The following is a 144,179-nucleotide window of genomic DNA, read 5'->3' as shown; positions in this document are numbered from 1 at the left end:
TTGTCCCTAGCGGTATTAATTTTTCGAAATGACTCTTAAAGATATATCTCCGAGTTATTTACTAAAAACGTAATCCCGGTTCAATCCCGCCCGGTATAAAATTTTAATTATAATTAAAATAATTCAGACGAAACAACCGAGTATAATTTATTCGGAATATTATAAATTAAGTAGTTACAACAGCACAATTGAATTTAACCCTATTTACGGTACAAGTTTATCAGTTAAATCCTGGTTAAATATAATACGAAGCCAATTTTAATGAAATAATATAAAACAGAGGGTATTTGTATTTTTCGCGCTTACGAAATACTTGCCGCATCTTTAACGCTCAATTTATTTCAAATTAAACATCTTAATAGGTCGAGAAAACGTTTAAAATAAATTACGAAGTAATGACGACCCAGTTAAAAACCAGACCAACATAAGTGTAAGCGCACGATGTATACAACCAGGAATTCATACCTCGAACTTGGAATGGTTATTCGGCCGTATTCCCTATGGTAAGATCTCGGGGACCGTTTTCAGTGACGGGTATGAGAAAAAAAAATCGCCCCCTCACACGCGTCTCCCCTCTTTAGGAGTTTTTACCCCGCGCAACCTCCCGTTTTTACAACTGTAGTTTTTTGTTGTTTGACTCCCCGTCCATTTCGAAATTTAGGGTTTGAAACCCCACCATTGATTAAGTCCAGCATTGTTAGCGCTGTCAAATTGTCAGCAGTTACAATGCCCTTAAGAACCGCGAAGTCCGAATTACGAGGTGACCGTCGCTATCAATACGGGGATAGCGAAGGCAGCACCGGCCCTAGGGTAGAGCAAGTGGAGCGGTCGCTCTAGGCGCCACGACAGCGGCCAGGTGGAAAGGGGCGCCAAAATTCCCTTTGAGAGGCGCGGGGCGGCGTGGCAACAATAGAAAAAAATATCTCGCTCTACCCTGACCAAGGGCTAGGGCCGGCGCGGAGCGAAGGAAAAAGCAAAAAGATGTTTGAACCCTTTTTCGACACAGGGGGATGAAATTATCTGAAACTAGGATTTAATACCATTGAAAATCGTATGAGAAAACACGTATGCTCTGACGTCAAAATGATGGAAAAAAACGGTCCCCTAGATAGAGACGGAAATCGGGCGAGATAACCATTCCAAGTTCGATGTATGAATTCCTGATACAACTCGATAAAAATATATATATATTATAACGCAGTCAAGCAATAAATTAGTTCAAATACTTAGAAATCAAGCAATAGAAAATATAATATCAAGAAGCGCAACACCTTACCATTCACAAATACGATTTTTCACGTTATTATAATGAAACCGGATAAGCTTTTGGGCATGACTTACGCTCTTAAAGGTTCCTCTAAGACTGGACGAGTTTGCGGGTAAAAGGAAATTAACTTAAAAAATAGTAGATACAAATATAAGACAGAAAAAACCAACAATACCAAAGATTAGACAATCAAGATTAAATCAACATAATTTCATTCGTAAAAAAACCAGATTAGGCCTTCATAAATTCATTCATAAAAAAATTCAAGACTTTATTACCTATTATGCTTACGATGAGTGTCTTATTTTCAGTGAAGCTAAGCAGCTATCGGTGGTTCTGTGATAGAGCGCTCGACTGCCAAGCTGAATGGCCTGGGTTCGAAACCTGGGTGGCGCATATGTTTTTAATCAATAGAGAAAACGCTAAATTAGAATTTCTTCGATGCAATAATTTCAATTTCAATTCTATTTCAATTAAACCAAAATTTCGTACTCTATTAAATACACTTCCGATAAAGCTGAAGGTCTAATTTTCAATGAAGCGTAACAAGTGTCGGTGGTTCTGTGGTAGGACGCCCGCCTGTCAAGCAGGAGGTCTCGGGTTCAAATCCCGCTCGATACGATCGCAAGTTGACACTAAGACGAATATCATGAACAATTGGTGGAAACCCTGCCATTGGATGTTGAGAAGTTGCCATAACACTCAGCACTCGATCCGTCCCAAAGAATAAGAAGTTGGAGAAAAACGCGCATACATATCAAAACACAAACACAACAAACACAACCGTCATAACACAAACTCAACATTCCCACCCAACACATAAACATTACAAAAAATATCCAATCAAACTGAATTAAAACTGCCGCAACGGTTAACGTTAACGAAAAGCAACAACCAAACCCAATCCAACCGCAAATTTATCCGTTAATGCTCACCGTGACACGGTGGTTTTGCCAATCTTTCGACTTCGTTCCCTAATTTCAAGCAATTGCAAACGCGGATTTCGAGATAATGCGTATGCAATGATTACACTTTGCTACACAAATGCTTACGCGTTCGCAGGACAGACAGACACGGTGATTGTAAACCCCTCCTAGGTTACATAGTACCCTCGGAGAGGTAAAAAGCTGTTATTGAACACTTTAATATGACATACTAAAAACTTTACAATAGGTGTTTTCATAAAATATGGCTATGTTGTTTCCCCCCCTCAGTCTTTGATGGGAGTTCAGTTCAGTACGTTCCAGTTCTAAAACCGTCGGTGCTACTCGCATCAATGTACGTCAACAAGCTGGCAAACATGTTTTCCGAAAAATCAATAGTATCAGAAGTATATCACCTCCTAGGCTGTTCTTTGATGGGGATTTTATGAAAACACCTATTGTTAGTGAGCTTTTAGGTGCAATGTACCTTCCAAAGGTCATTCAAACAGATTTGTAGGTTAATTTATTTATTAAAGGTGTGCTTTTACTCTGTAAGGGTCATATTTACACCTTTAAACCGTGATTTTACTCCTTAAATAGGCATATTTATAAATCTAAAGGTGTGACTAAAGTCTTACAATTATTATAAACAATTTAAAAGCTTTAGCGTATAAAAAAGGATATTCTTAAAATTTCCTTTTTCGATTTTTTAAACCGGCCTTTAATTAATTATATTTTCAATGTTGTTGAATCGCTGTCGAAGCTGCGTTATTAATAATCGCTGGATGCATTTTAGGTGTTTCCTAGTTTCAACGAAAGTTTGTAAACGCGATAACTTCTCAACCGTTGGTTGTAGAGGGATAATTTTTGCACTTTCTAAATATGAATCAACCATTGTGAATTCAAAAACGTGCGAGTCAGTGCCGTAGAACCAATATTTAAAAAGTTGTCAAAAATGAGTTTTGACGGTACCCGCCTAAACTATTAATTTTTGGCAGACGAAACCAATAAATAACGAAAGATATTGGAAAATAAATAATAGTTGCAATTGGTTTCATCGATCTATCTATTATAGTTTTCTAGCAGAATTAAAAAGAGGGCAAAAATTTCACCTGTCGAAGACTTTTTAAACAGAGTGTACAGTCCAACCGCGCGAGGCCTCGGCTAGTTTTTAGTTCCACATCGATATATATATATCGAAGTGGGACTATTGCTATGGATGGATTGTCGTTAAGTGTTTGTCGTGGAAAAGTAACGACACGGTAGATGGAGCTGCGAAAAATAATTTATCAATATAATTTATATTTTTGGCGACACCGGGACTCGAGCCCAGATAGCCGCTGGCCGCGTAATCTCCAAAAACCGATGTCTCTACCAACCGAGTTACGCCGCTCTCTGCAAACTTTCCTCGGAACTTCTAGTCGTTTTTAGCGACGCGGTGGGATTTGGCTAGTTAAGTTGTCGCAATTCTTGTTCGTTTTTCCTCAAACTTCGCCCCCCCCCCAAACCAGTGGAAGGGTGACACGGGCGTGGCGGGAAGTTTGAATTACAGTGTGAGGCTACATGACTCTTACAGATGACCAGTTTCAGGTCTGTCAGGTAAACAGGGGGCACAATTTCGACCCCCCTTTAATAACAATACGTTAAAGTCAATTCTTTAACTTAGGATGGTACTTTTTATATCAAACGATAGAACGCGCAGTGCCGTTAATTTCCGCTCCCTTCGACCAACCCCCTTAAAGGGAAAGTGACCGAATAAAACAAGTTGGTCTCATTCGATAGAACTCTTTGGGTATTTTTTTTTATGAATTTGCGAATTTACATGACTTTTGGTGCCTAAGCTACCCAAATCTTTGATATAAATTTCCTAAAATAAACCCATTTTAATCCCAGTTTAAGGATTTCTTTATATCATATTTCCACTAATTTCAATAATTTAAAAGAATTATGCTCGTCGTGTTTTGCTTACCTATTTCACCTTTGATACTTTCCTAACGATAGGAAATCACATGGCCTCAACAGCTTTTGTATTGGTTAACTTGGTTTGCCCACCCGGGTATCCTGAGGGTGCGCGGTGGCCACTCTTTAACATAGGATGGTAAATTATATATCAAACGATAGGAAATCACATGGCCTCAACAGCTTTTGTATTGCTTTGCCCACCCGCGTATCCAGAGAGTGGGCGGTGCTCACTCTTTAACATAGATTGGTAAATTATATATCAAGCAATAGGAAATCACATGGGCTCAACAGCTTTTATATCAGTTTTCCCACCCGCCCAGTGGCGTAAATAGCGCCCCCGCAGACCCCGCGGCGCGGGGGGGGGGGCCCCCGAGAACTAGGGGGCCCCCAAACGTTTATGAATAAAATCGATGCTATTTAAAAGAGCCCCAAGTCGTTTTTCGCGGGGGGGGGGGCGGAGTTCCTAGTTACGCTACTGCGCACCCGGGTCTCCTGATGGTGGGCGGCATCCACTCTTTATCTTAGGATGGCAATTTATATATCAAACGATAAGAAATCACGTAGCCTCAACAGCTTTTGTATTAGTTTGCCTACCTGTGTCTACTAAGGGTGGATGGGTTTGCCCACTCGAATACACTGATGTGGAACTAATATTACGGCCTGGGCCGACTTGTTTCTCTTGTCAGCTCAAGTTAATGTTTTACTTGCTTTAAATATTTCTTTATGTTTCAACAGGCGCGTTCAAAACTTTATAAATACAACCACAATAACCGTCGCATAAATATCCAAACAACGTACATAATAATGAAAGTAACATACTGAAGTTGAACTTAATGGTACAAAAATTATTAGCCGCAAATTATTAATTTTAAAGTTATACTAATTTTAAAGACGTACGAACCGAACGGTTCGGGGCGTAGAATTCACTCGCCATCGCGCCGTTTTTGCCCTTTCGGAAATCGGCCTTTCTTTATTTGTTGGGAGTGGTAAAACTGGTGATGGCGCCAGTAGGACCACAATATACGTGAAATATGCTGCGGTAGTAGACGTGGGGTCTAAGGATTAAAATGACGGTGACCGAAACAAAGCTTTTATTAAAGGATTAAAATGACGGTGGGCTACCAGAGAGAATTTATCTAAATTCTCTCTGGGGCTACTATACAGATAGGAAAGAAACATTTCACAAACCGTATTCATTTTCCGCTAACCATGCCCGATACCGGGTCTTCGCGTAGTTCCGCAAGTTCGGAAGATTCTAAGGCTATTTTTAACAATAGGTACTTTTGGTTTTTGTTTATTTTTAAGGTGTATTATTTGTCAAGGATAGTTTTTGATTATTTTTCAAGGATAACAGTAATCCAAAAAGTTTTAACCGCAATTTATTATTTAGAAAGATATGATAAATATAAAATTGTTACTTGCCAGCAATTTTTACCTCGTAAAATACGACATATTTTGAGATTTTCTCGGGAAATACGAGATTTTTGTACGTGTTGAATAAGGTAGGACTGATGAAGAATTACATTTAACGGTAAGATATTACAAAATTTTTAAAAAGTGTCCAAACCGAAAATGTGTGTTTTTTTTTACGGCGAATTCAATTCGCTAGATACTAGGTACGATTTCACTGGAAACGATGTCCGTAGATCAGGTTGATATATGTGGGGTGGCGGAGTGGCTAGCACTTTCGCCTCGCAGCAAGAGGAGCCGGGTTCGATCCCAGCTTGTGGCACTGGGTGAAAACTCGGAACAACTCCTTCTGCGTAGAGTTTGCAAGTTCTCTCCCCACTGGTTTAAGGGGTTTTCCGCCGAGATCTTCGGTTTCCCCTTCCATAAAAACTTGTTGAGGTTAACGGTAATAGTTAGTGTAGGGAGCTGTTGGCTCGAACGCGTGGCATGCAGGGCTTGTCACCACCCTCCTACGCATTATAACCCGGCCACCTGAATTAAAGGCTTCAAAAGTCGCTTGATGACTTAGGCCTAAGGTGGTGCCTTGGGTATTAGCCTAGCTGATTATTATTATTATCCAGGAGGTGGGAAAACTCCTTCGTGTGGGATCGATTCATCTGTCAGTCGCGCTCCCTTGTTTAATTCGCACCACAAGAGACTATACTAGGTACTGTCCTCTAGGTCGCGTTATAGATGGCACAGCTTGATTAGCAAGAATGGGGCTGGGGTGGCGCCGCGCGCCCCCAGCGCTCGAGCGAAGGGAGTGCGCGGCGCCGTGAGGCGCCAATACTTCGATTACGAGTCCAGTTATACTTTAAGTTTACAAGTACAAAAATCTCAAAATATGTCGTATTTTCCGTGGTAAAAATTGATGGCAAGTAACAATGTTACATTTAACATATCTTTCTAAATCATAAATTGCGGTTAAAACTTTTTGCATTACTGTAATCCTTTTGTTTTTTAATGTGAAACATTATTTTTCGGGAATTAATACTTACGGAGATATAGTTAATGGGGTTTATATATGCACCCATGATGATTATAAGAACGGGGCTAGGGGGCACCGGTTCGCCCCCACCCCAGCGTTCGAGTGAGTGCGCGGCGCCGTCAGCCGCCAATGTATAGTCTTTGGGCAATTTTTAATTACCTTTTTAAATAATGCTTTGCGGGGAATAATTTTGGCACCATTGTAATCTCCTTAAAAAGTACTTTAAGGGGGGTCGAGAAAGGGGAACAAAGGGAGTGGCGGGGCTATTATTTACCTATTTTTCAATGAAATGAGGCAGGGGCGTAGGAACCAGGGGGCAATGACCCTCCCTGGAATTTGCTCGGAGAACTAATGTTATTGCCCTTTCAACTTTTTGGTCAGTTGAAATCTTCAAGAGCTCAAATTCTCAATTTAAAAGCATATAAAGCTTATAGAAGCTCAACTGTCTTTTCCCGCCTATTTACATAGTAGTCAAACAGTAACACATGCATTCGGTGAAGCTACACTATTTTAAAAATTCAAAACCATTCTCATTTTATTATTGTGGATTTCTGTATCTTAAATTCATAAACGACTCTAAAGACTAAAATACACTTCGTATGATAACTGTTGTTACTGTTAATGCCTTACATCGGGGGCTAAACTCCTAGACCCCCGTTTCGTTTCTCTTTGACCCCTGCAACTGCTATATCGTTCCTACGCCCCTGAAATGAGGAGCGGAAGGGAAGGCAATGTCTCCACAAAACTTGAAAGTACATCATTTGCCCCCCCCCCCCTCCATCTTGAAACGATGAAACCATGGGAATTTTCAAACAGAAGATTTTATTTTTACCCATTTATTGAATAAACAAATAACGAGCTTACATGAGTTCCCTACGAGAGAATAGTAGCAATAAGTTTTTTAAATTATTTTACATTAAGTCATCTAGATCGTGATTCTGGTCGGACTTGGGAGTCTGAACTCCAGACTTCCAAGTTCTACCAGAACCCTTGTTTTTAATGCTCCGGACGCTGATTGCCGTGATTTATCTTAATCGTTTCACTTAGGGCTTAAAGCCATTAAGCGTTTTATATACTTAACATGCAAGTACGCAAGGGCGTATTTAAGGGGGGTGGGGTTGGGGGTTCAAACCCCCCCCCGAAATGCTGATGACTGGGGGGGGGGTGCCTAATAAAAACCAGTGAAACTTCCGTCAGCACCCCCCCCCCTTGAAATTTTCCCTCAAAACCCCCCCTGAAATAAAATCCTGGATACGCCCTTGCAAGTAGGTGTTAAATCTAATTGTAGAAGGCGATACATGTTAGCCCTAACTCTAGATAGCGATAATCGCGACTCGGCCTTAATGATTATAAGGGACCGCAAAAACAGTTTCGCGGGAGTACCCCGAACCCATAGCTACCATTTTTAAAATATAATTTATCAAAAACCAATTTTATATTCTAAATAAATAAATGTGGTGAATTTTATTTCTCTTTAACTTCATTTGAATTGCTTGTGTATTTAACTTTAATTAATACTAAACACGCTGGAACCGTATAGGAACCGGAACCGATCGGTTCTAAATTTTGAGAACCGGAACCGATAAATTAAAATTTTAAGAACCGTAACCGTAACCGTAACCGTAACCGATAAAGCAAAAATTTAGGAACCGGAACCGATATAGTCAAAAAAAGTGGAACCGTTGCATCCCTAATTACGTCATTAGTTTTGAATAAATACTGCACTTCTATCAGTTATACTTGAAATTATCACCTTAAATCCATCTAAAAATTACCAAGTTAAAATATTTCGCGTTTTCGGTTTTCACGGTGAGTTTGCCCGTTATTAAAAGCACCAGTTGAAAATAAAATTAATTCGACTATTATCGAGTTTTTCACGGGTTAAATGCTCCGCTGTCTTAACCAGTTGTTAAAATTCTGGTAAATATTTTGGTGTTTTTAAAAATGCGCGCGTCGCAAAGCAGATAAATTCTTTGTATTCTCACGCCATCTATATTCATTTTGAGTGTTTTAATAGAGTTTTTTGTCTTTCTGAGTCCTACGTTACCCCAAAAATATATTTCGGCGAATTGACGGCGGTGCATTTTTCAAAGAGAAAGCGCCTTTGTTTGCAAATACTGTATGCATTACGTTTCAAAAATTGAACAAGACCCCAATTAATATTAAAACCATGGTTAACTACCAAATACATTAGACGATGAAAAACTTTAAATCGGGTATTTTGTAGAAAATAACTGTTTTCGAGCATTTTAAAGTCCCTTAACACTTTCAAATCAAATCAAATAATTTTATTTTAAATTTGTTCAACAAAAAAAAAACCACAAATGTCCAAAGCAATAGGAAAGAGAGGTTAAAATTGTAACTTATGAAATTTGGACATAAATGCTGTAATTTATATTCCTTAATTTCCTTTTAAGTTCATATCGAAAGCGGTGCATTATGTTGTGACAGTACGCACTCTAGCGGCGACCGTGGGTGGTAGCCCATTGATTTATTGCACCGAGGACTCGATTAGCTGGGTTCCTACTATTAAACTTTTTTTCGCTAATAGGCGCTTAAATAAATCAAACTTCCAGGAAATCGACCAGAAGTAATATTTCCTAGAGCCAGGACCCACAAGGTATTGTTTATATAGTGCTGGTTGAAAAAATGGAAACTTTTCACCTGTAAACAGAACGTTGTGTTTTTGCCAAGTCTTAATATGTCAACAAAGCTACCTTGCTGAAAGGGAACGCTTTTTACCAGACTTGGAAATAGAGTCCTGGGGCCTATGGCTCTCAAAAAAAATCCGGGGCCCTTAAAATAAATCATTCGAAAGGGGGTTGCGGGCCACCGGGGCCCCAAATTTAATAAAAATATCTATAAAAAAATTTCCTGAAAAGATTTTTTACGCCGTCTCAGAAACGCTGTTTTCCTACCCTAGTCGAGTGCGAAATCTAGCGGTAAAATTATCGTTTTAAAGTCAATAAATGTTTGCGTAAGTAACATATCGAATTTTTATTCTTGTATTTCCCCTCCCTATTTTAAAAACTTTTCGCCCATTTCAACTCCCCCCATGGCCAGTGGCCCTCAATTAAAATAAACTTAAGGGGGCCCGGGAGACCGTAGGGCCCCCGTTAAAAATATCACTATTTCCAAGTCTGCTTGTTGCTAAGGTGAAAAATTTCAATTATTTTAACAAGCACTATATAAGCAAAGACTTGCAGGCAGGGGAGTGCCAACCACGGGGACAGCAGGGGCGACTTGCTCCAGCTTTTATTAAACCGCGGGGGCTCTGCCCTCGCTACTTTTTTCAGGGGCAGACTTTGCGCAGAGTTATAGTTCACTCAGGATACTTATCTGACGGGCCGTCTAAACATGCGACACCCTTGTGTTTGGTGTAATTGTTTCGGACGCAGCCTATTTATAATATTGTTTTTGCCACGCTCTCGTAAAAACGTTGGCACGCCCCTGCTTGCAGGTCCTGGTCCTCGGAAATATTACTTCTGAGCGATCTCCCGGGGAGGATGATTTATTGAAGCGTCTATTATTTATTAATGTACTTAGGATAAGTGGAATGTGACAACGGATCACAGTGCTGAAACAAAAGAAGCGATAAAAACGTTAAACTACGTGAAAAAGTAACTTATGCGGAAAACTAAACTTTATTAGATTTAACGCGGTACTTTGGCCGATAGGCGTTCTAGGCCAAAAGAAAATTTAATTCGTTCCCTCTATATTGTGAAGATCACAGACCTTTAACCACTTGGCGGTGCCACGTTTTTTTCGCGGACACGGAAAGTGAGCTAAAAACCCTTGGCTGTGATCCTTCTAGGTGTTAAGAGGTCTGTGTGAAGATTCACAATTTCACATCCCCTACCTTATAACATCGTCTGTTCTGTCGTATTCAATATGAAAATTTACTTCATTCAGAATGGCTGGCGCAAAATTGCACGCTTGTATATAATGAAATTTTACTTTGTTTTTCATCGTAACAAAATGAATTTATCCTTTTATTGTAAGAGCTTATGTTAAAAGACCGGCTACAAAGCCTATACAATACAATTTATTAAAATGCTTCAGAAATATACGAACACAAGAAAGTCGACTTAAATGAGATGATTTCAATAAATAATGACGTGAAACAGGAACGTAATTCTTCGAACAAAATTCATCGCGACAATAATCCGGTACTACTCTTTGGAATCTTAGAATACTTGGTCACTGAAATATCGGTCCTTGTTACGACTTCAACCTGAACCATTCCTTGGGCGGGTTGAGCAACTTGTAACCTTTGGTCAGTTCCGGACGCATAGGAAAACCCACACTATTCGGCAGCGGATTGTAGATTCCAGGATATTCGCTGGGTACCGGAAGGTCCATCTTGATAACGGGTTTCTTCTTCCGGTTGGCTCGGCAGCTAACGTCGCCCAAAATTAAAGCTAGTAGCACTACGGTTAAACATCTAATTTTAAACATGTCGAAGACGTTGGACGCGGAACTGTGAACTGATAAAGCTCGCGAGAGACTTGGTAGAGTAATTGAACTGGCCATCCTTGGTTTTCGGCATACTTATAGCTCGTTTAGAGCCACTCGCGTTTCGCGGAAACGAATATAAGTATTGAGCGAGACAGTCGAAACTTCTTAACTAACGAAATATGAAGTGAAAAAGCGTAGTTTCATTGGCAATCTGGGCGTTTAAGAGGAACCGTTTAAGAAAAGGTGTCATTTTGCGTTGCCCGTCTGTCTCGCCATCCAGACAATGGGATCATTATCCAGTCGATCGGGGAGGGGGGAATATTTAGAGGAGGTAATTGCTACTTTTGTAACGCGTCTGCACCCTCCGGGCACACTCTAAAGGCTTGAAATTACTAGCTTTTATTGGAAAGCGAAATAAAGAGGTAAACGTCGTGACTTCGATTAATTTTAATTTTGAAATCATGGGACTATGGTATTTCCGTTTGTTAGACTTGTTAAGATTGACCCCGGCCTCGCTACTAGAATAGTTATATGGTTTATTTCAAGTGGTTAACAGGCGCTGGGGTACTGGCCAATTTACCCATAAAATATTTTGAAACATAATGCTAGAGGACGGGCACCTTCCCCGGTAAAACAATCATTCCGGACCCCAAAAGAGCCGAATGATTCTTGAAAGAAACAAACGTGAAGGATACCTCGTTTGTTGCATGTGCCTCTAGAAATTTGCATCGGCTTCCCCCTCGCTGGTTGGGCCTGCTGAAGGTATATGATCGTTTCAAGTGTCATCTTTCAGGAGAAAACGTAAAGAGTCGCGTTGTAAAACAATGTTATCGCGTCACCGTGACTCCAACGGAATGTGCGTAATGTCCTAAAAGCAACCTAAAAAACCCCTAATTTACCAGCTGCCATCCTTACCCTCGATAAAAAGACCCTATGTTTACCCCGTTAGTTCCACCTCGCAGTGACACGTTAAAATTGTATAACAGCGCCACTCCTGATATTTTCTCCATTACTTTATCAACGTATCAATTTCATCGAAACTTTGATCACTCGTAATCGAATTAGCCTGCCATTGATTGAAATAGTAAACTTGCGACTTATTTCAATTTTATCAGAAATATTACGCTAAGAAAATATAGAAATATATGAGGAATATTGTGAGAGGAGTTGGTGGCGAAACATAGTATCTCGCATTCTTGTAAAAACCCTCCTTATTCTTAACCGCAGAAATTTATCTAAACCCGTCACGTTCCAAGGTTTTTTTTTTACTCGGAGGAGCCGAAATAATGGTCGGAACACTCCCATAGAGGCTCCGATCACCACGAGATTAAGTGGTAGATTTCAGACGCGCCAGAAATTCGCGAAATAAAAGTTCCCAAATTCATTAAACGTCTTTAATATTCATATCGTGTGCCGACAATTTCGAAGTTTGGTAGGGGGGCACTCTGAAATCGAGTTGTTTATACTCGGAAGAACTAGTTTCCAAACAAAAACATTCCCGTTAATTTAATAATGATCTTCGGATTGATTTAGCCAGCAAAAATCGATTGAGATTACGAAGTGATATGGAAAATTTTTAACAACTTATTTGCCATTGACTAAACATGGTGAGCTTTGATCTTATCAGTCTGTAGTTAATTTCAACTCAAAAAGTGGTTTATAACTTTTAACCCAAAATGTAGTTGTATATACTTAACTAAAAGAGGGTTTAATAAACAACTTAGCTCCGGGTTAAATGATATTAACTTATATTTTGAGTTCGGAAAATACGGACCCATATTTGGGTTGTTACAATTATGGAGAGACTCCGGTGTTTGTCGATCTCTTGATGCCACTTCGTATTGGAGTTTCCCCGAACCGCTTGGCCCACAACTTTGATTCAATCAGCCACTGTCTTTACCTCGGTCGCGACTACTACGATGTTGCAAACTAAAACATTATCTACTAAAAAATCAAAATAAACATTGCGTGAAACCAAACTAAATAGATAAACGCCGTTATCTCGAAAATAAGCTTTTCCTAAAAAGTATACAGCTTCTTTAGGTGTATAAAAGCCGACTTCTATGTGAAGCGAACCAGATCTCATCGTAGCCTTTCAAGCTTAAGTTAACCTTCTCGGTTTTAATTGTAAATATCGACAAAATGTATATTAATAAAGTCATTTCAAGTTTTTAATATTTTTGGTCGTAACTGCGCAGGTTCTTTATTAGGTGGCTTTGATCAAATGATAAGTAAAGAAGTCGACTTGAGTCTAAAGGATGCGGAATTTGATGATTTCCTAGCTTGTTAAAGGCCGTTGTTTTAGTTTTAGCATGAAACCGCACTCCTCAACAGCTACAATGACCTCTAGCATCATTTTGCGTAGTTGATCTCCATTGAGTTTTGATGTAAAAAAATAGGCAACCGGCAAGCGAATGTTGGTGGAAAGTCCTTGAAGAACGAAACAAAGTAAATGGGTTGCCAATTTTTCACCTATGGTATGGTCTGCTTCCCTAGAAGAGAGTGTAGCATCGCCGAAGAATCTGTCCATGTTTCTATCATATTCTAGCCTGGCTTTTAAAGCCATTTCATCCGGAATTAGCGAGCAAAGCCTTTCATGGTCATTCGTCAGTTTAGCAGATTCCGCAAGTAGCCTTTGTTTCACTAATGAAGTGACTCCGTCCTCTCCCGAAGCTACTCCAAGATATCTCTTCAACGTTGTACGATGAGGCAGATGCAATATTTCCAACTCTTGTATGAAGCAATACGCACTGGGTGACTTTTTAAAACAACATGGTCGCAGAGTGACCTCTAAATAAGGAGGGTTTTTTCTCCCAAAACCCATAATTTGTTCGATAATAAAATTTGCTTTTGGTTCTGAAGTTGAGCATTCATCTATAATTTTATTTATTTGAACAATTTCTTTCCTCTTCGCTTCATTTTGATGTTTCTTTAAAATAGATTGTTGAAGTGATTTTGGTTTGTAGAGCTTGGATTTTCTTTCTCAGCTTATAATTTTCTTTTCCAAGTTTTCGAGTTGTGATGTAAGTGTATTTAGAAGTCCTTTACTGATACAATTAGGATTGGCCTGAGTTGACTTGTCTTCGTAACTCAATACTCTTGGCTTAAGAGAAGTGTTTCCCAAAAGTGGGTCTTGAGGTTTAAGAGTTGTTTCTACGATCGATGAAAAATCTTGACTAGAATTAGTAGGAGTTAAATTTTCAAGTTCTTCTTCTGTTGAGCTAGCAGTTTTAGAAGATTCAATAAAATGGGTATTGTCAATTCTTTTATAAGGATAGTGTTTATAGAAGGGGTAAAAAGGTCGTTGTCAAACAATTTTCTTTCGATTATATTCACGTTACAGCTAGTGGGAGTTACATTTGGAGACTCTTTTTCAGAGGAAGGTTCTTCAAATAGAGTTGTTTTGACACCAGCTAGCGAGCTTAAGACACTGGTGAAGTTGTTTCTTGCATTATGTACGAGGTTTTTAGTTACTGGAGATAGAGGTGGTCTTATTGGGGAGGCTATGACATCCTTGGTTTTGATTTTTTTATTAGATTGAAAAATAAGGTTCTCCCTATCTTCCGGTACAAATGGTATTGAACCAGGAAGCAAACGCTTTGCATTACAAGAAATACTGAAGTCTTTGGCTTTAAAATGCTTGCTGCATACTCTTGCATCATTTTTATCTTCCACAAAAGCCTCAATGTCACTTATATTAGTGATATCACGATTAAAAATTGCACATATCAATTTCTTTTTTAACTCTATCTTTTGGAAGAGCGTGAAAACTGTATAGTTGCTCTTCATTTTCGTCATTGTTACGCCCCTTTCGCTTTCGGTTACTCTAATTACAAGATGGCACAATACATATAACCATACTGATGTTTCATAATTTTCTATATGAATATATCAAATTAGCAAATGAATAGTAAGGTGGTATGCAGCGCCGGCCCTACGGTAGAGCAAGCGGAGCGGTCGCTCTAGGGGCCAGGTGGAAAGGGGCGCCAAAATTCCTTTTGAGAGGGGCGGAGCGGCTTGGCAGACGGAGAAAATCAATTTGCACAATCTCGCTCTCAAGGTTCGTAGTGTCTCGCTCTACCATGACCAAGGGCTAGGGCCGCCGTTGGTGGTATGGGAATTTAATTAACAAGCAAATAGGCCTTGGCAATGTTATTATGAATTTACATTTTTATAAACTTGCATTAAAAGGTATTGCTATATGGAAATAACGTAAAATGTTTTACATGATTATCTTTACATCAAATATTGACAATATGAATATCTTACCTCTTCAATCTTAATTACTTTCCATTTAAAAGAACACCCAACATAATTACCGCCAGTGTTTCTTTCAGAAACTTTTCTTCGGGGGGGGGGGGGGGTTTCCCAGTGCTGGTATCCAATGGCACGCGTAGCGCTCCCTGCACGCCTGGCAGTGGCGTCGAAAAAAGGGGAAGCTCCTGGGAGGGGGGGGGGGCGGTGGACTTTGTCTGAAAGAAACACTGATTACCGCTCGCTCGCCGATGCGTGGCCTACGTTTAGTACGTTATAAACGTATTTGACATAAGCCGCGAAGTTCCAAAAATTCAAATCAAAGCTACAAGCGTGGGCAACGCTACAAGGAAGAGCGACCCTGGCGTCAAAAACCGGCGAACTAAAAATTCCCAAAATAATATGGAAACCGCCACTTGCATAGGCCTTTATAATAACGTAGTCACCGGTTTATTTAGTATTTGCTAAAGACTTCCATCGATCAACAATGACTCGCAAATAGCTTTATAGGTTACATCCTGTTCGAAACATCATCTTCATAATTCTTCAACAATGCTTCAATACTCAACCCTTGGCTAGTCATTTTTTATAAAACCAATTAATATGTTCCTTTTCTGGCTATAGAATTGAATGCCAACTAATTAAAAACCACGAAAAGAGTCTAATTTTAATGTCATTTAAAATTCTTACCTTTTTAAGTTTTAAATCCGTTTAAATATTTATTTTCTTGTAATATACTCCACATGACATAAATTTGTGGCTAGCGCGATATCACTAAAAGCACTGATTTAAGTTACATGTGTACCTATTTTAGAAAGTCGTATTATTGTTTTTAAAATGTCGTATTTTAGGTTTAATATTCGCGTATTTTAAAGCGAACTATTTTTACCGCGGCGGAGTACATCGATACACTTAATGTTCCTGAAAATATGATGTCGCAGGTCGAGGCGATAGTATTAGATTTTATCTCAATATTTACTTTTGGTAAATTCAATTGTGCATTTTTTTAGTACGTCTAAATCACTGTTGTAACTACTTAATTTATAATATTCTGAATAAATTAAACTCGGTTGTTTCGTCTCAATTATTTTAATTATAATTAAAATTTTATACCGGGCGGGATTGAACCGGGATCACGTTTTTAGTAAATAACTCTGAATTGCGGAGATATATCTTTAAAGGCGGATGCACACATAGCCTTCGCGCGCGAAATTTCGCTGGCAAATCGCGTCGCGTCGCGTGAATTAAATAGAATGGAAGTCATGGCGCATGGGCGCGTGCGTGAAAATTCGCAGGCGAAATCGCTTGCGAACCGTATGTGTGTTTGGGCCTTAAGGGTCATCCGAGGGGTTAACCACTCGTGAAGTCAGGTGTACATTTTTTTGGAATTCCGATTTGAAGTCTTACTTGACAAAGTTGAAGTCTTTCGAAGTCCCGCAAAAAATAAAAATCACTTAATTCAGTATGAAATCCCGGAAATCTGTTGAAATCCCACAAAACAATTGTGAAGTCCCTTTGAATTCTTCAAAAGTTTCCTCTGTGTTGTAGGAAATCCCTTGAATTCCTTAAAAAATTAAGAAGTATCCCTGAATTCGCGAAAATCGGTGAATTCCCGTCGAATTTTGTAAAATGTGTCCCTTATAGCTCAAGTGAAGTCCTGTGAATTCTCAGAAAAGTCCGAGGCTAATTCTTCGAAATCCATCGTTGCTCAGTCCCCCCTTTTACGTTATTCTCTCACCTCATTGGCGTTATCTCTCTCTCTTTCCCGCCCCCTCCCTTTTGTTGACAAAGGGTAACAAGGGATGACTTGGGTCAAGAATGTCCTTCGTTATACACCACGAAAACTTTACCATACCTTTCACCTAAAATGACAAGAGAAAGTAAGAGTGGCAGTATGGTTTTCCAGAGAATCATTTTGAAATGAAGGACTTTTTGGTTTGCCCATAGGCTAAAGGCGAGGCTAAGGGCGAAACTAAAGGTAGTACAGTAGTTCGTACCTTATAGATCTCTTTGCCTCGTTCGGAGTGTGCCTCCATATATCCGATAACTTACCCTAAATAATGTATAAATGTAAATTCGCTTTAATAAAATTTTAGTTTTCAATACTTAATACTACTATGCACGTAATCCGGGGTGTAAATTCACTACTCTGTGCGTATTCCGGGGTGTAAATTCACTACTCTGTGCGTATTCCGGGGTGTAAATTAGACAAACATATGGGTTGGGATAGAACTTAACGGTGTACTTCTTTCATTGTACCTCATTGTAACCATTGCTTTAAATGTATTTCTTTGTCGCTGATGCTGGCCCAATAAGCGTCCACGCTTGTATATATTCCAGTTCAATAAATTCTATTCTATTCTACTCTCTACGTATTCCGGGGTGTAAATTCACTAATCTGTGCGTATTCCGTGGTGTAAATTCACTAATCTGTGCGTATTCCGAGGTGTTAATTCAGGACATTTTGGTGCGTATTGGCCAAACGCTCTATTCATAGCCAATATGACGTCACAATCAGGAAATACCGTTCAAAACCGCGACGGCACTGAACAAAGGATGGACCATCTAGACAAAAACACTACGATCTCAACGGAAAAAACTTTTGATACCCTAATTGATTGAAACTTTAATGAGAGTGGTAAGTCGGCTTCTCTAGATTCTTTGGCGGATAAGTTTTGGAGTATTCTAAGATCTGATATAGGAGTAGAATTACCACTTTACTTTAAGTATTTGCTTAAATTCAATGGTTTCGACTACGTGGTTAAACCAAATTAAAGTTGGTTCCATTTATTCCACGCCGATAACAATTGTGTTTTTTTCTTTAAAGAAATGTGTGGTGGAGGGGGTGATTTCTGAAGTATAGTGAAATCCCTAACTCTAGCTTGAAGTCACTTGAAATCCGTTGAAGTCAGCAGAATTCAGCGTGAAGTCTTCTGAAGTCTGCAGAATTCAGAGTGAAGTCTTATGAAGTCTGCAGAATTCAGCGTCAAGTCTTATGAAGTCTGCAGAATTCAGCGTGAAATCATGTGAAGCCTAAGAATTATTTGAAGTCAGTTGAAGTCACATGAAATCGTTGAATTCACTTGAAGTCCGATGTCGGGTGTACAAATTCATGTTAAGTTTGAAGAAACCACCTATGGACTGTGCGAAGGATGATAAAATACGCGAAAAATTAGATTAGTCCATAATTAAAAGGGATAATATAGCTAAATCCTAAACAAATTTGAAGAAATTAAAAAACTTACTAATAACTCGTACCAATAGGTCTTCGAGCAAACAAAAAACGCGAAACTCGGATCAAATTGATCTTCGAGTAATAAAATAAATTAAAAATAAATGAAATAGCCAGAAATTCCAACGGTAGACCGGTTTCGTTCTATTTGGAACTCATCAGTACCGTGCGGGAAATCTGGCTGGCGACTGTCAAATCTAAAAGAGAAACTAAGCCTAAACATTAAAAATTTCAAAATTCATGTTGAGTGGTTAACCCCTCGGGGTCATCTCGAAAATTTAATACCACTAGGGACAATTCTTCCGAGGAGAGGTATATTTTGGCTTGCCAACTTGTTTATTTGTTAGTTCAGCGACTGCCTTCCAGATAGTACGCTTCATAGTGTACGGGTGTAGGAATGTGAGCCTTTGTGTTGGATCACGCCCGGAAGGCGACCGGATTTTGATCGAATCTTGGCTTCATGCGCCTCTAGATAGTCCATCTCCGAACACAAAGAGACTCCTAACTAATCAAACTGATTAGCAAATTGAACCAGCGAGCCTGGAAGGTACAACGGTTATTATTATTATCGCCTAAGAGCTGGAGAATTTTACATTTTTCTCTTCCAAACACTCGAGCCCGTGGTCTGTCGCGAACGTGTCGCATATATCTAGGTTTAAGGGGTTTTCCCCCGAGGTCTTCGGTTTCCCCTTACATAAAAACTTGTTGAAGTTAACGGTAATAGTTAGTGTAGGGAGTTTTTGGCTCGCGTGGCTTTCAGGGCTGGCCACCACCCTCCTACGCATTGTAACCCGGCCACCTGAATTAATGGCTGAAATTTTAAAAAAGGCGACTTGTTTGCGCCTGTTTATCTAGAGTTCTATAGCTCTAATTGTTAAGCACTCTTCGGTTTTGTAATAACGAGGTTTTGTTCTAAAAAACCTGCGAACAAAATTTTTATATAGTTAATAGTTATTAAGATAATGGTACTTAAATATGGCTGAAATGCCCATACACGCTCACACAAAACACCGTTTATCTCGTAAATGGTTAAATCGTTCTTCACGCGGTTTCTTGTATCGTTTTTAGAAAAGTTAAAACTAAAAAGTGTATTTCATCGTTTAGTTAATTTTTAATTAACCTTGAAAAAGTACCTAAAATGATAAGTATTTAGGTAAACTATTTAAATACTTTAAAAATAGATATCACTCTCAAATTTATGGTACAATTTGACAAACATGTTTTCTCTCAAATGTAAAAAGAAATAATCAGCTATCTTAAATATACATTAAAATAATGAGCATTAAACTTCAATAATAATGCTGATACATATCAACTTTGCGCCTGTTATTCTAGAAAACCGTTCACAGTATGGCTTTGTGAAAGGTTTTAAGTTGCTCTGGAAGTTTCGTTTTAAAATTTGTGCGAAGCGAATTTTAATCGAGGGCTTATTTAATTTTTTATATGGTTACAAAATTCGGCAATATTTAACATATCTCGTCATCATTTTTAATATACTTCGGTACAACGAAAATCTTTTAGATTCATACGCTTCGTAAGTTTAACCTTATTTAATCGAATGCAAAACAAAAATTTAAAAAATATATTATATTTTGGTAACTTAACTAATTTTTTAAATTATTCGAATTTGGTACGTTTTCCTTTACTGCCATCTGCACGCGGTCGCTACCTTGTGGTAGTTTCCCAAACTAAAGATTAATAAAGAAAAAAATATGTGTAGATGGCAGGTTGAAGGTTTCCGAAGGGGGATTTTTATTTCACGTAGTGAGTGGTACTACTATAGAAGCCCCACGGAGGTTTTGGTAGTAAAGTTAGTAGGCAGGAAAAATCTTTTTTCCTCCCCCAAAAACTCGGACCCCTTTTTCGCCGCGCTTGTCCGTCAAAACTACTCTCCTCTCCGCTTAGCTTATCGTCACTGACTCTCGTTTGCGGTATTTCATATAGGGAATAGCTATCCGTTTCAGCCCACCTTTTCAGTGAGCTCTAAGGCATTCATACTACTCTCGCAAAACGTTGCTATTTCAGCCAGTGTTCCATTGTTGAAAGAGGCTACTTTTGATAAACTAATCTAATAGGGATAAAAGTGCTTCTTTTTATAAATCTGTTTGATCATTATTCTCTAACCCCTTCAATGTGTAATCGAAAACTGGTGTATTTCAATAATTTAACCCTATAAAACTCCAATAAATTGTTAAATTTAGCCTAGTATCCTTATACACGCATATTTCTAGACACTATTGGTTGCGAATTTGATACCTAATTTTTATTACTTAAGAATATTTGGAATGGTAATGTCGAGTGGTCAGACTAATTTTGGCGCCGCAATGGAAATTTCAAATTCTATTTCAATTTTATTTTACAATAATTAGTACGAGAGGTATGTACAGTATATCTCTTACTATATAGGTATACATCATAAATCATAAACTTTTGATAAAAGGATGAAAAATTACGCGTTTTGAATTTCGAAGTCGAAATTTCATTATAATTATAAATTTAAATGCTTATTTTAATTTCCATTAAATCTTAATTCAGTTGTGTATAATTAATAATTTCTAATTTTATATTTTTAAATTGTAAACTGAAGTTTATGATATCTTTAAAAACTTTTTTTATTGTATTTTTGTGCGTCAACGAGTTGTGGAAACGAACGGTGTGGGACAATAGCCTAATCCCTATTGTTAGGGTCCGCGTTTGGGTCGCTCTCGTTGCTTCCATTCCAACTCCGGTTTTTCTTCCCCAGCTCATGTCAAGGCGCACTTGAAAAAGAGGAGGGCCCTCTTGCATGGATTAAATAACCTTACAGGGATAGTTCTCTGGGGTACAATATTTGCTCCAGACGTACCCTGGTGGTCAGAATTGTCAACGACCGGAAGTCGCGATTTTACCGATACACGGGGGAAAAATTGCAAAGGGGGTGCAATCGTGATTGATGAAATTATTATTTTTGTAGGCCAAGGCCTATCTATTGAAAACTTGTTTACAGTTTGAAAGCCTATAAACAATTTAACTGAGGTACTGACCACGATTGAATATTTCAATTTCAAATGTAATAAAACCAACCGTTGGAAAAATATTAAATTCGCCAAAAGCCGCCGGCAGATGGCGACGTATCAAAAAATCTTGTTCCGGATTTGTATCGGTAAAGGGGGTAAAATTGAGTGGCCGGCAAAAATATCTGGCAGCCTCGTTTGAAACAAACATCTTCAACTCGTAGTATAGTAAAATGTATTAGAGAGAACTATCCCTGTAAGGTTATTTAATCCATGCCTCTTGTCTCATTGCTATAAACAAATTTTCAACCTAACCGAAAAGGTCATCTCCAAATATGTTTTAGCACTTTTAAAATAGTCGTTTTCATTTCCCCAATAATTAACGCGGTTTAAATTGTCCTTTGTTAGGTCCAGTTACCCAAGAAAGAGATTATCTCGGCAGGGGTCCCCCTTCGTTTGGAGCCACGCAACCCTTCGTAGCGTCCCATCTTCGTTCCCACGCTTCATCTAAGTGAACGGACGATAAAAAACCGAAAGCCAAAAAACTCTACTCCACGATTTACATTTTAGACAACAATCGAGTTAGTTGATATTCATCGAGATTTATTCATAACTAATGGGTTACATCAACATTTCAGTCACTTTATGATTTGATAATTCAGATTTAAAATTAATGAAAAAGTACTATAAGGGTCATTACGTATAACCCTTTTTAAAATTGATAAAAGAAACGATAGTTCGGAAACAATTTTTACACAATTAAAAATGGCACCGAATTACAACTTTAAATGTGATACGGGAATTTGAGTTATTTTGATGAAAAAAAAAAGCGATACAAAAAATATTTACAGATATACAAAAAAAAAAAACATTGAAATTGAAATCCAAAGAAAACGCTCAAAACTAGGCAATTGAAAGTCAAGCACAACCGCAAATCTTTTAATTGAGTTATTTTATATGGAAAAATGGGACACTACATCAGTGATTTAATTTTTTTGAGAAAATTGAAAAATTATATGGTGAGAGCAACACATTAAAAATGCTTGGAAAATTGAGGTAATGGTATTACAAAGTCAGACAAGTGCTTAGTCCTTCAATGATTCGAGTTGCAGATTTAATTTACTTTAAACAAATGACTCTTAAAAATAAATGAACTATAAACAGGTCGATTCTAAAAGTCAATATGAAAGTATTCACGCCAAATTTTTACATTTTGTGAGATTCTGGTCAGTTCTTATGCAAAGATAAAATTTTATTTTGGTTTCTAAAGCCGGATTTATCAGCTTTATATGCAGAGGGCTTTACATTACATGAATGCAAAACAAAATAGAAGAAGAAATGTGGAAAGCAATGGAGATGCGGTATTATAACAATGTATATATTTATAATGTCAATAAATAATGGATAGTGGTAAACCATAAAAATTGGGGATGATTCGTAAAAACCGATGGCCGAAAAGTCAAAAAATTCACCCTGATTAAAAAAAAATCGAACATGAAATTTTTGAAAATTTGTAGTTCGGATTATAACCGAATAAATCAATAAACAGCGGAATAAATAAATAAATAGCGGTATGTAGAAGAAATAAATACATATAAATAAATAGCTACATAAAAAATAAATAAATAAATAGCGGTATATAGAATTCAAAAAATAAATAAACAATTAGCGGTATATATAAATAACAAATAAATAAATAAATAGCGGTATGTAGAAATAAAAAAAATAAATAAATAGCGGCATAAATAAATAAATACATAAATAAAAATCTGCGTAAATAAATAATTAACGACGTAAATAGCGGTGTAAATAAAGAAATAAATAAATTAACGGTGGTGTAAATAAATATTTCTTTAGGTTTTCGAAGAAGCGGTTTGCGGTCTTTTTGAAATGCTCCGTTTAGGTCTTTTTGGAGTGGTTTCCCCGTCAATTATATTCTTTGAATTGACGGGGGTAAATGACTATCTTTTTTATTGATTTATTTTCGTTTTGTTTGGCTTTGCGTCCAATACGTATTGGGGTTCTCTAAGCTCCATACTTCTTTTAAACCGAGAGTCAACTATTTCTGGTAGCATACAGTTATTATCAAATGTGACTAATTTATCTTTCATTTTTTTTTCCCAAAAATCGTCATCTCTCTCGATTTTTTCTACGTGTATGCCATTTTCAGTATACACAACAAAATAACAAAATTTTCTTTTTGTAATATGCAATTGCCCTTGGGTTTGAAAATAGAAATGGTCATTTCTATTAAGTTTTAGAGAATTGTTCTCTTCTTCATCGTATGTGCAAAAAAAAGTTTTAGTTTGGCGTGTTTTCTTAGTTTTGGCTTGGAAATTTAATTCTTCGATATGACTAGGAATATCGAGAGGAGCGACAGTGCGATAGGTAAAAGGTGATTTCACTTCTACTATGGCGTCTTCGCCAACTAGACCATCCGGAGACGCCCCTAAAAACCCGTATTCCAAATCAATAAATATTCCACAATCTATTACGTTCTTTTCTTAGGATTTCTTTGGCTTTTTCTTCGCCTTCATGTCCATACGCAAATATGTAAACCATATTTTGGGAAGGAGGTTTTGGATAAAGGAGATCAACCGTTTTGCCGCTTTTTGTTGTAGATTTCATTTTACAGACGCGACCGAAATTAGACGCGGTGAGGCGATGTCTTCTCTGATCTGACCATTCTGACGAATTGCCTCGCTGCCTCGTCATCATCTCGATAGCGCTCTGTTTCTCCGGTGTCACCCTCAGCTCTTCTAGTTTTAGTCTCGCCAATTCAGATATGGTTTCAGGTAACATGTCGGGTTTCATGGCATTCTCACCATAATGCGCCTTTCCGTCGTCAACCGGGTGCGTTTTTCTAGTAGCGCCAACGAAAAGTTTTTTTCCTTTCGAAAAGACTGCGCTTAGAGTGCTGAGAGATTTGTTTTTTGCGTAAAAGTCTGATTGCTCTTTTTTTCAAAATAATGTTCGGACTCTTACCAGCTATTTTTCTAAAAAACTGAATTTGGTAGTTTCCCGCTCCTCTGTTTTTATTTATGGCAGCCGACGCGATACGACTGGGTATCGCGCCTCTCTTTCCCATGTCTTTTCTTTTACAACCGATATGCTTTCCTATTAAAGACATCGTGCTTTCGGCCTGGTTGCTTGGGTCGTTTGTAATTAATTTATCGGCTTTATCCGCTATTCGAACGGCAGCGGCTGTAATGTTCCTTCTAATAGGGGAAGCTACGCTCTCCCATTTACCACTATTTTCACCTCGTTTGTCGCAAAAACTGGCATCGCACGTTCTGTGATCTCCAAAATAATGTTTGGGCGCATTAACTATGTCTTTTTTCAAGGCAGGTACTGAGTGGTCAGTCGATGAATGTTTAGATATCGCGGCTCTCGTTCCCTTCGATATGTTTTTTTATTAAAACGTTATTTAAAATATTACCGCATTTATCTTTGTCTTTTTTTAAATTGTATAACGCTTTGGTGTAATTTTTTACGACGTGATTGGCGCATTCCCTTTTCGCAATTTTGTGCCCATAAACTTCTACTTTGCTTTGAAGTTCGTGCATGACGGACGAATCTCCATCCCCAATAAACACGCGATATTGCAATTTGCGCATCCGGTTCTAGCGCCAATGATTACAGCGAAGCCCGAATTTGAATTATAACTATGGTCGAAACTTCTTTTAATCCAACCTCCATCTACAATGACCGCGATAAAGCAAATATTATTGTAAGGGGCTTCGCAAAAGTTACCGCCTTCGGCCGCTAACCGGTACTCCTCCTGGCCAGCTAACATTAATTCTTCGGCTAAAAGCTTTTTCCACATTTCTCCAATTCTATTTTCAATTTGCATATAACTCGATTCAGCCATAACGGGTACTCCAAGTACCGAAAATACTTCGTCGACGTTGGCAAATCCCGATCCCACACCCATAAATCCCATCACCACTTCGTCATTAATTGACAGCTCTTTTTCGCCCTTTTCTTTTATTTTTGTCACATTTTCGGCTATTTTATCCGAATTCACTGTAAATATTTATCGGCATTGGTCGCATTCGAAATATAAACGGGAATAAAGGCCAACGCGCCTTTCTTTTAGATACTTTAAGTACCCGTTAGACTGATCGAAACATTTACCTTGCCGACCATTACATAAAAAGTAGTGTCTGTCCATTTCCCTAATTTGCTGGATAAAATAAACGGGGTCAACGATCCTACGGCCAACCAAAGTATCGCTATTTAATCCAGAATCTTTAAACGAGGGGTAAATTGACCTTATAAAACCTGGAGATTCGGGAGCTCTGGTTGTGATATCATTATTTAATGGTTGCGCGACTTTCTCATGACTAGACATTGACTGCGTGCCCTCCTCTTCATTTAACGTTGACAGGTTTCCCAATTCTTCGTGAATCGTTGACTGAGTGCTCTCCTCTTGATTGCACGTCGACTGGTGATTCTTTTGATTCAACATAAAATCCTCCGTAATTTTTTTATCCCTGAAAAATATGTATATATTTTTAAATGTAAAGCAACGGTTATCCACCTTTTACGAATTAACTGTACTCTTTTTACAGTTTGGTTTTCTCTCGGGGGTGGGGTAGGGGGTGAGTTACCTGGAAATGGATTTTATCTATCTCGTTTTCGCCGGTTCGAACAACGTACCCTAGTTTTAAGGCGAAGCACTGCGATGCCTAAGGCGAAATTATCTTCGGCGATGTCACATTAGTATCGCGAATGTCAGTCCTTTATATAGATCCCGATTCAATTCGCGCAGTGTTACCAGTTCTTAGCCACGTAATGATAATAAAAGACTATAAATAACAAAATTATCGTTGGGAGAATATGAAGTGTCATACTTAAATCATAATGTTACTTATGATAGTATACATTAGACAGTTTTAGTATACAGGGTGTCCTTTTTTTATTCGAAAAAGTTAGAATGTAGAATTTTTCAGTGTGAATTGTCAGTACTGGGGGCCATTGTTGTACATAATTTTTATCGATTTTAAAAAATTTATTTATTTATTGGAGCTAGTAAAATTTTGCCAATGAGAAAAATGTAGAGCGACATCTAAAACATAAGAATAACGTTTGGTTGTTGAAAACCAAATAATTTTTCACGAAATAACACTGCATCCAAAAGATTAAAGTTTTTGATTTTTCCAATTATTTTGTTTACCCATTTAGTCAATTTTCAAACGCGTGTAATTTCGTGAAAAATTATTTAGTTTTCAACGGACAAACGTTATACTTATGTTTTCGACGTGGCTCTACATTTTTCTCATTGGCAAAATTTTACTAGCTCCAATAAATAAAAAGTTATTTTTTCAGAATTTGAAAATATTTGTTTTTTAAATCAATAAAAAGTATGTACAACAATGGCCCCCAGTACTGACAGTTCACACTGAAAAATTCCACATTCTAACTGAAACGGTTATTAAAAAAAATAGCTTTTCCTGATAAAAAAGGACACCCTGTATATCTCTCGCCAAAAGCTTGTCAAATTGTCGAGAATAGACCAAGGGGCTAACGACCTGCCAAAAGTACACCGAGTACAGAGAGTACAGCCTTTGGTAGTACAAAGTACGCTTACGCTTTTTAATACAGTCAAAGCTATGCTATTTGAAATATCGGTAGTTTTTCGGCAATTATGATTAGAATTCCCGGTTTAATATAACTTCTAGACGTTGTTTAGTAAATATATCGAAAAGAAGACGCAAAAGACACTTACTTTGATAGATTGTTTTCCCATTTCATACGAGAAGCTCTCTTCTTGGCGCGATTTGACGTTGGTTTTTTATTCCGTTGTCTTTCCATGACGACTCTTTACTGGAGTTCTACACTGTAGGAGAACGCGAGATCACGGTACTTTTTTCAGCAAATGTGTTGAAGTAAACCAAAATATGAGGAATGATCAGGAATCCTCAATTCCTCATACTTTCGGCCGAAATTGGAAAAGCCCCTTTTTTGGGGGGGAAATATTTAGGGATTAAAGTAGTGCTTTTGTCCATGTCTTTAGCCTGTTGTTAGGCCTTCCTAAGCTTTTACGGGCAGGAATGGAAATATTTGGTATTGGCCCGCAGCTTTTAGAGTGTTCGGACAGATTGGGGTGGGCTAAAAGTGGTAACCCATTACTTTTAAACTCGTCAGTGGCGGCGCCATTTATACGTGTATTATTGGCGCCAAAATTCTGATGGAAGGTGCCAGGGTTTTTGGGGTATTTTATGAAAGGAAAGAGGATATTAGGATAAGGATTAAAGCGCTGATAGCTAAAATACGTGACCAACCCATTTGATTTCCAAACCAAATGTTCGATTGAGCCTTGTCAGAATAAAGTTGGTGGATATATATATATATATATTATCTCAAAACAAAAGAGGGGCCGCAGACGAGGCTTAAGTGAGACCTGTGGACGGAACATCCTGTTTATGACGTTTTGAACCACGTGACTGTCATTGAAATATACAGGCGGAAGTAAGGAAACGGATGTTCCGTCCAAATGCTGAGTTGCCAGGTAAAAATGTTAATTTTCGGCCCCCCAACTTTCAACATGGGTCTATTTATTTATAATTTTAAAAATAACTGGTGCTCTTAGCCAACTTGTTAAAATGTTGCTCTCTACATCATGAGATATAATATTCTTCACACGGGCGAAATAATAAAAATGCAACATGTTCAAGCTAGACTCCTCCCTTTTATAAAATCAACTATTTAATTCACAAATTGTAATATGATCAAAGGTAATAAATCCCAGTAAGTTCTAAAAAACCAATATCCGCACGGTAATGTTGAAAAAGCACCGCGAAATCGTATTACAGTGATTAAAGTTGTGAATTACAGAAACGCAAGGAGCGCCACGAAACCCTGGGTAGGAAGACTTCGACCAAAAAAAGAACATAGCCATATCAGAGCACACGTGTGTACGTAATATCAGGAAACTATATAGGTATACACTTGGAGTGTCTAAGGTTCCATTGGGACGGTGTGACGAAAGCGCGTCGAGAAAAAGGCGGGGCTTAACTACGTCGAGTGTAAGACATAACAAGACATTTCAAATTCGTGGCTCGAGGTTTAGCGCGAAAAGAATGCGTCGCCATGGTAACAAATAGGTGATCTTCGAGCGCAAAAAAAGGCTTACCAGAAAATTGATTTAAAAACCTCAATTTGTTATCGTACTGAAGTGTTATGGGTATTTATAAAGTTATTCGTTAAACAAATGTAGTGATACCTAATTTCAAAAAGAGAAAATTAGGTAAGCTAATATATAATAACTGGGACAAGGCTCAATGAAAAGTTTTGGCAGTGCTACGTCACTGTTTTTTTTTCAATAGTTTTTATCGTGGGGAGAAAAATATCACCACAATGGCGGCCATGGCCAAAGCTACGGCCAAACCTCAATTTATTATCTTACTGAAGATTTATAATGTTATCCGCAAAAACAAGTAAAGTGATACCTAATTTTAGGTATTTATATGGTTAAAAAAAGAGAAATCAGGTAAAGCTAATATATAATAAACGGGACTAGGCTTAATGAGACGAATGATAAAATACGCAAAAAAGTAGATTAGTCCATAATTAAAAGAGATAATATATCTAAATCCTAAACAAATTTGAAGAAATTAAAAAACTTACTAATAACTCGTACCGATAGGTCTTCGAGCGAATCTCGGATCAAATAGATCTTCGAGTAATAAACTACATAAAAACTAAATAAAATAGCCAGAAATTCCAACGGTAGACCGGTTTCGTTCTATTTGGAACTCATCAGTACCGTGCGGGAAATCTGGCTGGCGACTGTTATATCGAAAAGAGAAACTAAGCCTAAACATTAAAAATTTCAAAACGCGTTGCATAGCAACGGAAAGCCGAAAAGGGGGGAGTGTGGTGAAGAATTGTATATTTCGCGTATTTTATCATCCTTCTCACAGTCCATAGGTGGTCTCTTCTAACTTAATGAGTCGAAGTTTTCGTCGAATTAGGGTAGCGAGGTGCGACAGTTTATCTTTCGCGCTTTCTACGAGCATCATCACGGCTGCCAAAATCTTCCTTAGACATTCCAAGTGTATACCTATATAATTTCCTGGTAATATATATAAACTAGTAAATTCGGGCCGCAAAGAGTTTCGCGCAAGGGATAGAAATATTACCAAAGGGACAAGAACTAATTCGGGGAAAACATGGCACCCGGAACTAAGTTTAAAAGGTCGCCGATGAGAAATTGCCTATATTGGGCGATTCATGAAAAAAAAAGTGCGGGAAATCGGAATTATTATGCAAAAAAAGACTTTGAATTTGTTGAAAGGCTATGGGAAACAATATTAATTTCAAATAGAACCAACTTGAGATGTAAAATATTTTATGCGTACAAATTTATTTTAAATAAGTTTTAATTATGACTTATGAGTAACACTTATTAAAACTTATTTCCTACGTAAACGTTTTTTAAGTTTAATCGCTAAGTTTGAAATTCTGTTTGATAAACATTAATTAACTTCAGTGAAATTTGTAAACTTTTATTTATTATTTAAATTTATTATGTCTTCCAACACATTGAAATTTCGTGAGTGACTGATTTTTCTCGATTTGAACTAGACCTATTGAATCGGCGTGTTTTACCGAAGAATCTCAATCTGTCTTACGCGCTACAAAGATAGGTTAACATTTTAAGCGTAAAAGTAAGCATTATCTCTTCTGCCGTAGGCACTAAACAAAACGCTGAACATAATCCTTTACAACCGCGAAGTCCGAGAAAAGGGTCGACAGTCGCTACAATAGAGGGGCCACGAGGGGGAAGTAAAAAGAATGTTTTAATCCTGTTTTTTTGTCCAAGAGGGGGGGAACTTTAGGCCTAAAATATATGTAAAGAAGAGCAACGGGTCACCCTGGAGCGATATTGTATGTCTAAGCAATATACGGCTATGTCGTATCCTTCCTCGTGCCTTTCCACCCCTTACCAGGTGACGCACGGCAAGACCTCATCCCATAGAGTTTCTATAGGAGGAAACGTTTTTCACAATCATTCTATCTGGTTATATTAAATGCGACTAAAAGTTGAAAATATTATAATAATAAAACAAAAGTATTATTGTATTATTAAGTTAATTTATTTTTATAAATACGAATCAAAGGAAGAATTAAAGAATTCTGTGTATTTTTTGTCATTTTATAAATTTAAATATATCGGTTTTGTAGATGGCGTAGTAAGATTGGAACGCCCGCGAAAGGTGTAACGGTCAGCGCCATCTGTTGATTTTCATTGGTAATAATAGTCTAAAATCGAAAAGTTCCAACAGAACTCTACCGGAATTTTTTGAGCAATTTTCCGATTTCTTCGCCGCAAAATGACAAATTAGCTGAAAGGATGTGAGCAAATATTGTGAGCAGCTTAAAAAAATGAATAATAAGAGTTTTCTTATTTCAATCAGTGATTGTTCATGGCGCGGTGAGCGAAATCGGCTGATCGACGAGCTAGCCTGCTCAATTTTAAGCGCTGTGTCCTCTGGCGGCAGGATAAAACGCTGACTGAGAGTTACCTATAATATTTCTTTGCTACGTTCTTTTGGAATTTTCTAATTCGCCTGTTCCAATAATGTATAGGTATTTTTAAATAACTTCAATAGTTATGACATGCGTTTTTATTTTATTGCAATAGGTCAATTTGGTACTTTTGTGCGGGACTAATTTTAAGAACGATTTGCTTTATCCAGTCACGGACTTTTAAGCCGATAGATGGCGGTAATGTTATTGAAACTGGCAAAATTTTATCTAACTTTCTTAAGCTCATTTTAATAGTTCTTTTTATAAAGTAACGTGGCCTTCTTGTTGAAATGTTGCTCTTACGTCACAGTCTCTTACTTTGACAAGCCTACGAGCGCGCGCTACAGTCGCGAGGAATATAGCTTTTTCTAGAGCGCGTGCAAATCGCTCGTGCGAGGAATACACTAATGTGACTAATGTGACGTAAGAGCAACATTTTAACAAGTTGGGCAAGACCACTTTTTATTTTATAAAATCAACTATTAAAAACCCACAAAAATCGCGCGATAAAAGGGTGTGACGCGCGTGAAATTTATTTGCGCGTAACCAAAATATTGAATTTCAGAGGCCCGCCAATTTTAGTCTTAATCTATTTCAATCGACGTGCGCCAAATTTTTTAAAAACAACCCAAAATTCCAGAGAACATGGCGGAAAAAATGCGGAATTCCATCACGCGTCTGATACACTTGGACGAGGGAAAATTCACCAGGAAAGGGGACATGGATCTTCGAAAAGCGTTGATTTTGGAGCTGCTACAAAAGACTGAAGACACCGTGACAATCTTGCATGGCGCCATACATTTTTACAGAAATTCTTTGAAAACTTTGGTACAAACGGACAAAACGTACGGTAAATTCTTCCCCAGAGAACTGATCGACGAAGCCTTCGGGGCATACCCATCCATGCTCTCCAAGACGAAAGCCTTTGCCGGGAAACTACGCAAGAGGTACAAGGATACGCCGTACTTGGCCGTCCAGGACATCGTCAACGAGTTCTTCCATGACCACAAATTACACCAAGCCTACATCAACCAAGCGAAACACGCCAAAACGGTACGTTCGATGGTCAATGCGTTACTGAAAGAACATGAATTCTTCAGGGACTTCGATCAACTACGACAACGACAGATTGCAAAGAACGTCGTCGTTAAGCGACCATTAGATCTCGTATCCGTTCTCTGGTACCCGAGGGTCGCGTTGTTGGAATACCTGAACCTCCTTTTCTACTTGGAATCGCGGACACCTAAGAAACACCAAGATAAGCGAGAGCTGTTGAAGGCCTGTACGGAAATTGAGCTCTTGCTCAAAGCTACCAACCCAACCAAAGATGAACTGAAAGCGATTGAAGTTATTAAGAATCTGACTTATTAAAATTGTACTGTTGGTATTATGTATTTTGTATTAAACATTAATAAATTATCAAAAAAGGACGTTTAATTGAAAACACACGGTGGTTATGAACAACTTATATAAATGCGCTTCATTCCCAAAACAAAATGGCGCTAGCATAAATTCTTCATGTCTTGTTTAACTTGTTAAAATATCCCACGCGCTCCTTAATATTTTAGCATAAAAGACTCGCGCATTTTTCAGGGAGCACGCGCAAAATCGCTCGAGCCCATTTACGCTAAAATATCAAAACGCTCGTGGAACGTTTTAACAAGTGGAATAAGACATAAATCTTCACCATTTTCCCAAGGGCTTTTCGGCTTTCCGTTGCTATGCAACTCGTTTTGAAATTTTTAATATTTAGGCTTATAGTTTCTGGGTCATTCTACGTTTTATACATCAAAATAAAGCATATTTTAAGCGAATTTTTATGAATGTTTAAAATCGAAAATAAAAGTTTGACCTCATAGCGAAATTGGCCGTGAAAGATGACCCCCCATTGATTAAAAATCACGAGGTTTTAACTTACTATAATAAAACGGTAAGATTTAGAAAACAAACGTCAATGTTTTCGAAATCAGCGCTATGTATTACCCTAAAATCCTAAGTTTCCTAATTATCATCGAAATATTCTTCAATTTATTATAGAAAATGTTTGAGGTTGCGAAAATGAACTCTTCAAGAGTTTGAAAAAGTGACTTATTTTCGAAGGGCTCTAGTTACGGAACAGTATAAAAAAATTAAATCCCTACAATCCACTAAAAAAGTTCTTAAAAATTTAGTTTTAGAAAACTACTGATTCTTGTTTAATTTAAATTTAAATTGTTATTTCTATGTTTTAAATTGTTAAAATTAATATATTAATGTATAATTTTATATTTTTCATTTTTTTAAATACATACTTAAGAGGGCTATAAGTGGCAAGATGACTTGGCCCTCGAACACCAATTGATGTATTATGGTAAATAAATAAATAAATTGAAATAAATTGAAATTGAAATTTCGCCAAAAATTTAAATTTCCCCATGATTGTGGCCCTAGTTTAGGTGTGTAAAATAAACAAGTTGGCAAGCCAAAATATACCTCTCCTCGGAAGAATTGTCCCTAGTGGTATTAATTTATCGAGATAACCCTTAAAGATATATCTCCGCAATTTAGAGTTATTTGTTAAAAATATTAACCCATTTCTATCCCGCCCGGTATAAAATTTTAATTATAATTAAAATAATTGAGACGAAACGACCAATTTTAATTTATTCAGAATATCATAAGTTAAGTAGTTACAACAGTAAGTTAGACGTACTATAACAATGCACAATTGAATTAAACCCTTTTACAGAACAAGTTTATCAGTTAAATATAATACGAAGCAAATTTTATTGAAAGAAATATCTACAGAGGCTTTTTGGAATTACTCGCTTACGAAATACTTGCCGCATCTTTAACGCTCATTTTATTTCAACACCCGCCCTTGATGAAGATACCGTAGATATCTGGTAGTGGACGACTCGTTCACTTCCTGTTGACGTTGTGACGCATACCACATGAAAAACACCAATGCCGTCCAATTTCCAATATCATATAATGACTCGCACACCCAAGAAATCATTGACTGCGTTAGAAATCGTAGATATCCAAATATCCACACCAAATGTATTTACAAGAAGCAAAAACCTTACCATCAACAAAGCACAGAGAGCCACTTGACTAACCGCCAGCTCTTAAAGCAATTAACGTTAAATTATCTCCTTTGAATTAACAGAACTATATATAGGTCGTTAAGAAAGTGGACCACCCACAGGGTCTACCCTTTAACCCTCTAATCTCGGCTGACTGCGCTAAAACAAGATTTAACCTTTAAAAAATACCAGATTAGGCCTTCATAAATTCATTAATAAAAAAAGACTTTATTACCTATTATGCTTACGATGCCTGTCTTAATTTCAGTGAATCTAAGCAGCTATCGGTGGTTCTGTGGTAGAGCGCTCGACTGCCAAGCCGAATGGTCTGGGTTCGAAACCTGGGTGGCGCATTTGTTTTTAATCAATAGAGAAACGCTAAATTAGAATTTCTTCGATGCAATAATTTCAATTTCAATTCTATTTCAATTAAACCAAAATTTCGTACTCTATTAAATACGCTTCCGATAAAGCTGAAGGTCTAATTTTCAATAAGGCGTAAGAAGTGTCGGTGGTTCTGTGGTAGAACGTCCGCCTGTCAATCAGGAGGTCTCGGGTTCAAATCCCGCCCGATGCGATCGCAAATTGATACTAAGACGAATACCGTGTACAACTGGTGGAAACCCTGCCATTGGACGTTGAGAGGTAGCATTACACTCAGCACTCGGTCCGTCCCAAAGTCATTATGAAGAAGTTGGAGAGAAAACGCCCATATAAACACAACAGACTCAACATGCACATCCATCAGAACACAAACACAACAAATTCAACACTCACAACCTACGCATAAACATTACAAAAACCGTAATACACCAAACCGTCACGACGGTGAGCGAAAAAACACCATCCAAACCAAACCGCAAATGCATCCGTTAACGCTCACCGTCACACGGTGGTTTTGCCAACCCTTTGAGAAACTGCGTACGCAGTGATTACACTTTGCACCGAAAATGCGAACGCGTTCGCAGTCCTGACAGACAGACACACCCACAGACAGACACGGTCGTTGTATAACCCCTCCTAGGGGACTTTGTCCCCTCGGAGAGGTAAAAATATATATAGTATCATTAGAAAATTGATATCGTGAAGTCATTAGAAAACAAATAGTAATATAGTAAAATTGTAGTATAAACGTTTATTTGTAGCATTTGTAAATAGAAATATAAGTGTAGAATATAATAGAATGCAGCGCGTGAAAACTGTACGTGTTTCTTAAAGAAGAGTTTTATTTTTTATTGTTAGATGCGAATTGCTGTAGCTCGAGAAAAGACGTTTTAAAATTTGTATCTCGTGATAAATCTTTTTTCAAAAGGGACTTGTTTTCCGTTAGGCTTAGTAAAAATAAAGAAAATTCGAAAAAGCGTTAGAGCCTGTTCGTCTCACACCAAACCAATCGGTGTTTCAGTCCGCCGATAACCGCTCTCCCTCACTAATTCCAGGACCTGCTTAAGTTTTATTACCTAAGGTAAAATAGTGGGAACAAAAAACTTCAAACTCCCAACAAGGTGGTTTAAATTTAATTTGAATCAGACGACCCATGGTTGCATGAGTTGCCGATTTGACGTGGAATGACCCCTTCTCTATTCGGTGTTTTATAGGCGAAAACTATTCGCTACAGTTTGGCTGTTATTGTATGGAAGAAGTTGGTAGTTTGGGGTAAAAGGTGTACTCTTTTCGTCCCAAAGCGAGCGAATAGTTTTGGCCTAATGTCGCAAGCCAGATTCCCCGCACGGTACTGACGAGTCCCAAATAGGACGAAACCGGTCTACCGTTGGAATTTCTGGCCATTTAATTTAATTTAATTTTCACTCGAAGACCTATTTGGTCCGAGTTTCGCGTATTTTTGTTTGCTCGAAGACCTATCGGTACGAGCTATTAGTAAGTTTTTAAATTTCTTCAAATATGTTTAGGGTTTAGCTTTATTATCCCTTTTCATAATGGACTAATCTACTTATTCGCTAATTTTATCATCCTTTACTTTTAACATAAATAAAGTTCATGCTAGCGTGTATTTCCCTCGGTATTTCCATAACATAAAATAACATAATGGCACGCTTTAAATAAATCAAGTACAATATTAACTCACAATTTTTTGTCAGTAGAACAACAACAAAGCACTCGTTAGAGAGATTCTGTCAGGATGACATGCAGCGGTTGAACCCGTAAGTTTTCGGATCAGCTTAGATAGACGGAAGACACTCTTAATTTAATATAATGGGATATTCGTAAATCAGAACGAGTTTTTCAAAATCTTCCTTCTCAAATCCACTTCTTTCTTCGACGATTGGTCTCAGTGGAAACGGGCTTCCCTGGACACCATCTTAAAACCTTCCCTGACTGAGTGGAAGTTCTTGGCATAGTCTTTGAAACATCGCATCAAGGGAATATATTCTTTTATCGGGTACGAAATAACGACTTTGACTTATCACTGTGCCATAATGACATGCCAGATAACGATATCGATGGAAATTCTTATTTTTGTCCCCCGGTCGTTATCGGTACGGAGGTATATAAATTAAATATTGTGTCGTTATATTACATATAATATCGTAAATACAGCCTAACGATTTCTTACGCGTCCCTCTTACAGACCAATAAGAAAAATTTACCAACGACGCGTAAAATGTGATGCTCCTTGTCGTAAGAATTAATGCTTTTGGAGGAGGTGTTTTCAAAGATGTGAAGCAAGGAAGTACGTACATTTTCGGAATAAATATAGTTACTTCTATTACTTATAGTCTTATACTTAACATTTTCAGAGTTTGACAGACAGGAAGTCTCATAGCAAGACGCTCCAAGAGCAGCCAGGTTCGATCCCAGCTTGTAGCACTGGGTGAAAACTCTGAACCACTCTTTCTGCGTGGAGTTTTCAAGTTCTCTCCCCACTGGTTAAAGGGGTTTTCCCACGAGATCTTCGGTTTCCCCTTCTCATAACATTTTTTAAATGTAGGGAGCTTTTGGCTCGCGTGGCACGAAGGCCTTGCCACCACCCTCCTATACGCGTTGTAAACCGGTCACCTGTTTAAAGGCATTTAAAGTCGCTCGATGACATGGGTGGTGCCTTGGGTATTAGCAAAAGTAAATTTAGGGGAGAAAGTTTTGCACTGCCCCCTTCTTGTAGCTTCCACTGTGGTTGCTATGCTTTTAAACGCGCTGGAGAACATTTGAATCAGAGAGCCAATAACATTGCTAGAAATTCGCGCCTTTTTCTCAAAAAATAGTGCTACTCTAGAGGCTTCTGGGTAGGTATTTGAAGCGAGAGATTTCCTTCACGGCGTCCGCTTCGTTTGTCCGGCAATCGCGTGTCGGCTGTGTTGTGTAGATTCATTTCATTGTTTATAATACGTTTTTTTAGCTTATTATAAGTATTAATATGCCGCAAAAAGGTACCACAAATTGCTTTAAAATATTCATCCAATTAAAAAAATAATCATTATAGTTATGCAATAATAATTCTACACTTAAGCCTTTTCTGACCATACCGAGGCACAGTTGGTTGTGGTAATAATGTAAAATTAGCCAATAATCGGACTTTGATTAATTTTATTAAAACATGAAATATATTAGCAGTAGAAATGAATAACTGGTTGATAAACTGTTTAATGTAATTTTTTTAACCACTTACAAATTTAGTATTGCCGGAAAAAACGCCTAAAAAGAACGGAACTATTTTTTCTGAGGAGGAGTACAAAGTTTCAATCACGTTAAATTGATATAAATATATTGTCGAAAACCACCAGCCAAGACACGGTCACACACCATCTCTTGCATTTTTCCCGAAACACAAAACCACCGACGTCCGCCTTAACGCTTCCGTTTTATTTCCGTTCACAATTGACCATGAAAACCAGGCTTTAGGGTTCGGCGTTTGGATAATAAGTTAACCGTTTATTTGTTTTGAATCGATGGACGCAAATTAGCCGAAAATAAATTAATTTTTGCATGTTAAATCGTTTATTATCCAGTAATAAACGGTTAACAACAATTGTTATAATTAAGCCACATTTTTGTAGTTCATTTATCTGTTCCACTGAACTCTAATCACAACTCAACCATGTTATACAAAAAGAAATGCAATCGAAATCACAATTAGGCCTATATTTTCTTTCAAAGTCTACTAATTACAATACATAATCAACTTACCTTAATTACGTTTTGACTAGGAACGTTGTGTTAGTTCCTAAGTCCAGTTACAAAACCCACAGATTGTAGACGTTAAATATTGAATTACCCCTTTAAAATATACTAATATCAAAATAAACATATTTACCTTTTAATTTCTGTTCGCTTGATTCTTAAGTCTTGATGTTTCCCGCTTAGCCTAACGTGCTCGAGAGCTTAGTTTTTTTTTATTCGAAGAAGAAAGGGCTGATTGAGTCTGAGAAGACCGCGAGCCCGGTGAAAACACCATCTGATTACTCAGGGCGAGATATGTGTAACGGCCACGCCAACGGGGGGATACATGGGGACAGGGGTAGGGAACCCCGTGGCGGAAGTATTCCGACCACCCCTTGGGGGATTGGTGGTCGTCCTCACACGGCCATCCACAAACTCTGCCTCCCGGATGCCTGGAATTTTTTTTATTTGAGATACACAAACATCGGTGTCGACCCGAGGCCTTAGACACCAGCACACACACAATAACTGATTAATCAGGGTGAGATACGTGTAACGGCCACGCCAACGGGGGGATACGTGGGGACAGGGATGGGGACACCCGTGGCGGAAGTATCCCGACCACCCGTTGGGGGATTGGTAGTCGTCCTCACACGGACTTCCACAAACTCTGCCTCCCGGACGCCTGGGATTACAGGAGTGAGCCACTACTCCCGGCACTCGAGAGCTTAGTTCGAGAGCAGTGTTGCCACTCTGTGATTTTCAAAATGCCAAGAAATGTCAAGCGTGAAATTTCAAAGCAGTAGCCACAAATAAGCGTGGCAATTTTAATTTATACAGGTCGCAGTGTTTTAGATGGAAAAAGGAATCTCACATTCACTAAAAATCATTTATTGAGCGCAAATATTACCCCCGACTGTTCACAACTGTGACAGCTCTAACGACGCGTAGATCAATTTACAGTCACAGAAATCCGAAAGAAACTAGAACGTTTTTGCAATGGTAGACCACGCACCGACTTGAAACTGGCGGATTAGTCAGTAACGCCTTTTTAAATACTATCCTTCATTCGTAGCGAAGGTAGCCTTTTAAGTTACAAAACTAGCGGGAGAGACCGCTACCGGCGGATTCCGCCAAGTTTTAGTAAAGACAAAGCTACGGTTCTAATCGGCGGTCATTCCGCCTTTGCAAAAATCGTTCTACATGTAGTTACTTTCTGATTTCTATGTTTATAATTTGACTTATACTTCGTACGCAAGGTTGCCAACCCTGTTCGCACGGTCTCGTAGTGACCTAGAAGCCCAACTTAAATATGATAAATTATAGTAAAATCCCAATTAGTAACGTTTTCGAAAGGAAAATCCTACGGATAATATAAGATCTTTGGGACAAAAAAAACCCCTAGGTGAAATGCCAAAGTGTTGAAAATATATACCCTGATGCCAAGATAAATTTCAAGGAGTGGCAACATTGTTCGAGAGTTTGAAGAAACGAAGTTCTACGATCTAAGAATCTAAATTTTTCCGCCGGGAGTAGTGGCTCACTCCTGTAATCCCAGGCGTCCGGGAGGCAGAGTTTGTGGAAGGCCATGTGAGGCCGACTACCAATCCCCCAACGGGTGGTCGGGATACTTCCGCCACGGGTGTCCCCACCCCTGTCCCCACGTATCCCCCCGTTGGCGTGGCCGTTACACATATCTCACCCTGATTAATCAGTTATTGTGTGTGTTCTGGTGTCTAAGGCCTCGGGTCGACACCGATGTTTGTGTATCTCAAAAAAAAAAAAAATCTAAATTTTTCCTGCAAAGACTTTTAATACGCTTCGCTAACTAGACAGACTTCGCCCTAGAACAAAATTGTTACCCCCATTAGAAACACGGGAGAAGCTTCTGACCAGCCGTTAGAGGCGCCAGTAGTAGCACTGCTGAAATGCAGAACAAACGTCGACCATCGTATGCAGTAGTAAGAAAATAAAAGAAAATAAATCGTTATGTCGATCAGTACAAAAAGGTCAACAAAAGTACAACAAGTTCCTTCTTTTGCCTGGAATTCAGCAACTAAAAACATTAGCGTATCACAGCAATAATTCAAATATTGATGATTAAAGGCGTAACAGGAATGTACCCTCGGAGAGATAAAATTTAGTACCTTAAAGGGAGTACGTAGTTCCATGTTTATGATGGATCAACGAGTTTCGCATTTCTACCACCAGGTTTAACAAAGCTAGGAGTGTTTGGTGCTAGTTACCTAAGAACGAGTTTTAGCAGACGATTTTGGGATTTAGGTGAGCGCTTATAATAATAAATGTAACGTTCCAACCAGTAGCGTAGCCGGGATTTAATTTCGGAGGGGGCACACAATGGAAACAAATAAAATACATAAATAGGGAGTTTACAGTATGACGTGCCACTACGTCACCCGTGCTTTTTCCTATTGATAAAAAATTTCCCCCCACAATGGCGGCCATGCTCAAAGCTACGGAGTGATATTTCCCTATTGTATATACACGTGCCACCTGTGCCCCCTAACTACGCCACTGGTTCCAACTGAATAGTTTATTATTATTTGGTAAAAGTAAGAGTATACTTTTCCCTTTAAAATATATTTGTATTAGAAAAACATACTGTCATTAAAAAATAGCGTTGTGAAAATAAACTTATGGTGTTATGTGGTCTAAAATATTTAAAATTGATTTTTCATTAAAAGTTCTCGTTATGAACTTGCGAATTTTTCCCTTCAAACATGTATATTTTAGCCTCCAATATATGTAAAGCATACAGTTTTCAATTACATAAATCGTATTTACGACATCAAACTGTACTTTTAACGTAAGCTAACTTACTTAGCGAAAGCATTATATTTATGTAAATTTTGCAATGTGCACTGACAATTTCACAGACATTTTCCCTGTAATTTATACAAATTTAAAGTGTGCTAAAGGTTTTTACGTACCTCTTCGGTACTTTTTACGGTAAATACCTTTCTTAAAGAATACACGTTATTCCTGTAAATATTCTCTTTAAAAAATACCAAAACCCGGTAATATTTACAGGACTATTCTGCCAACGTGTTGCATCGTATTTTCATGTAAAAATGTTCTGTTAAAACTACGGTTTTTTCTCTCAGTGTATGTAGTCTTCAAACAGACTTTTTAATAATACCAGCTATATCAAAGCCCTGAAAAAAGCGGTTTGAATATTTTTTCTAGAATAGCTAATTAGCCTTGAAAAAGGCTTTTTGAATAATTTAGCTTGAATAGCTAATTAGCCTTGAAAAAGGCTTTTTGAATAATTTAGCTAGAATAGCTAATTAGCCTTGAAAAGGGCTTTTTGAATAATTTAGCTAGAATAGCTAATTAGCCTTGAAAAGGGCTTTTTGAATAATTTAGCTATAATAGCTAATTAGCCTTGAAAAAGGCTGTTTAAAAATTAGCTTAAAACAGCTAAATAGCCTTTAAAAAGGCTGTATTGGCAAAGTTAGTTGAGAACTACCTGTTTAAAAATTAGCTTAAAACAGCTAAATAGCCTTTAAAAAGGCTGTATTGGCAAAGTTAGTTGAGAACTACCTGTTTGTTCAGGAGCAGAAAACGAAATGAAAAAAACGCGCGTTATCTGGGACAAGTCCGACCACCGAAGGTCTAGGTCCTTTATCTACGATCAGTGGTCACTGATATCACGTGATTTCGCAAAAGGGACAAGGAGTAAAAAAGAAAAAACCCTAATCCCCAGGACGCTCTTTATTCAAAGTAGTGACTGGTACGATGCTTTACGCTTCGACTTCAGCTCCGCTGGGATTTCCCTTCGTTTAAGCGTTGCAACCAAAGACTATGTAAGCTATATAGTCTTTGGTTTAAGTCGTATTAAAGAAATACAGATTCTCACTTTATGCCCCCTTTTGTAGAATTCCTAGAAACTAAGCTTATGTTTATTGTGTTGGTTGGAGGTAAGTTATCACTGAGGCGAACAGGTGTTTTTTTTTTGCTGCTTTCCTTGCACGACGGACTTCCCCGTCCCGGGCCAGTCTTTTGTCATATACTCTATATCGATGTTAACAGAGTACACTACCAAAAGCAGAAACCACAGAGTTCGCTGCCTTTGTTTGTGTACTCAAGTAATATTGATTTCGAGTATAGGTGGTTCAAAAGGGAACGTTTTGTTAGGGCCATTTAGGACTCTTGGAAATTGGAATTGAATGGGAGTTCTTTTTTAGGGGGCTAGATGACCAATTTTTAAAAATAAATAAAATTTAAAAATCACATTTGGAGGCCCCAGAGGCAATTTTTTTAAACTTTTAGAGGCCCCTAAAATAGGCCTAAAATTTTTGAACATAGGCACGTGCCTACTTGTGCCTACTGCTGGCGGGGGCACTGCGTCGAAGTGAAATTGTGGCGCATTTGGCAGTGTTCAAGGGAAGTTTCCACTGCACACTCCAGGCATTGATGGTATTGAGATCCCCTTGCAGCAGCTCACAGTCGTGACGCGACAGGATCGCCCGGGAAAGAGCCACATCGTCGGCCAAGATGTAGAGGGTGGAGACTACATTGTCGCCAACAGTAGCGGCGCTAAGGGTGGGCTGAAGTGGGCTTTAGCCCCCCTGCATTTCTGAGAGGGGCCACATATTTATAATTAAGAGGCCACATATTTGAATTTATGAATTTTCTTTATCTCTAGAAATTTGTTTTATCGCCAAGAAAGCTTTTTCTGGAAAAAAACTTTCAAAATCAATTTGTTTACTCAATAAGATAGTAGACCATAAACAGATAGATTCGGGAGGAAGGGAGCGGGAATTGAGAGAAAGTTGAATGGACAATAGAAAGAAAAGAAAGGGAATTTAGGGAAATACCCCGGGCGTGCACGTGTCCCCTCCAGGTCGGATACAAGGTCATAGGGGTCCAGTAAACGCGACGAGAGCCGCACCAAAAAAACGACCTTGCTCTTCTCTGAAAGCAGGCATTTCAACTTTAAGGGCAGCCTGCTAAACTTAACGTATTAGAATTGGGAAAACATATTGAAGGCCTTAAACAATTGCAAATGCCTTAAAATAAGTGATAATATTATAATATTTATTTCCAGTGGCGTCCCTTAGGGGATGTGGGAGGCTCCCCCAAAGTTTTGGATAGTCGGTAAACTGAGGTCTAGTTTGTAACTTGAAAAATATCCGGGTGGCCTTGGTAAAACATCTACTCCCCCTTAAGGGATTGGAGTGTGCAATAACTGGTGGCTTTACTGGGGAGTCGGGGTCCAGCTCTTGTAACCCATAAGGGTGGTGGCGCCCTGTGTGATGTTAACTCTGATCAAATGGTCCTATATCCACCTCCGACTTCGGTCAGGTATGGGCTGGAAACTGAGTCTCGGCTCACCTGTCCGGGCTGTGGACGCTGGCGTAGGGCAATATGATAAGGACCTCCGGTGGTGTGTACTCAGTTTTGATACACTACTTCCCCCAATCCACCCCCTTGTGTACGCCACTGATTAGATCCGTAAACAATAAAAACCATTCTAACAAAATTTGGTTTCTTAGGGGTCATGTGACGTATCCGGCGGAATGACTAAAAACCCAAATAATTTTCTACTATTAAACCAGGATTAATTAATATCGATAGAAAAATGTTTGCACCCCAGATTTTGATGAACCTGTTACTTACAACGGTAACATTCAATCTAGAAGGGGTTAGTCGGTCAATATCTTTTAAAATAAAAAAGTGCCATATAGTTATGGAAGTCTAATTATTTATTTTATCCAATTGTTTATCGTATTCAATTATAATATTTTTTAATTTTTGCGGTTAGTATTGGGCACCCTCTGTTCTGCTTTTTATTTAATTTTTAGAACGCACAAATCGATGAGAAATTAAAGAAAAATATTCATCCCGTCACTGATTATAACAATTAAAGAATAAGTTATGATGATAAAAAATTAATAATTTGACACGTAGGCCTCCCGCCGAGTGAGCGGTTGTGGTCGAACAAACCATCCGGTCGCTCACCATGATTGAGATCCGTCAGCTTTAAAAAATGAATTCAATCGCTCGGGTAGATCTCTCTCGACTTTACGGCAGCGCTTTTTATTGAACGAACTATTTGGCCGCTAGACGACGCGGCGCTCAGAAGTGAGCATGCTAGCGCGTCGATCGGCCGATCTCGCTCAAAGCCCCGTGAGCGATCAACGACTGAGATAATATCTCGGCACTCCTACTGAGCTGGCTTAGTTTTGCCCTAACTCTGAACAAGATTAGCTGACTTCTAATATACAGTGCTCGCTCACTGCAAAGGATTTTCAAATATGAGCGCTCGCAATTTTTGCCCATCTCTGCTAGCGACTGCCGTAGACCTCTCGCAAAATAAACAGAACGTATTCCTGTTTATTTTGCGATCGCGATGTCTCTGCCTAGGAGGATGAAAGTTAACCTGGGCTACCTTCAGTGAAGCTCAACGGTCTCAACGTTGACAACTTTTTTTCACTGAACGATTTTTGTAATTTTCAGTTTTGACGTCACATTGGCAACGTTAGCTCAACAAACTCAACGATTGTAAGAGCAGGTTTCGTCGTTGTCAAACGTCACGGATTCAAGATTTAACATGGCGACTATAGTTCCTAATGAAAATTTCAAAGAAATTAATTTGGTAGATAACGTAGGAAATAATTACAAAATTACTGTTCAAGCATCGGATTACGAAAAAATATGTACAGGTATGATATTAATTTGTAAGTTCATTAGCATTCGGTGAGATAATTGTTTTAAAATGCTTGTATTACCATAAGCCTTAGTATTCACTTGTTTACAAAATGACTTTATATAAAATTCTAAATAAGTAGCTAAATTAAATATATTTATAAGTTAGAATTTAAAAACATCAGAATGGAATTTGTAAACTACTAGAATAATGTTTGTGTATTTTAAAATTCTCATTCTATTAGAGACTAAAGCGGTAGAGAAAAAAATTGGACAAAAAATAACACTTTGTTATTAACAAGTCTTTTCCAAGACCTCAAAGATGCTTTTGAAACCTCCAAAAGAAAAAAGGATATCTGGGAACGAATAAGTTTTTTAATGTCGGAAAAGGGTTTCGATTGTAATGCAGATGAATGTGATGCCAAATGGCGAAATTTAAAGTTTAGGTACTACTGTTGGGATAAAAACAAATTTATGATATTTTCTAACTAAAGCTTAATTCCTTGTAGTTACAAGAAGATAAAGGACAAATCGAATAAGACTGGCAGAGGGAAAATATTATGGGAGTTTTTTGATGCAATGGATGAGGTTTTGAGTGCCGAGCACTCTATTTCACCAGTGAATGTGATTTCAACAAGCAAATCAACTTCTGGTATAACTTTAACAAAATCATTGAAATATTTATCTTACTAACAAATTATTTTTAAATAACAGATTTGTCAACGATAAAAGATAGTGGTATTAAACCAATTTCAAGAACTTTGTCAACATCATCATTGACTGAAGTTTATTGCTCAACACCAAGCTCCTCGTCATCGAGATCTTCATTAAATGTTTTGAGTGAAGACAATGATATTGTGATAACAAAGGTTAAAAAAAGAAAGGTTAAACAAAAACAAGAGCAAGCTGCACCAGAATGGTTTTCAAAATGGATTGATGATGTAAGAAAAACCGAAGAAGTAACACAAAAACAAAATAAAGAATTTCAAGATGCTCTTGTAAATAGAATGGATGCTGTTGTGAAAACAATGGATGTTAGAAATGCAATACTGGAAAAAATGGCAAATGCAATTATTAATATGTAAAAAGTGCCTTTACAATAAAATATGCTATTCATTTCCCCCTTGATTTTGTCTACACCTTAAACTAAGAGCTATAGTATCTCTCTTATTTTGAGCTGCCCTTAATATTTCTCCCCTCCCTCTAGCTTCTTCATCATTTATTACTCCAACATCTAGATTGGTCAGATCGATAAAATCATCAACATCAGAATCACCGTCATGTATTAACAGAAAATTGTTTAACACACAACATGCCATAATGACTTCCGAAATTTCGGTCACAAGTAACATATCCAAATCTTTGAGTCTTCGAAATCGACCTTTCAAATGCCCAAAAGTTCGTTCTATCATTTGCCTGGCTGAGCTGTGCAATGTATTATATTGTAATTGAGCAGCTGTTAGATGGCCATTATTTTTATAGGGAACCATAAAAAACAAATCAAGGGGATAAGCTGAATCTCCTAACAAGTGGCCATTAGTTGCAGTTTTTGTTCCTTGAACCAGTTCCTCATAAAGTGAGTTGTTTCGCCACACCCTCGCGTCGTGAACGGAACCTGGCCATCCTACACACACATCTATGAAGAATAAATCTTCCTTGCATACCCCTATCCAAAAATTTAAGAACTAGGAAATAACTTAAATATAACATTTTAAATATTACCTTGCAATAAAATTGATGTTCTTTTCTTACGATTGTAATAAGCATTTTTACCTTCTACGGGTTCTTTGATATTGATGTGGCAACCATCAACAGCACCAACTGTACCTGGAAAACCATAACGAGCTTTACAATGTTCACTGGTGTGTTTCATTCTTTGATCAGAAGGCCAAACAATGTAATTATTCCTTTCATTGGCAATAATTTTAATAAACTCCATAAACACATAATGAGCATTTCCTTTCGAGAGATCAAATCTATCGGAAACGCTTCTGAATGATTCTGGTGTTGCTAAGAGCCAAAGACAAGTTAGTACTCGTGTTTCCAAAGAAATGGCTATGCGGTCCTTAGAATTAGCCACAACTCGTCCATAAAGCTGAATTAATTGCTGGATATATAATTCGATTAATAACATGAATTGTTCTTCATTTGACAATAGTAATAATAATACCTCAACAGCATATCAAAGAAATTTTCTTTTCCTACTAGTATTAATAAATCTGGCCATTCAATTTATTGATAGATTAACTTCGAAAATTCGTATTTACCGTTTTTATTTTCGCGTTCAACAACTTCTGACGTCATGTCATCGGTGTTCAGAAAGCGTTCAGCGGCGCCTGACGTCACGCTTGTCAACGGAATCAACGCAAACGCAAAACGGTATTAGACCGTTAAGCTTCACTGAACGTAGCCCGGGAGTGGTATTTACCATACCTATAGCACGGGGCCGTTGTTCGTATGTGTGGAACCGAAATCCGCTAGAGGCGCTCCGTGTCCGCCTTGGTTCATACGATTGTAACGACTTCTAGCCGCAGCTCTAATTAGTAAAAATTAAAAAATAGTTTTTTTTTATATCGCGAAATAGGCTTAGCTTGATGAGGTGGGCTTAACAAATCTTTCAACATTTAACGTATATCGTTAATAATGGTTAAGTAATGGCAATTAGTTGACTTTCAGCTTTCCTATTTCCAACTTCCCCTTTTTTAGTATTTGGATTTTTCTTATTTCCTAAATGTTTTGTAATGCAAGTTGAAGTTATAGGTTACTAGGCCTTGGTGACATGGCCAAAATATTAAACATACAAAATAAATCAAATCATTCTTACCTGCGTCTTTTTTATTAGATGCACAACTATAACTGTGCTCATTCAAAATTGCTGATATTATATTCATTTTATCATCTTCAAACCCTGCCTAGGACCTGCTTAGGTCACAGTTCAGATTTTGCCGTTCAGAGATGGCAGCACATTACGATGAACCGGGCCAAAGCCGAGAGGCGTGTACAGTACATAGTGCGCGCAAATTACCACTCTAGGTTAACTTTCATCCTCCTAGGCGGCAGTGTGAGAAATAAGGCACTATCACAGGCCAATCGCCAGTTTAAAAATTCAATGCTTGGGGTGTTAGTGGCCCTGGTGACCACTTAATGAATTCAAAGTTTTTTCCCTTCAAGATTTTAGTTTAGATTAAAAATATACTATATTAATTCCTAAAATTGTTTGGTCTTTGCTTCTATGCTGTGTCAATTGTGTGTATGGGTGGGTCTGTTATATTTGGTGCGCTTATAATCATTTCGACGTTTAAGGTTAAAAATACAAATGGGTTTATTGATACAAAAGAATATTACATGGCAAAGTTACAAAATATATCGAGACTGCTTAAGCAGCGTTCAGACTATGTGAAAATATTACGTTTGCGTCGATAATGTCGGTTCTTTCGATTTCTTACACCGCTCAAACTTCTCAACAGAGTCTTTAAATTTTCGCGCGTGTCGTTTTCATTTTTGCATTTCGTTGCGCTCAAAAAGTTCATAGCAGCGCTGACTCTAGGTAGTGACGACCTTTAGAACCATCGAAATACTATAACCAATCAGAGGTGGATACAAAATTATTTAAATTTTTCCGCCGTTATTACTGAGCTCTGATTGGATGAACAATCACTTTTTATGTTAATCTCCGTGCAAGGTTGGTTCCTTTCTGAACAGTGAAATGAACGAACCGACGCGACCGATTCTAACGTAATATTTTCACATAGTCTGAACGCTGCTTTACTGCGTAGTCTCTCAACCAACGTTTTTTGTTTTATATACATCGGTAAACAGCTACCATCGCTAGTGGCGCACATTTCAAAGTTAAAATGTCTACGAATTCACTCCTAACACTCCTCCTGGATCTATGATCCCTATTCTTCTATGATGTTTGTGCATTCGTGGACTCGGCAGTACTTTAGTTAACTGGTTGGTAATGTTCAGTTCTGAACTAACGTATTTCAATCGTATTATCTGGGTTTCAATCAATTCGCGTATATAGAAACACCTTAAGTCTATGTGTTTAGACCGGTCCGACGTAGTTGGATTTTCGGCTAGTTTCATTGCACCTTGGTTATCGATGTTAACTTCCAAGTTACTTCCTAGGAATTCGTCCTGGCCAATTTCTTGTAAAAGATTTCGTATCCATGTACATTCTTTTCCACATTCGCTCAAAGCAACGAACTCCGCTTCGACAGTGCTCAGTGCTGTACATCTCTGCTTCTTGCTTGACCAACTAACAGCTGCTTCTCCTACTTTAATGATGTATCCGCTAAATGATCGTCTGTCGATAATATCCGATCCCCAACTCGAGTCTGTGTATACTTCTATTTTCTTTTGACTCTTCTGGTAATGCAATGCTAATGATTTGGTACCATTGAGGTATCGAAAAACGTGTTGCATCCCGGTCTAGTGTTCTGTGGAAGGGTTTTGATTGAATTGGCTTAAGTAACCAGCAGCGAACGACAAATCTGGACGTGTATGAGTGTCCAAATACAACAGACTTATAATCGTGTGTCTATATAAGGCAGCTTTTTCTTCACTCAGTTCTTGGCCCTTTTCGCAGCTTTTATATTTTACTCCTTGACACAGCGGTGTAGCTACGGTTTTAGAGTTTAGCATATTCATATTCTTTAGTAGCTCAGTTGCGTATAGGGTTTGGTCCAAAATAATAGAGTCTTCAATCCTTCTCACCCTGATTGATAGAATGTGTCTCGCATCCCCTAGGTCTTTGACTTCAAACTGACCGTTAAAAGCATTCTTTAGGTTTTCAATTTCTTCTAGTTTTCCGTTTAATACTAAATCGTCCACATAGGTGGTGACTATTAGTTATCTATTTTAGCAATAATATACGCATGGATCCACTCGAGATCTTTGTAGCCCTTGTGACTTGAGGAATTTATCGAGATGTCTATTCCACAATTTTCCAGATTGATGTATATGCTCTTCTTCAATTTTAGAACGTAATCTTCTTCGTATAGGTTCGGTTTTGTAGGAATATTAGGGAATGTGCTTCTCAGCTCATCGCACAGTTCGCGAAAATTATCGGATATTTCGACGTAAACCTCTTCGTCAATATCCGCGTTTAGATACGCTGATTTTATGACTAAATGGTGTATTGCCCAATTTTTCTCAGCAGCTATCCCGAATAAAATTATCGTGGTCTTCATTTGCACAACTGGCGAATATGTTTGGTCAAAATCTAATCCAGGTCGTTGCGTATTGCCCAATGCGACTAATCGAGCTCGATGTCATACTTCGTTTTAAATATCCATTTGTTGCGAATTGTCTTTTGTTTCGGTCTCTCGGAAAATTCGAATGTTCTGATACGTAAAAGGTTTTCCGCTTCTTCAAGCATGGCTGGTTTCCATTTCGAACTATCTAGCTGTTCTACCCAGTGCTTCTTTTGGAGTTTGAGGGTCTGAATCTTTGGTTAATATCGCCGTGTTACATTTTGGTTTCTCATCTACAACGTAATCTTTCATCCAGGGTGGTCTTTTGAGTGGTCTGCCGGCTCTCGATGTCGCTTGCTGTGGGGTTTGTTCTTCATCGTCGCCGGTGCTACCGTTTTCCTCGTCGTCAGAAGTAACATCCTCGTCTGAGGTACCGTTCGGGTCCTCTTCAGTAGAGCTTCTCGTAGGCAAGCTTTCATACTCATTTTCAGACTCGCTATAAGTTGGCGTCGCGTCTTCAGGAGTAACCTCTGGTTCGTTGCACTCCACATTGAAGGTACACCACATATCTGTATTGTTTTCTTTTTCTTTCTGAGTCTTGAGAGGAAAAACATTTTCCTCAAATGTTATGTCGCGGCTTATGAAAACTTGGTCCTTTTCTGGATCCCAACGTCGGTATGCTTTTGCACGATTGTCATATCCAATGAAGACGCGAGCTATTCCCTTCTTAGCAAATTTGGTAGATCGGCGTTTGTTAACCGCCCAGGAGGCCTATTATACTCGACTCGTTAGGCTTTTGAACGACCAAAAAAGTCGTTTAAAAAATATTTTTCGCTAAAAGATAAAAATGGAATTCTACTCCGTCGTTAATTTTTTTCTCGTTAGGTAACTACCAGAATTTATCGTTCAGTGAACGACATGGTCTGATGGTGTAGTTAAGATCTCACCGACCAATATTCTCAATAAAATGTAATCGAATTGCAAAGCTGATAGGTTAGGTCGGCGAGATATAAAAAGACAAAGAGTGATTAGAGATGAATCACAAGCTTTCGTATTAAATAATTTTTTTTTGTGGACCACTTCCATCACTGTTTAGCATGTTAGCTAATGTTTCCCACATTAAACCTTTTTTTGTGAACGTTTGCGATTGTTTTGATGATAAAAACTCCGGATTACTACTCATTTAATTCACCGTTATTTCTCTTTGTAAATCCGATATTTTCCCCGACCGTTTCCCATTGTTAGTTGCCATTTTAATTTAAATTATAAAATTAACCATAAAACAAGACAATATGAAGCCAACAATAACCACGTGTGACGCAGAGTGTGCTGTTTGGGTTTTTTCCCCAGCTGACCGGCAGCAGCTGATTGCAAAACCCTTTGCAACGGAAATCGTGATTGGTTAATTCATAGGAGGAATTTTTGGTTTAAAATCTCCATCGTTCATACCATTGAACGACTGATCTAGTAACTACATCGCCGAATAAGAGGAGTAGAATACCCATTTCCAAAATTCAGAACGAATGTAGTTAGGGAGTGGTCGCTCAGTCCGTCGACAAAAAATTTATCGCTCACTGACCGATTTCTGTAGAATAGGCCTTTTGGCTCGACATCCAAAAACCCTTAGGTGCGATAGGTTGACGGGTTTACCCTTCCAAAGTTCTAAAGGAGTTACACCTTTGTTCGCAACCGTGTAACTCTTCTCTTTTACATTATCTCTGGAGGTGTCTTTCTCGTCTGTATTTCTTCTTGAAGAGCCTCCTCTATATCGTCCTCGATTAAAGCTTCTACTTCTTCCTCTAGAAAATGACCGAGTCGTCAATGCTTTATTTTTCCTTTCATATTCGCTTTCTTTGGAAAAATGTAACCGCCTCTCTTGTCTCTTCTTCCAAAAGTTTGGCTTTCAGCGACGCCATGTTCAAATCATTTCTATCTAACCCTAAAGACCCTCCTACCTCATAGCGTTTTCTGATTCGTAGTTTTCCCAACATTCTCCGTAGCTTAAGTTAAACGACGGAACAGACGTCTTCATGACGTAAGATAAATCTTCCTTTCATAGAAGTATACAAATTCCCCTCACTGACTTTCGGAATCTATATTGGTACGTTGGTCGTCGTACGTCCGAGCTTTCTGGAATGTTTGCTCAGTCTGTCATGAAGCCAAAGGCGGGGCGGCGAGGAAAAAGCGACCCGCGGAACAGAGGGAAACCGAGACTGCCTTTCGCTTCGTTACTGAGGTGGTTCGACTATCTATTTTCTCAAAATCTGTCGCCCCTGAGAGTTGGGCCGTGTTTGTCCCAAAACGCAATACACCCGAAATTTTCTCTCTTTCCGCCGCGGATTTCGGAGGGGGGGGGGGGGATCGTATGGGGTAGTTTCGGAAACGGGGAGGTGGGAGGGGGGGGGGGTTTCGGGGTCGTTCCGATTTGAAAGTCCCGTGGCCTTTATGCACCACGGAAATTTTCGCATTGGAAAGGAAGGGGAGTACTACGGAAATTCTCGCATGGAGAAAAGGGGGAGAGGGTACCACGGTAATTATCACATGCGCAAAAGGGGGAGGGGTACCCCGGTAATTATCACATGGGAAAAAGGGGGAGGCAGGGTCTTACTGGGGTGGTTCTACTATGGGGAAAAGGTTACCACGATAATTATCACATGGGAAAAAGGGGGAGGTGTGTAACACGGTAACTATCACATGGGAAAAAGGGGAAGCTGGGTACCACGGTAATTATCAGATCGGGAAAATGGGTAGGGGGTACCCCGGTAGTTATCACATGGGGAAAAGGGGGAGGAAGGGCCTTACTGGGGGTACCTCGGTAATTATCACATGGAAAAAAGGGAGGGGGCCTAACTGCGGTGATTCGGCTATGGGGAAAAGGGTGCCACGGAAATTCTCGCATGGGTAAAAGGGGGAGGGTGCTTTACTGCGGTGGTTCGACTATGAGAAAAAGGGTGGCACGGAAATTATCCCATGGGAAAAAGGGGTTGGGGGGGAAGGCGTACTGGGGTGGAGTGTCTCGAAACACACAACTATCTGATAGCCCTTGTCACGTCAAAATATTTACGCTTATTCTTCGTAGCGCAGTGGAAGCGTGTAATTTCGTCTTATTTATTTATTTATTTATATAACCTGTTATATTTGGTGCACACTTATAATCATTTCGACGTTTAAGGTTAAAAATACAAATGGGTTTATTGATACATATGGGGCGCCAAACCAGAAAAAACTAAATAACACTTCTAGGAATATTTTAACACTTGTAGGAATATTTTAAAAATTCTAGGAATATTTAAAAAATTCTAGGAATATTTTAACAATTCTAGGAATATTTTAACAATTCTAGGAATATTTTAACAATTCTAGGAATATTTTAACAATTCTAGGAATATTTTGACACTTTTAGAAATATTTTCAAACTCTAGGAAAATTTTCAAACTCTAGGAATATTTTCAAATTACCTATCAATTTTAAGAAGCCTATATATTTTAATAGACTTTCTATAGATATTTTAAAGCGTTTCCTAGTTATTTTAAGAGAGACATTTCCTATATATTTTACGGACATAGAATATTTTTTGGCAAAACGCGGGAGAGAATGCAGCGCTTGTAGGTTCCAATCGGGGAGTTGAGTGTGAACACTGTAAAGGCGAACTCTGATGGTACTTGTACCGTTGATGGAGTGGTACTTGTACCGTTGATGGGATGGTACTTGTACCGTTGACGGGATGGTACTTGTACCGTTGATGGGATGGTTCTTGTACCGTTGATGGGATGGTTCTTTGTACCATTGATGGGATGGTTCTTTGTACCATTGATGGGATGGTATTTGTACCGTTGATGGGATGGTTTTTGTACCATTGATGGGATGGTATTTGTATTCCTAGAATTGTTAAAATATTCCTAGAATTGTTAAAATATTCCTAGAATTTTTAAAATATTCCTAGAATTTTTAAAATATTCCTACAAGTGTTAAAATATTCCTAGAAGTGTTAAAATATTCCTACAAGTGTTAAAATATTCCTAGAAGTGTTAAAATATTTCTAGAAATGTTATTTAGTTTTTTCCGGTTTGGCGCCCCATATACATGACAAAGTTACAAAATATATCGAGACTGCTTACTGCGGAGTCACCAAGGGTAGTCACTCAACCAACGTTTTTTTTTTGTTTTATATACATCGGTAAACAGATGTCGCTACCATCGCTAGTGGCGCACATTTCAAAGTTAAAATGTCTACGATTTCACTCCTAACAGGGTCAAGAATAGATAATTTTACCATAAATTATGAAAACCTGATTTTTAAGGTTGAAAATGGTAAGTGGCCAGTGGGCAGGTTTTTTAATTAAACTACCTAGGCTCTACTGGCCACTTGAGAATGGCGGAGCAGATAAATTAACTGGAAAAATTTCGATTAATCATCAAAATTGCGGTATTATCCATGGATAGAAACGATTTAATATGAGAAAAAGCCAAAAATAACTGATTATTTTTTGGATAATTTCTCTATTTCTGCCCGACAATAAGCTTTCTTTTACATTTTCTAGATTGATACCATTTAAACAACAACTTAATTACCGGCTACCTTTAGAATGTCACAATTTGCAGTGTTCACTTTATCAACGTATGTATTATCCAAGAAAGTGACAAATAATTTTTCATGTGTCATGTGACATGTTGCGCCAGAATCTACATCACATTCTCTAGTTGAAATTTTAAACGCTGTAGAAGTATAACTGACGTTATTTCTTTTTTTCGTTTCTGATACTATCTGTGTTTTGCAACCTTCACAACAAAGCAACACTATTGAAAACAATGTAATCCAACTCGGAGGAAATGACGAAGAGAACGCGGTCATTACTACAGAGGAAGGTAATGCAAATAGCATAGAGAATAATTAGTCCAGGCATTATAGTAATTATTTTATCAAAGTTCGGAAAAAATTTCGGAAGATTTGAAAATTGCAGGGTATGTAGATTTGACCTTCCTGATGAACGTAGGGTTGTGTGCCCTAGTGTCCGGAGTGAGCGTTCGCCGCCATCTTGGAAAATGGCCGCCAAAATAACTCCATTTCTTGCATTTATCATTATAGCTTCTAATCCGTACACCCCACAAGGGTATAATTTTTTTTCAGATACAAGGTTCAATTCCGTATAAGAAAATATATTTATATGAGTATGTACCTTTAAAGGACTGACCGCTATAATTTTTTAAAGTTTGACCACTTGTACGATAACATCGATTTTTGAGGGTTTTTCGAAAGTTTTCACGTATTCTAATTGGATTAAAAGCCACCCTTAACCAAAATTTCGCGGTTTTACTTGATTGCCATGCAAATTACCAGTTTCATGATACCTATTATCATGTGTGCATAAAAATAAGTATTCCAAGTTAGATTACGAAGTTGCAATATAATTTGTTTTTGCCCATTGGAAATCGGACTAGGTTAAAGTACAACAAAAGTGGCGTTTGGGAAAAGGGCATAACGTGGCATGATTTAGTTAATAAGCTGCCCATTAGGGGTGCTGATCTACAATGCTACTTGTGTCCTATAACATTATGACGAAAGAAATTTTAAATTAAGTGTCCACTCCAAGCAACGTAGTTAAAGGATGATAGTTAGTATTGTTTCAACTACTCTTTTTGCCACGTGGCCATTATACCCAAAAATTTCGAAGTTAGAACCCACTGCATAAAAAAGAGCGTTATATCTACGGTGGCTGCACGAAATGACGATTGGGGTTTTGAAGTCACAAAGCGGATTAATTCAGTAATTGACTTGGTAGCTGCAGAGGCCAGATATCATCGTAAATGTTATTTGAAGTTTGACCAAAAGGTGACGAAGGCCAAAACAGGGAGGCCAAGTGATGCCATTTTATCAGATGCGTTGGACAAGCTTTTCAAATATTTAAAAGATAATGACGAATGTCAATACCTAATAGAAGATTTATTAAAACAAGTAGAGAAGGATATATCATCATCGTCCGCGGCAGCCTCTGTTTGTACCGAGAAGACGTTAAAAAAGAAGTTACTCGAACACTTCAAAGATGAAATGTTAATTACAAATCTTGCCGGTAATAAAGCCGTGGCCTGTTTCCGTAACACTGGATACCAAATTTTGAATTCATTTTGGTGTACTAAAAGAGCTGCTGACCCCAAAGAAGAAAGACTTCGAATTGTAAAAACCGCTGCAACTATTATCCGAGAAGACATAAGATCTACACCATACGAAACAAATCAGTACCCTCGTGCAGATAAAGCATTTGAAGAATGTAATTTGGTAGTGCCTGAAACCCTTAAGCTGTTTATGGACGAAATCATCGCCAAAGGCAAGAAAGGAGATTTAGAAAACGTACGACGAAAATGCCTTTTTATCAATCACTCCGTAATATCAGCTTGTAGACCCAAGTCGTTCATTACCATGGTTCACGTGGGATTGTCAGTTTATCTTCACAGACATTTTGGATCACGACATCTCGTAGATATTCTCAACTCTCTTGGAGCTTGCGCAAGCTATTCTGAAGCCAAACGGTACGAATATTCCGCAATACTTCAAGGCGAAAGACAAATTGACGACAACGCATTTAAGCAGTTCGTATTCGATAATGCTGATTTTAACGTACATACTTTGGATGGTTATGGGAGGTATCATGTGCGTCACACCCAAAAATGATATTGCCAAAGGACATGTTATCGTTAGACAAGTAGATCAACCTTCCGCTCAACAGATGGGAGACATTAACACAATAAAAGTTAGGACGTGGTGCGACAGAAATGAATACGGTCTTCGAAGTGTAGTGATCGAAGACTTAACCGAAATAAAAAGATTATCTAAAATCACTTGTGACAAGATAGATATTTCAAATACTGGTCTCTTATGGATGAGTTCGTTTTGGTTGAAAATACCACAAAATCAAAATTGGAATGGATATATGGAAGTTATAACGAAGGACCGAGGCAATTTCGAAACATCTAAAGTACTAACTCTTCCATTTGTTAATTTAAAAGCATCAGACAAGAATACTATTTACTCAGTTTTAATTTTCGCATCAGAAGAGTGCAAGAAGCTCAAACACACCACGTGTTTCGTTACGTTTGACCAGCTTCTTTACTTAAAAGCGCAAGAGATCGTAAAATCAGAGAATGGAAATGAATTATCTTGTGTTTTAGTTAGACTCGGCGGATTCCATTTATTAATGTCTTTTATGGGAGCAGTTGGTTATATTATGGGTGGAAGTGGCCTTAAGGAGCTTTGGTCGCAAATATACGCATGCGAGAGTACAGAGAAAATGTTATCAGGACATTCGTACGCAAGAGCTCTTCGGGATCATTTTTTGACGCAGCTGTCTCTAGCAGTCGTTTTGTTTCAAAATCTCGATATCGATGACGCAAAGCGGGAAATCATCGAAACACTCTATTCAAGTGCAATGAACAACGAAGTTTCCAACGATGACATTGAGAAAAATTCTTCGATGACCGAAGTGCTAACGATATTTCTCGAATTTATGGAAGGTGCGTCGGAATGTAGCCGTACGTCTAAGCTGTGGGTGCAATATTTCAAACAGGTGACACTGATGCGTCAATTTGTGACTGCTGAGCGATCCGGTGTGCTGGAAAGCACATTTATCTACCATTGAAAAAATGCTGCCACACTTTCACGCAGCTGGACATTTATCATACGCGAAATGTTCACATTTATACCTCCAAGACATGTCGAAGTTAGAGCAAAGGATGAGTGCCGAAGAATTTAGAATTTTCTCCGACCGTGGAAATTTCACGGTGAGACGAAGCGAAAAAATGTATTGTGGCGTTTGGACTGATATGACAATAGAACAAGTTCTCACGCGAACGATGAAAATTTCCGGGGGTCTCACTCGTGGAAGGGGAATGAGTGACAGCGTAATGTCTAGTTGGGTTTTAGGAATGACTGCTTGTTCAGAACTAAGCCAAGAGCTAGAGTCATTTTGTGGAAAAGAATATCAGTCGTCAGAGCAGCATGTAGACTTGAGGTCATCTAGGAAGAAACGTGACAATAACGATGTCGAAAAACTTGTACAGTGGCTTCAAGGACATTCACCTTTTGCAAACCAAACCGAACTTCTGTCAATTTCAACCGGCGTTGTAGGAAATAAAACAATCAACTGTGATAAAGCGGTAGAAGTTGGGAATAAAGCTATCGAAAATATGATTGGAAAAAGTTACGGAGATGTTCATTTGCGCCGTAAGGATAAGGTACTGAACATTGCCTCTATATCAAACACTGTCAAAGTTCGCGACGAAGTAATAGCCGTAAATACTATGCAATTATTTAACCGTATTGTATGTGTTATCAAAACGGACGATGAACTTGCCTCTTGTTTGGAATACGAACTTGCTCCCCGTCCCGTTTCACTATTCGACGAAGTTTCAATGCGAAAAACCAACAAATCTGTGCTTTACGGATTTATAGCACGTCGCTTGTGCAACTAGTTACCCGTCGGATAATTCTTTTAAAGTTACAGACGGCGGCTACCTTTTGCACTGATACGTGTGGCCACAAAACGTCACTTACAACGGACTTTATACTGCCTATATCGCCTACGTAAAAAAGCACTACGGTTCCAACTGCTGTGTTGTATTCGATGGCTACAATGAACCAACTAGTACCAAAAATGTTGAACAGATGAGAAGAGCTTTGAAAGTTAAAAGTACTGAGATAATGTTTACTGATGAAATGAGAGTTACAGTTGGCCAAGAAAAGTTTTTCGCCAATTCTAAAAACAAGAATCGATTTATACGCGCTCTGAAGGAACACATGGAAAACGAACATATACGGGTTGAACAAGCTGATTCAGACGCGGATACGTTAATCGTTAAAACCGCACTAAAAATTTCATTGAATGTAGAAAATGTAGTTGTAATTGGAACAGATGTAGATCTGTTAATTTTACTGATTCAACTTGGTTTGCCGTACAAAAATATGTATTTTTTCAAGTCAGGCTCTGGCCAAATGAAAAGCAAATGTTACGATATAGGTGCAATACAGATGAAACTTGGTACTCACTGCAACGATCTACTTTTTCTACACGCGATCACGGGCTGTGACACGACGTCCGCTTTATACCGTCAAGGAAAAAAGAAAGCATTTAACCTTATGATGAAAAATAAAATAGTTCCACCCATCGACGCTTTCAACAATTCAACTTCAAGTAAAGAACAAATTGTTGCAGCTGGAGAAATGTTTTTACTGGCATTATATGGGGCTCCAAAAAGTACAATTTCCTTGAACGAACACCGATATCACTCGTACTTCAGAGCAGTCGCGAAATGTTCCATCCAAAATAGCACGCAACTAGCTTCCCTGCCACCAACCAGCTCCGCGGCTGCCGAACATTCATTACGTGTGTACCACCGAGTCCAACACTGGCTCGGATGTGAGTTACAGGCGACCGATTGGGGATGGGAACTGGCAGATGATGTGCTTCATCCAGTATTTACCCGACAAGCGCCTGCACCAGAAATATTATTAAATCTAATATCCTGCAACTGCAAGCGTGGCTGCGAAAGAGCATGTGGCTGCCGTAAGGCGGGACTATTATGTTCAGCACTATGTGGGCAGTGCCGTGGAAATGGTTGTACTAATTCGAAATCAGTAGAGGTCATCGAATCGGACACTGAACACGTGAAAACTGATGAAATTGAAATACGGCTAGATAATGATTCAGAGCAAGCAGACATCATCGACTCCGATACCTAAAACTCAAGTTGTTGTCCGATTTGCATGTATGACTTAAATATTTAATTAAATAAACTTAACACTATAATTTATATAATTGTTATATTAATATTAAGGTAATGTAATAAGTTATAAATTTTATCAGTTTTTACTATAGTAGTTTCATTCTTCTTAATTGTTTTATGTGGCAGAGTTCAAACTTCGATAAAAAGAGGTAGGTTATAATGTAGCTAAAAATAACTAAAGCGGCATACTTATTTTTATGCACACATGATAATCGGTATCATGAAACCGGTACTTTACATGGCAGTCAAGTAAAACCGCGAAATTTTGGTTAAAGGTGGCTTTTAATCCAATTAGAATACGTGAAAACTTTCGAAAAACCCTCAAAAATCGATGTTATCGTACAAGTGTTCAAACTTTAAAAAATTATAGCGGTCAGTCCTTTAAAGGTACATACTCATATAAATATATTTTCTTATACGGAATTGAACCTTGTATCTGAAAAAAGCTATAATGATAATTGCAAGAAATGGAGTTATTTTGGCGGCCTTTTTCCAAGATGGCGGCGAACGCTCACTCCGGACACTAGGGCACAGGACCCTACGTTCATCAGGAAGGTAAAATATACATACCCTGCATTTTTCAAATCTTCCGAAATTTTTTCCGAGAAATTTCCTTTAATGCCTGGACTAAATGTTGTTCGACGTTCCACAAGTTCGAATATAGGAAAACCTCCTGAGAGACTAATTGAAGTGTTGATGACACATGAAGAAGTTGTAGACGATCCTTGTGACGACAATGCAGTTTTAGCTAGTCCTCATAAAAATGAGTGGAAGGCAGCAATGGCCGAAGAGCTACAATCACACGAAATTATGAATTCATGGAGCCTTACAGAACTACCCCGTGATAAGTGCAAATGGGTGTTTAAAACTAAAAGAAACGCGCAAGGACAAATAATTAGACACAAAGCTCGTTTAGTAGCTCAAAGCTACTTGCAGAAATTTGGTTCGGACTACGATGAAGTCATTCCTCGATAACTTTCGCCTAAACACGTTCTGGACCCATAACCTAATGAATTATAATTGTTTGATAATAGAAACAGACGTTTTGTTAAGGAAATGATTAATAAGTCTTTATTACGTCTCATACAGTTTTATTTACATTGACAACTAATAAGGAAGAAAAACAAAAAGTTAGGTCAAGTTTAACGTTATATCAGTCAGTAGCGCCATCTAGTAAATACTTACTTATAGCACCATTTAGTATAAAATATAGGAAACTAACTTTGTATACCAAAATTTTAAACGTAAGCGGTTCGTTTAATAACAAAATTAAGGTGGGAACAGTGGCGGCCTAAGGGGGGGGGGGCGGTTAAACTTGAAGAAGACGGACCCGTGAAAACTTCTGCACGGTCCTGGGGGGTGTCACAAAACACTGCCGCCGCCCCGGGGACCCCGCCTTCTTAAGCTGCCACTGGGCGGGAGCGAATAATTTGCAACTTACTCTAAGAAGCTTATCTTTTAAAAGTTGGGGTTAACCCTATTTTTACTGTTTTAGAATTCGACGGTTAAGCCTAGCTACCCTTTACTTAGATTCCAGTTTATTCGATCGGCTAGAATTAGTTACGGAACAGTAGAACGCTCTCCCTTTCTAATACCTTTCGTTGTGGCACAAGGCATCACCCATTGTTACAAGCATTATTATCGCCTGGGCCGGGCGATACATTTTCGCACTTTTTATAAACGTAACTAGCGCCAGTCACCCCTGGCTTCCGTAAAACCTAGTCATGTCACCCACCATTAATGCTGCACCACCGTCTCTGCGTCTTAGAATCCTCATTTTCCGGCTATCCTGTTTTTTCCTTTGCTTACCTGTTCACAACCTACTTTTACAACCGAAAACACGACACAAAACTGTTTCTGGATTTATGTTAAATCGACACTTTTCAAACTTCCATACCAGTGTGTCAGAATTTATAGCCCGGTGTACCTAGTAACAGAGACCATACCACCGGAAGCCTATCATCATAGTGCCCTACGCCAGCGTCCACCTAGCCCGGACATTTATCGGATACATTTATCGCGTCGGTTACGGTTTAAGAAACAGTGATACACGAATATGAAGGTTATTACTATTTTCGTTATTTACCTGGAAAATTATAAAATACTTTTACCAGGGTAATTTTCCGCGTAAATTACTAGGGTCAATTACCGATTCGTTTCTCTATCAGAAACGCGGCCGGCTCGAAAGACGACGACGACATTTAAGTGGTTTCTGCGACGACTATTAAAAGGTTCTCATTATTGATTGATCATTTGATGTTCCCTGTTTCAATATAACACGGGCACCGAAATAATATTATCGCCTTCTTGGCGAACTTGTTTCCATTATAATTCGATTTTTGAAAGTTCGTCAGCGCAGCAGTCTGAGTCTGCTTCAACGTTAACCAAAATAAAGCTATTATTACCTTTTAACTGATTTTTTTTGATACATGATAGTTTTCTGTCTATTTCAGTTTATTGAAAATAATTATCGATAATCCATTGAAGTTTACAAACAAATATAAGAGATCAATGACTAAGATCATTTTGTGAATATGTTTTGAAGGACAGCCATGTTTAATAAAATAAAAACATAAAAATCGTAAATGAGCATGCAAACTAATCACCTTCCCTCTAAGATTTCCTCTACAACCAGTTTTCGACGGTTACCAAACTTGAATTGTTTTTTTATTCGTCTATTAATTTGGCTTATGAAGATTTTAACGGAAACTCGAGTGACCTTGGATATGGAAGAGCAAATATAGCAAATGATAGCCATTGTTAAAGTTTATTTTGAAAGATATATCCTTATCTAGGTTAGAAAATGGGTGGTACCGATTGGGAGTAGTTGTACTCCTTCTCTGTTGGGAAGATAGTTTTTATCAGTCACTCACTGCTTTTTGTCGCCAAGAGAACTGTGGTCTCCTATAAGAAGATGAATATAGACTTTACCGGAAAACGGGCTTTAGTAACGGGCGCTGGAAGAGGTATGATCTGTTGAGCAGCTATAAATAACTCCCTCCCTCTGAAAATAACTTTTCCAGGAATTGGTAGACACATCGTAAAACATTTATTGCAATGTGGAGCTCAAGTGGTCGCCCTTTCCAGAACATTGAGTCATTTGGAAACATTACAACAAGAGCTAGCTCCGGTTTGTGGGTTTTCACTGATTGTTCATAGGGAAGCTACCATGATTAGGATATTTTTAGGTTCTATACTAATAATTTTTGTTGCCCATTAATGGGAGTATAAAGTTCTTTGTTTATCGTCGATGACCTTAATTCATATTTCAGCCACCAGATTTACAAACGCTAGGGTAATTGGTGCTAGTTACGTGTAAGACAATTCGGCGCGTATACTAGCTGGCGATTTTTCGATTTATAGTTTAACTATTACTATTCATTTAATAGATCTAGAAAAATATCAGTTACGAAGTACGTAAAATTAGCTGGAGCCTAATTGTTTCAAGCAAATAACATCAGCCGTGTAGGGACATGGTTACTTATCTCGTTAGAGATATTACACACAATGTTTTTAGATAAAAGGGAACACTACAGCGTTTTCCATTTGAGTGCTCGAGATTCGCTAAATGGAGTTACGTCGACCACAACTCCTTATCGTGGTTTGCTCTAAAAACTCGATTCACCCGCACAAACGTTTTTCAGTGTTTTAAATAGAACTAATACAGGAATAAGTTCAAGACTCAAGAGCGCAATAATATTTTGGTCTTACTCACAATTCGCCCCGAATTTAGCAGATACGACTAATCCTATTCTGGAAACTAGCTCGTAAAAAGGTCATATTCCAACGCCGTTGTGGCTCATTAAGGTCCCCATACACATAGACAGGGCCGGCGGATAATGTGGGTATGGTGGGTAGAAGTACCCACCCGGGAAATTCCGGGTGGGTATTTTATCCACCCGGAATTGATGTCATCAAAGTCGGTACTATGGGGATAGAGCCACGGCCATTGTCACAGAATAGCTAGGTTTCCACAATTTTCCAGGGACTACGTATTTTTCCTATCCCCTCCTTGATTAAGTTAATTCATTCAGTATAAAAACTGCAGAAGTAAATTTTTAAAATAGGTTATTAAATATTAGTTTTTAATTCTAATGAGACAAGCGTGAATAGTAAAATGCAGTCTTCCCAAAAGGGCAAATCACAACTTAAGCATAGACCTTTGACAAGTCTTTTCATTTCCTTCGCGTCCATCCCCTTTCTATTTCTGAAAATACGGTAAAGACTGACTTCTATCGGGAAGTGATGCGGAAGTTAAATACAACACTATCTTTATCTCATGCTTTAAATATCGGTGCTGTTGAAAACTATGCACGCGGCACTGCCCCGATTGAAATAGATTAAAGTAAATCATCAAAATCAAAATTTAAAAATACATAAAATGACAAAAGCATAATTTTCATAAGTGTATTTAAACGTTAATGTTTGTCGTCATTAGTCTCTTTGTATCAAACATTTATATAAAATAGTTATTAGCTACCTCCCGTTGTGAAGTAGGAATTATAAGTGCATATACATACTATAAATTTTAGAAGGTAAACGATACTAAATGTATATTACATATATGATATTGAGTTGATTATTTGGTTAGTAGTGGGCTCTAATGTAAGTGTTCAAAAAATAAATAACTGATTCTCCCTAAACTGCTTATTTGACACCAAAGCCATAAAGTCTCCATTTATTTTTTAAATAATTGTAATTTAAATAATCGGTGCCTAATTTTAAGGAACGAAGTCTTCTACCACAAATTGGGGTAGTAAAAGTACCCACAGTTGTCAGTACTACGTTTTATAACGTTGTCTCTACCTTTCTATATAATTGAGTTTAAATATTAGTACTCAGATCCTTCAAACATCGTTACACGTAGCCATATGAATTTTAATAGCTACATGAAATCACGCGTCAAAATATTTGGAAAAATTGTTGAATCAGTTCATTTCCGAAAATGCAAAGCGCAGTACAGTTTTGGCATTGCGCAATTAATACTATGTAATAATAAATTTGAATAATACTAAATTTTTGTAGTTTTTACCTCTATCAATTTCTCTTAATTAGTATTATATAGGCCTATCTTTTTATGTAGGATAACCCAATAAATCCCCCCCCCTTCTTCTGACTACCCACCCGAGATTAACACGATCCGCCGGCCCTGTCCGCCCCCCCCCCTTCTTCTGCCTACCCACCCGAGATTAACACGATCCACCGGCCCTGCACATAGATATAAAGTAGAACACACGAAGAAACTTCTTTACTGTTTGAATATATGAAGAAGCGTTTTTATTGTTTGAACAATATTACAGCAAAGGCTAGGCTAGATTAGGTTAACCTCATTACATTATCCAAAGAATTCAGAAATTTTTTCTTCGTGTAATTTTTTTATCTTCATTACGGTGTTGAGCAGAACTAAACTAGCACCATCCTCATTTAATTTCTTTTCGAAATTTCGGTAAAGCAGGATACATGTTGAGACCAAATTAACTTTAAACGAAAGTAAACGGTAACTTATTAAATATGCACGCTGCTATAGTAAAATAATTTTTAAATCAACTAAACACCTCGAGTCTAGAAACTTACAGTTAAATCATATTTAAATTACGTATAGAATTATAGTTCAAATTCCAAATAATATTTAGGCACCTCCTCGCCAAGTGTTTGACACCCCTTTCAAGCCATTCCAATTTGAAGAGGGGATACCTATGTACCCCTCCCCCCGTTCCTACGCCACTGGTACTGGACGACTTTTCAGATTTCCGGTATTGACGTCACGCTTGCAAACGGAGAGCCGCTTATTTTGTTGATAAACGCAATAGTAACCACAAGCCTAGAAATTCTGTCAATTTTTCGCGAAGCCGTTCAGTAGCCTTCTACGTCACGATTGTAAACGGAGTTCAACGGTTAATAATCTATTTCCCCTCCGTTGTCCGTCACTGAATGCAGCCTCGTATAAACAACATTTACGATCTGCTGTCCCTAAAAACCTTGGGAAAGTTCTTTTATTTCAAGTGGCCGTTGCGTGTTATTTTGCAGGAAACATATGAAGCATATGCTATTATTAATTTTATTGACGTTGAATATTGAATCTAACTTACTATTTATTTAAATGTGCTCATAGCCTTAGGCAAATCATAACGTTAGCCCAGTGGGCTTACTACAGGTAGAATGGTATAAGCAGTAGCGGCGCCAGGATTTTTGGGGAAGTAGGTCAACCATTTGGACCCCCCCCCCCCCACCACCACAATCTTTTCAAATCCGTCCACGTGGATTATTTAATTTTTTTTATGCAAGTGGTGCAATTTTTGGGTAAAATGGGGACGCGACGAAAAAATTAGAACTAATAACACTTAACAAATGAGTGGTTATTTACTTATTTCTACGACTGAATTCAAGTCTATCAATCTCCATTAATTCCTTCGGTACTTCGCATGTTCATCCCTTACATCAGAACTTACAACTTTACGAAAATGAATGTACACGAAGTAAAGTAAGTTTAAGAACCATTTATTTCTAAAGATAAAATTAATTTGGATACAGTAGCGCTCGCTAAAAATTAAAACTAAAAAATAAACTACTGTCGCAGAAAAGTGACTCGTACCTTTGAAAGGAATAAAAACAGCAGTGTCGTTAAGCGAATCACTCGCATTGAATAGTGAAAAATTAGTAAATAAATAAATTATTTCGCAAACAAATTACAGAATTTTCTGATTTTAAATAGTTTTTAGGCCCATATATTAAATTTTGGAGGCCCCTTAAGAAGACTTTTGGAGGCCCCTACTAAAATTTCAAGTAGGCCCAGGTCTACCCCGACCTGTTGCTGGCGCCGCTACTGAGTATAAGATGTAGCCTATATGGATATTTTAAAGGGATTCAAAGTACTTTTCAAAGGGGTCTCAAAACATCCCAAAAATTTATAAAATATTTGTTATAATAAACTTTTTAATGAAAATATTATGTTTCACAAAAATGTATTTGTAAATGAAGTGGGATTCTGGAAAAGGGTCACACAGGCATTTGAAAAAAGTGTGTGGAAATCTAGTAACTCCTTCTCTTCCGTACCACGTGATTGTGGATCCGATCAATTAGAGGTCGGGGATGGTTAATCATTATCCATGCTTAAATTGATTTTTTCGGGAAAAAATTGTAAACAAAGAAGTTTACCGGTTAATATTTCGGAAACTGATTAAAAAACATGTATTATTCGGAAAATTTGAGCTTTTTATCGAAAAAAACGTCGTTTTTCCGATTAATTTTACAAATTTATCAAAAAATTAATCGGGTAATACAGAAATATAAATTACTTGATCAAAACGTTTTACGAATAATTTTGAGAGCTTTATCTATTGAATAAAAGTTAACCATCCCCGACCTCTACGACCAATCGAAATTAAAGGACTTTTCCAACCCAATTTCGGATTTGTGGAGCTCACGCCGATTCAAACGCTGGTGTGGCACTTCAAATAGTATTTGGGAAACCATTCAAATTCGAAAGTGACTACGACTGTATGAAACTTCCCTACTTCCGATATTAAGTTAATTTCGCTTTAGTTTAGTAACTCTACTAGCTTTGCTTAAAAATTCATACTGGTTTTTCAGGTGGGGAAGATCGAAATCGTTTGCGTTGATTTAGGAGACTTAGAAAGGACTCGACAAGCGGTTGAGGCGCTGGGACCTTTGGATTTATTGGTCAACAATGCCGCCATTATGTCACTTGAACCATTCGATGACATTAATTTGGAAAGCTACGATACTTTGCTCAACTTAAATGTTAAATCCGTCATTAATGTCTCTCAAGTAAATCCGTTACTACCAATTTCAGTTATTAGACAATTTCAGAAACTCATGAAAACGCGTTAACGCGAGCTACTACGTTTCTCAACCACGACATCCATCCGTGATTGGAACTCTCTACCCGAACACCTCCAAGGTATCCCTAATCAATGATGATAAAATACGCGAAAAAGTAGATAAGTCCATAATTAAAAGGGATAATATACCTAAATCCTAAACAAATTTGAAGAAATTTAAAAACTTACTAATAACTCGTACCGATAGGTCTTCGAGCAACGCGAAACTCGGATCAAATAGATCTTCGAGTAATAAACTAAATAAAAAATAAATAAAATAGCCAGAAATTCCAACGGTAGACCGGTTTCGTTCTATTTGGAACTCATCAGTACCGTGCGGGAAATCTGGCTGGCGACTATCAAATCGAAAAGAGAAACTAAGCCTAAACATTAAAAATTTCAAAACGCGTTGCATATAGCAACGGAAAGCCGAAAAGGGGAGAGTGGGGTGGAGAATAGAATATACGATAAGTTAAGTTAGAAGAAACCACCTATGGACTGTGAGAAGGATGATAAAATACGCGAAAAAGTAGATTAGTCCATAATTAAAAGAGATAATATAGCTAAATCCTAAACAAATTTGAAGAAATTAAAAAACTTACTACTAACTCGTACCCAATAGGTCTTCGAGCAAAAAACGCGAAACTCGGATCAAATAGATCTTTGAGTAATAAACTAAATTAAAATTAAATAAAATAGTCAGAAATTCTAACGGTAGACTGGTTTCGTTCTATTTGGAACTCATCAGTACCGTGCGGGAAATCTGGCTGGCGACTGTCAAATCTAAAGGAGAAACTAAGCCTAAACATTAAAAATTTCAAAACGCGTCAATGTCAGTTTCAGGAAGGAACTGTCCAATTTCCTCGATCTTTACGAATAAAGTATAGGCCGCGTAATAGTGTTACGGTGTATTTGTATGCCTTGCTTGTACTTTTTGTATATATTTTCCTCCACTGTTTGTATATATCAGATTATTCCACTGTCTTGACGTGATTTGTCTTTGACCTTTTGTTAAGCTAATAAAGAGCTAAATAACCTTTAGTTCCTTTTTGAAGGAGGTACGTTTTCACTTATTAACGTCTAGCGTCGTCAGTGTTCTGACTATTATTTGCACATCCAAATTTAACTGAGCTAGGCGGTTCGATTAAAATCATAATCATTAGTAATCACGTTTTAATTATTCATAATAATAATAATAATAATAATAATAATCAGCTAGCTAAATACCCAAGGCACTACCTTAGGTCTAACAAGGAGAGTACCCGAGGTGTTTATTGCCGATTTTGTTCAAAGTCGGGCGTAATGTAGACCTATATGAGATATGATATTTCCCAAAAGGAGACGTTGGACTACCCTTTCGATTTGCCATGGCAACCGAAAATATTTTTGACTACTTAAAACAAAAATAAGATTTTTTCCTTATTTTACCAAAATATGTAACAATCTTAGCCCAAAAATGTTCCTATTTACCTAAATGTGGTCCAAATTACCCATTTTCTGATTTTCAAATTTTTAAAAATTTCGTATCATGCTTTTTTAAAGGGAGTTTTTTTTGTTTAGTGGTCAAAACCATTTTGTGGTCAAAACCTTTTGGGAAATTCTATACCTCATATTGGTCTACATAATGCCCGACTTTGAACAAAATCGGCAATAAACACCTCGGGTATTCTCCTTGTAAGTCATCTAGCGACTTTTAATGCCTATGAGCAGGTGATGGGGTTACAATGCGTAGGAGGGTGGTGGAGTTTCTGTTAACCAATTTTCGTGAGTTTCAGCGGGAATCCCTCGAGTAATCCATACCTTATGGTTTGTGAAACTGTCTATGTAAAACCCCCTGAGTTAACTACCCGTATATTTTAGGCTGTCATTAAAGGTATGAAGGCAAAGGGTCAGGGTGGTTCTATCGTCAATGTTTCAAGCGTGGCTTCTCTGAGAGGTCTAGCTAACCTCAGCGCCTACTCCAGCACTAAAGCCGCCGTTGACAAGATCACTCAAATAATGGCTATCGAACTCGGACCTCACCAAGTATTTATTTCCTGAAACGTTGGCTGTTTGTACCATAATATTTAAATTTTCAACGATCATTGTAGATCCGTGTCAACTCCGTTAACCCCCAAGTTGTCAAAACAGATATGATTCAGAGTCACATCGACAAAAATCTTAATTTTGTGGAAGAGAGAGCCGCCGTAACCCCACTCAAAAGAGTTTGCGGTAAGAATCGCTTGATTATTACGAGTTATAAAGTAGTTAACAAGGAGTTCATCAAGCGATTGTCTTCTTCTGATGACGTGAATAGCTCTCAGGGAAACATTTTTCAAAGAGACATACGTTTTATCAGTGACCTTCACTTTTCAGCCACACACCAGATGGACATAAAAGAAACAAGTCATCACCAGGTCCGGACTGGGACCTAAAACCGGCCCGGGCATTTTAGAAACGTCGGCCCCTACTTCCCACAAAAACACTACATTGTCATGCTGGCTAGATGGCCTCACGGCCCTTTGACCACACCGGCCCATCGGGCATTTGCCCGATCTGCCCTATGGCCAGTCCGGGCCTGGTCATCACTACCACCAGTCTCACTTTCTGTTTTTCACCGCCTCCTATTTACATATTCTTAACGTCGTAAGTTAGATGACGTTTGATGAACTCCCTGTGCGTTAATTAATCTATGGCAGCAATCCATAGCTCTACTTGGAATGCTTAACGCGATTTTCGTCTTGATGTGGCTGACTGGTTTTTTTGACGTCACTATGGTAACTTAACAAACAACTACGGGAGAGGGGAGCACGCGCAGAGGGGATTTTTTCTCTTGTAGGCGGGGCCAAAGCCGTCAGAGTGATCTTACCATACGCTATACGGCAGGATAAGCATTCCAAGTAGAGGTATGGATTCCGGTCCATGGTTAAATAAGTGACTATTATTATACCCTCATTTGGTGAAAATCGGCGATCAAACTGATATTGATTTATGCACATGCTTGAAAAACTGTTAAAAACCTTGGTCGCGATATCCTTTTTGTGAGATATCAGGTTCGAAAACAGATCAAAACATTGCTGGCGTTATCCCTTTTGTGAGATATCAGGTTTGAAAACAGATCAAAACATTGCTGGCCTTATCGCTTTTGTGAGATATCATACTCAAAAACAGATCATAACATTGCTGGCGTTATCCTTTTTGTGAGATATCAGGCTCGAAAACAGATCAAAACATTGCTGGCCTTATCCCTTTTATGAGATATCATACTCAAAAACAGATCAAAACATTGCTGGCGTTATCCCTTTGGTGAGATATCAGGTTCGAAAACAGATCAAAACATTGCTGGCCTTATCCCTTTTGTGAGATGTCGTACTCAAAAACAGATCAAAACATTGCTGGCGTTATCCCTTTGGTGAGATATCAGATTCGAAAACAGATCAAAACATTGCTGGCGTTATCCTTTTTGTGAGATATAAGGTTCGAAAACAGATCAAAACATTGCTGGCCTTATCCCTTTTGTGAGATATCATACTCAAAAACAGATCAAAACATTGCTGGCGTTATCCCTTTGGTGAGATATCAGATTCGAAAACAGATCAAAACATTGCTGGCGTTATCCTTTTTGTGAGATATAAGGTTCGAAAACAGATCAAAACATTGCTGGCCTTATCCCTTTTGTGAGATATCATACTCAAAAACAGATCAAAACATTGCTGGCGTTATCCCTTTGGTGAGATATCAGATTCGAAAACAGATCAAAACATTGCTGGCGTTATCCTTTTTGTGAGATATAAGGTTCGAAAACAGATCAAAACATTGCTGGCCTTATCCCTTTTGTGAGATATCATACTTAAAAACAGATCAAAACATTGCTGGCGTTATCCCGTTGGGGAGATATCCTTGTATTTAAATAATACAATTTACGGATTACGTTTGAAATGTGTCACATATAAGTGCGTTCATTTCCCTATCTTCCTCACGTTAAATTTTTACTGAGGGCAATTTCTAGAATGACCTTACATATTTGGTTGACTTCAAATTGACACACTTATGGAAAATTATTATAGACTTATGGTTACAGCTGTAAATTATCTATAGCTCAGCTCTACTTTAGGCTTAAAGAATATACTACTTTTCATGTTTCCTGTGTTAAAAAATAAATAAATTCAAATATCAAACCTGATATCTCCTGATATATATAAAAAAAACATTTATCTTTAGAAGTGGAAGATGTTTCTAATGTGATACTGTTTTTACTGAGTGACAAGGCTTCCATGGTGACAGGCGTTGCCTTACCCGTCGACGGTGGACTTTTGGCTGGTCAACCACCGAAAAATTAAGTTATTTTTAATAAAGAATAACGTAATTTCGTACCGTATAATTTCTTCAACTTTTCACACAACACTCATCAAAAACATTGTTCAGTTTTCATACATTAAAAAATACTTTAATTAAGTCGATTATAACAGATCGGGAATAAATTACAACTGGAATAACAGAGACCATGAATTTATTTAAATAAATCATTTAAATAAATCCACGGAAAATTAGCTGTGCAGGGAGCTGTGCGTAACAAAGGCTATGGAACTAGTTTCATATTTCTACCACCAGGTTTAATAGAAGTTTGGCGTAATTGGAGCTAGTTACGTTATAAACAAGTCGTAACGGTTATTAGCACACGATTTTTTCATAAATGCTTCGCAACTTCAAAATGTACTAAGCTAAGAAATGGGTCACCTAAAATAGAATTTACTATTTTGAAATTTTTTTCTTATCTTTGATAATAGTATCAAGTCATGAGGGTGACTAAATTGACAAATATTTTGAAAATTTTAGCTTATGCTTTTAAAAATAAATCAGAGTAAATTAAAATTATCTTTCAATGTTAAAATCTCAGTTCAAGGTTTTTTTTAAATTAAGTACCACTAGTTACGTAAAATCAAAAGTTCATTTACATCTGGTAAAATCAAAATAAAAGTTTGTAAAAACGCGATTTTGTATATGTTTTATAACATATAAGATATCACTAAGTTCGTGGGTAAAATACAGGTGCTTTGATGCGAATTAGGACGAAGTAGGAGCCGAGGGATAAATCCTTTTGAGACCAGGTCGTCGGTAATCTACTTTCGGCTGTAAGTCCTTGCTGAAAAGTACTTCGTTGATGGAATGAAGTACCCCATCTTGGGACACGATGTCGTGGTTGCCGATTCGTACGCCATTAACCGAGTAATGATCTATTAAAAAAAGGTTAAGTTACGATTTTTCTGATAAAATAATTTCAAAGATTATCTTCCAAATATTATCAAAAGCGTATAATATATTAGGAGATAATTATCGATATATACTTTTGGCAAAATATAATTATCGAATACCTTTATCGTGCTTGATATCAAGCTTGATATCTGGGCTAATGGCAGTGTAGGTGATACCACTATCAGGTACCCATGATGAGAAGTGAGCGCCTGGTACGATGTGTTTCAGCAAGAGGGTCCTCAGGGCTTCTTTGTCGAAACTTAACCATTCGAGGGTTCTTCGTGGTAATTTGGCAAAAGCGGCGTCACTTGGGGCATACACGGTATGCAATCCTTGGGCTGTTGAAAATGAAATTAGTATCGCTCGTTCTCTTATACACTCTTTTTAGAAACGTTTACTGGGCGCCGCCATTATCGTACAGACAACTAACGAGCAAGCCCTCTACCCCAGAAATTTCATCCCCCCAAAACCAGTTTTTTCATCACCCTCCCCGTACTCTGTAAGGTAATGGCGGTCGATTGGGAAGGCGCGTTTAAGAGTCTATAGAACGTTGAGTAAAGACAATTACCTAATACGTCGTCAAAGAGGCCAGATTCCTTAACCAGGGCGTGGAAACGCGTTAATGTGCTAATTCCTTGTAAAGTTTCGGCCATGTTCTTGGATGGTACGGGGTAAAGAACGTTGTCGATGACGTGAATCATTCCATTGGAGGCTTTTTGAGATGGCTTAGTAATTGGGAATCCGTTGACGTAATAGTTCTGTATTTAGTGGCGATTTGTATAAGTAAAGCTTTTTTCTTAAATAAGTATAGCCAATAACCTTACCGATCCGTATCGGTTGAAAAATACTCTCATCTTTGGTTCTTGGGTTTGGTAGAAACCTACATCGCCTTCTAATTGTTGACCTTCAAGTTCGTCGCCCTTAATCGGATGTACTCCTTCGATGATGTGGTACTGCAGTACTTTCTTCAGGAAGGCTTTGTCTCGGGTGAGACGGTAGTAAACGTGAACGGGCAGCCGAGAGAAAGCTTGGTCCGATGGCGCGAAGATTGTAATTTGTCCTATAGTGTTATAATTAGAAATTAAAGCTTAAATAATGCTTCAAACTGCGAAATTAAGAATAATTGTTTACCTTTGCTGGAAAAAACGTCGCCCATATCAGCTCGGTTGATCAATTCGAGAAATCTCTTCAGATCCAAGTTTTGGCACAAATCGCGCATGGCCGGAAACTGATCTTGTCCTCCGATTGGTGCAACTTTATCGGTTGGGTTAGGACCCAAAGGTTGTTGAGGTTTTTCCGGAATCAAGGGTCTATAACCGACTCCTTCTCCGCTTGGACCAAAGGGTTTCTCGGAGTCTAATTGACCACCAGGACCAGTTGGTTCATCGGGCACTATTGGTTCGCCGTCCGGAACTGGAAAAACCTTTTCTGGGACGTCTTCGTGTCCTTGAGATATTTTATCGTCTTTTGGCACATCGTACTTTGAATCATGTCCTTCGGGCCCTCCTGGGATGACGTCCTTTCTTTGTACTTGTACATCATGATGATCGGATTCAGTCTTGATTGGGTGATCTGGTTGTACTGGTTTAGTTTGGTCTCCCGTAGGAATAGGCTTCAAGTGTCTGATGGGGTTGATTGAGTCTTTCCCATCGGAATGGACTGGTCTTACTGGGTTGATTGGGCGGTTATCTTCTCCACGCACCGGAACTTCAGAGTGTCCAGGATATTTATCTCCAGTTTCAACTGGTCCCCCTGGGCCGAGTGGGCGTTTATCATCTGGACGCACAGGTCCATTGGGGTTGTTTGGATATTTCTGATCTGGCCGCACCGGTACATCAGGGTTGTGTGGATATTTTTGATCTGGCCGCACCGGTACATCAGGGTTGTGTGGATATTTTTGATCTGGCCGCACCGGTACATCAGGGTTGTGTGGATATTTTTGATCTGGCCGCACCGGTACATCAGGGTTGTGTGGATATTTTTGATCTGGCCGCACCGGTACATCAGGGTTGTGTGGATATTTTTGATCTGGCCGCACCGGTACATCAGGGTTGTGTGGATATTTCTGATCTGGCCGCACCGGTACATCAGGGTTGTGTAGATATTTTTGATCTGGGTTTACAGGTACATTAGGATTGCTTGGATATTTTTGATCTGGGTTTACAGGTTCATTAGGATTGCTTGGATATTTTTGACCTGGGTGCACGGGTCCTCCAGAATTGTGTGGAAATGTATCTTCGTCAGTGGGAATGGGCCTGTCAAAAGGGTACTTATCTATTGGAGTATCAGGGTCTATTGGATATATAACCTGACCGGAATGTCCATCAGGCACTGAGGAATCTTTGCCTTGTTCGATTGGTGTGAACTGACCTTTGGGCTCCTCCTTATGGTCACGAGTGGGTGGTTTCTGGATTTCGATTTTGGGTTTGTGGTTGTGATGTCCATCATCGTGAACGGATGGAATATCATCTTTATCTTGACTCAAAGGCTGCTCTGGAGTAAATTCTTGGTCAATTGGTTTCTTGGGATTTTCAGTAACGAAATCGGTTTTATCCTTCCCGTCGTAGTAAGCTGGTTTAATATTCCCAGAACCTGGTCCCTGGGAAGGAATAGGATTGCTAACGTGAGAGTCTGGACGGTAGTTGGGAGATTCCTTCGGCTTATCATCGTGATACACGGGCATCTGATCCTTCGAAACGCCGACATGGGAAGCGTCATCGATGACTGGTTTGAAGGAATCCGAAGCGGGTCCTTCTGGCGTGATTTGGGGCTTCAAATGTGCCTCTCCACCGGCTCCACCGCCTGAATGTCCCTCCCTATCTTGGCTTACGAAACCATCAATGGGCGTCCTTGGTACATCGTCAAAGTCCTTCTGTTGTATTTGTACGTCGAATCCTCTGGCGGTGCTCTGTCCTCTACTATTGCCATAAACGCCGTGATAACCTCCGACCCCGCCTCCCGTGCCCAAACCGGGCTTCCTCGCTGGCCACTTCTCAGAGGCAGGCCGTTGTTCAACCCATCTGCCATCCTTATCCACGGGATGCCCACCAACGCACACCGCGACTAACAACAAAGCGCTCAATTTTATAATAGCCATGGCCGACGAGATACTAGCGCTCCGTCTGTGACTCGAGAGCACACTGTTTTCACTCGATACAGGCTGCCCGTTTTTATATATAACGTTTCCCAAATCATTTACGTTCTCGGAATTAAGTACGTAAGAGCTGGTTGCGCGCCTCTACTAACTCTTTATTTTTCGCCGGTAGAGGGGGGGGGGGGGACTGGGTTGATGGACTTACGCGCGAAACGGGGCTCACCAAGCTTACGGGGGAAGGTAAGCCATCGTAAACCAAGAGGTGAAACCGACGCCTCCGATTCTATCTACAATACAGGCTTTTTGAGCTTTTTTTAAAGGAAAAGATGTAATTTCCATATTTTCAAGGTCGCGTTGTGTAACTTTCTTCATCCAGGAATCCATCGTTGAAAAACGGTTCGGTTGAACTTAATTATTTCGAATCGCCAACGGGCCACTCCGGTAGTTGTCTGGAGGGAAGATGATACCGTCCAGTCTGCGTCATTCCGACCTTTCGGGATCCAAATCGTTTTTCTAAGTACAAGTGACATCACTAGTTTTTGTCGCCAAGGAAGGGTATACTTTTATAACATAAACTGGAGATTCTAGTTCGCGTTGTTACGTCGTTACCCTCCCGTGATTTTTACAGTTTTGGGGGATACGAATCCATAGCGTGCCATTTGGTTCGCTCGCGAGTTCGCATTGCTTAAAACCTGAACACACGACTCATTATCCCGATAGCAACAACGTTAAACGCGTACGAACGAGACTCAACCAAACGAGTAGTGTTTTCTACGGGTAAAAACCTTCCTTATAATATCCGACTTTATAATAACCCAGGAAATACCGGGAGATTTTTCCACGGTAGTTTTATTAAATGTCTCGTCCGGTTATTCAATGTTAAGGGCGACGCGAATTGTCAGAAATAAACATCATATTTATTTTTTATTTGTATAATTTATGCAATTACCGATTCAAAATGGTTCATGATATACCATTCCGTAGCGGTTTTTGAGTAAATACGTTCAATTAACTAAATTGGACTTTCTTAAACTTTCAAAAATAGTTAACTTTCAACTGATGGTTTTCCCGAAAGGCTATTGCTCCTAATAAAATGGCTGGCGGGCTTTGGCTACACCCTAAGACTATCTTTTTTATAAAATGGAAACCACAATGACCTTGGTTCGACTCTACTATAGAATTAGTGTGTCATTTGGAAGTGAAAACGCCGTTTTAACTCATCAATAACATCGTTAAAAAGTTGAAAACAACCACCCCTAAAGCGACTCTAAGCGAATAAAAGTAATACCATAAGTAAATGAAAACAACCACCCCTAAAGCGACTCTAAGCGAATAAAAGTAATACCATAAGTAAATAATAACGTTAAGGATGACACTTGCAATTTTCCCAGTACTTATTTTTCTACAAATAGTTTGTTTCGTCACAGGCTATATAAATTGTAAGCCCTCCGCGAATCGTGACTAGTCTTTAGAATTTCAACTTAATTTCAAAAGTTTTCAAAGTTAAAATAGTGTTTTTTTTCAATAATATTTACTTTAACAAAATAATAATAAATTATAGAACCGAAACGTAAATTTGACAATTAGAAGCACTCAATTTTAACGACAATATTAGTTTTAAATTTGAGTTATAATTGCGTTTTGTCTCGGATATACGCCATAACATTCATTTCGTGGTGTGTCATACTTAATCTTACTATGTTACTTATGGTACTACGAGCTTTTAGGCTAATGACATTTCTTTAGTTCGATAAAATCGGGCCCCTGATGGTAAAAAAAAAGATAAAAGTGGGGTTTATTTAGTATTATTTAAACCTATTAACATAGATCCATAGTGATATTAATGTTTGTATTAAAAATAACACTGTTTCGATAGTCAAGTTATGTAGCTCTATTAAAGTGTACCTCAAGATGCTTTGAAACTATCACAAAGTTAGCATAGACTTTTCTATATTCGTAACGTCGAATACTTAGTGGCGTAGCGAGAATATTTAGTGCCCGGGGCAAAACAATATTAGGTATTATAATATAAAATATATATTATCAATATTAATATTATATATAGATTACAAATAAAACCACTATTGCTACTGTGCAATAGTGGTTTTATTTATTTCTTTTAAGTCTTAAATGTACAGGACAGTTCTGCAATATTTGTTATATATATATTAGATATTATAATCTAAAATATAAATTTACAATATTAATTTTATATATATTAGGTATAAAATATATATATTGAAATGAAATGAAATGAAAATCTTTATTTATAGTGTACAGCAACATTACTAATTGTACCAACACGGGATTGAATAATGTACAAAAACATATGGTTATAGCAATAACAGTTTGACAGAGTATATTAATAATATTAATATTTAATATATGTATTATGTATTATAATATAAAATATATATTAATAATATTAATATTTAATATATATATTAGGTATTATAATATAAAATATATATTAATAATATTAATATTTAATATATGTATTAGGTATTATAATATAAAATATATAATATATGTATTAGGTATTATAATATAAAATATATAATATATGTATTAGGTATTATAATATAAAATATATAATATATGTATTAGGTATTATAATATAAAATATATAATATATGTATTAGGTATTATAATATAAAATATATAATATATGTATTAGGTATTATAATATAAAATATATAATATATGTATTAGGTATTATAATATAAAATATATAATATATGTATTAGGTATTATAATATAAAATATATAATATATGTATTAGGTATTATAATATAAAATATATAATATATGTATTAGGTATTATAATATAAAATATATAATATATGTATTAGGTATTATAATATAAAATATATAATATATGTATTAGGTATTATAATATAAAATATATAATATATGTATTAGGTATTATAATATAAAATATATAATATATTAAATGTTACCATATAAAATATATAATATATTAATTGTTACCATATAAATATATAATATTAAATATTAGCATATAAAATATATTAAATATTAAATATGAGCATATAAAATATATTAAATATTAAATATTAGCATATAAAATATATTAAATATTAAATATGAGCATATAAAATATATTAAATATTAAATATTAGCATATAAAATATATTAAATATTAAATATGAGCATATAAAATATATTAAATATTAAATATTAGCATATAAAATATATAATATATTAAATATTAGCATATAAAATATATAATATATTAAATATTAGCATTTAAAATATATAATATATCAAATATTAGTATATAAAATATATAATGTATTAAATATTAGCATATAAAATATATAATATATCAAATATTAGCATATAAAATATATAATATATCAAATATTAGCATATAAAATATATAATGTATTAAATACCATTATTATATAACATAATTAAGCACTTCTTTAACGTTTCATTTGATAAATAATACGATTTCAAACGTACGCTTTCCCAAATGGTATTCGTAATCATATTTACACGAAAACGTTTTACAATCGTAAGTTTACAGCGAATTTTTCAATTATTGAAACCTTCATTTTTAGTTTTGTTATTTTCTGTGTATTCCATTCAGTGTGAAGGCGTAGGCGAGTTATTGCGAAAAGCCATTACAAACATTATTCTAGGAAAACAACCAGAAGCCAGCAGGTAAGCCCAAAAGTCTCGTATCAAATCACGACTTGCAGTAGATTTTGGCAACGTTACGTGCGTAAACCCAAACTCTACATCACGAAATATTCGGAGAAAAATCAGGAAGATTACTAGGCTGCCACCTAGCCTTCGTTTATTTGCCCTTGAAATACGTAAACCCTACCGTTTCGTCGGCTTTAATAGTATTGCCGAGTTAAATTGACCCTATTTTTGATAGAGAAGTTGTTTTTAATGATTATTACTTGACAGTGTACGGAAAAGGGCGTCATAATGATAAGTCTACGTCGTAGATTTAACCGTCTATCAATATTTCCTAGTACTATCAAGTTAATTGCGAAAAGAGAGATATGCCAGGGATGACAGACGTTACAGATTAATTAAGCGAACACGGATTTGAGGTTTTTAGAATAATGGACCAAGGTAAAAACCCGGAGCACTTTCATCGCTTTTTTCGGAGAAGCTAGCCAAAGATTTTGACAGTTTCTTTATAAGATTAAATAAATTGTTAATGGCTTAAACCTTTAAACTAACAATGCAAGCGTTCGCTAACTCTTTCTTCGGTGGGTTTTTCGTCGCGTATGACCATATGTATCACATTACTTGTAAGTATGCAATCACTTAAAAATTGTGGTAACCAGGTTCCGATTTTTGTATTTACCAATGTTTAAATATTGTATTAATGTAGCGTATATGATTTTTAAATGCACTTAATGACCCTACAAAAATATGTAAATGTAAATTAATGTTTGGTTTTTTGTAGCGACAACTGCTGTGTAACCACTTGTTGGTTTCTTGTAAATCGTTTTATTGTACAAAAAAACAACCACTCTATTATATTACGTCATTTCCAACTTTATAGATGGCAAACCAATTTTGAAATAGAGCACAATTCTTCGCTATATATATATTTTGCTTCCATGGTAACAATTATAAGAATTTCCAGTCCACAAATTAAATGTTCCGTTTGAAACAAGGTTTCATTGAAATATTTTCTATGGAAATATTTTGCAGAGGCATACTTATAAGTGAGTATGTTACATATGGGCACACGTGATGGTTCGCAATTTTCATTGGTCAAAAATAATATCACCATCCTCAGTAATTTTTAGCGTTAGCCTTAATCTAACCTAAATTAACCTTAAAAGAAGTACGAACTTCCATATTTCAGGTGGATCAACGAATTTCGCTTTCTGCCACCAGGTTTAACAGAAACTAGAGGTGATAGGCCCTAGTTACGTTGAAATTAAGTCGTAACACGTGGCAGCAGACGATGTTGTTCCAAGTTAGTTCTTACTCCCTTTAAACAAAACACTAGTGTTGTAAGTCGGAAAATTTTCCGGAAAATGACCGACAACTCTTCCGTGTTTTTCCGAAAAAAAATAACTAAGTTTTCATTCCATGATTAGTCTAATATTTTGTTTGCAAATTTAAATGAAGAGGCATTTTCTCCTAATTTTTTCGAATCTGAAAGTAAAACTAAACCTCTAGACTAGCTTAAACTGATTAACAATGCAACACTATTGATGTTTTGTAGTATGTTTACTGATACACTTTATATCATAAGCCTATCAACCCTAAGTTTGAAACGCGCATAGCGCCCTTTGTACCACCACTGGACGGGCGAAAAAGAAGAAATCAGGCGATAGTATCGGCCCCTGGTAGAGGTAAATTGAAGCTTCTTCCTCCCCCCTTTCTATCTCTACGCACCTCTCTCTTACTAAAGCAGCTGGCATCATGCATGGCGAGACGCGTTACGTTTCTCTTTTCCGCCACCGGGTGGATTTAGCGCTGTACTTTCGACAGTCGTTAGCTTGAACCAACACTGCCTTTCGATTCAAACTTAGGATTGATAGGCTTACGTTTAGTTGAAAAAAATTAAAAACCCTTAAAAAGTAATTTATGTTTCAATTTTTTATTTTTCCGATTTGCGGAAAATCTTCTGGAAATTTTCCCGCATTTTATTTTTCCGGAAAATTAAAAACACTACAAAACACTATTTTAAACTAGGCCTAATCATCGATTCCAGAATTTCAAGATGACGTAATCCGCGACCAATAAAACTGGGAACCGTGGCTACGTATTTCCGGTTCTTTTGGTCTTCACTCGATGAGATTTAGACAGAAGTATATGATTTACCTTTTAGACAGAAATTTCCATCTTCATATACTGCTAAGCGATTTTCAACATTATATAGCGAGTTTCTTAAACAATTACATCCGAAAAATACAGTTTATAAATAAGTACATAACCCTACGAAGTGTAAATTTTACATTTCGCAAAGAGCGTCCATCGGAATAGGACTCAAAGCTTTAATGCATACTTATGTCATAAAATAACTATTATAAACTTATGGATTTAGTGACTGTTTTTTTCAATTATGTTTAGATTTAAGAACCCTCAAAGCAGCTTCTGATGTAAACGCTAAGACCCTTTACAATTAACTAAAACGCCAAAATTTTATTAATATTAAATGGTAGTTCGTTGTTTGGCCGATAGATGGAAGTACTCAGTGATCCTGGATTGGGAAACGGACAATAATAATGGGAATTAAATAAAAGCGTAAGAATAATAAAGGATAAAATACAAATAGCTTGTACCAAATAGATCTTAGAGTAAAAAATGATGGTTTTTTAATGTTTTCTTTACCTTTTTTGTTGTATTTTGTAGTACCAATATGTGCTTTCTGGATTTCTACACACAAGCCGGTGTTTCGGATGTGGATGTTAAATAAATAAAATAAATAATAGTTCATTGTATCGCCAATAGATGACGCTACTGATTCGTTATCGGGTAAAACCGGGTAAAACGGACATTTGCTGCCCATAAATTTGAAAAGATCTTACGTAGGATCTGCAGTTAAGCGGGAAAATTTGAAAACTCTAATTTTTGCAAGAGTCGCGCAGAGAAATACTTACGAAATGGATTTACAGAAATGTTTTCTGGTAAATGTTTGAAAAATTCTTAACTTTCGCCTTTGGGGTAGAAATTTTTAATATCCTTGGTACTTAAATAATTATTTACACAAGCATCAAAAAAATGTTTCATATTATCACATATCCATAGAAATGAATGGAACAAAGTCTGGAGTTGCCATCATTGATACGAAAAACGTTATAGGGGTTTGAAGGAATTTGAGCCACCATTTTACAACATGGCGTACCCATCCCTTGCGGTAAATCGCGAGGCAACACGTGAAAGAGCGTACCGAAATCTATTAGTCACCAAAAAAACAAAATTTGATTAATTAGTTGGCTATGCCCATATGCCCATTTTTGGCTAAACTAAATATATAAATATTAGTTAAATCTGACAATTATTTAATTTTGGTAAAAAAATTAACTCTTTCAAACGCTTTGTTTATATGAATTCTTGTTCATCAAATGGTGCTAAATTCGTTCTAAAACTATTGTTAATGTTTTCAATAGTGCAATAAGTATCCGATGTATTTGTCATACGTTATAATAGAAGTAAATAATACACATATTACAAGATAATTATAATACTTTCTATACTACTGCTATTCCTTAAACGTTTTTTTTTAGAATCGTATAAATATTTAAATAAACAAGTTTCAATTTGAAATATATACCTTCGCAGTCTCCTGCTGTTTTTTCTAAATACATTTCGGAAGGAAAAATAGTGCGGCACCAAATACGCCGTATTATAACTATTACACCGGGAAATTATATTTAATAAATAAGTACATTTTCATATTCCTAAGCAGTTTACATTTTAAAATATATAAATTTGGAACCGTTATGTGCTGTATTATTAGTTACAATCAAATATATAGAGTAATTTATTAACCGGCCAATAACTTAATATCCATAGGACAATACGTCCCAGATGCTTCATCCAATTGGAAAAAAAGCATGCCAGCATGGTGGCCATATTCAAAGGTAATGGAGTGAAAAGTAGCGGCGCCCGGATTTTTGGGCTGGTAGGCCAACCATTTGGAGGCCCCCCCACCACAATTTTTTCAAATGCGTCCACGTGTATTATTTAATTTTTTTTAAGCAAGTGGTGCAATTTTTGGGTAAAATGGGTACGCGACGAACAAATTAGAACTAAACATTACTAAAAACAGAGTGTGTGTTGATCCTTTTTTGTCTACCGATAACACTTAACAAATGAGTGGTCATTTACTTATTTCTACGACTGAATTCCAGTCTATCAATTTACATTAATTCCTTCGGTACTTCGCATGTACATCCCTTACATCAGAACTTACAACTTTACGAAAATGAATGTACACGAAGTAAAGTAGGTTTAAGAACCATTTATTTCTAAAGATAAAATTAATTTGGATTGTACAGTAGCGCTCGCTAAAAATTAAAACTAAAAAATTAACTACTGTCAAAGAAAAGTTACTCGTACCTTTGAAAGGAATATAAACAGCAGTGTCGTTAAGCGAATCACTCGCATTGAATATTGAAAAATTAATAAATAAATAAAATATTTCGCAAACAAATTAAGGAATTTTCTGATATTAAATAATTTGGAGACCCATATATTAAATTTTGGAGGCCCCTTAAGACGCCGTTTGGAGGCCCCTACCAAAATTTTAAGTAGGCCCAGGCCTACCCCGGCCTGTTACTGGCGCAGCTACTGGTAGTGACTTCATGATGCCAAGTCCCTATTTAATATTCTGTTACATCAGTAATGATATGTGTTAAATTATCTTGACGTACAATGATTACGCATACATTATTATTAGTATTTTTTCCGCTTAAGGTCATTGGGTTGTTTCCTAAAGAAAATTTGGTAGGAATCAAATATCACCAAAAGTGACATACAGGGTGTAACGGATAGGAGTACCGAAACTTTTATATTGTATTCTATGAGACCCTAAGAGTTTAAAATGACATATTAACCATGGTTCTGAAAAGCCCCGTTTCAAAGTTACGAGCTCTCAAAAATCGGCCTAAAAACATCGAAATCAACGCAAATGTGAAATCTTTATTCTTCCTTGACCCCAATTGTTTTCATAAATTTATCGGTTGTTTTTTAGCGATAGAGTGATAAACAGATTGTCAAATATCAAAAGATCATCAAGAGATCGTTCAGAATTATGCACCGCCAGATTTTGAACTTACTAAATTTAGGCTGGAAAGATTGACTAATTATTAGATCTTTCAAGTTAATGATAACATCAGCTAAGCCCTAATAGTGATTGGTACGAAAAAACCAAGGATTCAATAATAAAAACAAAACAAAATTATTAACACCAACTGTTCAAAATGGCCACTTTGGGCTCTAATACACAAACGACAACGTCGTAAAAATGATTGACGAACGTTACTTCAATTTGAAACTATACGTTTAAATTTTCGGCTTTAAAAAAAACGGTTTGTTGTGTAAAGTTTCAGTTACTTACAATTTTCGACGATGAGCCAAGTACCAGTACTCGTCAAGTTGGAAGGCAGCTGGTCGTAAATCATGTCATGGTGTGGAGAATTCTACACGAGCATCGTTATCACCTTTACCACCTTCGAAAAGTCCAAGTCTTAAACGAAGCCGACTATCCTCACCGTATCAACTTCTGCCAGTGGTTTGTGAACAGTGCACAGGATGATCCACAGTTCCCAAGTATACCATCCTAGCACGCGATGAGGACAGTGTATCCCGAGACGATATTCTCAATTTGCACAACAACCACCAGTGGAGTCAAAACAACCCTCACTGAGCTGTTGGCGCATCGCACCATAGAAATTCAGTCTCAGCATCTGGTGGGGCATTCTTGGAGACCATTTAGTGGGACCCTACTTCCTTCCACCGGCTAAATGGAGATTCATACCTAGAATTTCTTCAACGAGCCTTACCAGTGCTGCTGGAGGACGTTCCGTTAGCGACTAGACAGCGAATGCCACCGAATTTAATCAATCTAATCACGATTTAATCAATCTAATCACGATTTAATCAATCTAATCACGATTTAATCAATCTAATCACGATTTAATCAATCTAATCACGATTTAATCAATCTAATCACGATTTAATCAATCTAATCACGATTTAATCAATCTAATCACGATTTAATCAATCTAATCACGATTTAATCAATCTAATCATGATTTAATCAATCTAACCACGATTTAATCAATCTAATCACGATTTAATCAATCTAATCACGATTTAATCAATCTAATCACGATTTAATCAATCTAATCACGATTTAATCAATCTAATCACGATTTAATCAATCTAATCACGATTTAATCAATCTAATCACGATTTAATCAATCTAATCACGATTTAATCAATCTAATCACGATTTAATCAATCTAATCACGATTTAATCAATCTAATCACGATTTAATCAATCTAATCACGATTTAATCAATCTAATCACGATTTAATCAATCTAAGCACGATTTAATCAATCTAATCACGATTTAAACAATCTAAGCACGATTTAATCAATCTAATCACGATTTAAACAATCTAATCACGATTTAATCAATCTAAGCACGATTTAATCAATCTAATCACGATTTAAACAATCTAATCACGATTTAATCAATCTAATCACGATTTAATCAATCTAAGCACGGTTTAATCAATCTAATCAGATTTAATAATTTTAATCAGATTTAATCATTTTAATCAGATTTAAGCATTTTAATCAGATTTAATCATTCTGATTCTCGTTCTAATTTCTAATCACGATTTAATCATACTAATCACGATTTAGTCATTTAATCATGATTAAATCAGATTTAAAAATTCTAATTATTTATTAAACGTGATAATCGTGATGAAATTGAATTTAATCAAAATAATCACGATTAAATCCGATTTAATCTTTCGACGAGTGCCGGGGTGCGTCGTTAATCAAGGAAGTGACCAGCCCCTCGAGTAAAACACACATTTCAAAAACGCACTTTTGGTAATTATGTCACTTTTGCGAATACCTAACTAATTGTTGATTTTATAAAATGTCTTTACGCTTGGCCAACTTGTTGAAATGTTGCCCTGGAATAGTTCAGCCAATGCCTAAGAATGAGTTCATAAACTCTTTAGGGGGAGAGAAAACGGATCCACAGCTGAAGCGGGCAGGCAACATTTCAACAAGATGGCCAAGGTTATTTTATAAAAAGAACTATTGAAACGATATTAGGTAGTCCTTAAATCACGTAAAAAAATAGTTCACTGTGAAAGAGGCTTTTATCAGACCAAGATAAAACACTGTACAATTATTTTCAAATGGGGAGGCTGCCTTCTTCAAAGTGTTTTAAAAATATGACTACCAACGAAAGACGAACTTTATTCGAATTAAGGAATTGCAGTTATCCCTTAAATAGCGTCATATATGACTAAGAAATTTAAACCTAGGACCGGATTCTCACACCGTTTCCCCAAAATGGCGACTCAAATCAGATTCAAATACTTCCACATGGCTGTTACGACATATTTCTTTTGAGGTCCATAAATAGTGGCGTAGACCGACATTCGCCAATAGGGGTCGAGAGGGGATGCAAATTTAGAATAGTCGAAGGGGTCTCCTAATCGTTAACATAGAGAAACCTCACGTTCAACGTGAGAAGTTCGTTTAACAGCGTGAATTTCGTCTGTTAAAGCAGACGCTTTGTGTTTAAATGCTTAAAGATGACAGTAAATCAAAATCCAGTAGTTAATTCTAGATAATTTTATGTTAACTGAAAAAATAAATTACTGTGTATTCGAAAGGAATGCCTTGGTGTTGTGTTGATACGATAAAAATAATAAACCCAATTTTATCAGCTCACTTGTCAAATTCGCCCTTGAGTGCCCTGGGGGGCGAAACAACGCGGTCTTGCTCAACTTGTTAGAGAATACCTGTGGCTCTTTCCCCTTTTATCGAATTTTCAAACCCCCATCCTTTAATCAACGGTACAATTGGGGGAGGGAACGTATGTAAGAGGGCGGAAACAAAACTGGACTCACGTGTCACGGTTTGGTATGCACGTGACTTCTACAATAATGGGCGAACGTACTACATCCTTGAAAGGCAGCGCGTCGCGGAGGCAGCGTTCTGTTCAGCTGTGAAATGAAGTTAGGAGCGCACTCGTGCCTGAGAGTTCTCCGTTCCATTACGGCCGCTGTCTATCCGTACTGTCCCCGTTCGTGGGTCCCGTAAGAGCCCCCAGCGGTGTCCAATTCTTCAGGGTCTCCAGAGGTGTCCGGTGACAATTAAGTCTCAATAATACAATTCTCGTTAAGCGACCACGCAAAATAATAAGGGTGAATCCGAGGATTTTTATTCAAATCAATGTCTGTTTTCTCGTGGATGTGTTCGTCGATTTTTGCGTTCCAGTTTTTTCGTGCAGTTTTGACCAATTTTTGTTTAGTCTTTTTGCCGTTTGAAAATAACTGATTTATAATTTCTACGAGTTTTAATGTTATTATAAAAGTGGTTTTGATATTTGTCTCTCTTAAAAAAGAGATAATCACAGCGTATTGTTCGTTTTATTTCAAAGGTACGTTGTTGCTATATTTTCCGCGTTTTTATAACCAAAGCTTATTAAATTTAAATATTAAAGACCGAGTTGAAATTTATAAAAACTTTGGTATATTGGGAGGAACTTTTTTTGCGTAGTGGGGAATTTAGTTGTAAAAGTAACAGTTTTGGTATGATAATTGTTACGTAATGTGCATTTCGTTATCATCGTTATTTCTCTTTAATCGATACATAAAAACAGAGCGTTCTTCGTTTTTTTGGTTTTGTTTTGGTGAATATTTTCAATTTCTCTTTATGTTGTAATTCGAATTTGCGAAATTAAAAATGACAGGGTAACTTGTTTTGTGTTATGGAAAATATACAATTACTGAATTTGTTGAAGGTCAAAAGTTCATCATTTGATCTCCCTAAAGTAAAGATCAGGCATAGGACTCCATGTTAAAGAAAATATTACCTTTAGTATTAGTGGTTTATTGCGCAGCATCTTTGCCAGATGTAAAAAAGTAAATTATGGTATCGACGCTTTACAATTATTAAATTATTAACAAAATTATGGTATCGACGATTTACAATTATTAAATAATTGGCAATAATATGGTATCGACGTTTCACAATTATTAAATTCCAGGCAAAATTATGGTATCGACGATTCACAATTATTAAATCATTGGCAATATTATGGTATCGACGCTTCACAATTATTAAATTAATGGCAAAATTATGGTATCGACGCTTCACAATTATTAAATTAATGGCAAAATTATGGTATCGACGCTTCACAATTATTAAATTAATGGCAAAATTATGGTATCGACGCTTTCAAAATTATTAAATTAATGGCAAAATTATGGTATCGACGCTTCACAATTATTAAATTAATGGCAAAATTATGGTATCGACGCTTCACAATTATTAACTTATTGGCAAAATTATGGTATCGACGGTTCACAATTATTAAATTCCAGGCAAAATTATGGTATCGACGCTTCACAATTATTAAATTAATGGAAAAATTATGCACTAACAATTTATAGTGGTTTTAAACCGAGGGTCAGGTCACTTCTCGTGATCGGTGTTCTAGCCTGTGTATAGCTTTGACCGCACTAAAGTGATTACGTAACGGATTACACATTTGACATGACCAATGACTGTATTTATTTTTATTTACCTGTAATTGGTGTACAAATTCGGGGCTTCGACCATACTAAAGTGATAATGGAACTGATTACAATTTAGCATTACCAAAGTCAGAGCTCGTAAGAAATTTTCGGAATTAAATTACTTTTCCAGGTTTTCCTTGACCATTTTTGTACAATAAATGAATGGTTTGAGGTAATTTATAGCTAGATATTTATTATTTATCTTTCAAAAATTTATTTGCCTGATTTTTTGGTGGCCATTTTGAAATTTATCTGACTTTTCTCTAAATTGTTTCAACCATTTTCAAATTCCCTGAACTATCCCTGACTTCTTGGAACCAATTTCAATTCCATGAACTATCCCGAACTTCTGGTAGTCATTTTCGAATTCCCTGAACTTTCCCTGACTTCTGGGAACCATTTTCGAATTCCCTGAACTATCCCTGACTTCTGGGAACCATTTTAGAATTCAATGACTTCTGGGAACCATTTTAGAATTCCCTGAACTATCCCGGACTTCTGGGAACCATTTTAGAATTCCATGAACTATCCCTAACTTCTGGGAACCATTTTAGAATTCCCTGAACTATCCCTGACTTCTGGGAACCATTTTAGAATTCCCTGAACTATCCCTGACTTCTGGGAACCATTTTAGAATTCAATGACTTCTGGGAACCATTTTAGATTTCCCTGGACTATCCCTGACTTCTGGGAACCATTTTAGAATTCTCGACTTTTCCAAGTTTTCCAGGTCGTGTACGAACACTGTATGTGTACAGTTTAAGTGGCTAGCCGTCGTTTTAAACTAACTTTAAACAGCAATACTAGCAAGCATTAGATATCTTGTACCATCCAAGCTACCGTTTCGAATTTAGTTGAGCCTTTTGGCCTAAAAAGAGTGCTTATACTTATTAGAAAACTATTCGATTTACGAACAAAAATCGGTATTGTCTATCAAAATTATTACAAATAATCGTACCCATATGGAACCCTAATAAAATTATACAGGGTGTTTTAAATGGTTATGCAAAAATTTAAAGGAGTTGTAGGGGGTGAGTTGAGGGTTATGCCTTTTTTTTCCCCATTTTCCTACGATTAGTTAAAAGAGCGCCAGAGAGCTTCAAAGTGTGGGCTACTAGCCCCTGGAAGTAGGCTGCAACAAGCGCAAATCAAGCAGCAGGGAAATGCGAACATTAAGGTTTGGGTTCGTGTGATAGGTAAAAAAGGACTTTGTAAACAATTCTAAGTACCAGCGTAAAAAAGTAAACTTAAACAGTGTTTAAAGTCCCTGCTTCTTAGTTTTGGGCTTGTTTCAGCCTACTTCCAGGGGCTAGTAGGCCACACTTTGAAGCTCTCTGGCGCTCTTTTAACTCATCGTAGGAAAATGGGGAAAAACCGGCATACATTACTTCTCAACTCCTTAAAAATTTTGCATCCCATTTTGAAACACCCTGTAGTATACTACCTAAATTATCAGCTATAATTATTGAGGCCATAATTGGTTGTTAGTCCCTAAAATTCTTGGGGTCTTCGGTATGGTGCAAAGATCCATTTTCATAATGCTTATTAGCATAAGTAATATAATGAATAAGTATGTCAATTAGGCAAAAGTATTACCGAACTGATTTTCAGAGCTATTACGCAATTTAGGTTTAGTTCTCAGCACAGAGCCCCCTAATATAATATAATATAATCGAATCGAATATAATACAGAATATTACAATATAATATTAATTTGAATCAACGAATTTTATACAAATTAAATAAATGTGTGAATTGTTTTAAACTTATCAATTGACGTTTACCTCTGTCTAAATCCCCCTTGATCGCCAAGAACAAATTTTAACGTCACACTACAATTTTTATTGAATTGTTTTCAGGATCGGAAGTATAACAAAATGGAGTGGTTAGTTTCAAACCGAAGTACATTGCAAGGGCCGTGTTCGTCTCTTGGCTGGAAGGAGGGTGATATCTACGTTCCAAGTCCAGATTGCAAAGGTAAACGAAAACTACGACCATCGCGGAAACGTCTTCAATAAGAATGGACCAGAGTATATTTTCGGGGGATTGGGTGGGTGGTGCTGACGTCACAAGCTGCCAAGAGAAGAGAAGGGGATACCCGCGTAGCTTCGTGAGTCGTCAGCGAAAAGATGGGAAAGCTAATTATCGACATTTTGTGACGTAAAACGAACAAAGTTACCGCAATGTGTCTATGACCAGGACGAGAGACTGCTTCAAATAAATGCCGCCTTAAATGGAGTTGTTTTCTGCGCATCATTTTTCACGCATTCAGAGCCAAATGGAGTCGATGTAAACAAATCATGACGTCACGTTTTTGGGAGCGTGTTTAGAAATTATAAAAATGAGAATTAGGTCAAATGAAAACGTAGTTGATTTAGACTTTAAAATGGATTCCCCTAACAAAGACTCCTATTTAACCCTTGGCCCCGCCATTTTGTTGGCTTACATAGACTCTCCTGTTCAGCACGATAAAAATTACAGCGCTGACAGATTTTTGGACCAATAAGGATAATGTTCATGGTCCCCTCGTGAAACAAATGTACCTTCGCATCTAGGATAGACCTAAATTCTAATTTTCGCTGATTTCTTGTAAACCGCGGAAGCTTCTACCATATTAGGTCTCAAAATATAGTGTTAGTCCGCCTATAGGATATATTTCTCCTCGCGCGGTTTTTGCCGAAACCGTATTTTGAATTATCAGCGAAAACATGTGAAGTTACTATAGTTTCGAGCGGATGTAAGGTACTTCTGTAATACTTTATCATTCTCTGGTGAAGTAGAACGCTATAGTTTTAGAAACATTTTCAGGACGGATCGAGATGATAGTTAGATTGTAAACAATAGCTTCAATATATGAAACAAAACATATCAATCAAAAGATCAAACGAGGAGCTTTAGACCAACGAATAAAGGACGGCACACTTAACGATAAACCCCTCTCGTGGCAGATATGTGAAATATATCGACTCATTTGTCACGTGAAGCTAGAAACAATCTTTTTATAAATCGAACCAAAAGTTATATAATTAAAACGTTTGTAATATTCGTTCGATTACTATATAAAATTTTTCGTTTCGAAGATTTATACAAGTTTCCGTAATCCGCCACCACAGCGCTGGCGTCAAGCGTTACTCTAAGCTAACTTAGCTCCCTATTGAGTGTACCGTTCCTTATTTGTTGGTCTAAGGATGACCAAATTGATACTGAGACGTAAAAACCGGTTTAAATTTGCCATGTCATTTATTTAAACTTCCGTTTTTGATTTATTGTACAAACTTAATTGTTTTCAAGAGAAGCTGGGTTCGATCCTAGCTTGTGGCACTGGGTGAAAACTCGGAACAACTCCTTCCGCGTTGAGTTTGCAAGTTCTCTCCCTGCTGCCTTAAGAGTTTTTCCCCCGAGCTCTTCGGTTTCCCCTTCCATACAATCAAGGAAGATCTGATCTTCCTTGATACAAACTTGTTGAGGTTAAAGGTAGGGAGCTGTTGGCTCGCGTGGCGTGTAGGGCTTGCTACCACCCTCCTACGCATTGTAACCCGGCCACCTGAATTAATGGCTTTAAAAGTCCCTTGATGACGTAGGCCTAAGGTGGTGCCTTGGGTATTAGCTTAGCTGATTATTATTATTATTTTATTATTATTAACCCACTTTACTTTTATTCCAAGCTAAGCTTTGCTTCTCGCTGGTGGCTTTCTTCCTGCTGCATGGTGGCTTTCAACCTCATGAATTTGTCTTATTTCGCTGTTAGAGTTGACGATAACAATGTTTGGATTTTTTTCCTGAAATTGAAATTTTATAAAAAACGTTGTTTACGTTTTTTGCGCGCAAAATTCTTGAACGACGATATTCCGAAATCTAAAATCGGTGTGAAAACATCTTTTGTCTTTTTCCGTATGATTCTGTATGATTTAACGATGTCACGATGAGTTTTACAGTGGAACAGATAGCATGACTGGTTCGAAAACGTATCGCTTATAGTGTGTTGAATTATAGCGATGTTTGGTTAGTGGTTTCTCTTATCGGTTATCGGGTAATTCCAATCCTTGGCACGGATATAACATAAGGTGAAAAATGTTTCTTTGGTGGACTAGTATTAGGTTGGAAAAGACATTCCCTGGAACCGGCGTGGTCTGGAAATGGAGCTGGATGCAACCGGAATCGAGTGGAAATAGCGTTGGTTGGAGACGGCGCGGCATAGAAACTAAACTTTCTTCCTACCACTCTAGCTGAAATCGAAATAACCAACTATGGGCCCAAAACGTTGTTTTCAAATCATCGTGGGTGTATATACAAATCCCATCTACTGACATCGTAACTAGTGAAATCGTACCTACTGACACCGAAACCATTAAACTTAAACTTACCGATGCTTCCATGCTGTGACAGACTTCAGGTCACGTGGTAGGAATCAACCTATTTGGTATTTTCGGAGTAAAGTTTAGTTTCCATCCAACGTATTTTAAATACTACGCCGTTTCAACCTAATTCCAGTGGCATTGGACTCCATTTCCAGACTACACCGGTTCCAGCGAAAGCTTTCTCCAACCTATGACGCCTACAGCAAACTTACGTTCTACTCAACGCTATAGTTCCAACGAACAGTATTTCCACCCATCGCTCGTTCCAGCGAACGTCATTTTCAGCCTACGACTGGTCTATCGAAAAAACATTTTCCACCTTATGTAATATCCATCGCAAGGGTCGTCCAGCCTGTGCAACGGCCCCATTACGAATTACTTTTCCAACGGTTTTTATCACACGTCGATTTTAATTCGGACTAATTAGTCGACTTCTCGACATTCGATCCATAATCGAATGATTTCAACATGTAATTTCAACAATTAAATACAATCGATTAATCAAAATTGGTTATGATAATTAGCATCGTGATTAATCGTATAGTCAAAACCTTATCGCTTACGCATATTCGGTAAGCTACCAAAGTTCGGTTCCTCGAATAGATCGAAATTAGAACCCTATCCTTATCGATTAACCGAATAATTATTATGGTTAATCGGATAGTCAAATACTGGATCCGGTAAACTACCAAAATTCGATTTCTAGAATATATTGAAATCAATACCCTATTTTTATCGGTTAACCGAATAATTATTATGGTTTATCAGATAATCAAATAGTGGATTCGGTAAACTACAAAAATCCGGTTCCTCGAATAGATCGAAATCGGTACCCTATCCTTATCGATTAACCGACAAATTCAAAAATCTTGGTAACGAGCTAAAATATTGGTAAAATGATAACAATAGTATTGTTTTTGTGGTTGCGTTTTGCAGAGGGTCTCGAATCTTTGGAGAGGGAGTTAATTAAGGAAGATGTGGTGTCCAGATCGGTTAGACGTAGTTTGGGACTGTCCAGAGTCCCTCAGAAAGATTTAATCCCCATACTCATTAACGTCGAAGACAAAGCCATCACGTCCACAACCATCAGGTAAGATACCCCGCAGGGTTTAATTATAATGAGTGCTTTGGTTATCGTTATTGATACGAACGTATAAGCCAGTCTTACAGCCAACATTATTGTAACTTGATCATACGCTGACAATTGAAATGGGTTTGACTATGTTTTGAGTACCGTTATTGCCAAAGACCTGAGTCTGTGTGTTAGGAATGAGCTAGGCCTTTTCACCGTGTTTCCGCTTATAGTTATAGCTCAGCGGGCTAAATTGGATATTCGGGGAGTAGGAATATTTTCTGGCTTCTTGGAAAACTGTAGTCTGTTGCCATGGTAACACATCCGGAGCTTCCCGGATTTTAATTTCACGCCGAATCAATGTTATTAAAAGCGTAGGCACATTTTTGGGTTTTTTCGTAATAAAATCAAATCTACCGATTTCTTATTTAAAGCGGATTTAATTTAAATTTATGGATTTTTAAACTATTAATAGCTCTATTCCAGTCTAATTTATGAGTTCTTTGTTTATATAATCAGTTATATAATCAAAAATTCTATGTAATCCTAAAATTAAATCGAATGACTATTTAAAGAGTTACCTATAGTCATTTGAAATATTCTGCCCGAGAATTTCAGATCCGACATATCGTAATTTCCCATTTTCCAGCTTTATTTCCGGATAAATTAATGAAATTCCTTCCTTTGATTTAAATAAATTATTTAAAAAATAACTTGATTTAAATCTTGATTTGAATCATGCCTTTGGTAATTTACCACTTTTATCTAACAAACCCGTTAGTCCAAGGCCTGTCGACTCCCAAAAACATTCCTGAAGAACTCCTGTTCGAGTTTGTAGACCAAGGACTCACGAGATAGATAATTCAAGGACTAATAACTTTTTTTCTTAAAAGTCGTATTGCAATAAATTAAGGATTAGCTCTCGTGTATAATGTCCATTATAAATAAAATAGATCGTAAGTTGCGCCTGGTTATATTTCTTGCTTAGTTAGAGAGAAGGCAATTAGTGTTACTGGGATGCGAACCGGCCTAACTTGATTTTGAAATCGCAGTTTTCTTAGTACTAGTATAATTTTGGGTGAATTGATTTTTTAAGCAAACATTAACTTGTATCTTCCGAAATTCGATTTGGAAATGTCACGTTGTGGCCGCACGTGAATTCTACAAGGGGAGGGGGGGGGGGATGTTGGGGTTGACGTATAGTCTTTTTTTTTAATTGTTTTGCGCTTTAGAATATATTAAACATTAAATTTTAATAGTACGAGTTAAGTATCCATCTTAAACGTGAAACTTCGCAGGCAGGCGCTGCTTAAAATGATTGTTTGGAGCCGCTCAATTGGAGCAATTTTACATCAAACCACTGAACGTCTGGATACCTCTGGAAGTTTGTCACGTGTAATACGCCACCTAACAATGTTAAATTTGACAAAATTTAGATTTTTAAGTTTACGTAGGATATTTCTTTATTTATTTACCATATTCTATCGCTTTAACAGTTTTTGTCATAATAATAAGGAATTTCGCGAACAATATTTTTTCTTCAGGAACTTATTTTGATAAATCATTGGGAACCTGCGAAGGTACATTAGACCAATGCTTTTATTTAACTTAACTCATCACATTCATATTAATATTATTTGTAATAAAATAAACTAGCCTTATTTTACCAATTTTTCGTATACGTGTAGGAGAGTTAACGTAGCTTTATTGTACACAGACTATTTTAACTACACGTTCTACTTGGGCGTTTTCGAGCTCGGGCTTAATCTCCAGATTTTCTCGGAACAGACAACGCACGCTACTGTTGAACCATTCCGATACGTTCCTGCATTTGACGTAAAGCGTTCCCTCACTCAACGCGTCATCTGGTAGTAACCGAGAACACGCGACTGAAGAATTAACGGGGCTCACGTGAACTCTCAGCTGACGCTGCATCGATTTTTCGTAATGTATGCGAAAGCGAGCGAGCACAGGCGTTTGCGCGCAGCTGAATGTTTCGTCGCCACGTGAGTCGACGGTCACGCTGCCCCGATTTCTGCTGGCTTCCCCTTCTACCTCAGCGCCTGTGTCGATCGCCTTTATATAAGATCAACTTATTCAGTCTATTTTCAAAACAGTCGTTCCATTCATTTACATTTTTACGATTTCTATTTAAGGAAACGTTAGCCACAACCCAACTTCGAAAGACAAAAGACAATTATCATTGAAATGCTGAGTAACACGACAATGACGTTAATAAAATTAAATTTTTCCTTTAGTTCTTAAAGGGGATAAATGGCGATAGTTACTTTAAAATTAATTCGGAGCCCGTTTTATCAGATCGATATTTATGGTATATCACATTTCTGTTACCAGACTTTATTAGGTTACTTATTTGTATGAAATTAAGTATAAAATACTGAAAATAGATTAAACCATTTAAATAAAAAAATCACAAATCTTTAACGAGGCTACTCCCCCACTTTATTCCTCTATGGTGGCGCCACCTAGACTCGTTTCGGTCGCGAATAAGAGATTTTCATGAAGTTCGTTTTAAACGTATTCAAGGTGAACAATTAATTAATGAAATATGTGTCCCCACCTTTCTTATTCTTAAATTCTGGTAATTAAACTTCATAAATGAGGCTAAAAAATAGTTAATTACATCCCAAATTTGTTATAACCCAACGCCATATTTTTGTGGGTCTTGACTCTTGAAAGATACCAGAGAGCCGAGTGGTCAGAATTAAATAACTTTAAATGGCACAAGCCTTTTATAATTAAGTAGGAAATGTGAAACTAGGTGATGCATCATACCATAAGTGTATTAATATTGTTACATAAGTGTAACACTTCCTATTCTTCACATGCAAAAGTTTAACAGACAGCATTACGGGCTAAGTCGCCGTTTTGCGTTTGCTCGCTAACGCGTCACACGCAGCCTTTGACAGCGTCTCGCTAGGGGGAGATTTTCTTCTGGTGATGACCAGGGCCGTCTTTACATATTGTGAGGCCCTGGCACTTTTTATTTTGGGGGCCCCCTATGGTGGCGTACGAATTGGTGGCACCAAATATTTCGGTTTTTAGAAATCATTTGTCTTTGATTTCGAAAATGAGCGGAAGTATTCGAACAAATACCGCCAGGTTTGAAAATTTTAACTAAAGGGAACTTTTTATCATATACCAAATATCAACGTTTTAGCTTGAGGGGTAAATTTCCATCGATTATGAAAGCGTGGTATTTAATAGATGGTAAATAACACTACAGCATAAAATGGGAAAAGATAACATTATGGAATAGCTTTAACATCTTGGCCCCATCAATCGTAGGATGATATTAAAAACTTAAATGCGTTTACGATAGTTACTATCGCCATCAAACTAACCTGCTATTTACTGGCGAAGAGTTTAGGACGGGAAGAGTCTCCCCTTCCAAAACTTTCGATTACGCAATCACTGTCACAGATTTTCCTTCGCAGAAATCGTTCAGTGTCATACTTATTCGTACTATGCGATTTATGCTATAAGTAATATCGTGAGCTAAAGAAATTTCACACAAAACAAAGGCAAAGATACAGAAGCTAAAAGTTTTTTGTAAGGATACAGTATATTTTATTTTTTCTATAATTATTTCATACACATTCCTTCAAGATAATGCTTCATGAAACATTTTAGCGCCTTCTCTCAAACACTGCAAAAGTTTCAGGGCTTACGGGCGAAAACTTTATGGCAATGCCAAATAATTTTGTAAATTTGACAAAATCAAATAGTAAAAATGTTTAAATAAAATACACTGTTTTCTGAAATTCATTATTTGGTATTTCAGAAAATAAATAACAAAACTTCGATCCGCCGTTGGGAATAGTAAACCCGCAATTTATCGTCATAATTTAGTCGTATCAAATAGTGGCAATATCTTATATGGACCCACTTCAAGCTCGTTTGACGTCAACTTCGAACTCAATTCCAGATTCGAAGATGATTCTTTGATTCCGAAAAAAATTAAGATTCTCGGTCAGATTCCTGTGATTTGGAAAATGCGAATCAGGTGTATAGCAATTTTATGAATTTGTTCACCGAGCGAGCGAACCCTATTTGTTTCGAACATTTCCTCGGCAAATTTGTTGTTAGGGAAAGGGGCCCCGCGCGCCCTAACGCCGGCCCTGGTAAGAGAAAACAATTTATCGAAGGTAGAAATCAGCTCCGACTAAATATGCCCGCTGATTGCAATAAAATGTCTCAGTGAAATAAAAAAGTGGGACCAAGATAAACCTTTCCTTCGCTTAGCCAGTATTGCAAATATTAAATTATAATGTTGAATGGTTTTGTTTAGAGCCTGAGGGGGCCCTTTTCGAACTCGGGGCCCTGGGCTCTGGCCCAACGGGCCCAATGGGAAAGACGTCACTCCGTTACTAGCTCTCGGTAAAATATTCCCCAAAGTGACAAACTTACGGAAAATATTATGGACCTATGACCATACATATAGAATTTAATATTCCCGTCATCCGCAAAGTTAGATTTTATTGGCATTGACGTTTTGATCCGAAATGTCAGTGTAATCTAGGAGCAACAAACACAAGGAGAACGCAGCTAGCCTTTAAACACGCTAACGAAGGGTTGTGTACGAATTTCATTGGACGAGCGTCACGAGCCTTTACGCTGAACGTTTTACGGGCGGGGGGAAGACAATTTCCAAATTTTCCCTTCCGATGGCAGCATGCGCTAAAGCGTCTAGCCAATGAAAAATGTACACAAGAAATTCCACGACTTTTGACAGGCTGCGTTCTCCTTGTGCGGGGTGTTTTGTTTGTTGCTCTTAGGTGTAATGAAGGTACTTCCGTTTTCTTACAGGATATTAGTAAATTTAACGATGCCAGTCGAATGCCTGTTGCCAATAAACGTGGTCAGTCGATCATCAACGGGTCAAGAGACAATACGGCAACTACAATTGCTGCTCTCCAACGCCAAAAAAGCCTTCCTTGACGTACAAGCCACTGCCGCCATTGTCAAAACTATCAAAGACATTTTATACAATGTAATTATCAGTGCTTTTTATGCTTTACTCAGTTGCATTTCAAGAAAGGAAAAATATCTAGTACATTTGGCGGAAAGATTCTAGCGCTAATTTCCGGTAAATCGGCGGCCGGAATTTCGAATTTGGCTTATTTACGGTTGAATTTCTAAGTATACCCGCGTTATATAATTTTGGAAAATACCGTCTATTGCGTTATATTTCAAAGGGATAATTAATTAATTAACATAGATAAGATTTAAAAACAATTGTAATAATTTAATTTTAGTGCTAAAAGTGACGCATACCTAAAAAAAGAGTCCTGTAATGCCATAAGTTAATGATACCTCTAAGTAGACAAATGGCTATGCTGCCTATGGCGGATATGCTTGTTCAAATCGACCTATGTCTCTCCGTACTGCGTATCAAAGTAGCCTTAACATACACTTGGAACTGCTGAAGCTGACGTTTCTTTAATCCCGTTTGGTGCCAGGCTAGCTTGATCTTCCCCAAAAGAGATAAATTTCGTTATTCCCTTAGAAAATTCGTTCCCCCCACCTTGAAAGGGCTTATTTGTCTACTTAGAGGTATCATTAACTTATGGTAATGCCCAGATCACCTCGTTAAAATTCTCGTTAAAATTTACCCAGTAGACATTTGTAAAATTGATTAATATAACAAGCGTAGGAACCTTTAGGAATTCAACACAAAATAGTTTTCCATGATGCCCGCGGCTGGTTTAAGCTGGCGCCATCTCGTATAAATAAAAGTTAATAAAATAATACCTTTAAGGGCTTCACGCTTGGTGTTTGTTTAATTGTAGCCTATTAGTGAATCGATCTACAGGATGTTACAAAAGGTTATGCAAAAATTGAAGGAGTTGTAGGGGTGAGTTGAGAAGTATGCCTGTGTTCCCCCCATTTTCCTACGATGAGTGAAAAAAGCACCAGAGAGCTTCAAAGTGTGGCCTACTAGCCCCTGGAAGTAGGCTGCAACAAGCCCAAAACCAAGAAGGAGGGACTTTAAATACTGTTTAAGTTTACTTTTTTACGTTGGTTACCTCGAATTGTTTACAAAGTCCTTTTTTACCTATCACACGAACCCAAACCTTTATGTTCCCATTTCCCTGCTGCTTGGTTTTGCGCTTATTGCAGCCTACTTCCAGGGGCTAGTAGGCCACACTTTGCATATAGACTAATAAAGTCTATGCTTTGAAGCTCTCTGGCGCTCTTTTAACTCATGGTAGGAAAATGGGAAAAAACCGGCATACTTCTCAACTCACCCCCTACAACTCCAAACTTTCGAAACACCCTGCATAGCGTTCGAATCAAGTCATCATAGGGCTTTAGAGATAATAAATGACTGAATTGGCCTCTATCATATAGGATCCTAGTACTGCGTCCGTTGTTGAATGTGACTGTAATGACGTCAATAATTGTCTTTTACTGCTGAGAAATATTCTACATGTTCCTGACAAAATCGAAAATCCTACTTTCAACAAAAACTACGCCGAATGGCAAACTCTTCAGAATAAATTAATCTGGTACACAGTTACGGCTTTATTATAATTTTCACTTTACGTAATAAATTTGGTTGTTAGTCTGAATAAATGATTCGTTGTTGCAGGAATTTCTTCGCTCAAGGATTGGACGTTGCTCTTCTCCTGATGATGAACAATAAAAATAAGGCTAGTTTCAATTTCACGAAATTGCGGGAATCTGAAATTAAATATTTTATTCTAAAATGCACGTAGGTTTTTTGGACTGTATCGATGGTCCAATTGTTAGCTCTTTTGTACAAAGATCAGGTGAGAATTATCATTGATGTTATTTTCTAATATCTTTAATTAATACATTCTCCCAAATACGATTCCTATAAACAGAAGTATACAATATTCACCTTATTTTTTTTAAATTTCTTAATCGAAAAAATATGGCTGATAAAAAATCAGCTAGCTAGGCTAATACTCAATATAATAACGGATTGTAAATTTTACGTACTACATATTAGGCGGACTGTCACACACGGTCACGAATGCATTCAGATACATACAGGCTTCTCCAAAAAAAAAACTTGTTAACACTTTCGAAACACGGGAGAAGCCACTAGTAGCACTGCTGAAGCGCGGGGGAAATTTTGATCAGCGTCTGTTATCGTATGCAAGTTGAGCCATTGAACACGCCAGTCTATTTAGCGAAGCGTATATAATCTTTGCTCTGGTACCTAGTGTTCGTACGGGGACCCCGACCCCGACCCCGAAAGTCGGGGATCCCCGACTTTTGTCCCCGACCCCGACCCCGACCCCGACTGTCGCAAATCAAGTCGGGGTTTTCTATTTTTCGGGGTTATGTTTTCGTAGTGTAATTTTAAATTTTCGCGCCGACGCACCCCGCTAAAATCCTAAAAATATAAAATAGATAGGTTCCTTCTCTCCCCTTTTTTCGTGGGCGACAATAGAATGATCCGAATGACCTTCGGCTATGCCGCTGACGTAGCTCTCGCTTGACGCTTGATTATAAGTTTTAGTTTCATAATTGCCGTTGTTTCGAACTCTCTCAGTCTCAGCTAAGGAGTGTGGAGTTACAACGTTTGTAAATAACTTGTGTATTTATAAAACAACTTATTTAAACAATTACAATGCCTAAGCTATAGACCTCTATTTTAAAATCTACCTATCTTATTATTTTTTTTTTTTTGAGAAACACACACATCGGTGTCGACCCGAGGCCTTAGACACCAGCACACACACAATAACTGATTAATCAGGGCGAGATAGGTGTAACGGCCACGCCAACGGGGGGATACGTGGGGACAGGGGTGGGGACACCCTCGGCGGAAGTATTTCGACCACCCGTTAGGGGATTGGTGGTCGTCCTCACACGGCCATCCACAAACTCTGCCTCCCGGACGCCTGGGATTACAGGAGTGAGCCACTACTCCCGGCTCTACCTATCTTATCTATTTTTACTATAGTCCTAGTCGATAATTCAAAATAACGATCAAAAACGCCGCCGATCAGTTTAGTAAAATATTTTCAGCGGCGTAATCGTCGGCCATTTTCGGTATGGAGATACAGGCCGGAAGGCAGGCAAGGCTGCCAGATTTCGATAGATCGGAAAAGGCCAACTCTCTCCAATGTTTTCGTTTTCAAAACGCAAATTTTGCGGCGTAGCTATCGACTAAGACGATTACTAATAGTCCCTAGGCTCAGAGGCTGGCTTACACAAGATACACTATCTAATCTTAAATAGTAAAATTGGGGTATTTTGATAATTTTGCTATTCTTAATAAATACAAAGAATTTTCCATCCCCGACCCCGACCCCGACTTTATTTTGACCCCGTACGAACACTACTGGTACCATCCTCAGATATTTCGAATAGCAATTTTTAAACGTAAATATATGGTGCATAATTTCCGCTCGAGTGTTTCCGCTTGTTCTGGAACAAATGGTGTACACCTTTCACGCTATATCATAAGTAACATAATGACAATATTGTTTTAATAGTAATTTCTTGACTGAACCTTTTTCCGACCCAGACACTCTCGCCAAGCTCCGACTTTGATCTGAGTAGCGTGTTACCGTCGTTGGTAGAAGTGCCTTTCGCTTTACGCATTTACTCTGTGCTGAGAATAATAATAATCAGCTAGGCTAATACCCAAGGCACCACCTTAGGCCTAAGTCATCAAGCGACTTTTAAAGCCATTAATTCAGGTGGCCGGGTTACAATGCGTAGGAGGGTGGTGGCAATTAAGCCCTTCATGCCACGCGAGCCAACAGCTCCCTACACTTACCATTACCGCTAACCTCAACAAGTTCTTATGGAAGGGGAAACCGAAGAGCTCGGGGGAAAACCCCTTTAACCAGCGGGGAGATAACTTAAAAACTCAACGCGGAAGGAGTTGTTCTGAGTTTTCACCCAATGCCATAACCCGGCTCCTCTTACTGCGATGCGAAAGTGCAGCAAGAGGAGCTAACCACTCCACCACCCCACTAACCCTTGCTCGCGCAATAGCTCTGAAAATCAGAGAATTTCTTCCTAATTGACATACTTATTGTTATTATGATACTTATGGCTATATTAAACTATTCGCGTGTTCTGGGGGAGACAATTTCTTTACAACGTTAACTATTCGTCGAGATAAAAGTATTTATTTATCCGAAAAAGCAGGAGTAAAGAGAGCAAACTGATAAAATATTCTGCTTATCCATAATTACCTGGTAAAATGGCCACAGGCAGCCATTTTGGGAAAACGTTTATACCCTGACTCGGAACTACTCGCCACCCCTAAAATTGTAGTAAAATAGCGTCATACGGTTGCTCTTCTAGTTAACTCTTCTCCGAATTCCCCTGAACAAGTGAAATTGTTTGTGTGAACATGTGTCACGAAAAATTGTAAGCTAGCGAACTTAGCAAACAATTTTTACAAAGTATTCGAGGGTGTTCACGTTTTGATGGGAAATTCGCGCCAATGTTACGTTTTTATGTACTAGATGGATGGATACTCCTCTCAAATTAGATATATGAAGAATACATTTATTTATTCTAACGTCTGCTACAGACAAATTAAAAAGTCATAAGAACGTTTTTTCTTAAATAAACTTTATAAAATATAAGCAACGATGCAAAAATTATATTAAAATGCAAGTATAAAGTCAAATTTACGAATAACGATTAGGAAAAACTATTAGCGTCAGCTTTAGCCGCTACCTATCTATCTTTCAATGACGAAACAAAGGGGGCGTAGCGATTGTTTTCGGTCGCGAATACTAAGGGATAATGATTTAACGTGGTGACGATTCCCCCCCCCCCCTTCTCGTGCCGTGGGAAAATTCGCCCTTGATGGTTGCGGATCGTCTCAGCTCATTTTCCTTAAGTATTAATAAATACATTCTTGGATATATACCATATTTCAGGTTAAAATCAATTAGGCCTAACTGTTGGTAATATCTGGTATAGTTCTCAAACTGATTCCTTTTCGTAGCACGTCGGTAAAATACAGAACCTACTGAGCCTGGTCCCGGACGATTCGGACAGTTCGGGAGACGAGGTCGAGAGTGACGGCTCCAAATGTTCCGGTGGTAACAGTTCCAGTTGCGATTCCTCCAAAAACGGCCTCAGCGACTCGGGTTGTCCGCAGAGTTCCGAAAAGTCACACGGTCGGAATTTCACCCCGGTTCGAGTAACTTATATTAACGCCCACGGCGTTCGTATGGACGAAAGCAACGACAAAAGCGTAGGAAGTCCGACTACGCAGAGCCAGAACATCGAAGCGCCGAAATCTCCGTTGATGGGATGCCGAAGTCCCAATTTCCGACGTCGCTACAGTATTCCCATGTCAGCCGATTCAGCGCCGTACAAATCGACGGAAAAGAACGGAAATTTGAAACGAAAGGCCTATCCGACCGAGAGTCTGATGTTGGAAGGCGATTCGTCGGGATTCTACAACGAGCCGTCGTCCATGTCCGCCTCGTCTTCTTCCGAGGAAGACATTCACCTCAAGAACAACAAGAACGAGGAGAGACGCAACTCGACCACTTACAACAACAACCTGATCATCATGACCAGCTCAGCCAAAATGGCCGCCACCAAACACCGTTCCAGCAGCAAGATGAAAAACCAAGAAAGCGACTCTAGTAACGAGGACGAGCAAGGGGACGCGGCCAAAGTGGGAAAATCGCGCAGCCACCCTCCCGTCGGAAGGAAGGCCCGCAGCATCGGGATCGGCAGAGGCCTGAAGTGCTCCCCGAGCATATGCTTCGACGCGGCACTCGAGGCGGCTGCCAGCAAAGGAAAGACGATCACCAAGGTCAGCCTGCTCGAGAAGAAAAAGCTGCCCAGGATGGTCGCCATCAATTTGACTCATACGCCCTCCGAGGATGACATCAGGTATGTTACTTAGTTAAAGGGCCACCCCGGACTTTCCACCTTGATAATTACCCCCTTTATTTGTCTCCGGTTCGTCCGCCATTTCTTCCGACCCTCGTCAGGGAGTCCTAATGGTGGCAATTAAACATGGACGCCATATGTTGCTATCAAGATCCGCTGTGGCTCTTATATATTTAAGCTCATCGAACGCTAAGTTAATGGTCAATCGTTTATTTCAGTAATATATTGAAGGACTTCACTCTCAGTTTCTTACACAATGGTTTCGCTGATCTAGTCACTGATTTAAAAGTAAACATCTTCGTTTATTTGAAATTGAGAAAAAAGCCTTTAATAATATAGTCGTTGAATTCCAGAAAATGATAGTGTTTCAAAACCCCATCGTCCTCGACAAAAGTCACTTTCTGTGGCTGCTCACCTACTTTTTGAGGCTCTCTTCGACGCTCAGTTTGAGTTTTCATCATGTTAGGTGAGCCGCAGTTTTACGTACTTACTGTTGTTGAGGTTTTAAAATAATTATAAATAATCGATTTATTCGATTTAAGTGGGATTTTTATTTTATTTTATTTTAATTAATTTTTTTGCTTTTTTCTGTATTGAAATATTTCGTCAAATTGATTAGTAAACGGTGATGTAAACTAAAAATTAAAATCACCTTAATTAAAATTAATTACTACTTCTAATTAAGTTTGCTCAGAATTTACTTTTTCATTGAATAGGCAATTTAAATCAATCATTTAAAGGGGAACGGTCAAGCTTTAACCAGTTAGATAGCCCTATAGCCATTTAAAAACTAAAATTTATGGTGAAAACCACATCAAAAAATATTAAGCGGTTAATTTTTAATAAAATAAAGACAAATTGGACGCTTATTTGGTATTTTATTTTGCACCCGCGGCGCGTTCCAGTTATAAGAGACCTAAGCCTAAATTACGCGATTTCAAAGTTAGGCTCATTGAGTTGGGAATAAATAGAGGTACAACTAAATCTGGCTGGTGCGGGACCAATTTCGTTCAATAAGGAGACTTTATCAACTATATCGTTCTACCGTGGCGGCATCTGTCTCTAGTGGTGGCAACTATATTGCAATTGAATTTTTTCGCGAATCTGATGCGAAATTGAAATGTATGATTACTCGTAACAAACAAACCTTTGAAGTTGTTTAAAAGTAATTTTATTCTGTCAACACGATCCTTTTTAACTCAAGTTACGGTGAGTTAGCTAATAATTATTTATTTTTAGCCATATAACTTTACAAAATATAGATGGCGCTACCGTCTAATTATAAAGATGAATTTCGTACAGTCTTATCAGAACAGGTCCCGCGTAACCATGGCAACCGAAATCGTAATTGTAATTCTAGCAGTATTATTCCCAATTCAATGGTTAGGCTATTTTGTAAATCGCTCACTAAGGTCGTGCTGGCGGTGACGATACGCCTTAAGATGGCGGCTAAAATTCAAACTCAAATACTTGGCATTATTTTGCGTTTCAACTTTTTGGGGCAAAAACAATTTTTTTCAAGACAAAATAAGGTACGTGTAAGTATATTGAACTTCTTGTTGATCTTTTGATATGCGACATTTGGAAAAGCTTGGCCGTTCCCCTTTAATGATTAAATCACTGATTTAATAGATCAACTTCGTTTAAATCATCGAACTCTATACTTACTTACGCTTTCTTAATATTTGCAAACACGATCTTATTTACTTTTGGTCGCGTCTTACTGATTTTAGCCGACTGACCTCTACAAGCGCTTCTACGAACCACGAACTGAGCTAACTTTTCAACCGCTGTTTTTCAGATCCGTACTGTCATCGGACATCATCAGTTACTTGACCTTCGAAGGGGTCATGATGTGCGAGGAGCTGGAACTGTTCTTTCGTACGCAACAATCGGACATCAAACCTCTTCTCAGGCGGTAATCTAACTTCTATTTATCACCGTAGTTTAAGATATTACAACTAGGCTCAAAATCGTTCACAATTATCTTGGTGGAGTTAAGCGAACAGGCGAAAACTAAGTAATATTTTATTGTTCTCTCTCTTCCTTTGTATATAAACACTACTTTTCCTGCCATTTACAACTACTTAAATCCGTTCAAAAACAAAATCGAACAAAAATATGCTTTTAAAACAATCTACGAAAATATAATGAAATATGGTGGAAAATGAAAAACACGTAGAATGCATCTTTTGGTGACCGCTTTTCGGGAAGTTATATCCACCATTGACTACTACAGCAAGAAACCGATCAGTAAAAAAGAAAAGAACTTATTTCAAGAACTAAGATGTATGTATTTTGCTCCGGGTTTTCTTGGTAGCAGATGATCTACTCGGTAAATTTTGAAAAAAAAAGTAACGCCAAATCTCGCTTTTCCGTTTCTCTACTTTTCTCAGGTTTTTAGATTTTAAGATAATAGGCAATATACACGTACTATATATTTATGTTAATTAAGAGGACAGATTACGTATAATTTAGTACAGTTATATATTGTTTATTGAGATGATAGTTCGACCTCAAAATTATAAAAAAAACAGTACCTTAAAACGCAATTTTTTCCAATCTTGGTACTGTATATTACCTGCTATCATCAAACCATTTGGTTTCCCATTAGCCAAAAGAAATTACCTAATTATTTGGACTAATTTCGCCGCTTGTCTTTCGCGGTGCTTCTTCTTTTTGCTTGTTTTTTTTCCGTTAAAATACCTCCTCTAGGTCAAATAGCCGACATGCACGATGTGCGACAAGTGTTCTTGTTGCTGATTCGTAACTACAACCCTACTGTCCACAGTAAGCAATATTTGGTGGATGTCATAATCACTAATCATATGTTGCTGCTACTATTGGAGAAAGTTGTGGCTGATGATGAGAGGAAGCAACATTTTCAACTCGAAGTTCATCTACAACAGTTAGTATATCCGGTTTTTAATAAACTATTTCATATAGCTAAATATCCCTACGCGGTGCAATTGTCACGGAGCAAGAGTGTTTTTGTTTATACCATAAGTCTATAATATTTTCCATAAGTTGGGGAATATTTTACTGAGAGCTAGTAACGGAGTGACGTCATCACAAGAAGAAAATCTCCACCTAGCGAGGCGCTATCAAATGCTACGTGTGACGCGTTAGCAAGCGGACGCAAAACGGCGACGAAGTCCGTAATGCATACTTATTTTATACTTAAGAAAAATGACTAAGCTCTTAAACAAATCAAAGCAGCCCGGTATCTAATTGGCTTCCTAAAAATTACGTCTTCCGACACCATTGAAATATCCACCGGTGACATGTTTTCTTCCCCATCTTGTTAGATCACGATGTCCGCGGATCGTGTCAATGTAGTCATTCTCCCTAAGTATAAATAAATCCCTTAGTGTACACATCAGCAATTTTGGCGGGAAATTATCTCATTTAAAATCGTCTGCCTGTACGTATATTTATGGGTATCTCTTAAATGCTCAGATTTGCGAATGTAAAAGTGATGGAGCAGTTTGGGAAAGCCTTGGAAGACTACAAAACGAATAGGTACTTATCCTCGAAACTTTTATTACTTTAAATCGATATTAAATTACCTTTCTATGGTAATTAACTAGCGAGTTCGTGAACGATTGTCTTTTCACGGTTATGCACCACGTCGCTGGAGATCTCAAGTCTCCGCAAACGCTGTTCCAACCATCAGTACTTAAGTCATTTTGTAGGATCATGGAAGAGGAAGAAAACGAGTCTATCCAAACAATGGCGGTAATTAAAGATGAAACTTGATTTTCAAAGCTAACGTTATCTTGAAATTACTCCCTTTGTTTATCAGTACTGGGACGACCTAATGACGTACATCCTCAACAAATTCATGAAGGCAGCCGAACGAAGTCCTCACGTTTGCGTCCGCAAGCTGTTCGGCCTGATGACAGTCAACTCCGATCGAGGGTAAGGTTCCTTTCTAGGTACTTTTTAGTAGTAACATCCCTCTGTAACAGTGGCGTAGACAAGGAGGGGGGGTTTCCGGGTGCAGACCCTCCCCTTGGGCTTACCTTTGACTGTACTAAATTACCACCCCCTTCTCAACCCCCCTCTTAACATTCACACAGTTCAACCACCCCCCCTTGACGAATTTCTGTCTACGCCACTGCTCTGTAAAACAGTGAAAACTGAAGAGGGATATCCCTTTTGTCTAAAGGACAAATAAAGATTATTATTATTATGATATTCCATAAGTATATAAGTTGGCCGAAATAATTACTGATAGCTTCGTGTGGAGTGACGTAGAATTGAGGCAATACCCAAAAAGATAAGCGCCTTTACCGAGAAAAATACGCAACTTAAAAACAAATTATCACTCGTCGTAACATGTGGAAGTTAAAGAACTGGCACACTTATTTGAAACCATGAATGTATTGAACTATAGTTCGGCCTGGCGGCCATCAGTTACGAATTTCCCCTGGTGGGGAGGGGGGGGGGGTGAAAAACGTCACGGGTGTATCCTGCAATAGGGCAGGAAGACGTCATTTTTCGAGCACCAATGAGGTACGATTTGATTTTATTCGACGCGGATCGGGAGCAATGCTAAAAATCGTATCAACACAGTCGCTCACATTATTGGTGAAGCAGTGGCGTAGCTGAGAACTCAGAGGCCTCCCCCGCCAAAATCTCTATGGGGCCCCCCTTTTTAATTTTATTTATGGTTAGCAGCCCCCCACGCCGCGGGCCCTGCGGACCATCAGTTACGCCACTGTGGTGAAGCGTACTGGGGAAAGTTGGGTTTGTCGGTCCATCGTATATAATGCAAAGTTCAATTGATATTTGCTAACTTTCAGAACGCAATTGGACAGTTCGGCTTGCTGCAGCAGTGGTGACAGCGCAACTAGCGGCGCCAGTTCGGACTTTCTCTTGCAGGAGAAGGAAGACGCCCTCTACTGGTGGTACTTACAATTCGAGCACGACGAGGATCCGATCGGCAGAATAGTCGAGAGCCTTTCGGAATTGCAGGCGCACGTCAGTCGCTCCAAAGTCATACAAGAACTTCTCGCCCAAAGCGTTATCACCCACGCCGATTACGAAAAGTTGAAAATCAAAGAAAAAGTCCACGTAAGAACCGTTTTCTCTCGAATTGAACCGCGCTGGGTAGACTAAATTCGATCATTTTAACCTTAGACGGATGACAAGAACGAATCCGATGCCAAGCTGAACGAGCAGCTCCTGCATCAACCGGAAGCGGACAGTATTCATGCTTTGGTGTCGGAATTAATCCAAGCCGGAATGAAACCTCATTTAATGTGGCTGCAAAGGGTCCTACTCGAAGTGTGCTACGTCAAACTGGGAGGACGCGCTTCCGGAGATCAGCCACTCGAAGATTCAGTCACTTACTATTCCACGCGTAAGAACTTTCACTCTAAGAGATTCAACTCGTCGAGGCCTTTGCCACATTAAATAGTATCCATTCTTGACAGTAATGAATCAAAGCACTCCGCTAGTTCCTTACAATGACGCTCAAGAGACGGCACTCCACAGCGATATGTTCGTTAACCTCCTACATAAGTTGGGCTTTCACTTGTCGGCCGACGTTGGTCAAGTTTACCCTAGGATTCCTTGCTTCTGGGCGGCAGATGTCCTCTATTCAATGGCCTCGAAGCTGGGACCCATCAATGAAAGTACGTGACCATGGGAAAAAAGGAAGGAGACGTGTTGTAAATAATGTTGATGCCAGCGGGATAATATGACTTTGACGTCATCAGGTCGGCACCCATTCTCCCGCTGATCTCACTTAGAAACCTTACAGCACGACTCCCTATCGTTTCTCCATGACGTGGCGTCCGTTTTGATCTTGATTACTAATTCGGTTGAACTTTCTTTCCGTTCCACAGAGGAGTTGAAGTTCAAACTTAGTTATTTAAAGAATCATTCGTTATCCATGAAAAGTACCAATGGCTCTGTGAACGGTGATGAAGAAATGGATTTCTCAAAGCAATTTTCCTTTATCGATCCCCGAATGTCGCCTTGTTTACCATTAGCACCCGTCAGCGTAACTGAGTAAGTTATATTATAATAATCAATAGTTCATAGTCATACCTTGTCTGATAAAATCGATCGTAAATATTCTTTCAGTTGTTGGTTGCGAGTTGTTCAAAGAAGCAAAGTTATCCAATCAACATTGACTACTTCTGTTCAAACGGGATTTAGTTAAAATTTATGATATCGTGGTGTGAATCCCCGTCATGGCCCTCAACATTCCATCCGTGTGCTCTCGTTTCCCGTTCGTTATGGAACCGTGTACATAATCATCTCGTCTTTTTAAACAATTTTAAGTTTATTTCTCACGCCTGCAGTATGTACACGCGTATCAACCAAATTCACATATTCTGTTTACGTGTAAATCACTGCAGAATGGTAGTTGAAATGGTATCCAAATGATACGTTTGTGTGCTAGGGTTAAAGAGAATTGTATATGGTATTGTCATGAAATATGATTTACGATTACAAGCAGAACTTTAGTGTAAAATTCCAATTTGGAGATCAGGGTTTAAGTAAAAGTGAATAAATTCTAAATCGAAAAATCGTCCGCTAACACGCTCTACGGTTTGTTTTTCATGTAACCAGAGCCAGTTACAACAACTAGCTTCTGATAAATATAGTGGCAGAAATGTGCAATTAGGTAATTAATTCACCATAAATACTCCCTTTTCATAAGTGACATTAGTCTTGAGTATTGTCTTAGGTCCTAATTTTTTTTATTGCACCCCCTATAATGACTGCCAATATATAAGATGTATCAAAGAGATATATTATAATGTTAAAAAATACTATATTTTATTAGTACTTTTGTTTAGTTAAGTTTAAATTTAAAAAAAACAACACTTAATATCAATATGAAATGGGTATTCTATTAAATACCTCAAAATAGTATTTTGAGATGTTGAAAAATCTACTATTTTTTAACCTCCTCGTAAAATATTGAAGGGCCACAGAATCGATTGAATTTTGGGAGTAAGGGAACATAATCACGTGTTTTAGGAAGCGAAAGCGTTTGCCAGAGTTAGATGACGGAAAAGGAGGAGCTACCTGAAATTTCTCCCACATTTTTCAAATGATTCTATGGACCTCATAACGCCGGCATTTTTAATTTTACCAGTTTAAAGAAAAAGTCAGGTAGTTGAATATAGTGCGTTTAAAGCATGCTCGCATAGGCGTACCGATCAGGGGCAGTTGGGACACTCACAAGCAGCTGTTTTCGTCGCGTATTTTCCGTCTCCGAAACCGGCAGCGTGAGCACACCTATGTTATAATTTATCCAGTAACCTTAAGTTGGGACAGCTTGAACCGGGCCCAATTCAAAAGGGGAACCAAAACCTTTTCCTCAACGAACAAAATGTAGTAAATTTCTATTTTAAGTTATTCTTCACCTAAGAAGGATGCCATTAAAGAATTTTGTTCATCAGGGCGCCACAGTCACACACCCTTTGGTACGCCACTGCAGGCACGGCAAACATTACATAACCCTTATCTCTCTGCCATTGCGCTTACCATGTATAGCGAAACATCAGTTAAAAGAGTTCAAATATATTTGATGAATAATTACCGACTATGTTAATTCAGATTAAAATTACATTTCACTAGCTTTGTGGTAAAGAAATGAACAATTAGCCCAAGAAAATATTGAAGATCTGAAAACTTTCGTTTTTAGTAGACGTTAAAACCAATGAAAAAATGCAAGAGGAATAGAAACTGTTTCTTTTAGCACCATTGCGTTGAGGAGACCGTTTAAAAGCTTTAAGGTGCGGTTAGTAATAATTCAATAGACTAGCCGTAAAATATCCTGAGATGAGATTTCTATTCCTCTCTCTATTTTCTTTTAGAAATCCTAACATAATGGTAATAATGAAAACGTAATGTATTTTGAAAAAGAGTAGGGATCAGAGTTAGCTGAGATTATACTAAATAATAACTGTTGATTTTTCTTTACGAACATACAAATAAGACCCTCCTATACGCTGTTGCCTACGTTATTATAAAAACGGTGGAAGGAAATAAAATATAATATAATATAATAAGAGAAACATATATCGCTGGTAGTAATTAAATTTTTTTTATGTCTCGAATGTGATGCAGCTTTTTTAAGAGCGCGCAATCTCACGCCAAGTAGAGGCAGTTTTAAAGGTACAAAATCGAGCACGCATGACGTTTTTATTTCGTAAAATAAAGAATTTTCACGCGCTTTTTCCTGTATAAAAAGCCGCATCGCTTTTGAGAATCGTTTTTTAGAGGTTGATGCAAGTCCTACTTGGCGTAGGTTGTCTGTAGTTAGATAATATAATTATCATCAGTAATAAAGAATGACAGATAAATAATATTACTGTAAAACAAACTGGCAACAAAAACAATGGATAAGCACTACTTCATAATATTTAAGGGAATATAACCACTCAACAATCTTAAGGATTATTTTCGAAAGAAACCCTTAAGCACCGCCGAATGGGAGCGACCAATATTGGAACCCTTAGAAGTTATTTTCCCTTTAATAAACTGAAATTACTTAATATACCCTGGACTTTTCCTTTAGCACGATTATTACGAAACTGTGTTACTTAGTATTATAACGTTTTGAAGTATCTGATGAAGCCTTAAGTTTTAGTTAATTTTGTTAATGTTCATTAAACCTTAGATTGTTTAACCTTAATTAATTGATAAATAAATAAATCCATGTAAAATGGTATTTTGTATCATTTTATTAATGGCGCGAATTCGTAGCTTGCTCGTGGGTATGGCTTTTGTTCGTTGACAGCCATGACATTAAAGGGATCCCTCACTCACAACAGGGGAAGGCATAGGGGTCACAAAAAAACTGGTTTTGAAGCACACTGCCAGTCTGGATTTTATGGTACCCCTATGCCTCCCCCTGTTGTGAGTGATGGATCCCTTTAAGACACCCATGATGGACCCGTGATTATTTCGCAGGATAGTGTGGCGTTTTGCCAAGTGATCGGTGACGTGAAATTAATGTCATGGTGACCGTTTCAAGGCTGGGCTTAGAAGTTAGATATGACGTATGCCCACGACACTACGAGCAAGCACCTCTTGCTCAGCTTGTTAAAATGTTGCTCTTACGTCACAAGATTAGTGTATTCTTCGCACGCGCGCTAGAAATAACTGTTCGCCTCTTGACTGTTACAAAGCTCGCTCTTAGAATTGTAAAAGTAAGAGACTGTGACGTAAGAGCCACATAAAACAAGAAGGCCACGTTACTAAAAAGTACTATTCAGTTTTCAAATTTTTTTTAAAGTATTCATACTTTTTAAAGCTGGATGAATTTCTGCATGTCAAAAGATTGAATTGTACATAATTTTAAATTGTTACAAAATATTCTTGAAATTTTTGTGGATTGCATTTTTTTTCTTCGTTTAGTCCATCGGCAAAAATAAGTTTGAACAGAATAATAGTTTTTATTTAACCTCTTTTAACTTAAGAATTTACAGTACAAAACATTTGATTTCTCACTTGTAAATTTACTAAGAGTGTTCGGTCAATTATATTCTTATAATATACACATTATTTGAGCCTTCTATTTTATTATAATTTGGCATATTTACTGGTGTAAAAAATAAGCAGCTCTTGAAGGTAATTTATCAAATATTGCGTAAATGTTGGGATAGTTAATTCTAGCCAATGACTAGGAAAATTAAGGAAATAAATTGACTGGTAACAGTCTAACATTTTAACAGTTGCTCATTTTTGTACACGAATCTTTCTAGACAAATGTCAAAGATTCAACTTTAATTGTTCTCCTTAGTTTTGACCATGCATTTTTCATTGTAATGGTCATTCCCATAGAATTATAAAATATAGAGAAAATATAATAGTACCTAGTTTAAAATAAGCGTAAAATACTCGCTACAAATTTACATTTATAACCGTTTTATCCGGGTTAAAACCATTTTTATTCTTTATAATTTAAATTATATTTATACATTTTTTCAGAAGCTTGTATCAATGAGAAGGAAATGTAGCGACTTAAAAGGATATTAATTAACAGTAAGAGGTAGGTGAAGTATTTTATATCACTAAACTAAGCTACCAAACTGTCCACATTCGCAACCTACTCTGATGAAAACGTACAAAATTACATTTTTTATCTACATTTTGACTAATAAATATAAATTAGTTATAAAATTTAAATTATACTTTCTCCTTTTTCAATTAGTTTAAGAAATTAAATACGTCATTATTTGAACCAGAATTTTAGTTTGAGAAATTCCAGTACTCAAGTAAAATAATTATCATGAAATTGACGCAAGTAATGTGAAACCCTTGGAATGATAGGAAATTATAGGAGTGACAGAAAATTGAAGCTGGCATTGTTTTTTTTATATAATTATAGGAACCCATTTAACATAAATATTAGCATTTTTACAACATTTTCACAGTAAAAACTAACTGATACCTCGTCCATCTAAAATATCTAAAGAAAATCCTTTTTAAAATTATTAGAATTACATTAACACCTAAACAAACTAAATGTTTTAATCTTTTTAATTTTGGAAATTTTTTAAATAAGCCACTTCAAGGAAAATTGGGGAATAATTAATCTTAGTTTTAGCAGTATCCCAATTAAAACAAAGATAATCTTTAGAGTCGTACTTTTTCCAAAGTCTTAAAAAAGTGAAGTGTCTAATATTGCATTTTCAACATTTTTCTAATTGATAATTGTATATCTCAATTATGTCAGCAATATCTTTTCGCTTTACTTGTAAGCCTACTTCAGCTTTTTTCTTGGCCAGATAAGATTTAAAAGTTTTTGCCACGTAATATTTTCGTCCATGTTTGCAAAGCAAATTGTTTATAAATGTTATTAAAACTTTTAAACCTTTTCTTTTAAAAGAAGCTAAGCCGGTGTAAAATAACAAAGTGACATAAAACATTTTGCTCATTTTCTTTCGTTTAAAATTAAATTCATTTGAAAAGAGATCACAGCGTTGTGGAGGGAGGAATTTCATTCGTTTTCTTTTCGTCAAAATCAAAATACTCGTCTTCAGAGTAGTCTTCATCGACGTCACCCATGTTGGGTTGGTGGGTTTTTTTTCGCCTGTTGATTGTGGGATCACCTTTGAATATCTTAGCCGCGGGAGATGAGGATCTAGACCGACCCATAGTTGGACTTCCGGGTGGGCTATTTGATGGTGACAAGGCTTGCTTTATACGACCTTTACTCTCTTGCCAGAAATGATTCTACAAAAAACCAATTAACAAAAAATTTTTAATCTGCAGATTTAAATATTTAAAAGTTTTTATTGATCACTGTAGTCAGCCTTCTTGGTAAAATTACTCTTAAATATTCATAATCATTATTAAAATTTCTTATCAAGTAAAATTTGAATTACCAATCGGCCATCCCTTCCAAATAGTTCCAAGAAATTATGAATAAATTCTCTAGATTTATCTTCCCATTTTTGGATGATTTCGTGCCGTTTTCCTTCAAAATTCTCCACCAAAGATTTCCCTTTATCCTTCAAATCGTCCAGTTTATTTTGAATAAGAAATTTTTTTTCCTGATAAACAAAATTAGAAATAAGGGTTTATTAAGTAGCAGCATAATTTCACTCAATTTCAATTCTTACATTAAGGAAAGAAACATTCATATCTCTAGCACTGTAACCTCTTGCCAGGTTCCTCCTAACGTACATGTCGTAATCTTTTACTATTCTTGATACCAAATCAGAGGTTGAAACACCCTCCGTTCTTTGGGTAGCTACAAACATTCCCTTTGCTTTAATCATGGCATAAACATCCTCCCCACTGCCCATTGTGTATGGCATATCATCATGCGCTACAAAGTCAATCTATAAAACCAATAGATAATATTTTAAAGAAATATACAATTTTCATCCTGTAAAATCATTCTATACTTTGTGATATTCTAGAAAATCATCATCTATTTCCCAAGGTGCGTTTCTCACTACTTCATCAACGTAACGGCAATGACGAACACCTTCAAATCGCTCCTCTTCATTCATAACTGTGCGACCCTTATTTTCATGAGTTGATTGATCATTGCTAACTATAAAACAAAAAATTTGGTTTATTAACACCCAGATATGAATATTTTTAGTTGCGGACATCCTCAATGCATACCTCCTACTATTAAGTGAACATTTGGAAAACAGTTCTTAGCTTGCATTAGTTGCCTGGCATGTCCTTGATGGAACAAATCATAAATTCCATCAGCATATACACGCACTTGCCTTGGCGCTGAGTATTGTAAAGATAATTGTTAAGTCAAGCTGATGATGTTGTAGTTGTATTTAATTTCGCAGTCTACCTCTGCCACTCATTGCCATTTCTTTAGTAACATGAATTGTATAGTCGCACCGTAGACGTTTTTCTATCGCAGCTGGTTCGTCACTATATGGTGCTGGACCGCAAAATCCATGCTACCAACAAATTTTAATAGAATTACAATATAATTTGACAAGCTAATTATCAAAAGCAAGTTAAAAGGCCACAGAATCTTTTGAATTTTGAGGGTAGAGCATGACAAGATATGCGTGTGACTAAAGGGCGAGCTACCTAAATTTAAGCCTGAATTTTTCAAATGATTCTGTGGAACTTTAAGAGTATAAAATTACCGTATAGTTTTTCATAACGGGTGGTTCCCAGTTTTCTTTGACTCCTAAAACACCCATCGCTTCTTCTCTAGTACGTTTGCGAGTAGCCATTTTATAATATAATGCCACTCTATCTTGATATTAAACTGCAATGGTGCACCTTTATAGTTGTAGCATCTAGTGCTATACTCTACAAATGATAAATGTTTTTTTCACTTCAAGAACTTTATGGCATTGGATATGGTTGTCAATGTAACGATTTTGAATGTGCCCTCTTTTTGGGGAATCTTAAATGTCTTGTACTATGGATGCATACACTTGACATAGATAAGAATTATCTTGTGATAAGTGCCTTGAATAGTTACATCAAACATTTGAGGGAATGATTCTTAGAAATAGGGGAATAAAACAGGCGACTGTATCTGATGACAGTGTTTATTATATTAACACCAAAATACCATTAGACCAATGTTCAAATGTACTCTACTGAAATTAACACTTGATTTTAATAGTGGCCTATTTATATCCTTATCTGATGACACTGTGTTACATTAACCCCAAAATATCTACAGACCAATGTTCAAAAGTTATATTTGTACTCTCTATGCAAACTATAATTTAATTTGATTAATGGCCTATGTCTATACTTCGATAAATGTTTTTACTCTGGCAACTGTCATAAATTTAATTTAAATTAGATTAAGTTAACTTATTCAAATTTATAATGAGGGTTGCCAATAGCAACATACAAAACTGGCTTAAGTTACAAGAACACCAAGCCAGCTTTAAGATTATTTTATGTTATTTTGAAAGCCCCAGGCAAGTGGAGCAAAATAATGAACCAAACGAAATTCCTAAAAACAAGCTCCTAATTATAGAAACTTTAAAATAAGAAAGGCATTTTTTAAGTCAAGGCTATAACAACAGCCCTGAAGTAGATAATCTACTAATACCAACTGGTTTAACAATGCAAACTAATTTTTCCAAAACTGGTTCACTAAAAAGGAAGCATAAATTAACCTTAACAATAGGCCTATTTTTGGCTTACTTAAGCAGCTGTTTAGGCCAAAAGTAGTCAAATATCTGGGATTATTTTTTGTATTTCAAACCAAGTCCCAAGAGTCAAAAAAGTTAATTTAAATGATTCGATTACGAAAATGTTATAATTACCAGATTCGGTTTTTCTTCAATTGTTGTAATGATGGAAAAATGTAAAAAAAAACACGTCTGTGTTACGTGACGGTATCAAGCAGTTTAGATCAATTAATTGTTTACGTCAAACGTCGTCGGCTCTTTTGGAAAATATTTGGCAAGGGTACTAGGCTGACTAAAAAACTAACGTCGCGCAGGTGCGAAAGGCAAGTTCAATGCGTTGGAGAGTTGCCGCGTTTCATAAAACACGTTGGAACTTTGGAAGAAGATACGCTTGAATTTTTATATCCTTTCGAGATGTAACGGGAAAAATAATGACGACATAGATGTCGTTCGAGGCGGGGAAAATTGAGAACTTCCGTAATTTTCCACCATCAAGCATCATGCATCATGACTCCCCGAGTCCCCATGAGAGAGCTTCAAATGCTTTATCCATCAAAACCACGTGTTAAACCCTCGGGATTTTGGTTGCGTCACGGTTCTTTAAATATCACGTGACTCCTGTCAAATGATTTCGCGCCAAAAATATGTTTGGCGCTGCTTTTTTTTTGCCTATTGCTGCTTTAATGGTTCCGGATTTTCTTCATATTTTAAATTTAAATATAAAGCTTTTAAATTTTATTGCAACGAATTTTTCATTTTATACTATTATTTGAAACAATCTCAAGTGATGGATAATAACGGAGTTGAGGGTATGTGGTAATAATTCTATAAAAGTCTGATTAGTTTCATGAAGACTTTTCCTTTGTTCAGACTTACATGATTGGATTTTACATTTATATTTTATCACAATAAAAATAGGTGATAGTGTTGCTTGTCGAAGTAGACGTCAAAAATCAGATCATGGTGGAAGACAAGCTGCTTTTGATCGCTTAAAACAGCTGAAAGGGACGAAAAATAAATATTTGGTAAAGCACTCTGTTTAATTCTTCTGAGTGACGTTGCAAGTCATTTTTGGTTAATTTGTCTATGAAATAGATATCGGAAGAAGCCCCAGTCTATGAGTTAGTAGACGAACGAGAATATTCAAAGATAGTTCAGGAGAGGCAAGAAGATGACTGGATCATTGATGGTTGGTTTTTTGAACTACTTGTGCTCATTTGCTCTTCTGGGTAACTATATTTTTGTATTGAAGATGGAACTGGCTATGTGGAAGATGGTAGGGAAATGTTTGATGATGATGAAGACAAAGAGCATCAAGCTGAAGGGTCTAAAAAGTCAACTGCTGCAAAGAATTCCTATAAACCACCCCCCTCTGGGAAACCTTCAAAAGCCAAAGATATCAAAAGCATGTTTATGAATGTTGCCCCTAAAAAGAAACCCGAGGTGAAGATGACATAATAAAATCTCCATGAATGTAGGAAATTTAATTTTTATTTATTTTATAGTCAAATGTAAAAATTGAAGATGATGAGTTGCTGGGAAGCATTATGCAGAATATTCATAATTCTAGTCCCGTTAGTCCCAAACCTACATTATTAAGGAAAAAAACACCAACTACCACATTGTCCAAGAGACCAGTAAATCCGTTTGCATCTACAACGCCTCAACATCATTCCGCAAAGAAGACCATTCGTTCCTTGGAGCTTGAGACTGTGAAAGAATTTAATGCACCAACTAACCGAAACACAAAACGAAAACTATTAGATGATATTTCTTTAGAATCTAATGTGAAATCAAATATAGTAAAGCCAAATAAACAGGTTAAAATAGAGACTGATGAAGACAATATTGAGGAAGTTCATAGTGAAATTGAAAATTACACCAAAATGGAAGGCAAATATAGAAAAATCTAGGCTTAGATTTACAAAACCAAGAGTTGATTTTTGAGATAATAATTTTAATCAAGTTTTGTTAATGTAGATCATGATTCTGGAGTATGTAATATCAAGATTGAGGATTTTGATGATGACTTTAATATGGATGATATCTCCCAGTCTGATCCTAAAAATGTTGACGAAAACCATGGGAAAAACTTTTTGGAAGAGCAAGTCAAAGAACCAACTAGCAAGAAGTAATTTTTTTTTAATAAATCTAGTTATAGAGATAATTAATTTTTGAAACAGGTTTGTCGAGGAATGGGATGAAATGATATCTAATGTGACTGAAAGTCAACCAGAAATTCAAATTGATTTGGCTGATCTACCGCTTTTAACAAATAAACAAGGACAAAAAGTGCTAAGAATATTTTGGCTGGATGCTTTTGAGGATCATTTTAAACATCCTGGTGTTGTTTATCTTTTTGGGAAAGTGTGGATAGAGTCGGCGAAAAGCCACGTCAGCTGTTGTGTTATTGTTAAGAATATTGAGCGTCGAATATTTCTTCTGCCAAGGGAAAAGGTGCCAATTTAACATACTATTCTGTTATATTGAGCCCTAATATATGTAAAATTTCAGAGAAAACTACAAAATGGAGCTGGGTCTGAAGATCCAATACTTATGGAGGATGTGTATAATGAGTTTGGTGATAAAATAGCCGAGAAATTTTATATTAAAGAATTCAAGTGTAAGGCCACAAAGAAGAAATATTCATTTGAAAAGACTGATGTTCCATCAGAATGCGAATATTTAGAAGTTCGCTACAGTGTAATTATAACCAGTTATTGTGGTTTTGGATTTATATGAAACTATGCTTTACAACACATTAATTTTTGTTTAACTTTAGCCGAAATGTAGAGCTCTTCCTCAAGATCTAACTGGTGAAACATTTAGCGCGGTTTTTGGATCCAATACTTCTAGCTTGGAGATATTTCTACTTGATAGGAAAATAAAAGGACCCACTTGGCTTGAAATTCAAGAGTCTGGTAAATCGGAAAATCTTACTGAAAGCATGGTGGTTTGAATCTTAACTATGTATGATCATTTTCAGCATTATCAAGTCCTCCAATTAGTTGGTGTAAATTAGAGGTAATTTATTTTCTAAGCCTTAGGATGTAACTTGATAGGCCTTGGTCTGTCAAAAGCTAAGTCTTGGTATTTTGACAGTTAGTGTTTTTTTTTCAAGGTTTCAATTGATAATATGATGAAAGTTACAGTCCTGGATGAACAACCAGCTAAACCTGATATAGTAGTGATGTCTTTGTACTTAAGAACGATCAATAATCCTACCAACCATTCGAATGAAATTGTTGCAGTGGCTTCATGTGTGAATAATAACTTCCCTCTAACAAAAAGTCCAACAGTGCCTTATGAAAACATAATTTGTGGTAAGAATTGTTGTGTCTGTTAAAGATTCAGTTATGTTATAAATACTTCTCATTTTAGCTCTCTCAAAACCTGCTGATCGTATATTTCCATTTGATCTCAGTGAGAAAGTGAGCAAAAATAAACGAATGAAAATTGAACTGATTAACAATGAGAGGTCTATACTCATTTTTCTGCTAGCTAAAATACAAAAAGTTGACCCTGACATTATAGTGGTATGTTTTATTTGTTGGTGTTCTGTTTGGTAATTTTTTCTTTATTCTATAAATTTTTCTATCATTAGGGGCATGATATTGTTGGTTTTGACTTGGAGCTACTGCTGCATCGATTAACTGTATTAAATGTTCCAAATTGGTCCCGTATTGGAAAATTACGTCGGTCTATTGTACCAAAAAGAACTGTAGGTTACAAAGGTCTAGTATTAGAATGTTTCTTAATAATTCTCGGCAAATTTAAGGGTAATGCGAAAGGACAACTTGAAAAAATCATCATGAGTGGACGCCTTATTTGTGACATAAAAGTTTCTGCCCAAGAATTGCTAAGGCTTCGAAGTTATGACTTGCCAGAACTCATATCACAAGTTTTGCATCGTTCTCACCAGTCTGTTAACCCTGAAGATATCAAAGATAAATATAGGCACGTGATTCAAAATATTCATTACCTTTTTCTCTAGTTAATCCATAACTCTTCACTAGCTCATCGTTGAAGCTGCTACAGTTAATGGAATTATCGGTGATGGACAGCAGTGCATTGATGAAAATAATGACAGAATTGAATATTTTGCCATTGGCCTTACAGATAACAAACATTGCTGGCAATTTGATGGTGTGTTTGAATTGATAATTAACAAAGCTTTACCATTTGATCCTACTTGTGTCAAAGGAACTATCTGTATTAATTTTGACCAAAGATAATTTAAACTCGTACCCTAGATTCGAAATCACTCTCTCGCGCCTTGCCGATAGCGTTTACCCACTTCCCGCTGGAACTCAGAAAAAATTCGCTCCATGGTTTGCGCCTTACCACAACTGATGGAGCCCGATTTTTCTGAGGTCACGTGCCGGAAAAGGGTAAACGCTTTGTAACAAAACCGTCAATGGGAAAGCTCTCAGTATTCGAATCTAGGGTACGAGTTTAAATTATCTTTGTTTTGACTTACCCATTTTTAATACTCAAAATGATTAAGCTGAAGCAAATGCTTAGCTTAAGGCCTAATTTTTATGAAATCAAGTCTAGTAGACTTGTGTGAGTACTCGTCTCGAGTCCGAGTCCTCAAACTCGCGATGTCTTAATATATTACTGGTACGAGTGCCCGAGTCCTTTGTCAAGGCTTAAAAATTACTCGAAGTGGACTCGAGTGAATAAATATTCCACCAAGTCCTTTATTTTTTGACGAGTCCAAAGAGTTATTTTTTTATCTAATTTTTTTAAGGTGTAGTTGCATACAATGGCTCAACACCAGGTGTAATCCTGTAATTGCACTATGATAGCTTTTTATATTTTATGGGTGATGTGACCTTTAATTTAACGGAGATCGCTTGACTCACCAAGCCGGCATCATTTCCGATGTTAGTTTTGGTTTTGATTTCTGCACTCTGCAGTGAAAAGAGGACTTTCCTTTGTGCGGGTGATGCTGCTTTAGTTTTTTACAATAGTCTTAAGAAGTTAAGACTTAGTTTACTTAAACTATTAGGAGACTCTTTGAAGTTAGAAGTGGTTCCGTACTGTTAAGACTAGCTGGGCTCGACCAGAAAATTAAAACTCAAACCGACTCTAACTAATTTTTAAGGAGTCGAAATAATTTTAAAGGACTCGAACGAGTACTCGGGCATTGGACTCGACACTTGTGAGTACAATTCTCCAGGACTCCTGACTACTCAAAACCATGAAAAGAAGACTCTCACATCCCTAGTCTCTACTTCATGTTCAAATTTGTTGGTTTAGGGACGTACTTTGCTTGGAGGAAGATCAGAACGTAATGAGTTCTTGCTTCTTCATGCTTTTCATGCAAAAAATTACATCTGTCCCGATAAAACTTATGGAAGGCATGCAAAAGTGAGTTTGCTAAGAAGACTCATCTAACGTTCAACTTGTTAAAAATTATATGGTTTCAGGAACATCATGGCCCCACTGAAGATATGATTAGTGAATTAGATATTTCAACCGCTAAAGGTCCAAGACGTAAGAAGGCAGCCTATGCTGGAGGTCTCGTTTTGGAACCAAAGAAAGGATATTACGACAATTTTATACTTTTGATGGACTTCAACAGTTTATACCCATCAATCATACAGGAATACAATATTTGTTTCACCACTGTCAAACGTTTTATTGCGCAAGCTAACACTGAAGAGGTTTGTTATATCAATTTATGAAAAAACTTGAAAATACTTAATCTGAAGCTTATTCACAAATATAATACTTTTTGAATTAGGAACCTGAAGTTGAATTACCTGCTCCTGGTCAAGATATTGGCATTCTTCCTCATGAAATTCAGAAACTGGTAGAAAGTCGTAGAAATGTTAAAAACCTTATGGCTGGTAAAAATGTTACTCCCGAACAACATCTGCAGTATGATATCCGTCAAAAAGCTTTGAAGTTGACTGCCAACAGTATGTATGGTTGTCTAGGATTCTCGAATTCAAGATTTTATGCTAAACCTTTAGCTGCACTTATTACTGGAAAAGGCAGAGATGTAAATTCAATATATCATATGGTTTTTTCATCATTTTATCTCAATGAATACCATTTTGTTCACAGATTCTGATGCAAACCAAGAGTTTAGTTGAAAAAATGGGGCTGGAAGTTATTTACGGAGATACTGACTCTATTATGATCAACTCCAACTCAAAGAAATTTAACGAAGTTATGGAACTTGGGAAGAAAATTAAGAAGGAAGTCAACAAAACTTATCGTTTGTTGGAAATTGAGGTGGATGGACTGTTTAAATCCATGCTGCTGTTGAAAAAGAAGAAATACGCTGCTTTGACAGTGACCAAACTACCAAATGGAGAGTTGAAAACCACCAAAGAACTCAAGGGTCTTGATATTGTTAGAAGGGATTGGTCCGATATTGCCAAAAAGGCTGGGGAGTTTGTTATCAATGAGATATTGTCAGAAAAAAGTCAAGATGAAATTTGTGAAGCCATTCACTCGCATTTAGAGAAGTTGGGGAAAAACGTCGATAATGGTCAAATATTGCTCAATGATTATATGATAACTAAGGTATTGATTTCAATTTTTCTGATTATCATTTCTGTTCTGAATCATAGATTGTTTTTTTAAGCAATTGACAAAAAATCCCGAAGACTATCCAGATAAAAGGTCTTTAGCTCATGTCCAGGTGGCGCTTCGGTTAAATACAAAGAGTGGAAAGAAAATAAAGCAAGGAGATACTGTTCCCTACGTTATTTGCCTAGTATATTCATATTTACTGTAATAGCTTCGCAAATATAAAATTATTACCTTTTTTAATTAAGGATGAAACTTCCAATTCGGCAATTCAAAGAGGATATCATCCGGAGGAATTAAAAAATAGCTCCAACTTAAAAATTGACACGCTATACTATAAACAACAACAAATTCTTCCTGTTGTTTCCCGTCTTTGTGAACCGATCAATGGTCTTGAGGCTGCTGCTTTGGCGGAGAAATTAGGTCTAGACCCAACAAGCTACATTCAAGCTGCTAGATCCCGTCTACAACATGATGAAAATGAGCCGAGTGACTCGAACCCGTCTAGCAATTTTGAAGATCGCTTTGAAAATTGCGATTCGCTTAAGCTAATTTGTCCTAACATCTCGTGCAAAAAGGAAATTATTGTTAGAGAATGTTTTGTATCAGATCCAGAAGTAATGGGGAAATACCAGTTCAGTCTCATGACTTGTTCAGAATGCAAATGGCGTCTCTGTGATCACTTAAACAAACTCTCAGTCTATCTTTTGTGTAGTATGAAGACTTACATCAAGAAATATCATTCTGTAAGGTTACTTTTTAATTGATATTTTAAAAGCTCCAGTTAAATGAATCATTTTTTAGTTTTGGCTATATTGTGAAGATGTTGGTTGTGGCTTTCGAACTAGAAGATTACCGCTTATTTTTACGAGAGCTGGACCCACTTGTCCTTCCTGCCACAAATCTGCGTTGCGTTCTGAAGTAAGTTTTTAATAATTAACAGCAATTTGTGAGTTGTAATAACACTATTTTCACCACAGTACAATGAGTACCAACTTTACCATCAACTATTGTTTATCTCGCACATATTGGATGTTGACAAAGCTGTTCAGAAATTGAAGAATAAGGAAAAGGGTACTATTTAGGGTGTAATTATGATAATTTCAACTAAGTAATTATATCCAATTTTAATTAGATCTAGTTGCATCGGCTTCAGAACTTTCAGAAAATATCTATTTTTACCGTAAAATGAAGGAAGTGGTTGAGAAGGAACTTAAAATGAATCGTTATGGAGAAGTTGATCTAGGGAGTCTATTTGATGGACTATACAAACCAAGTAAAATTCGATAATTTTTTTTAATTGTTAAAAATTTGTAAATTGTATTTTAATGTTTGTTTTGATAAGTAAATTAATTTTTTGCACAATATGATAATTTATTTTTCTTCCATAAATACAATTATTTTTAGTGTGTGGCAATATATTTTCTTATAGTCTTTTTAGCTGCTCGATGAATTTGATTATCAAGCTGAAATATCTTGTGTTTTCCCTTCATAGGGAACTTAATAAGCAATTCCATTGGGTTTTCGCAAATTAAGACATAGGGCGAAGCTGATTCTCCATGAGGGTATATATGACGGTATTCCTCTTGTTCCAAGCAGTCAGTAACAATAACACACCCCAATAAACAACTAACTGGATATTGCTCTGGGAATATTGAATTTTCATTGCCCTTTATCTCTCTATGAATATTTTCAATTTCCACCACTTCGTGAGCTGAGGGCAGTTTGGCAGCCGAGTGAATCCACAGGCAGCCCCTGTGATGAGTGTACCATGTTCGACCCTCATGCTTTTTAATGCCCATAACCAGCATGGAACCCCAGGGTTGGTGCATACTTAAACACATTCCATTATCTTGAACTTCTTGCAGCTCTTTATCTTGAATTCTTATAGGCTGGTGCCATTTATTAGATAAAGTTACTGGATTTGGAGAAAGCTTTATATTACTTGTATTATTAGAGTCATACTGTGGTGCTTCAGTTATCATAGGGTTAATTTTGATATCAGTTCTTTCATTGGAAAACTGTAAACTGCTGAAATTATCAGCCAGTCTTTTCAGCTCTTCAACTTCATTGTCAAATGTCATACTTTCACCATCTATGATTTTATGCGATAAAAAGTCAATCCCAATAACACGGTTTCCTTTGGTTGCTTCTTTTTTATTTTTCAATGTTTGGGCTTTCTTTAAAAGTTCCTTTCTCTGAACTTGGGAAAGCCATTTGTTCTCGTTGATCTTCTCAATGGAATAGTAGTCTATGTCATCGTCGACTATTTTAGTTCTTTGAGCGCTGGTTTCGTTGAATTCTAACAATTTATTTTTATGAGCAATAGCTTTGGCTAGTTGGGAGTCATCTTCTGGTTTAGGTAGACTCATAAGTTTCTCATGCAATTTTATGCTCTTTTTACTGCCTCTATTCAGTATTTCTTGCTCATCAGGACTGCAAACCAAAGTGCCGCATGTTAGGCAAGGACCAGATCCTTCTTGTTGACAAACAATACGTCCACATTCAATACAATTATTGACAAGTTCGTGTTGCGTAGCTTCGCAGTTGCAGCTGCGTCTGCCAGGAAGCATGGGCATATCCTTCATGGCTCCTTGTTGGTTGTAAAGGGGAACAAAATGGCTTTTCTTTTTGGTTTCACAATCCTTTAAATCTGGCTGATTCTGGAGTTTTGCTTGATTCTGGTTTGATTTCTGTTTTCCAGTGTATTTTGGTTCAATGTAATTTGATTCCGACGCTTTTTTGTAAGCGATTTCTTGCTTATGGTTTAGCAAAATTCTTTTTTGCATCAAATCAATGACAAACTGATTAATATCCATAACATTTCCTAGTTCTCCAGCAAAACTTGATATGAAATCTTTAAGCTCATTTTTATCTTCAATACTTAGAATATATTCGGCAATTTCCTTGGATATTTCTGTTTTTAATATTTCTTCAAGCCTAGTTTCGCAAAATTTTATTAATTCTTCATTGCGTTCCATCTTACTTTATATAATTCTGTTAATAATATTTTACGGAGCAGATAATTTTTTTTGAGAGTCACACGGTATGGTGTCGGCTAGAGCCTTAGACACCAACACAACAAAGAAACGTCACAGGCACCAACGTTAGAAGCGCTGAAGGGATCGCAAGAGATTACAGTAAAAGGCTGAAGCCAAAGAGTGGGAGGTATAATCGGCTTTTGGCCCTGGCAACCAACGTATATCGAGGACGAATGGGGACTGTGTGCCCGGAGGCCAGGAGAAGCATAAAGACTGCGGGTCAACAAAACTGTATCTTCAACAACGACATCGAAACCTACTCTATAAAAAATAATAAAACTAAGGACATTTATGTTGTTATCTACAGACCTCACTCTTCCAATATTAATAACTTTTACAACCATCTTGAACAAATAATCACTAGCTCGATAAGAATAAATAGCAATAAAAAATAATAATCGTAGGAGATTTCAATATAGATGTACTAACATCCACCCCCAGTGCCGTCTTTCCCATTGGGCCCGTTGGGCCCTGGCCCAGGGCCCCGAGTTCAAGAGGGGCCCCCTCAGTGTGAAATGGACGTTTAAATTGTTGGGGCTAAGAGACTTGGGAATCGATTTGCGCATTTTTTCTTTGCCTAGGACTTGGTTGATCACACGCCACTTCTCCATAATCGAATTAATTGATTCTAGTTTATTCCTTATGTAATTAGACCTGGCATTTCTTATCATGTTATTAGAATGATTTCGAAGAGTTATATAGTGCGATCGGTTTTTCTCCACTGGGTGGCGCTGAAAACGTTTGTAAGCTTTGCATTTTTCTTTGATGGTTTCCAAAATGTCGCCAGAAATCCAGGATTCCCGCGATAATTTGATTTTTTTTACGGGGAAGCTTTTGTTATAAGCTTGCAGTAGGTTAAAGTTAAAATAGTTGTAGGCTTCATTATCATTCTCAATTGTTTGACTGAAGAAATTTACCAAAATTTGGCATTTCAACACGGCAATCTGCCAGATAAATGGATTTTGGAGCTGGAAATATTCATAATTCTTAAAAATTAATTCAAAATTTATATTTATTTTCTTAGTGTGGTTAACAAAACAGAGCTGCCAGGCTTATTTATATCAATAATGATTCAAGTTTATTGATTTGTTAATCAATTTCTAGTGTCAATGTTTCTTCAAAACACCTGTTTAACTGAAGAAATTTACCAAAATTTGGCATTTCAACACGGCAATCTGCCAGATAAATGGATTTTGGAGCTGGAAATATTCTTCATTCTTAAGAATTAATTCAAAATTTATATTTATTTTCTTAGAGTGGTTAAAAAACAGAGCTGCCAGGCTTATTTATATCAATAATTATTCAAGTTTATTGATTTGTTAATCAATTGCTAGTGTCAATGTTTCTTTAAAACCCTGTTTGACTGAAGAAATTTACCAAAATTTGGCATTTCAACACGGCAATCTGCCAGATAAATGGATTTTGGAGCTGGAAATATTCTTCATTCTTAAGAATTAATTCGAAATTTATATTTATTTTCTTAGTGTGGTTAACAAAACAGAGCTGCCAGGCTTATTTATATCAATAAATATTCAAGTTTATTGATTTGTTAATCAATTGCTAGTGTCAATGTTTCTTTAAAACCCTGTTTGACTGAAGAAATTTACCAAAATTTGGCATTTCAACACGGCAATCTGCCAGATAAATGGATTTTGGAGCTGGAAATATTCTTCATTCTTAAGAATTAATTCGAAATTTATATTTATTTTCTTAGTGTGGTTAACAAAACAGAGCTGCCAGGCTTATTTATATCAATAAATATTCAAGTTTATTGATTTGTTAATCAATTGCTAGTGTCAATGTTTCTTCAAAACCCTGTTTGACTGAAGAAATTTACCAACAACACGGCAATCTGCCAGATATTTAGATTTTGGAGCTGGAAATATTCATAAATCTTAAGAATTAATTCAAAATTTATATTTATTTTCTTAGTGTGGTTAACAAAACAGAGCTGCCAGGCTTATTTATATCAATAATTATTCAAGTTTATTGATTTGTTAATCAATTTCTAGTGTCAATGTTTCTTCAAAACCCTGTTTGACTGAAGAAATTTACCAAAATTTGGCATTTCAACACGGCAATCTGCCAGATAAATGGATTTTGGAACTGAAATTATTCTTCATTCTTAAGAATTAATTCAAAATTTATATCGATTTTCTTAGTGTGGTTAATAAAACAGAGCTGCCAGGCTTATTTATATCAATAATTATTCAAGTTTATTGATTTGTTAATCAATTTCTAGTGTCAATGTTTCTTCAAAACACCTGTTTGACTGAAGAAATTTACCAAAATTTGGCATTTCAACACGGCAATCTGCCAGATAAATGGATTTTGGAGCTGGAAATATTCTTCATTCTTAAGAATTAATTCAAAATTTTTATTTATTTTCTTAGAGTGGTTAACAAAACAGAGCTGCCAGGCTTATTTATATCAATAATTATTCAAATTTATTGATTTGTTAATCAATTGCTAGTGTCAATGTTTCTTTAAAACCCTGTTTGACTGAAGAAATTTACCAAAATTTGGCATTTCAACACGGCAATCTGCCAGATAAATAAATTTTGGAGCTGGAAATATTCTTCATTCTTAAGAATTAATTCGAAATTTATATTTATTTTCTTAGTGTGGTTAACAAAACAGAGCTGACAGGCTTATTTATATCAATAAATATTCAAGTTTATTGATTTGTTAATCAATTGCTAGTGTCAATGTTTCTTCAAAACCCTGTTTGACTGAAGAAATTTACCAACAACACGGCAATCTGCCAGATATTTAGATTTTGGAGCTGGAAATATTCATAAATCTTAAGAATTAATTCAAAATTTATATTTATTTTCTTAGTCTGGTTAACAAAACAGAGCTGTCAGGCTTATTTATATCAATAATTATTCAAGTTTATTGATTTGTTAATCAATTTCTAGTGTCAATGTTTCTTCAAAACCCTGTTTGACTGAAGAAATTTACCAAAATTTGGCATTTCAACACGGCAATCTGCCAGATAAATGGATTTTTGAACTGAAATTATTCTTCATTCTTAAGAATTAATTCAAAATTTATATCGATTTTCTTAGTGTGGTTAATAAAACAGAGCTGCCAGGCTTATTTATATCAATAATTATTCAAGTTTATTGATTTGTTAATCAATTTCTAGTGTCAATGTTTCTTCAAAACACCTGTTTAACTGAAGAAATTTACCAAAATTTGGCATTTCAACACGGCAATCTGCCAGATAAATGGATTTTGGAGCTGGAAATATTCTTCATTCTTAAGAATTAATTCAAAATTTATATATATTTTCTTAGAGTGGTTAAAAAACAGAGCTGCCAGGCTTATTTATATCAATAATTATTCAAGTTTATTGATTTGTTAATCAATTGCTAGTGTCAATGTTTCTTTAAAACCCTGTTTGACTGAAGAAATTTACCAAAATTTGGCATTTCAACACGGCAATCTGCCAGATAAATGGATTTTGGAGCTGGAAATATTCTTCATTCTTAAGAATTAATTCGAAATTTATATTTATTTTCTTAGTGTGGTTAACAAAACAGAGCTGCCAGGCTTATTTATATCAATAAATATTCAAGTTTATTGATTTGTTAATCAATTGCTAGTGTCAATGTTTCTTCAAAACCCTGTTTGACTGAAGAAATTTACCAACAACACGGCAATCTGCCAGATATTTAGATTTTGGAGCTGGAAATATTCATAAATCTTAAGAATTAATTCAAAATTTATATTTATTTTCTTAGTGTGGTTAACAAAACAGAGCTGCCAGGCTTATTTATATCAATAATTATTCAAGTTTATTGATTTGTTAATCAATTTCTAGTGTCAATGTTTCTTCAAAACCCTGTTTGACTGAAGAAATTTACCAAAATTTGGCATTTCAACACGGCAATCTGCCAGATAAATGGATTTTGGAACTGAAATTATTCTTCATTCTTAAGAATTAATTCAAAATTTATATCGATTTTCTTAGTGTGGTTAATAAAACAGAGCTGCCAGGCTTATTTATATCAATAATTATTCAAGTTTATTGATTTGTTAATCAATTTCTAGTGTCAATGTTTCTTCAAAACACCTGTTTGACTGAAGAAATTTACCAAAATTTGGCATTTCAACACGGCAATCTGCCAGATAAATGGATTTTGGAGCTGGAAATATTCTTCATTCTTAAGAATTAATTCAAAATTTTTATTTATTTTCTTAGAGTGGTTAACAAAACAGAGCTGCCAGGCTTATTTATATCAATAATTATTCAAATTTATTGATTTGTTAATCAATTGCTAGTGTCAATGTTTCTTTAAAACCCTGTTTGACTGAAGAAATTTACCAAAATTTGGCATTTCAACACGGCAATCTGCCAGATAAATAAATTTTGGAGCTGGAAATATTCTTCATTCTTAAGAATTAATTCGAAATTTATATTTATTTTCTTAGTGTGGTTAACAAAACAGAGCTGCCAGGCTTATTTATATCAATAAATATTCAAGTTTATTGATTTGTTAATCAATTGCTAGTGTCAATGTTTCTTCAAAACCCTGTTTGACTGAAGAAACTTACCAACAACACGACAATCTGCCAGATATTTAGATTTTGGAGCTGGAAATATTCATAATTCTTAAGAATTAATTCAAAATTTATATTTATTTTCTTAGTGTGGTTAACAAAACAGAGCTGCCAGGCTTATTTATATCAATAATTATTTAATCTTATTGATTTGTTAATCAATTGCTAGTGTCAATGTTTCTTCAAAACCCTGTTTGACTGAAGAAATTTACCAAAATTTGTTATTTCAACACGGCAATCTGCCATATAAATGGATTTTGGAGCTGGAAATTATCATAATTCTTAAAAATTAATTCAAAATTTATATTTATTTTCTTAGTGTGATTAACAAAACAGAGCTGCCAGGCTTATTTATATCAATAATTATTCAAGTTTATTGATTTGTTAATAAATTTCTAGTGTCAATGTTTTTTCAAAACCCTGTTTGACTGAAGAAATTTACCAAAATTTGGCATTTCAACACTGCAATCTGCCAGATAAATGGATTTTGGAACTGAAATTATTCTTCATTCTTAAGAATTAATTCAAAATTTATATCGATTTTCTTAGTGTGGTTAATAAAACAGAGCTGCCAGGCTTATTTATAAAAATAATTATTCAAGTTTATTGATTTGTTAATCATTTGCTAGTGTCAATGTTTCTTCAAAACCCTGTTTGACTGAAGAAATTTACCAAAATTTGGCATTTCAACACGGCAATCTGCCAGATAAATGGATTTTGGAGCTGGAAATATTCTTCATTCTTAAGAATTAAATCAAAATTTATATTTATTTTCTTAGAGTGGTTAACAAAACAGAGCTGCCAGGCTTATTTATATCAATAATTATTCAAGTTTATTGATTTGTTAATCAATTGCTAGTGTCAATGTTTCTTCAAAACCCTGTTTGACTGAAGAAATTTACCAAAATTTGGCATTTCAACAAGGCAATCTGCCAGATAAATGGATTTTGGAGCTGGAAATATTCTTCATTCTTAAGAATTAAATCAAAATTTATATTTATTTTCTTAGAGTGGTTAACAAAACAGAGCTGCCAGGCTTATTTATATCAATAATTAATCAAGTTTATTGATTTGTTAATCAATTGCTTGTGTCAATGTTTCTTCAAAACATGTTTGACTGAAGAAATTTACCAAAATTTGGCATTTCAACACGGCAATCTGCCAGATAAATGGATTTTGGAACTGAAATTATTCTTCATTCTTAAGAATTAATTCAAAATTTATATCGATTTTCTTAGTGTGGTTAATAAAACAGAGCTGCCAGGCTTATTTATATCAATAATTATTCAAGTTTATTGATTTGTTAATCAATTGCTAGTGTCAATGTTTCTTCAAAACCCTGTTTGACTGAAGAAATTTACCAAAATTTGGCATTTCAACACGGCAATCTGCCAGATAAATGGATTTTGGAGCTGGAAATATTCTTCATTCTTAAGAATGAATTCAAAATTTATATTTATTTTCTTAGTGTGGTTAATAAAACAGAGCTGCCAGGCTTATTTATATCAATAATTATTCAAGTTTATTGATTTGTTAATCAATTGCTTGTGTCAATGTTTCTTCAAAACCCTGTTTGACTGAAGAAATTTACCAAAATTTGGCATTTCAACACGGCAATCTGCCAGATAAATGGATTTTGGAACTGAAATTATTCTTCATTCTTAAGAATTAATTCAAAATTTATATCGATTTTCTTAGTGTGGTTAATAAAACAGAGCTGCCAGGCTTATTTATATCAATAATTATTCAAGTTTATTGATTTGTTAATCAATTGCTAGTGTCAATGTTTCTTCAAAACCCTGTTTGACTGAAGAAATTTACCAAAATTTGGCATTTCAACACGGCAATCTGCCAGATAAATGGATTTTGGAGCTGGAAATATTCTTCATTCTTAAGAATTAAATCAAAATTTATATTTATTTTCTTAGAGTGGTTAACAAAACAGAGCTGCCAGGCTTATTTATATCAATAATTATTCAAGTTTATTGATTTGTTAATCAATTGCTAGTGTCAATGTTTCTTCAAAACCCTGTTTGACTGAAGAAATTTACCAAAATTTGGCATTTCAACACGGCAATCTGCCAGATAAATGGATTTTGGAGCTGGAAATATTCTTCATTTTAGAATTAATTCAAAATTTATATTTATTTTCTTAGTGTGGTTAACAAAACAGAGCTGCCAGGCTTATTTATATCAATAATTATTCAAGTTTATTGATTTGTTAATCAATTGCTTGTGTCAATGTTTCTTCAAAACCCTGTTTGACTGAAGAAATTTACCAAAATTTGGCATTTCAACACGGCAATCTGCCAGATAAATGGATTTTGGAACTGAAATTATTCTTCATTCTTAAGAATTAATTCAAAATTTATATCGATTTTCTTAGTGTGGTTAATAAAACAGAGCTGCCAGGCTTATTATTTCAATAATTATTCAAGTTTATTGATTTGTTAATCAATTGCTAGTGTCAATGTTTCTTCAAAACCCTGTTTGACTGAAGAAATTTACCAAAATTTGGCATTTCAACACGGCAATCTGCCAGATAAATGGATTTTGGAGTTGGAAATATTCTTCATTCTTAAGAATTAATTCAAAATTTATATTTATTTTCTTAGTGTGGTTAATAAAACAGAGCTGCCAGGCTTATTTATATCAATAATTATTCAAGTTTATTGATTTGTTAATCAATTGCTTGTGTCAATGTTTCTTCAAAACCCTGTTTGATTGAAGAAATTTACCAAAATTTGGCATTTCAACACGGCAATCTGCCAGATAAATGGATTTTGGAACTGAAATTATTCTTCATTCTTAAGAATTAATTCAAAATTTATATCGATTTTCTTAGTGTGGTTAATAAAACAGAGCTGCCAGGCTTATTTATATCAATAATTATTCAAGTTTATTGATTTGTTAATCAATTGCTTGTGTCAATGTTTCTTCAAAACCCTGTTTGACTGAAGAAATTTACCAAAATTTGGCATTTCAACACGGCAATCTGCCAGATAAATGGATTTTGGAACTGAAATTATTCTTCATTCTTAAGAATTAATTCAAAATTTATATCGATTTTCTTAGTGTGGTTAATAAAACAGAGCTGCCAGGCTTATTTATATCAATAATTATTCAAGTTTATTGATTTGTTAATCAATTGCTTGTGTCAATGTTTCTTCAAAACCCTGTTTGACTGAAGAAATTTACCAAAATTTGGCATTTCAACACGGCAATCTGCCAGATAAATGGATTTTGGAACTGAAATTATTCTTCATTCTTAAGAATTAATTCAAAATTTATATCGATTTTCTTAGTGTGGTTAATAAAACAGAGCTGCCAGGCTTATTTATATCAATAATTATTCAAGTTTATTGATTTGTTAATCAATTGCTAGTGTCAATGTTTCTTCAAAACCCTGTTTGACTGAAGAAATTTACCAAAATTTGGCATTTCAACACGGCAATCTGCCAGATAAATGGATTTTGGAGCTGGAAATATTCTTCATTCTTAAGAATTAAATCAAAATTTATATTTATTTTCTTAGAGTGGTTAACAAAACAGAGCTGCTAGGCTTATTTATATCAATAATTATTCAAGTTTATTGATTTGTTAATCAATTGCTAGTGTCAATGTTTCTTCAAAACCCTGTTTGACTGAAGAAATTTACCAAAATTTGGCATTTCAACACGGCAATCTGCCAGATAAATGGATTTTGGAGCTGGAAATATTCTTCATTCTTAAGAATTAATTCAAAATTTATATTTATTTTCTTAGTGTGGTTAATAAAACAGAGCTGCCAGGCTTATTTATATCAATAATTATTCAAGTTTATTGATTTGTTAATCAATTGCTAGTGTCAATGTTTCTTCAAAACCCTGTTTGACTGAAGAAATTTACAAAAATTTGGCATTTCAACACGGTAATCTGCCAGATAAATGGATTTTGGAGCTGGAAATATTCTTCATTCTTAAGAATTAATTCAAAATGTATATTTATTTTCTTAGAGTGGTTAACAAAACAGAGCTGCCAGGCTTATTTATATCAATAATTATTCAAGTTTATTGATTTGTTAATCAATTGCTAGTGTCAATGATTCTTTAAAACCCTGTTTGACTGAAGAAATTTACCAAAATTTGGCATTTCAACACGGCAATCTGCCAGATAAATGGATTTTGGAGCTGGAAATATTCTTCATTCTTAAGAATTAATTCGAAATTTATATTTATTTTCTTAGTGTGGTTAACAAAACAGAGCTGACAGGCTTATTTATATCAATAAATATTCAAGTTTATTGATTTGTTAATCAATTGCTAGTGTCAATGTTTCTTCAAAACCCTGTTTGACTGAAGAAATTTACCAACAACACGGCAATCTGCCAGATATTTAGATTTTGGAGCTGGAAATATTCATAAATCTTAAGAATTAATTCAAAATTTATATTTATTTTCTTAGTCTGGTTAACAAAACAGAGCTGTCAGGCTTATTTATATCAATAATTATTCAAGTTTATTGATTTGTTAATCAATTTCTAGTGTCAATGTTTCTTCAAAACCCGGTTTGACTGAAGAAATTTACCAAAATTTGGCATTTCAACACGGCAATCTGCCAGATAAATGGATTTTTGAACTGAAATTATTCTTCATTCTTAAGAATTAATTCAAAATTTATATCGATTTTCTTAGTGTGGTTAATAAAACAGAGCTGCCAGGCTTATTTATATCAATAATTATTCAAGTTTATTGATTTGTTAATCAATTTCTAGTGTCAATGTTTCTTCAAAACACCTGTTTAACTGAAGAAATTTACCAAAATTTGGCATTTCAACACGGCAATCTGCCAGATAAATGGATTTTGGAGCTGGAAATATTCTTCATTCTTAAGAATTAATTCAAAATTTATATTTATTTTCTTAGAGTGGTTAAAAAACAGAGCTGCCAGGCTTATTTATATCAATAATTATTCAAGTTTATTGATTTGTTAATCAATTGCTAGTGTCAATGTTTCTTTAAAACCCTGTTTGACTGAAGAAATTTACCAAAATTTGGCATTTCAACACGGCAATCTGCCAGATAAATGGATTTTGGAGCTGGAAATATTCTTCATTCTTAAGAATTAATTCAAAATTTTTATTTATTTTCTTAGAGTGGTTAACAAAACAGAGCTGCCAGGCTTATTTATATCAATAATTATTCAAATTTATTGATTTGTTAATCAATTGCTAGTGTCAATGTTTCTTTAAAACCCTGTTTGACTGAAGAAATTTACCAAAATTTGGCATTTCAACACGGCAATCTGCCAGATAAATAAATTTTGGAGCTGGAAATATTCTTCATTCTTAAGAATTAATTCGAAATTTATATTTATTTTCTTAGTGTGGTTAACAAAACAGAGCTGCCAGGCTTATTTATATCAATAAATATTCAAGTTTATTGATTTGTTAATCAATTGCTAGTGTCAATGTTTCTTCAAAACCCTGTTTGACTGAAGAAACTTACCAACAACACGGCAATCTGCCAGATATTTAGATTTTGGAGCTGGAAATATTCATAATTCTTAAGAATTAATTCAAAATTTATATTTATTTTCTTAGTGTGGTTAACAAAACAGAGCTGCCAGGCTTATTTATATCAATAATTATTTAATCTTATTGATTTGTTAATCAATTGCTAGTGTCAATGTTTCTTCAAAACCCTGTTTGACTGAAGAAATTTACCAAAATTTGTTATTTCAACACGGCAATCTGCCATATAAATGGATTTTGGAACTGAAATTATTCTTCATTCTTAAGAATTAATTCAAAATTTATATCGATTTTCTTAGTGTGGTTAATAAAACAGAGCTGCCAGGCTTATTTATAAAAATAATTATTCAAGTTTATTGATTTGTTAATAAATTTCTAGTGTCAATGTTTTTTCAAAACCCTGTTTGACTGAAGAAATTTACCAAAATTTGGCATTTCAACACTGCAATCTGCCAGATAAATGGATTTTGGAACTGAAATTATTCTTCATTCTTAAGAATTAATTCAAAATTTATATCGATTTTCTTAGTGTGGTTAATAAAACAGAGCTGCCAGGCTTATTTATAAAAATAATTATTCAAGTTTATTGATTTGTTAATCATTTGCTAGTGTCAATGTTTCTTCAAAACCCTGTTTGACTGAAGAAATTTACCAAAATTTGGCATTTCAACACGGCAATCTGCCAGATAAATGGATTTTGGAGCTGGAAATATTCTTCATTCTTAAGAATTAAATCAAAATTTATATTTATTTTCTTAGAGTGGTTAACAAAACAGAGCTGCCAGGCTTATTTATATCAATAATTATTCAAGTTTATTGATTTGTTAATCAATTGCTAGTGTCAATGTTTCTTCAAAACCCTGTTTGACTGAAGAAATTTACCAAAATTTGGCATTTCAACAAGGCAATCTGCCAGATAAATGGATTTTGGAGCTGGAAATATTCTTCATTCTTAAGAATTAAATCAAAATTTATATTTATTTTCTTAGAGTGGTTAACAAAACAGAGCTGCCAGGCTTATTTATATCAATAATTAATCAAGTTTATTGATTTGTTAATCAATTGCTTGTGTCAATGTTTCTTCAAAACATGTTTGACTGAAGAAATTTACCAAAATTTGGCATTTCAACACGGCAATCTGCCAGATAAATGGATTTTGGAACTGAAATTATTCTTCATTCTTAAGAATTAATTCAAAATTTATATCGATTTTCTTAGTGTGGTTAATAAAACAGAGCTGCCAGGCTTATTTATATCAATAATTATTCAAGTTTATTGATTTGTTAATCAATTGCTAGTGTCAATGTTTCTTCAAAACCCTGTTTGACTGAAGAAATTTACCAAAATTTGGCATTTCAACACGGCAATCTGCCAGATAAATGGATTTTGGAGCTGGAAATATTCTTCATTCTTAAGAATGAATTCAAAATTTATATTTATTTTCTTAGTGTGGTTAATAAAACAGAGCTGCCAGGCTTATTTATATCAATAATTATTCAAGTTTATTGATTTGTTAATCAATTGCTTGTGTCAATGTTTCTTCAAAACCCTGTTTGACTGAAGAAATTTACCAAAATTTGGCATTTCAACACGGCAATCTGCCAGATAAATGGATTTTGGAACTGAAATTATTCTTCATTCTTAAGAATTAATTCAAAATTTATATCGATTTTCTTAGTGTGGTTAATAAAACAGAGCTGCCAGGCTTATTTATATCAATAATTATTCAAGTTTATTGATTTGTTAATCAATTGCTAGTGTCAATGTTTCTTCAAAACCCTGTTTGACTGAAGAAATTTACCAAAATTTGGCATTTCAACACGGCAATCTGCCAGATAAATGGATTTTGGAGCTGGAAATATTCTTCATTCTTAAGAATTAAATCAAAATTTATATTTATTTTCTTAGAGTGGTTAACAAAACAGAGCTGCCAGGCTTATTTATATCAATAATTATTCAAGTTTATTGATTTGTTAATCAATTGCTAGTGTCAATGTTTCTTCAAAACCCTGTTTGACTGAAGAAATTTACCAAAATTTGGCATTTCAACACGGCAATCTGCCAGATAAATGGATTTTGGAGCTGGAAATATTCTTCATTTTAGAATTAATTCAAAATTTATATTTATTTTCTTAGTGTGGTTAACAAAACAGAGCTGCCAGGCTTATTTATATCAATAATTATTCAAGTTTATTGATTTGTTAATCAATTGCTTGTGTCAATGTTTCTTCAAAACCCTGTTTGACTGAAGAAATTTACCAAAATTTGGCATTTCAACACGGCAATCTGCCAGATAAATGGATTTTGGAACTGAAATTATTCTTCATTCTTAAGAATTAATTCAAAATTTATATCGATTTTCTTAGTGTGGTTAATAAAACAGAGCTGCCAGGCTTATTATTTCAATAATTATTCAAGTTTATTGATTTGTTAATCAATTGCTAGTGTCAATGTTTCTTCAAAACCCTGTTTGACTGAAGAAATTTACCAAAATTTGGCATTTCAACACGGCAATCTGCCAGATAAATGGATTTTGGAGTTGGAAATATTCTTCATTCTTAAGAATTAATTCAAAATTTATATTTATTTTCTTAGTGTGGTTAATAAAACAAAGCTGCCAGGCTTATTTATATCAATAATTATTCAAGTTTATTGATTTGTTAATCAATTGCTTGTGTCAATGTTTCTTCAAAACCCTGTTTGACTGAAGAAATTTACCAAAATTTGGCATTTCAACACGGCAATCTGCCAGATAAATGGATTTTGGAACTGAAATTATTCTTCATTCTTAAGAATTAATTCAAAATTTATATCGATTTTCTTAGTGTGGTTAATAAAACAGAGCTGCCAGGCTTATTTATATCAATAATTATTCAAGTTTATTGATTTGTTAATCAATTGCTTGTGTCAATGTTTCTTCAAAACCCTGTTTGACTGAAGAAATTTACCAAAATTTGGCATTTCAACACGGCAATCTGCCAGATAAATGGATTTTGGAACTGAAATTATTCTTCATTCTTAAGAATTAATTCAAAATTTATATCGATTTTCTTAGTGTGGTTAATAAAACAGAGCTGCCAGGCTTATTTATATCAATAATTATTCAAGTTTATTGATTTGTTAATCAATTGCTTGTGTCAATGTTTCTTCAAAACCCTGTTTGACTGAAGAAATTTACCAAAATTTGGCATTTCAACACGGCAATCTGCCAGATAAATGGATTTTGGAACTGAAATTATTCTTCATTCTTAAGAATTAATTCAAAATTTATATCGATTTTCTTAGTGTGGTTAATAAAACAGAGCTGCCAGGCTTATTTATATCAATAATTATTCAAGTTTATTGATTTGTTAATCAATTGCTAGTGTCAATGTTTCTTCAAAACCCTGTTTGACTGAAGAAATTTACCAAAATTTGGCATTTCAACACGGCAATCTGCCAGATAAATGGATTTTGGAGCTGGAAATATTCTTCATTCTTAAGAATTAAATCAAAATTTATATTTATTTTCTTAGAGTGGTTAACAAAACAGAGCTGCTAGGCTTATTTATATCAATAATTATTCAAGTTTATTGATTTGTTAATCAATTGCTAGTGTCAATGTTTCTTCAAAACCCTGTTTGACTGAAGAAATTTACCAAAATTTGGCATTTCAACACGGCAATCTGCCAGATAAATGGATTTTGGAGCTGGAAATATTCTTCATTCTTAAGAATTAATTCAAAATTTATATTTATTTTCTTAGTGTGGTTAATAAAACAGAGCTGCCAGGCTTATTTATATCAATAATTATTCAAGTTTATTGATTTGTTAATCAATTGCTAGTGTCAATGTTTCTTCAAAACCCTGTTTGACTGAAGAAATTTACAAAAATTTGGCATTTCAACACGGTAATCTGCCAGATAAATGAATTTTGGAGCTGGAAATATTCTTCATTCTTAAGAATTAATTCAAAATGTATATTTATTTTCTTAGAGTGGTTAACAAAACAGAGCTGCCAGGCTTATTTATATCAATAATTATTCAAGTTTATTGATTTGTTAATCAATTGCAAGTGTCAATGATTCTTTAAAACCCTGTTTGACTGAAGAAATTTACCAAAATTTGGCATTTCAACACGGCAATCTGCCAGATAAATGGATTTTGGAGCTGGAAATATTCTTCATTCTTAAGAATTAATTCGAAATTTATATTTATTTTCTTAGTGTGGTTAACAAAACAGAGCTGCCAGGCTTATTTATATCAATAATTATTCAAGTTTATTGATTTGTTAATCAATTGCTAGTGTCAATGTTTCTTCAAAACCCTGTTTGACTGAAGAAATTTACCAACAACACGGCAATCTGCCAGATATTTAGATTTTGGAGCTGGAAATATTCATAAATCTTAAGAATTAATTCAAAATTTATATTTATTTTCTTAGTCTGGTTAACAAAACAGAGCTGTCAGGCTTATTTATATCAATAATTATTCAAGTTTATTGATTTGTTAATCAATTTCTAGTGTCAATGTTTCTTCAAAACCCTGTTTGACTGAAGAAATTTACCAAAATTTGGCATTTCAACACGGCAATCTGCCAGATAAATGGATTTTTGAACTGAAATTATTCTTCATTCTTAAGAATTAATTCAAAATTTATATCGATTTTCTTAGTGTGGTTAATAAAACAGAGCTGCCAGGCTTATTTATATCAATAATTATTCAAGTTTATTGATTTGTTAATCAATTTCTAGTGTCAATGTTTCTTCAAAACACCTGTTTAACTGAAGAAATTTACCAAAATTTGGCATTTCAACACGGCAATCTGCCAGATAAATGGATTTTGGAGCTGGAAATATTCTTCATTCTTAAGAATTAATTCAAAATTTATATTTATTTTCTTAGAGTGGTTAAAAAACAGAGCTGCCAGGCTTATTTATATCAATAATTATTCAAGTTTATTGATTTGTTAATCAATTGCTAATGTCAATGTTTCTTTAAAACCCTGTTTGACTGAAGAAATTTACCAAAATTTGGCATTTCAACACGGCAATCTGCCAGATAAATGGATTTTGGAGCTGGAAATATTCTTCATTCTTAAGAATTAATTCGAAATTTATATTTATTTTCTTAGTGTGGTTAACAAAACAGAGCTGCCAGGCTTATTTATATCAATAAATATTCAAGTTTATTGATTTGTTAATCAATTGCTTGTGTCAATGTTTCTTCAAAACCCTGTTTGACT

The 144,179-nt window shown here is 36.5% G+C and overlaps 8 protein-coding genes and 1 long non-coding RNA gene across 13 annotated transcripts; 6 read left to right on the top strand and 3 right to left on the bottom strand.

The window, feature by feature from the left end:
• The first annotated feature begins 35,395 nt into the window (after positions 1-35,395).
• Positions 35,396-36,916, top strand: LOC149949251 (uncharacterized). The gene is made up of 5 exons (XR_016479934.1): positions 35,396-35,596; positions 36,234-36,293; positions 36,366-36,532; positions 36,722-36,823; positions 36,891-36,916. It is a non-coding gene; the product is annotated as an uncharacterized LOC149949251 (long non-coding RNA).
• A 7,908-nt stretch (positions 36,917-44,824) lies between these two features.
• LOC149949250 (uncharacterized) lies at positions 44,825-46,004 on the top strand. Its single transcript, XM_090169402.1, has 4 exons — positions 44,825-44,936; positions 45,233-45,365; positions 45,429-45,571; positions 45,634-46,004. The coding sequence occupies exons 1-4, from the start codon at positions 44,825-44,827 to the stop codon at positions 46,002-46,004; spliced, it is 759 nt and encodes a 252-aa protein (XP_090025528.1).
• Positions 46,005-57,821: 11,817 nt separating this feature from the next.
• On the top strand, positions 57,822-58,580 carry LOC149949249 (uncharacterized). The gene has a single exon (XM_090169400.1). It carries the CDS (start codon positions 57,822-57,824, stop codon positions 58,578-58,580), a length of 759 nt encoding a protein of 252 aa, XP_090025526.1.
• Positions 58,581-62,747: 4,167 nt separating this feature from the next.
• Positions 62,748-72,092, top strand: LOC149949248 (L-xylulose reductase-like). The gene is made up of 6 exons (XM_090167695.1): positions 62,748-62,857; positions 62,915-63,021; positions 67,482-67,679; positions 69,593-69,757; positions 69,823-69,943; positions 71,933-72,092. Exons 1-6 carry the CDS (start codon positions 62,806-62,808, stop codon positions 72,049-72,051), a joined length of 762 nt encoding a protein of 253 aa, XP_090023821.1. The 5' UTR covers positions 62,748-62,805; the 3' UTR covers positions 72,052-72,092.
• Positions 72,093-72,114: 22 nt separating this feature from the next.
• On the bottom strand, positions 72,115-76,492 carry LOC149949247 (uncharacterized). Its single transcript, XM_090167694.1, has 5 exons — positions 74,096-76,492; positions 73,789-74,024; positions 73,533-73,722; positions 73,084-73,302; positions 72,115-72,945 (listed from the first exon to the last, which is right to left on the bottom strand). The coding sequence occupies exons 1-5, from the start codon at positions 76,059-76,061 to the stop codon at positions 72,776-72,778; spliced, it is 2,781 nt and encodes a 926-aa protein (XP_090023820.1). The 5' UTR covers positions 76,062-76,492; the 3' UTR covers positions 72,115-72,775.
• Positions 76,493-87,736: 11,244 nt separating this feature from the next.
• Positions 87,737-114,948, top strand: tim (timeless). Of its 4 annotated transcripts, none has more exons than XM_090167691.1 (21): positions 87,737-87,974; positions 91,211-91,328; positions 94,646-94,799; positions 99,612-99,795; positions 101,157-101,314; positions 101,398-101,458; positions 101,525-101,578; positions 104,758-105,662; positions 105,881-105,950; positions 106,016-106,128; positions 107,464-107,580; positions 107,845-107,951; positions 108,378-108,570; positions 109,122-109,184; positions 109,253-109,400; positions 109,468-109,583; positions 110,471-110,741; positions 110,808-111,030; positions 111,104-111,304; positions 111,518-111,683; positions 111,759-114,948. In XM_090167691.1, exons 2-21 carry the CDS (start codon positions 91,229-91,231, stop codon positions 111,835-111,837), a joined length of 3,483 nt encoding a protein of 1,160 aa, XP_090023817.1. In that variant the 5' UTR covers positions 87,737-87,974; positions 91,211-91,228; the 3' UTR covers positions 111,838-114,948. The 4 variants fall into 4 exon arrangements, with proteins under 4 accessions (XP_090023817.1, XP_090023815.1, XP_090023818.1 ...); XM_090167689.1 differs by having other exon boundaries at positions 87,737-88,210; XM_090167692.1 differs by lacking the exon at positions 87,737-87,974 and adding an exon at positions 93,017-93,353 and having other exon boundaries at positions 91,237-91,328.
• A 207-nt stretch (positions 114,949-115,155) lies between these two features.
• LOC149949245 (choline-phosphate cytidylyltransferase A-like) lies at positions 115,156-119,696 on the bottom strand. 2 transcript variants are annotated; one of them, XM_090167688.1, is made up of 8 exons: positions 118,737-118,877; positions 118,271-118,439; positions 117,964-118,075; positions 117,777-117,893; positions 117,551-117,702; positions 117,263-117,484; positions 117,026-117,193; positions 115,156-116,873 (listed from the first exon to the last, which is right to left on the bottom strand). In XM_090167688.1, exons 2-8 carry the CDS (start codon positions 118,358-118,360, stop codon positions 116,613-116,615), a joined length of 1,122 nt encoding a protein of 373 aa, XP_090023814.1. In that variant the 5' UTR covers positions 118,361-118,439; positions 118,737-118,877; the 3' UTR covers positions 115,156-116,612. The 2 variants fall into 2 exon arrangements, with proteins under 2 accessions (XP_090023814.1, XP_090023813.1); XM_090167687.1 differs by lacking the exon at positions 118,737-118,877 and adding an exon at positions 119,420-119,696 and having other exon boundaries at positions 115,157-116,873.
• On the top strand, positions 119,642-127,198 carry PolA1 (DNA polymerase alpha catalytic subunit). Its single transcript, XM_090167685.1, has 24 exons — positions 119,642-120,093; positions 120,203-120,309; positions 120,380-120,473; positions 120,537-120,727; positions 120,790-121,177; positions 121,265-121,415; positions 121,468-121,741; positions 121,799-121,987; positions 122,067-122,205; positions 122,271-122,308; positions 122,406-122,607; positions 122,666-122,820; positions 122,889-123,005; positions 123,063-123,241; positions 123,301-123,430; positions 124,550-124,660; positions 124,720-124,956; positions 125,037-125,297; positions 125,363-125,827; positions 125,889-126,020; positions 126,082-126,579; positions 126,638-126,754; positions 126,814-126,907; positions 126,969-127,198. Exons 1-24 carry the CDS (start codon positions 119,910-119,912, stop codon positions 127,121-127,123), a joined length of 4,608 nt encoding a protein of 1,535 aa, XP_090023811.1. The 5' UTR covers positions 119,642-119,909; the 3' UTR covers positions 127,124-127,198.
• Positions 127,177-128,857, bottom strand: LOC149949243 (activating signal cointegrator 1). The gene has a single exon (XM_090167686.1). It carries the CDS (start codon positions 128,812-128,814, stop codon positions 127,237-127,239), a length of 1,578 nt encoding a protein of 525 aa, XP_090023812.1. The 5' UTR covers positions 128,815-128,857; the 3' UTR covers positions 127,177-127,236.
• Positions 128,858-144,179: the final 15,322 nt, after the last annotated feature.

This window comes from Leiobunum rupestre, chromosome 3 (assembly GCF_980474605.1).
Source record: "Leiobunum rupestre chromosome 3, qqLeiRupe1.1.hap1, whole genome shotgun sequence".
In the NCBI taxonomy this organism is placed as follows: Eukaryota; Metazoa; Arthropoda; class Arachnida; order Opiliones; family Sclerosomatidae; genus Leiobunum; species Leiobunum rupestre.
The sequence above is the reverse complement of the archived record's forward strand: the minus strand, read 5'-3'. Positions and strand labels throughout refer to the sequence as shown.

Excerpts from the sequence above, each read along its gene's own strand:
- LOC149949250 (XM_090169402.1), top strand. The coding sequence starts at position 44,825 with ATGGCGACTATAGTTCCTAATGAAAATTTCAAAGAAATTAATTTGGTA. Across the intron at positions 45,366-45,428 it reads TGGCGAAATTTAAAGTTTAG|TTACAAGAAGATAAAGGACA; the intron begins GTACTACTGTTG and ends AATTCCTTGTAG. Across the intron at positions 45,572-45,633 it reads AACAAGCAAATCAACTTCTG|ATTTGTCAACGATAAAAGAT; the intron begins GTATAACTTTAA and ends TTTAAATAACAG.
- LOC149949245 (XM_090167687.1), bottom strand. The coding sequence starts at position 118,360 with ATGGCTACTCGCAAACGTACTAGAGAAGAAGCGATGGGTGTTTTAGGA. Across the intron at positions 117,485-117,550 it reads ATTTTCTAGAATATCACAAA|ATTGACTTTGTAGCGCATGA; the intron begins GTATAGAATGAT and ends TTGGTTTTATAG. Across the intron at positions 117,194-117,262 it reads TGAATGTTTCTTTCCTTAAT|GAAAAAAAATTTCTTATTCA; the intron begins GTAAGAATTGAA and ends TTTGTTTATCAG.
- LOC149949249 (XM_090169400.1), top strand. The coding sequence starts at position 57,822 with ATGTCGAAGTTAGAGCAAAGGATGAGTGCCGAAGAATTTAGAATTTTC.
- tim (XM_090167691.1), top strand. The coding sequence starts at position 91,229 with ATGGAGTGGTTAGTTTCAAACCGAAGTACATTGCAAGGGCCGTGTTCG. Across the intron at positions 99,796-101,156 it reads TCAAAGACATTTTATACAAT|GATCCTAGTACTGCGTCCGT; the intron begins GTAATTATCAGT and ends TCTATCATATAG. Across the intron at positions 105,663-105,880 it reads CCCTCCGAGGATGACATCAG|TAATATATTGAAGGACTTCA; the intron begins GTATGTTACTTA and ends CGTTTATTTCAG.
- PolA1 (XM_090167685.1), top strand. The coding sequence starts at position 119,910 with ATGATTTCGCGCCAAAAATATGTTTGGCGCTGCTTTTTTTTTGCCTAT. Across the intron at positions 120,310-120,379 it reads GGACGAAAAATAAATATTTG|ATATCGGAAGAAGCCCCAGT; the intron begins GTAAAGCACTCT and ends TCTATGAAATAG. Across the intron at positions 126,021-126,081 it reads TTCCCTACGTTATTTGCCTA|GATGAAACTTCCAATTCGGC; the intron begins GTATATTCATAT and ends TTTTTAATTAAG.
- LOC149949247 (XM_090167694.1), bottom strand. The coding sequence starts at position 76,061 with ATGGCTATTATAAAATTGAGCGCTTTGTTGTTAGTCGCGGTGTGCGTT. Across the intron at positions 74,025-74,095 it reads CGACGTTTTTTCCAGCAAAG|GACAAATTACAATCTTCGCG; the intron begins GTAAACAATTAT and ends ATAACACTATAG. Across the intron at positions 72,946-73,083 it reads TGATATCAAGCACGATAAAG|ATCATTACTCGGTTAATGGC; the intron begins GTATTCGATAAT and ends TTTTTTTAATAG.
- LOC149949243 (XM_090167686.1), bottom strand. The coding sequence starts at position 128,814 with ATGGAACGCAATGAAGAATTAATAAAATTTTGCGAAACTAGGCTTGAA.
- LOC149949248 (XM_090167695.1), top strand. The coding sequence starts at position 62,806 with ATGAATATAGACTTTACCGGAAAACGGGCTTTAGTAACGGGCGCTGGA. Across the intron at positions 62,858-62,914 it reads AGTAACGGGCGCTGGAAGAG|GAATTGGTAGACACATCGTA; the intron begins GTATGATCTGTT and ends TAACTTTTCCAG. Across the intron at positions 67,680-69,592 it reads CCGTCATTAATGTCTCTCAA|GCTGTCATTAAAGGTATGAA; the intron begins GTAAATCCGTTA and ends CGTATATTTTAG.